This window comes from Lytechinus pictus, chromosome 7 (genome assembly GCF_037042905.1).
Source record: "Lytechinus pictus isolate F3 Inbred chromosome 7, Lp3.0, whole genome shotgun sequence".
Taxonomy (NCBI): domain Eukaryota; kingdom Metazoa; phylum Echinodermata; class Echinoidea; order Temnopleuroida; family Toxopneustidae; genus Lytechinus; species Lytechinus pictus.
In genome coordinates this window covers 40764975-40877301 of record NC_087251.1, presented here as the reverse complement: position 1 = coordinate 40877301, position 112327 = coordinate 40764975, and the positions used below count along the sequence as shown (strand labels likewise).

Genomic DNA, 112327 nt, shown 5'->3' with positions numbered 1-112327 from the left:
CGACTGGTATTTCACAGTTTGCCAAGTACATTGTGCAACATGCTATGATATGCATTCAAAGTAGGAATGCAACAAATACCTTCATAAAGTGTTCATTGGTCCTGGTCTATTCAATTTCTTCATCCTGCTATGTGAGGCAAGCTTACGTAATATCTTGCTTTGAAATCTGCCTATCATAATGAAAGAAATGAAAGGTCATTTGACCAAAATTGTCCATGAAGTAACTACGAACTGGTCTATTATATAACAACAGTGAAAATGAAGTGTACAATATAAAAGGAAGATTCCAAACAAAGCAAGATATCTTGGCAAATGAAAAACTATTTTTTGGAAGAAAGGTAATTTTATCATTGTTAACTTTCATCTTATAAATTTTGATTAGTATGAGATGACTGATGAAACATATTAAGTGATGAATCTAGAATAGAATGTCCATTCTCATTCATTGGTCGAATACAGAGAATATATCGCATGGCAGCTTTACTTTATTCATTGAATTCTTTCTTCAAATAATTAAGCTTCTTCCCCATATGACCCGGTGATATCTTCTTTAAAATGTACAGAGGCAAATTTCTCAAATGAATGATAATTACAGACTTATGGGGTGTTGCAATCAATTGCGAATTTCTGTTGCAAATCTACAACTGTAGCAAAAATATACTAATAAAAATTATACTTGCTTATATAGCGCTGAACACATACTCTATCAGAAGTCTCTAAGTGCTCCACAGCAATGCAGCATCATTACCCTGGCCATGGACCTACTAGCAGAGCAGCTGTTACCTGCATTTCAAGGAATGAATTCCGGCCAGGTACCGATTTACCTCACCTGGGTTGAGTGCACAACACCATGGATCCATATCTTGCTGAAGAAAAATACACGATGGGTGGGATTTGAACCCACGACGCCCCGTTTCAAAGTCCGGAGACTAATCCACTGGGCCACAACGCTCCACGATGTATACTTTTACTTCTTTTTACAAGAAGCAGACCAGGGCCCCGTCTTACAAAGAGTTGCGATTGATCCAATCTATAAAATGCATGTTTGTTCAACAAATTTTCTAGATATGAATGTATATCCATATTGATTTCCCAACAATTTGATGTGCTCTCCTTTGTTTACAAAGGAGATTCTGCAAATTTCCTGTAGGAAAAAGTATGACACTGATGGATTTCCACAGAGTGCAAAACTGCCATTAATTGCCAGACTTGTGATCGATTTGGGAACCTAAAGTAGACTTGACATTGATTGCAAGTTCCATGCAACTCCCCTAAGTATGTTATTGTGGGATTTCAGTTGGCGATATACTGAATGGTGTCTCTGACGCCATAGTCACACTGGATAAATCAACTCCAGACCGACCAAATCTATTACATTAATACCATTTTTTTTTCTGGTTTTGTAATTGATACTTTCTAAATGCTCTAGTTTCCTATGTCATGTAATGTTGTAAAAGTCTCCTGTTATGTACCGTATTGTGCTCTCTTGTAAAGCAGTTTCATACTGTAGAGACTACCCTGGGTACATCAAACAGAATGAAGAACAATAAATAAATAAATGACATACAATCATCTGGGTTGCAGTCGGTTTGATAGGTGTGACAGGGGACTGAAGTAATCCCATGCACACTGAAGGAGATGAACATTCTTCATCTCCTAGCCCATGGTTAGTGACGTATCACTTGTGCTTGAATAGAACCTGAATGGATGAGAAAACAGGAGAAAAAACAAATCTTAGAATTAGGAAATCATTCAAAGACCACATTCATTGAATTGTATTTACATGTAATTTATAAGAAAAAGGGGGATAGATAGAGAAGGGGGGGGGGGGGAGTAGCGTAATGAGTCAACAATTTTAAGGAGGCCAGGCATGGTGCATGGGGCAAAATTTCTAAAAAGCTGTGAGCCAACAAAGTTTTTGGCCTTTTAATACAAACTTCTAATTTTGTGACAGATTTTGACATGATAGTGGGAGAAAATATCTATTTCACCCCTTTTCCTTTCTTTTCACTTTTTTTCTTCGTCATTAATTATATTCACTAAAAAAATTCTTCTTATTATTCATTCATTTATTATTTTATTTATTATTATCTATTTTTATTCATTTATTATTTATTATTATTATTATTATAATTTTTTTTTTGGGGGGTCCATGGCCCCCAACCCCCCATCTGTATGCCAGTGAGAAGGGGAAGACATAGAAAGAGAGAGAAAGAGATACATGTAGATTATAAAAATAGCATCACGTTCAGTGAGATGCATATGCCGCATTCCCAGACCTACTGAGAAAACACATTGTAATTGTGTATTGGCAGACTCCAATAATTACCATCTAACCATCATCAATAGTACATTCACCCCAATTATATGTCAAGTCCATGTACCCCCTACTGATTTGACTCATAGAATCTCAGACAAGGAATGATACAACAAGAGATGGACGGAGAGATAGATGAAACAGTCATGAAGTGTGGGGGAAAATAAAATAAAATGAAAGAGAGAGAGAAAGAAAGAAAGAATTGGTTTCTATAAACTCTGATGACATCTCTGCAATAGAGGTGCAAAGGTGTTTCCAGGCGGCAGAGGTATTATCAATCAAAGGGAACAGATAACAATTTCTCTAAGATTTTTAAAGACCCTGTGTACTTCTTTTTTTTCCTTTCTAACAATGCAGACTTGATACCATTCCTTTGAAAACAAAATTAGTTTTAATGAAAACAAGGAGCCAAAAACAAGGTCAACGTGATTGAAGTTTGTTTTAGTTTGACAATTCATCAGGAATTAAAATCGAATGCAAATAAAATTTAGATCATTTAACGAATTAAACAAATTTACATAACTATATATCAAGCAAATAATCACTGTTGGTGAAGGTGATGGGCCAACTATCACTTACGAGGCAAGCTGGATGTAGCTATCTTTCCAAGGTGAAGCTAAGGAAAGATAGCAAGTACATCCAGCTTGCCGAGAAAGTGATAGTTTGCCTCGTCACCTGAAATTACATGCTTTATATTCCAGATCTGGAACCACTATAAATGAAGGAACTGATATTAATACGTCCAACAAAAAGGTTGATTTGTAAAATAACTGGGATTGAATAACATTTGTCATAAGAGTCTTGCACATAAACTTTAACGTTGACCTCAAAGTGACCTTTGAGCTAACCATGTGACCTCCTACTGCAGCATAACATGCAGGTCCCCTAAGTACATCTACAACCCAAGTTTGGGTGAAAAGTGACTTATGGTTGCGGAGTTATGTGTCATAAGAGTCTTGCACATAAACTTTAACATTGACCTCAAAATGACCTTTGACCTTACCATGTGACCTCTGACTGCAAAATAACATGCAGGGCTCCTAAGTACATCTACAATCCAAGTTTGGGTGAAAAGTGACTTACAGTTGCGGAGTTATGTGTCATAAGAGTCTTGCACGTAAACTTTAACATTGAACTGAACTAACGTTTATCCTCAAAGTGACTTTTGACCTTACCATGTGACCTGCTATTGCACCATAATATGCAGGTCCCCTAAGTACATCTACAATCCAAGTTTGGTTAAAAAGTGACATATTGTTGCAAAGTTATGTGTCAATGTTTTTGACGGACGGACAACATTTGGATCCCTTAGTCTCGCCCTTACCTCTGGTGGGCGAGACAAAGTTTCTTATGAAAAAAAATCTATAGAGACGATTATGCTTGTTTTAATGCTAGCGCGTGTGTAATCTGTGCACAAGCATCCGATATCTTGCTCCAGCAAGGTTTATCCAAATAGCCCCTGAACTGCCAGAGACCGCCCTTCCTATTACACACTGAACCGCCCGTACGTTTTCTTTGCGCTATAGTATCTCTTGTCTATGATTTACCGTGGTAATATTGCATGTGCATACCGTATAGGTTGGCTGCTATATAGATCTGCATAGAAAAGCGTATGCTCCTATTGAGTATAATAGAGAAAAACCGATTGACATGCATCGGTGTGTAGCAAGTTCCAGACTGTTGAGCAGTCGATCTCAGCAAAGATGGCTGCGTCCAAGTCTCGGAAAACCACTTACTTCGCCGAAGAAGCTCGGGCGTTGCTATATGTTCATCAAAACGTTGGATATCACAGAGTGACATCTAGATGTGAGTTGGAATGAATTTTTGACATATTTGATCCAAAATTTGGCGAAAACTTTAGTATTCTGTCAGTGATACTTTACATTTTTTTGAAGGCGTGGGACTGGGGCGGCTGAAACACGAACTTTTGTTTTTTTTCTTCTCGCTCTGCAAACGATTGTCAAAGGTCAATATTCGTACATCTGATTGAACTTTGCCATGTACCATTCTATTCAACAGGTCCTATGCTACAAAATAAATATAACTTGTAATGAACAAAAGTAAATTTATAAAAAACTATTTCAATTTGTTTGGAACAATGCCTACTTATTACCAGTTTTATCGTTTCCTCCAGTGAGTAATTGCCATTATGCATAGGAGTCTGTAGGTGCTATAGGGTTAAAGTGACCTTGACCTCACAAAGGATTTTTACAACAATAAAATCAAGGGGCGATACGCTTTAATTTTGCGCGAAAGTTTCACTGCTAGCGCGTACATGTCAACTGCGCACACGCATCTAGATCTTCCACAATTGTCACTGACTATGTTGGGGATTGATGGACAAAAGCAATCGAGAAGCAATGACCTCTTCCATTTTGTGCGTAGCCGTACTCAGACTGATTTATAATGCGTTATGAGCCTAAGGGCTGAAAGCGATCAGCGAAATGCATAAGTTCCATCACTGCGAGTGATGATTGATGGGAAACTACCCTCTATCACGTGACTGACTTTTAACCAATCCTATAGCAAGATTATTATTCTTACATATTACATTCATGTATAAATGAATGATATGAACTTCAATTTATCGCAATTAATGAAGTATCTCTTATGCTTAGTCCTACAGACAAATAAATACTTAAATCACCAAGAAACCGCAATTTAAATAAATAAATCCATCTTCTTTTCCTGAACTGCCCATCTAAGGTGTAACCCTATATTTTGTTAGTTATACAGAGCATCCTGAATATCAAAAGATCATTTCCTTTTAACTACCTCCTGTTTTGATATGAATACCTGTTGTTTTATTGTGATATTTTTAATTTTATATGATGGAAGGCGGAAGAATGTGACATGTATCCTCCCTTTCATGATTCAAAACAGACTATAAACATGCATTCCTGTCCAATAAAAAGGAATAGGTGGGAAATACCATCACATAAATCATTTTTATATCATCAAGTATCCAGACGCAATATGGGAATGACTTCCATTGTAGAAGGTAATATCTACAGGTACATTATGTATGAAGCAAGGCACATAACACTTTACAGCATTCTGGCTCTAACCATGGACCTACTCGCATGAGTGAGTGAATGATTTCCTCACAAATCAAGTTAAAATCTGTTTCAATGGACAGTAATTTTCTTGCATTTGGTACTTTTAATCATTTTATTAATGAATGAAGTAAAAGATCTAAAGTGCACCTCCATTCATAGTAAAAAGTACCTGAGAGATCTATATAGACGGTAATCCATATTTTCAACTCCTGGACATTCTTTTTAAAATGGTTTATGAGAACCTAGAATTCAATGTCACCAACATTATTTTACAGGTCATAAAGCGCGTTGGAAAGCTTTTGATTGCCTTTTTATGACATGCTTTAATGTCACATGCATATGGAGTAAAATGATTATTGAAAGAAGATTCTTGATTTACAAACAAATATGGCTAATTACACTCATGAAAAAAAAAACAAAGCAAAAAATGAACCATTTTACATTATTCTAAACAGCTGGAGCTATAAAACATGAAAGACAAATATGGATAAATTTCCATCAGAGACCGAGGTGTACAATGAAATGACGTTGTGAATATCATAAAAACAATTTGACAAGGTAAAACACCTGCCATACCTTACTTTCCCTAGTCTGAATTTACGGTGGAAGTCAAAACTGGAAAGTATAATCTAGGAGCAATGACCAGTTTCAAGTCCATTTTACTTTTCTTTCACTTTGTGTTTAAGGAATCTGTGGTATCGTTGACATCTTTCTTACACAGACATTACCACCATATCAACAAAATCACAAATACAATGTGATACAATATGCGAGGATCAATAACACCAGCTCCTTACCTACCATGTTGTAGTTTTTGTAAGAAGTTTTAGAGGTATAATAATAAAGGATATGATGAGTGCTGAAAGTTGAGTCAGGAAGTCAATTTAAGCAATAACAGTCAACATGCGAGCTCATACTCATACTAAGAAAGAAAGTGAAGAATAAACAGCATATTGAATTACAAATTTATTATGACATTGACATGTCCCTCTATTGCCATAAGTACATTCAAGAAACTTGGCATATGAAAGCAGATATGACACATATGTGTAGATTTTTACTCGTCTCACTCTAAAAATAATAATCAATGTAATAAAATCACAAGTGTTCCATTTAATTGTTCTGTAGAATAATAGCATGACTAAAGGAAAATGTATTCTGGTCGATATATCAATGATAAATGGTTCTTACGTGAACCACTAAAAAGGTATTTGTTTAAAAGGTATTTGTTTGGAATACTAAATAACTTGAATTTATTATAGATGAATTATATCATTAGGCAGTGATAACCTTTGACAAAACAAAAAAAAATAAGGCAAAAAAAAAAGATTAAAAAATATATACTACTACTCTCCATGAATCTACAATGAATATAATACTAACTTCCTCCCACTTTTCAACTGGTTTTATTCGGAATAAGAAGACACAAAAATATGTATCTTACAAACTGTTCAGAAATAACGAAATCTTTTATGCCGTTTAAAAAAAACATCTTCAATGTGTGACTATAGGTGGTTTCAAACCACCATGATCACAAGAATCCCCGTTAAATTACGAGAACTTTTTTTCAGGCAAGAAAATACCAGTTAATCATTTCCACATTCACACCGCCACAAAACATACCCTTCAGGATAAGTTCCTGAAGATACAAGCATGCGCAGTATACGGTCTGATAAGCAAGCAAGGCGCAAGATTCAAAATCGCTAGCTCAGCAGCCACCCACAGTGCCCGCGCCCTACTACACGCTGCCACATTCACATTGCCAAAATACCTGCGACCATGGAAAAATCCCTGCTAAAGTTCTCATAATTTTGACATGTACCTACTATCAAGCGGGTATTTTCTGTCGGGGAGATAAGGCGTAATTTGCTTTCACATTTCCAAAATTACCTGGTATTTTCTGATCCGGGTTAATTTCTTGATCAGAAAATACCTGGAACTGACGAACTATGAGGCGGTCTGAAACCACCCTGTGAGAATGTATGACTAGTTTGAAAAATCCAAGTCCCTACCATGTCCCCCCCATTCATGTCTTCAATCAAGCTCCCTAAGCCATACTCAAGAGGAGTCCTCAGACAGATATAAATATTGCCCAAAGTCCTTCTAGTTTACATTCATTCTAACATGTCAACCTTGTATTGTCCATAGGATTTACTCTCCAAACTTCATTTTTATTTGACAAAGATAATTCAAACCCTCTCTGCTATTATCCTCGGCCAATTTTCAGTTTTTTCCCCCTTTTCACTTCTTTCAATTAGATCTGGATCACTTGAAAATAATGTCTATTTGTTTAAAGGATGAATCTATACATCAAATATATTCTTATTTGGAAAGGAACAAAGGATGTTTTTCATGATCTTATTCTCATTCTTTTTGTTTGTAAGTAACATTAATAGAGTAGGGAGTTGCTTTTATTTGAAAGAACATCAAAGTACACATTTTTTACCATTTGAAAGTGGGTAAAACAATGGATTCAATAAAAGTTTCACATAGAGTAGTGTAAAATCAATTAATAAACATCAATTCTTTAAAACCATTGCAAGGTTAGATCTTCAATTTTGAAGAAAATTAAAACATACATGTCTGGCACTCAACAAAATGATGCAGGATTTAGAAAAAAAGTGAGAGAAAAGGGAAAAAAAAATCAGAATTATGGTTAGAGTATCCAAAAAATTGATGGGGGGAGGGGTAAAAAATAGAGAAATAGGGGGAAATGAGGCAGTAGGTTAGATTGCCAATCTACACTGGAAAAGGAAAAAAATATCCCAGACTGTTTAATACAGCATCCTAAAGGCAATGATGAAGAAACAATAAGTGGTAGATAAAGGGCACTTTTAGTTGATCTCTCATGGACTGAGAATGGTAGAAATTGACAATAGTTGAAGAAGGTAAAACTGGAGAAGCAAAACATGCCTTTAAGGGTGGCCCATTGAAGCTGCTGGAGCTGGAAAAACAATTGGTGGGTGTTTGGACGAGGATCAGGCATGATTCGCACAGGGGATAGGAACTGGGCCAGCGCATCTGTCCTCGGTGTTACACGCACCTAGTTTGTGGGTCATTGGTGTTCACTGATGATCGATGGGGGCCTTGGGGGAGACCCCGGGCTCCCTTTGGGACACGCTGGGACCAAGTCAAGATCAGACTGGAGGCTTGCAATAGGGGTCAGGTCGACACAGAGGGTTTGACTACCCACATTGGAAGGGAAATTGATCCCGTGTCTGTGGTAGACATGTCAAGAACAAGATTTAATATCATCTACAGATCAACTTGATCTGGGGAATGTGTGGTTACCACTTATTGATTCAAACATCTTTCCCTTTCTACAGACACAGTCTCCTTTAATTAGGTCCCACAAAAAAAAAACATACCAGGGATTATAAACTAGTATTAGATCCTTTTCTTATACACAGTACATTTGTATACTAGTTTTAGAGTGGAAACCAGTTCAGTGGAAACTAGTTTGATATGTAATTGCCTAACGGGGAAGCTTGAAGGGGTACTTAAAGCGATCTTACGTGGTCTCCCAAACCAATTTGGTAAACCTCCTTGCAATGTGGTTTTCAAGACCGCTTTGCCTAGATAAACTGGTTTAAGCATAAGTGAGGACACAACCATTCTTTGGGAAGCGATCGTCGCACAGAAGTACAAGAACATGTGCATGTTAGGTGCGCTTCTCAATACACACTGTGTGTAGAATGCCTAGGCTTCGGTTTCAAATTTTGCAGGAAACATGTGACTCAACCGAGAGCGTTCCCACAACAACAAGACTACTTTACATGAAGTTGCTGTGGAAACCAGTTCAGGAGATGGTGTTGAGGATGGTAACGAAGCAATCTTCTAAACTGGTTTCCTAAATTGGTTTAAGGGAAACCAGTTCAAGAAAGTGGGCCTATACTGAGAACACAGTCTTGCAGCTCAAGGGAATGCTGGTAACATATAACCCTCTATTATAACAGAAAGTGACAAGTTGAAAGCTACATACATGAAACATGGTACTTTTCCAGTTTTACCCAGTTTTATTTCTAATGCATGACATCTACGAATGTGTTTCCTCTACAATGCAACTACCCATGATCTGATTTATCCAAAGTGTGAAGGAATGTCATCAAAATGATAAGAGAATGCAATTGGCTCATCATCACCAATTATTCTACTTGCATAGCCTTAAATGACTGGATATCTCACATGATTTATTCTAAAAAAATTAATAAAATGCATATACAAAAGGAGATACGTTGGGAGACGAATTCTATACACAACATCCAAACATCTTGCCATATCCATCTTGATTAGATAAATAAATCTATTTATGAAGCAATTTACAACATCTTTTGGGAGTAACTTCTCAAAAATTGTCAAATTAACCCCACATCTCCCTTGGTTTACGAACTACTTTGGGGTTTAAATTGATGGCTGCTTTTGAATGTATTCTTTTTGAAGATTTAAAAAAAAAAGTATTCGGGGAGAAGAGAATTTGTCACGACGTCTCCATGAATACTCGGTGAAGATGATGTGAGATTGTCCAATTACAACATTCTTAAAGGACCTTCAGCATTTTTCTAAATTTGATAATTGGAGAATAAGCATGGCAAGCCTTGAACTGTTTTATAGGACTGGCTGAGATGGCTTTTGAATTCGCCGTCATACAAAACCAGAGCCAGATGTATGGTCGCTGATGGTTATAGAGATCAATAGAGTCTCTTCTAGTTATCAACAAGGAGTTTAAAATATCTATATCATTCTTTTGTTTTCTTAGTAATTCACTTAAAATTGGAAAAAAAAAGCTTTTTGAGAAAAAAGTTTCATGCAGCCAAAGATGACTAATAGGAACTTTACTAAAGGACAAGTCCACCCCAATAAAAAGTTGATTTGAATAAAAAGAGAAAAACCCATCAAGCATAATACCGAAAATGTCATAAGAAAGTTATGACATTTTAAAGTTTCGCTTAATTTCACAAAGCAGTTAAATGCCCATCCCTGTTGGTATGCAAATGAGGGAACTGATGACATCACTCACTCATTATTTCTTGTGTATTCTATTATATGAAATATGAAATATTCTAATTTTCTCCTCATTGTCCTGTGAAACAAAGTTTTATGTTGAATACTGCTTAACATTTTATAGTCCAGTCAAGTTGGTCCTTATTATCAAATCTGCAAAAATTGAAATAATGTATAATTTGAACAATAAAAAACAAAAGAAATAGTGAGTGATGGACATCATTGACTGAATCATTCGCAAGTACTGAGTTGTGCTCATAACTAATTTGTGAAAAATAAGCAAAACTTTAAAATGTCGTAACTTTCTTATTTTACATCTGATTTTGATGAAAATTTCAGCATTATCAACATTTTTCTGAGGTGGATTTTGACCTTTAAAGGTCAAGTCCACCCCAGGAAAATGCTGACTTGAATAAATAGAGAAAAATCAACCTATCATAGTGCTGAAAATTTTATCAAAATCGGATGTAAAATAAGAAAGTTATGACATTTTAAAGTTTCGCTTATTTTTCACAAAACAGTAGGCGGTGATGCAACATCCCGAGTTTGCTCAATCTCTTTTAGCCCGATCGGCACTTTTCGCGATTAATCTCGAGATTCAAGAAACCCCGTCTCCACCATCGCAAGAAGAGCAATTCCTGCTCGAGCGAGGCAACAGGCCCGATATTCCGAGCATGCGCACTTTCGGATATTTGAGTTTCAACGGCCCGCTCTTTTGAATAAATTCCCGCGCGCGATATGCAATCAATGTACTCATTTCACTTGCACTTTCGCCGAATTCGACCGGTGTTATGCAACAATCCTCTCAGCTCAGCCGCGCTCAGCGAGTAAAGAAGTGATGTATTCTTCGTTAAATATGATGGCGGAGAAGGAGGCAACGACAGAGAGGGAGAGAGAGAGAGAGAGAGAAGGAGGAAAGAAATGCTATCTGCTCACATTTTGCGAAGGAATAAGACGACACTGCTGTCAGTGCTTTTATTGACTATGACCATCGTCGATATGAGCGCCTCCCCCATCGGTCTGGTCTCTCCCAAAATCCATTCACTGGTGGGACACCATCGTTGCTGATTGGGGAATTGATGAACGCTATTCGCGATAATGTCTATTCGTGTGTAAAGTTGACTTTCGCACGTGTTCGGTACAATCGCGATGTGTTTATGTTTTGAGCAAGGCGGAAGTGGAACGCGAATTGCATTATGGACTGACGTCATGAATAAATTACTCCGAGTCCAATCTCGAGTGCGTCTGCACCTACGAATTAGCGGGATAATTCGTGAAATAGCGCGCTATTTTGCAAATAAACCCGAGTTGATTTGGGATTGCAATCTCGAGATTAATCCTACGAACTAGCGCGATAATTGCGTCTCCACTGCAAACAATCTCGAGATTTTTCAGAATTCGGGATAATTTGCCGGATCAGAAATAGCGCGCTAATTTGAAAACTCGGGATGGTGCAGACGGCCCTAGTGAGGTGAATCAGTCGATGATGTCCATCACTCACTATTTCTTTTGTTTTTTATTGTTTTAATTATACAATATTTCATTTTTTATAGATTTGACAATAAGGACCAACTTGAATGAACCATAAAGTATTAAACAATGCTAATTACACATGTTCAGGGAGGATTAATTGTTGTATCACTTGACAAGGAGGAGAAAATTAGAATATTTCATATTTCATACAATAAAATACAAAAGAAATAGTGAGTGGATGACGTCATAGTCTCCTCATTTGCATACCAGCCAGGATGTGTATATTACTGTTTTGTGAAATTAAGCGAATCTTTAAAATGTCATAACTTTCTTATTTTACATCTGATTTTGATGAAATTTTCAGTGTTATGCTTGTTGGATTTTTCTCTTTTTATTCAAATCAACTTTTTGTTGGGGTGGACTTGTCCTTTAAATACAATAGAATGAATCAAATTTATATTGCTCTATGGATACTCAAATGACCTCGAAAGTGACCTTTTGATTTAGATTTAAAATGTTACTTGTATATTTAATAATTTGTGATGTTTATTTTTATCGGTAATTCATTCATGTTCAATTCAGTTTTGTACTGCTAGACGTGATGTGTTTAATAAACCTCGTTCACCTAGAAACAACCTAATGTCTGCTGCGCCCCAAAACTCGGCTAGAGCTCTCACAAGTTTTTGCTATTATTTTCTGGGGCAGAACTGTGCATGCTCAATGAAATATTAAATTGAGCATGCCCCGGAAAATTTGAAATTTTGTTTTTCATCACATGGGCATCAACCGATGAACCAGTTACTTCCAATACACATGAATATTCATAGAAGGAATATAGAAAGCATATAATAATCATTGGTGAAAGTGATTAGAAAAGCTATCATTTCAGAAGAGATTTAGCTGGAGAAAGATAGCGCATCCATTCGTATCGCTAAACTCCTTTACAGAAATTAAGAGACGGGGTGATTATTTGCATTATATTCCACATCAGAAACTGAAATATGGCTAAATTCAGACATAGCTGAGAAGTTTTGTTTCTCCTATGTATGTAAATATGAGAAACCTGCGATTGTTGATAATAGTTCTCAGTGCAACACACTACTACAAAGAGAGTACAGAGCGCAATACACTTTCATTTTGTGCATACTTTATATACACTCCATGTAATGATAACGCTACATAATGTGATTCTATAGCTCAAAGCTATCAATTTGAGGACTGACAAAGTGCAGAACACAATCGTCTATATGATGGGCAAATCTGCAATCTAATACATAATATAATTGCTATCAATTTGGCAGCAACATTTTGTATGTTGCACATAATATAACATACCTGTTTGATGCTTGTTTGTAACCCCTCCTGTCATATTGTTATATTTCAGACTGGTATAGAAACTATTGCTACTGCTCCTTGGACCTTCTTCCACCTGGCTTGTCCTAAAATTCAGCAAAGAATAAAAGCGAATTTGTTGTTAACATTTGAATGAAAAAGGCTTTTATATTTTAGGTTCAAATCCACATTAATTTTGTTTAATCTCAAGTAACATATTTTTTCAAAGATTTTTTGATGAAATTTTTAAGAGAGTATAGTGAAAACAGATAAAATTGGTATGACTTGAATTGTTCGTAAAAGGGATATGATTATTTAACTGCAATTTCCTCTCTCAGAGATATGACAGCAGATTATTGGGAATTATGCGAAAAACGGAGAGAAAGAGAGAGAGAGAGAAAGTGGGGGGGGGGGGGAGGAAGAGGTGGAGCAAGCTTCCAACTGACTGACTCTGTTTACAAGCAAACAATGAAAATAAAAGCTTTGAGATGAGGAATGCTGGCAATAACCTCTGGTCTTTAGCAGGTTTTGTTTAATCCGTCTTGAAAGGGCATGACAACTCGATGAAATCCCCAATTAGCACCTGGAGCAGGAAAAACCTCAACATCTGATATGAACAATACCTGTAACAGGGTTGTTCTGCGGTACGGGGCTACTACCAGGCTCAATCGGAAATTCAATGCATCTTGAAAAGCAATTACGCATAAACAAATTCAGTCGGGTCATTTTTCTCTATGAGGTAGTGAGTGATAGCATGTTGAATTAGTTGTTTCCTTGTGCAACAAATGTATTTTGCAGAATAGAGTATTGTTCAAGTTATTTGGCACCTTTTGCCTCATTTTTCTTTTGAATAGTGGCACATGCAGCTATCCTCATTGGCTACTGAATTGTCTTTACATGTAAGTTGTCAAAAATTCAATATGAAAATCTGGAATATTAAAGAAAACAAGTGGAATGCCTCTGGCCGTCTCACCTGCATCACGCCATTCAATATAGCAGCAGTGCTGATTTTGAAAACTACTATAACTCGCACAAGATGTTCAGTGATACTTGGTTACTCTTATTTCCACGTTTTATGAACTAGACCAATACACTTATAGAGATATGATGGCAATTCAACAAATACCCCCAACGTGGCCAAAGTTCTTTGACCTTACATGACCTTTGACCTTGATCATGTGACCTGAAACTCGCACAGGATGTTCAGTGATACTTGATTACTCTTATGTCCAAGTTTTATGAACTAGACCAACACACTTTCAAATTTATGGCTGTAATTCAACAAATACCCCAATTTGGCCAAAGTTCATTGACCCTAAATGACCTTTGACCTTGATCATGTGACCTGAAACTTGCACAGGATGTTCAGTAATACTTGATTACTATTATGTCCAAGTTTCATGAATCAGATCCATAAACTTTCAAAGTTATGATGGTAATTCAACAGATACCCCCAATTCGGCCAAAGTTCATTGACCCTTAATGACCTTTGACCTTGGTCATGTGACGTGAAACTCATGCAGGATGTTCAGTGATACTTGATTAATCTTATGTATAAGTTTCATGAACTAGGTCTATATATTTTCTAAGTTATGATGACATTTCAAAAACTTAACCTTAGGTTAAGATTTTGATGTTGATTCCCCCAACATGGTCTAAGTTCATTGACCCTAAATGACCTTTGACCTTGGTCATGTGACATGAAACTCAGGCAGGATGTTCAGTAATACTTGATTAACCTTATGGCCAAGTTTCATGAACTAGGTCCATATACTTTCTAAGTTATGCTGTCATTTCAAAAACTTAACCTCAGGTTAAGATTTGGTGTTGACGCCGCCGCCGCCGCCGCCGTCGGAAAAGCGGCGCCTATAGTCTCACTCTGCTATGCAGGTGAGACAAAAAACATGGACAATACCACAGGAAGTGACATTACACATTGGGAACTTTCTGTAAATTAAGGTACCTGTGGTGTGCAAAGTTAAAGAAGCTTCTGAAAGTGTTGGGAAATTTTTCACCATACCTGCACTATTAAGAGAACAGCAAGCAAAATTATGTCCGTAACTGATGCTACCCCAAAAAGACAAGATAAATGAAGGCATAGAATCAAAGTGTTTTTTCTAATGAAGGTAGGTTTGACATGACAGTATACAGGTTCTGAGGAATAGAAGCACCAAATAATATTTTCATTTTGATATGAACATTTTACATGATGGCAACTGACAATTCCTTAGTTGGAAGGATTTACACAGACAGCCACGGTAAAGGAATCAATTTATAAATCTGAATTCCCTGACTTATTTTAGATTTGATAATATCCAACTAAACAAATAATAAAAAAAAGACTTGATAATTACCAAGTATCTCCAATTAAATTTCATTTTGATTATATGCTATCCGATTTTCCCTACTGTTTTCATGTACTCCTGAACAGAGTCATGATCGAAGGAACAAAATCTAAATGATTGATGATAACCCTTCCTGCATAATTCTAATTTTAAAAAAGTTTTGAAATAGAGCCATTCATGTGTTATGGAATTGCCCAAAAACAGTTGAAAAGATAACTCAAAGACTTACTATTGTTTTTAAGGTTTCTTATTTATGCCTTTAGATTTTTTAAAGAAAGATATTGATTGCTTGTGCGTGTATGAAGATTCAAAAGTATAAGGCGTTTGTGGCAACATGGGTGATTTTTCCAGCTGAAATTCTTACACTTAAGTGTGGTATTCTGAAGTCCCTTTACTTAATACATTTGAAATGTAGCTCTTTAGCTTCCATAAACACACATCAATATCAAGTGGCTGTATCAAATGAGGGAAATGTTGACAAATATGTGAATTTGATTGATGATGCAGTAAGAACTGATAGGTTTGTTAAAGCTCAGCTGTTCTTGCCAGAGAAATGGGATACCAACAAAACTATGTCAAGAGAATAACCCTCTTGTCGCCTTGCAACTCCTAAGGCGTATTCAAACCACATCAAAGTTTGAGAATACCAGGTATTCTCTGATCAGGAAATTTACCCTGATCTACCCTGATCAGAAAATAAGTACCAGGTATTTTTGCAAATGTGGAAGCAAAATAACTGTAATATTCCCGAAAGAAAATACCTGCTAAATAGCAGGTACTTGCCAAAATTATGAAAACTTCTTAATCCAGGGATCACTAAGGTGCAAACGCCTTACCTGCTAATCAGACCAAACTGCGAATGCTCATAACTTTGAGGTCGGTGTGAATGCAGAAAATGATTTACAGGGAATTTTGAGGCATGAACAAATTCTTGTAATTTAGCAAGCATTCTGGTGATCGAGTCTGTCTGAATACACCTCTTGAAAATAAGTGAGAAGGTTAAAGAATACTTTATCCTCCATGAATGCCTAGCAGAGACTCAATTTCAAGGGCAATTAACAAGTGGTATGTGGTCTGTAATCTAAGCACTTCTTACTCTGTCTCAGCTTTTCTAAGCCAATTTATTACCTTATGTTTTTCGATCCATGTTAACCAGTCACATGTCTTACATTAATCAACTTCAAATCAAACATTAGTTGATTTTCATTTGATTCATACATGTATGACAATCAACCTTGACCATGAGGTTTCATAGTCATAATTCATTACTTTTTATGATGATATGCCACCTTTAACATAATATAATAGTTCATACTAATAATATTAAAATATATATTTTCAAGAATCATTAAGTGATCATTCACCTTGATGTCCTTCCCGAAGACAATAATGTATCCTATACAGAATCATTGTCATGATATTGTTTTTCCAACATGATTACTCTTCCATTTCTAAATGTTGCAAACTAGAGTTCAATATTCATAGTGATAATATAGGATAACTTGGATGATGTTAATTTTTCCAATTACATTGAAAAAAAAAATTTCTTGGAAACAGAATGCCTCATTGATTTAAGAGGTTTTTATTTTTAAACTCAATTACCTGGAGAAACTATTAAAAACAAGTTATAAGCGATGTTGTGTCTCGCCCACTTGTGAAAATGACCAGAAATATCGTGATTTGCAAGGGCACCCAACAGAATTGTATCAAAAGTTCATTGTAAAATAACTGGGATGGAATAACATTTGTCGTAAGAGTCTTGCATGTAAACTTTAATGTTGACCTCAAAATGACCTTTGACCTTTACCATGTGACCTCTGAACACAATGCAGGTCCCCTCAGTACATCAACAACCCAAGTTTGGGTGAAATGTGATTTTTTGGTTGCGGAGTTGTAGGTCATAAGAGAGTCTTGCATGTAAACTTTAACATTGACCTGAAAATGACCTTTGACCTTACCATGTGACCTCCAACTGCAGCATAACATGCAGGTCTCCTCAGTACATCTACCATCTAAGTTTGGTTGAAAAGTGACTTATGGTTGCAGAGGTATGTGTCATAAGAGTCTTGCATGTAAACTATAACGTTGACCTTAAAATGACCTTTGACCTTACCATGTGACCTCCAACTGCAACATAACATGCAGGTCCCCTACATTTAAGTAAATCTACCATCTAAGTTGGGTTGAAAAGTGACTTACAGTTACTTAGTCACAAAAAAGTATCTTGAAGAAAACATTAAGTACTGTTATATCTAAAGATTACTTATTTTCAAAGTTTGGATTGATTGTCAATGAAATAGAATATCACAAAACATGAGTAAAAGATGCGATCAAAGCTCTTATAAATATATCTATAGATCAATAGATAACTTCATAGACTCTCTACATTTGAAGGGCAACACCAAGTTAGTGAATTTGATACATGACGGTTGTTTTGTTTGATTCATAACTGGATATTTTTTATACCTCGCTAGACGCTTGGTGCTGATTGGTTTACGGGCGTTAGCAGACTGCGGAGGCGGACGTGGTTGGCGGTTAGGAGATGAAGATGATGAATTATTGTTGATCGATGATGCTGATGAACTCCTATGGATAGCATCCCGTAACGCTGATGCATTGGTATGAGCTTGGGCAATCTGAAAAACAAAAAATGAATATAATCCTTTTTTAGTCGTAACAACAGGAAAAAGCTCATTCAAATGATTCAAATTTGATGGATTGATAAATTCAAATGATAAACTCGTCATACCCTTACATATCATTACCATTATTTTTAATTGACCCTCCAAAGAGGATATTAGTGGCAGCCGGTGGGTGTTTCATAAAGCTATTCGTAAGTTAAGAGTGACTTAAAGAACGACTGGTGATCCTTTCTTGTTGTAAATGGTATATTGAATTGGCAATGGTTTAGTGTGTAAGAAGGGTTCACCAGTCGTTCTTAAAGTCCCTCTTTACTTACGAACAGCTTTATGAAACGGCCCCCTGGACTGGTACAAATGTTGAGATACTGGTGTATAAATTCTAATTTGGAGAAATAAATAATAATAATAATAACAATTTTATATACAGCAAATTCGCAAATTGCCTCTAAGGGGTAAGAGAAAGGAAATATGAAGTATAAAGGAAATAGAAATACTTTGCACAACAAAATGTATCAAAACTAATATTACAATTTACAACTTTTTCTCACCAGATCATGAATAAAGAAATACCATCAAATGGGCCAATAAACATATGATATGATCAATTTCAGATTTAAAAAGATGAGTTTTAAGCATAACTTTAAATGTATTAACACAATTAGCCTCAAGTGGGAATTTGTAGGGGGAGATTGTTCCAAAGAAAAGAAGCTGCATAAGATAAATAAAGTAAGTAATTGACATTATAAAGAAAAAAAGATTCAGAGATTCATAAATCTATACACAGATGTAGCCCTTACTAGTTACTTATTGAAGGCATACATCGCTAATTTAATAGCTCCGAGTTGAAGGCCAGGTTACACTGTCAAATTTTACGATTTAGAGTTTATATTTAGCATGCATTACAAATATTGAATCAATTATAGGATAAATATATATTACTGGTAAACAGGTATTGCTAAATTTAGAATCAATATAAATAGAGAATTTTCGTTATCAATTAATTAGATAATTATCAAATGCGTTTCCCTTGATAGTATTGACGTCACAGTCATATAACAATACAAAAAGGATTGGATTTTTGATTGATGATACTGGTACTGTAGTATAATCCAACTTATATTCGAAGGTTAGTTATTGTATTAACAATCAAATAGATAAACAGAATATCTAGTTACAATTATGGTAATAAAAGCAATTTAAGAGAAAAATCAAATAGATAAACAGAATATCTAGTTACAATTATGGTAATAAAAGCATTTTAAGAGAAATTGCATCGCTGAAATAATTCATCTCGAATCTTGTTAGGAAGAATTTCTGAGAAGTGGACAATTTTTAGCCAGAAAACCCTACATCTCCTTGATAGATTGACATCTGGGGGGCGTTTCATCAACATCTTTGTCCGACAAGTTGTCAGATCTGACAACTTTTCTGGATTTTGATTGGCTGAGAAGCACTGTTACTATGATAACTGTTGGATAAAATGGGACTTGTCGGATAAAATGTCTGACAAGTCCTTTCATGAAACGCTCCCAAGATTAGTATTGTGTAATAAAAGCTGAGACAGATTACTTTTTGCTGCTATTGCTACAATTTCGAGATCAGCTCTCCCATATTGTTGGTTTGAATGTGTCACAAACTCGATTTATACCAAAAATTGAACTAGATGTAGCAGTGGCGTAATGAGCCAAACATTTTGAGAGGACCAGATATATTGTGTCGGGCAAAATTGTCAACATTTTATTACAAAAATCAAATTTTGCGATAAGATCTTGACATAATATTCAGAAATAATAGATTTCACCCTCCTCTCTTTCCATTTATTTCCTTTTCTATTTTTTTCCTTTGTTGTGAATTTTTATCATTATTATTATTATTTTTTTTTTTTGTGGGGGGAAGTGCCCCCATCTGTACACCACTGAGATGTAGTCATAAACACTGTCTCTTTTATTTTGAAAAAAAAAACCAAGAATTACTACTGAAGTCAAACAAAGATTTAGAGAATTTCAGATGAATGGTTGATGACTGAAATAAAGTTGTTTTGGTAATATACTTATTCCCTTCCTCAACTCCAAAGAGCATTTCATGAAGAGATTTATCAGTGACATTCACTGTCGAATGTTATAAACTATAAGGAATCCTCAAATCTTATCGGCTGAGAACAACTTGGTCTGTAAAACCACTGACAAAGATTCTTCATAACATGCTTCCCAGAATTAATTTATGTAAAATTGAAACGTGAATATAACAGATTGGATGCAATCGAGTAAGGCCATCTAATAAATCAGGACCGGTAAAGGCAGATGTTCAGAATGGTGACAGTTTATAATATCACACGATCTTCAGATAAAGTTTTAGGATGGGATTTGGGGGGGGGGGGGGTAAGGCCTCTCATTAACCATTTACCAGTGTAAATGGTTGCTATGGATAAATGAGTGCATTTATAAACAATGGCTGACCCGAACCATCTGGCTCTGACATAGACACAAACTTTCACTTAAACTCCTGACGTCTGACTTCAGGGATGGAGGGGTGGTCTTTACTCCACTTTATATTCCACTGTTGTCAGAAATTGTTAAAAATTGATTGAATTCTGGGATCTCTGCCAAAGTGACATTCACTTGTATGTTGAAGTCTGCTGAGAGTAGGAAGAACCACTACCTCTCTGTTATATGGAGAGAGAGGGGTGGTGTGAAAAAATTAGATTCCTTGTACCAGGTTGGAAAGTAACATGTGAAAGCGATTAGAAACAGATGGTTGCCAACTTTTCTCCATGCCTTCTGATATCTTGAAACAAGGGGCCTACATCATTATTATATTAAATCTCTTAATGATTTTTGTCAGACTTTGTGTTATTATGCCCATTGAAGCGCGCTTAGAAACGCCCGTATTAAGCGCCCTATAAATGTTTTGTATTATTATCATACCTCTATCACAACACTTTATGATCATATTTTACACTGTACCTGTTTAGTCTGCTCAAGTCAGGTGTCATAGTCAAAGTTTTGTGTGAAGTTTTTTTTTTCTAAACCAAGGAAACTCAAACATGCTCTTCCAGTGAATGTACTATCTCCCAATTTTTTTACCGCTTCAATTCAAATATGAAGCTCAATATGAAGTTATCAGACATAAATCCCAGAATTAAAATAAAAAACCCACATAAGGTGTTTGTACATATACATATAAATTCAACTGCTAAATGATTACAGCAGCAAACAAGTAAAGAAACCATGACATACTGTCCGGTAGACAGGTCAATTTTGGGGAAAATGGCACAATTGTGGGTAAACCTACTTCATTATATCAGATCAATAACAAATTTTGACTGATGCGAATCTGTATCTAAAGCATATCTTTTTAAAAAGTGCTTGTATCAAAGGGATGAGAATATTTCTATCTAAATAAATAGAGTAAAATTCACAGAGCAAAATGCTGAAAATTTCATCAAAATCGGATAACAAATAATGAAATTATTGAATTTTAAAGTATAGCAATATTTTGTAAAAACAGTTATATGCACGTCGTCATGAATATTCATTAGGTGGGCTGATGATGTCACATCCCCACATTCCTTTTTCTTATGTTATTACATGAAATCATAATTGTTTCATTTTTTCATACATGTGTAAATGATGTGTCTCCATTATTCAATATGATTTTAATCCATTCAATATAAATGGAATAATGGTTGTATAAAAACCCTTAATGGTTTTGTCATGACAGCCACCATTATGATGAAATAAGTTGCAGCAATAAAATAATGCACTTAATCAGTTGTCAATCCAATTATTTTTGTAGTTGGTAGAAAATTTTTGAATAAACCTAATTTCATTGAATAACATACAAAAGAACAAGTGGGGATATGACATCATCAGCCCACCTAATGAATATTCATGAAGACATGCCTAGAACTGTTTCACCGGAATAATGCCAACCTTTAAAATGCAATAACTTTGTTATTTGTTTTCAGATCAAATTTTCAGCATTTTGCTCTGTGCATTTTACTCAATTTATTGAAATCTAAATATCTTCAGCCTGGAGCATCCCTTTAATCCCGTAACTATTCCACATGCAGAGAGACTATGGTATTATATGTCTCTAAGAAATTATTATTTAGATGAATCCACAAGTGCTCATCTGCTTCAGCGATTTTGAACTTGCTTGGGTTTCAGATTGTAGGTTCCAGTATATCACACTATTCATCTAAATCATCAAAATGCTCAATTTATTGAATAAACTTCTGACAATGCCTTTGAAAATGGTCAACTGGCATCAAAATGCCATACAGACTGATCCTGAGAGCAGTACTACTTATTTTTCTTCTTTTCCATAACATCATCAGATTTTATACGTTTAGGCATTGTTCATAACCGGCACATAGACAGTTCAGCACGATTTTTTTTTTTTACAGAGCATGGTCCCACACGATGGCATTGATCATGATGACTTTTGCAGCACTGGAAATTTTGAGATTCCACAAACAATTTATGGAGAGTTTATCTGTGTCTTTTTGTTGTTGAGTAGGAAGGATCAGCGATGAAGGTTGGAGATTTGGTTGTAAACAACAAACACATGGACCCAGAGCCCCTGACAATGAACCCTGCTTACCATGCCATGTACCAAGGATGGCCCCCAAGACATACAGGACCGTTTCCACTACCCCACCTCTTTGGTCTACATCACTTTCCTCTCCTGGACTAATGCAATTCTATATAATTGGAACCAATTGACAAAATTAAAGAGGAGTTCAGTGTGTCCGTGTGAAGAGGACCTTAAATCCAGGAGGATTTCTTTATCAAAACCTTCATGCCCAAGATGCTCCCTGGTTGATATCTAAATCCCAAGTTTACATTTGGTTCTTTCAAAGACATTCCCTTCCTCATTCTATCCTCATAGATAGACAGAGAAATGGCTGGAAATCCTATAAAACCTAAGGCCACTTTTCTTGAAAAAGGATGTCTCAGTGAGTACAATTGTTTTGTTAAAGTTACAGTAAGATACAGTAAGACTGCTTATAATTTGCACTATCGAGTTGAATATTTAAAGCCAATAACATTTTTAGCCAATCATAACATTTGGGGTACTGGTAACAACAATTGTTATGATGTAGTGATTCTCATATAACTCTTACTGCTAATTTTTTTAATCCATATTTGCTGCTAAATTAGTAATAGACGATTACCCTTTTTTCCATCATTTATGATTTAATAGCAGCATGAAGAAAATTGTCTGTATTTATATATACTTTATTAAAGATCATGAACTCATTTTTATGAGTAGATGGAAATGAAGGGTGCAGGGAACAGTAATGCCATGGTCACATTTGTTCTACGGCGGCCGTACGGCGAGTCGAAAACAGCCGTTTTAACATTTTTTGTCCAACTACACATAGGTGGTTTGAATCAAAATTGATAAAACGGCTGTTTTCGACTCGCCGTACGGCCGCCTTAGAACAAATGTGACCACGGTATAAGACAGAATACTAGTACATACTTGTAACATATTTCTAAGAAAGTCCATTATTCTCTCTGTAACTCGAGATGAAAAGAAATGAGGAACGTGATGGTTGTGTGTTCATGATAACAGCCGTCCCAACTGCTAGTTTCGTTATGATTAGCCCCGGGGGCAGTCAAATATATTGCTGTACACACGCGTGACCAAGAAATTTCCAAACACCCCCTAAACGAGTTTTTCTCTGTGTGCAAAATAAACCCCTGAACAAGTTTTTCGCAGGCTTTATTTACATATTTTGGCCCCTAAACAAGATGTCGCCAAAATATGACCTCGGGGAAAAAGCTTGGGAAAAAAAACACACCCTACATACGTTTGACCATGCGATTGACCATTGACCAGTCTTTAAAAACCACCCTTTTTCATGAAAATCAGTGTTTTTGATACCCTTAACGAGTCCATGCGCGGACCGCATCCAAAACTGAAAAAAAAAACACCCTTTTAAACGCTTTTGTTGTTGTCATGCGTGTGTACAGCAATATAATTGACTGCCCCCCCCCCCCCCGGGTGATTAGCAGTCTTTTGAACAGTTTGAATCCTTCACTGATTGGATCTATCAATTGAGGTGATGCGTTGCCATTATCTGTTTTTACAGGAATTTGATACTATTCAGGTACATATCCCGGGGGGGGGGGGGGGAGGGGGCATGAAAGTTTATGAAACAAATAATGTAATGCATTGTATATTCCACATACATTCTTCATAAGCACAAATACCAGAGGATGAGAAGGAGAATACCTTCTGGTGTGACTTTACTACATTTATTCCAGTTCTTTTCATGATTCTGAAGACTGTATAATCCCCTCGCATGAAAAGCTCCCATGTCTTTATAAAACTATACCAGGCAAGCTCTGATGCAGTACATTAGAGGGAGAGTTTCAAATCAAACTTTCTGGTTGCCAACCCTCAAGGGGAGATACTGTAAATTGTTTTTCTGCCGATGTAGGAGGGGGAAAGTCGACCAGACCACCAAGGAGATTGGATTGGTCCTACGTGCCAATAGGAAGGTGTTGAAGAAAAGATAAAATGTTTCTCTGGAGATGCCGGCAAAGGGTAAACGATTTAAAGCCATCCATCACTATCTTCTGAAGGTACCTCCCCTATGGTTAGGTGCCCGGGGGGGGGGGGCACTTACATTGACGAGTGGAAACCATGCGTGACCATTAAAAAAAACATGTAAAAAGGATGTCTTTTTCAAGATATGGCATGTTACGTATGTAACGTAAAAAGGGTGCCAAAAACACTAAAATAATGGAAAAAGGGCATCTATTTCGCAAGGAAAGCTACGTGTTTAGGGACAAATTTGCGAGGGTAAAAAGACTAAAATATTATATAAAGAATGTACACTACGTGTTTAGAGTCCGATTTGTACAAAGTGTGGGAGGTGGGGCCGTACCAAGCCCAATAATGTGAATCAGACGTCCGTGACATTAAAATATCGCTGTACTTGTTTAGGGATTCAGTTCAGGCATACTTGCCAAGGGTATCGTTTAGTTTCCAATACTTGTTAAGGGTAGGGTTTCACACGCCAATACTTGTTAAGGGGTGCATTTTCAGAATATGGAAAATACTTGCTTAGGGTGCTTTTTGGGACCCCATGGTCGCGCATGGTATCCACTTGTCAATGGAAGTGCCCCCCCCCCCCCTGGTTTGGTGCTCACAGACCCATTTTATATAGTTGTCTGTACAAATGTTACAAACAAAGTACAAAGAGATTAGAATGAAACACTTATTGACATCATAGCAAGGTGCTCAACTAGTTAACATATGAGAGGATTAATTCAACTTGCCTTTTATTCATCTATTAGGCCACCCCTTTGAGAAGATGCACTGTACAAATGCTGGTTAAAATTTTAAGCATGTTGTTTAAGCCTGTCACTCTAACAAATATTGCTCAAACTTTTAAACAATTTTTTAAACTTTTCAAACAACTCGTTCACAGTTTTAACAATGGGTATTACATTGACGGGCTTAAACCATGTGCTTAAAATTTTACACAGCATTTTTTTTCAGTGTACAATGATGAATAAACACTTATAACACAAGTTTTGTACACTAAAATGATATAGACTATACATTACAATATAGAATTCTCTGAGAGCAGGCAGTTATTCATGAGCTACGGGCAAAGACATTACCTAATATCTGCTTACGGGTGGCAAGGCTAAATATTCTGGGAAAGAGATGAACAGCATAATTCCCTGTATTCCTTTAGAAAATGTTATATTCCACTTGAAAAAATTATAGAAGCAAGATTAGATGGATGTGAGATTAGCGAGGAAAGCCAATATGTATTCTTTTGTAATGCTATTTGATAAGAACAGATGATAGTGATGAGGGAGATAGGAGCCATGTGAAGGTTGAGAAGGAGAACTCAGGCATTGAACCAAGGTGAGATGGGACACTCAGTTGATGCATCTCCATGGCAACGCATCACCTCAATTGATAGATCCAATCAGTGAAGGATTCAAACTGTTCAAAAGACTGCTAATCATAACGAAACTAGCAGTTGGGACGGCTGTTATCATGAACACCCAACCATCACGTTCCTCATTTCTTCTCATCTCGAGTTACAGAGAGAATAATGGACTTTCTTAGAAATATGTTACAAGTATGTATTCTGTCTTACTGAATGATAAGAGATGAGTTCCTTGCCCCCTTCATTTCTATCTACTCATAAAATGAGTTCATGATCTACAGTATATATGAATACAGACAATTTTCTTCATGCTGCTATTAAATCATAAATGATGGAAAAAAGGGTGATCATCTATTACTAATTTAGCAGCAAATATGGATAAAAAGATTAGCAGTAAAAGTTATATGAGAATCACTACATCATAACAATTGTTGTTACCACGTACCCCAAATGTTATGATTGGCTTCAAATGTGAGAAAGTGGTAACTTTCCTATCCAGAGTATTTTCACTGTTACATTCTACATTAAAAAACTGAGAAGGGGCAGTGTAGGAACAGTGATTTCCCGCGATCGTGGGAACGGACGGAATTCACGGAAATGGCTTTTTTAAACCGAAAGTGGCTTTTTAAACCGAAGGTGGCTTTTCAAACGGAAAATCATGGAAAACATATTTTTCCTCATAATGCACAGAAAAGCAACAGAAATTACTCCAAAATATCAACGAAATACAAATTTTAACTGGCCACAAAACACAATCTCACTTCGCTACAATCATGACAATCCACACATCGTGACTGCACTCGATCGTACCTCTCGCCCCAGGCCGGCCATATTGAAAACATTCACATGCGCACATCGTTTGATTTTAACCAACGTATGTAGAGGAAGGCAGCAACATGGCCATGTTGCTGCCCTCTACGTTTGGTAATGTAACAGCACGATATCGCTGTACTGTTAAAATTCAAAATGGCGGATATGCGAAAATATTTGACTGCTCAAAACGATGTCAAAAAATCCCCAAATTATCGATAAAACTTCATTCAACCGTAAAAAAATGCTAATAATGTGAAAGGTGAGGATGTATTCATGTTGAATGTGTTTGTCAAAATATTTTGTATGCCCATATAGATCCGATTAGAACTGATTCTAGTGCAATGTTTACAGTGGCAGATACAAATTTTGAACATCGCCACGTAAACAGAATCGTCACTTTTTCATGTACACAAAGTCTATGGGGAAACAGAATTTCCATTTTCAGACATGCTGAAAGGAAATTTAAGATTTTCTGAAACGGAAAAGGCCATTTTTTGAAATGGAAAATCACTGTCCCTAGCAGCGTAAGACATACAAGTAACGTACATTCAACTTCATGAGATTGTCTACATGAAAAAAAAAAAACTTTTCGCACCATCATTACATAACCCCCTTGGTCATCTAGGCATTCAAATAAAAACTCTATATGCTCTCGCTCTACGTATAACTTCATGACATAATTTAAAACCAGAAAATAGTACCGTATTTAGTTTATTGAGATGATTTCAGTTGCAGTATTGCAGAGATGCCAACCTTTCAAAGTAAAAGTAGTCATCTAGAAGCTCAAAAGTCATAATTCTGAGATAAAAGTCATAATTTCATACGTGCCGCACGGTATTATAAATTTCTTAGAAGAGGTAATACATATATATAGAACAGATGCACAATAGGCATAAATGCCATGTTTTGCCAACCCTAAAGGATGGTTGTCAGGAATATCCAGGATGCTACTTAAAGGACAAGTCCACCCCAACAAAAAGTTGATTTGGATAAAAAGAGAAAAATCCAACAAGCACAACACTGAAAATTTCATCAAAATCGGATGTAAAATAAGAAATTTATGACATTTTAAAGTTTCGCTTAATTTCACAAAACCGTTATATGCACATCCTGGCTGGTATGCAAATGAGGAGACTATGACGTCATCCACTCACTATTTTTTTGTATTTTATTATATGAAATATTCTAATTTTCTCCTCATTGTCAAGTGATACAACGATTAATTCCTCCCTGAACATGTGGAATTAGCATTGTTTAATACTATATGATTCAGTCAAGTTGGTCCTTATTGTAAAATCTGTAAAAAATGGAATATTGTATAATTCAAACAATAAAAAACAAAAGAAATAGTTAATGATGGACATCATCGGCTGACTCACCTAGTTGTGCATATCACTGTTTTGTGAAAAATAAGTGAAACTTTAAAATGTCATAACTTTCTTATTTCACATCCAATTTTGATGAAATTTTCAGCACTGCTAGTTTGATTTTTCTCTATTTATTCAAATCAGCATTTTCCTGGGGTGGACTTGACCTTTAACTTTTGTGAAGCACTAGCTTGCATGGTCAGGCAAGTAAATTTCGCTACTGCACGTGTACATACCTATTTCACCTCAAAAGCATAATAATTAAGGTCAAAATTGACATGGCATAATTTGACATGAAAATCATAAGACTTATAACTTTTTCTTTATAATTGGCAGCTCTGTCATCGTTATCACAGATAACTTACCATGGCAACCAAGGTTTGCCTTATTAAAAAAATATAAACAAATCTTAAAAACTTCAAGATTTTCTGATGCAAAAAAATGTACAAGTGGGATAGGATTACTGTATGTTTCCGGTAAAAGCACTTTTCTGACCCCCCAGTGGAAGAAAGTATTGTAATGGCTAATAGTGTTGGCCTCTGGCTAAGGAAATCCACATCAGAGAGAGCGTTCCTGCAACCCATCAAACTATTCAAACAAAACCACTTTGAAGTTTGTATCAATTTAACAGTTGTTATTTACAAATTTGGCACTATTTTGTGAGAAAGAATGGGCCAGTACATTTTGAGTAAATTGGGTCAAATTAGGAGATTGCATGTTTATATATATATATATATATTTAAAATCTTTTCATGTTGCACCCTATGAATCAGGTTTTTCCTCTCCATAAAGGTGTTGAATCATCTCTCTTGAACCTCTTTACTATTCCTACATGTTTGGACGGGTGTTGAGGCCCATTGGATTGGTGTCTGGATATTGAATCACAAGGTCCGGGTTCTAATCCCATCGTGACACTTGCGATATCTTCTCTAATTCTCGGTTATGTGTAAAAATAAAATTAGATGTTAAGGACCTGTTTTTGTCTTCCCTACCACGTATTTTTATAGCAATAAAAAATTTGTACGGGTTGGGAGAAAAACTGCAAATTATAGTAAACTTTTAAGTCAATTTTCTCTGAAATGGATTTCGCTCTGCCATATTGCCATATCCGTTTGGATGACCGGCGACGACTAGAGGGTTTCTATATTTTCATTTCATAATACCACACAGATTCTCGCTTTTAGCACAAAAATTAGTATTAAGAAATGCCCAAAACAATTTCAATTTTGATTATTCATTTATTTCCCTTTTTTTCATTTACATGTATGTATTTATTATTATTATTTTTTTTTTTTGGGGGGGGGGGGGTAGAAAGCAAGGATAAGGGTTGAGAAAACTATAAAGTGAAGATATTAGGGGAAGGGGGGGGTAAAATTTGGCAGCCAATGAGGGAAACAAAACCGTCCTTGTAAATATTGAATTCATTATTGCCACTATTGTAGTTTTGTCATAAAGGTGTACATTTCAATCATGAACCCATGTTAATAAGATGAGAAAATATAATTTACCGTAAAGGGATTGAAATAAGTGGGACTATTAAAGCAAAAGTTAGAAAACAAAACTAATAGCACCCTAGAATACTAAACAATGGGCTGTATAGTGTCAATGTAATTACCAATAGACACATTCTACACAATGCTTTTCTCAATCCTTGGCTGGTTGGCAGAGTTTGGACCATGATAACTAGGCCAGATGGCTGGAGTACAAAGGTGAAGTGGATGTTGTGGTAACTTCACACTACTCTCATTCACAGAAATCTCAGTTGGGGCTTCATCTAACAAAACTTTTGGTTTCACTATGATGTTACCATGGCAACTGCTCCATAGCAACAAATTGAATTGCACCAGGCATCATCGCTCATCTCGGCGCTACTATGCAAGAATCCAAAAGACCAGACTTGGCACAGTGGAGGATGACCGTATGACACAACTTTGGTATTTAAGAAGCAGTACACACTCTTTTGACATTAATTTTTGCAAATTTGTACTGAATGCTCTATTATGCTGAATTATTTTACATTTTTTAATATTAATAGAAGAAAGCATAGAAATGTTTTGATTATACTAGCTTATAGTTTCAAGGGAAATCTTTTAGTGGGAAAGATGAAAACAACAATTGATTGCTTCCAAGTTCCTGTCATGTTATTTAAGGGCAAGTCCACCCCAACAAAAAAAGGGAAAAATCCAACAAGGATAACATAGAAAATTTCATCAAAATGGGATGTAAAATATGAAAGTGATTAAATTTTCAAGGATAATTCCACCACAACAAAAAGTTAATTGACTAAAAGGAGAAAAATCCAACAAGCATAACATTGAAAATTCCATCAAAACCAAATGTAAAATATGAAAGTTATATTTTAAAGTTTCATCTAATTTCACAACTCGATGACTGATGACTTCTTCCACTCAATACTTATTTTTTGTTTCACTATAGGACATATGAACTATTTGAATTTTCTCCTCATTGTCATGTGAAACAAAGACATCGTTCTCACTACGTTCCTTAATGCGTAGTGAGAACGGTCAGAGTGGTCTTGGAAGCGATCTTCCAAACCAGTTCGAAAAACCACCTCGCGATGTAGCTTTCAAGATCGCTTTGCCTTGGTAAACTGGTTTTAGTGCAAGTTAGGACACAACCGTTCTTCGGGAAGTGATCTAAACACATTTTGAGCGCGCTGCTCTACTCGACAGGTGTAGAATGCCTACACTGCAGCTTCAAATTTCGCGCGAAACGTATCACCCCACTGAGAGCGTTTCCATAGCAACAAAATCACTTTCTGTGAAGTGATTTTGAAAACCACTTTCGTGTGATCAAGTGGGAATGCTAGCAAAGTGATCATCCAAACTGGTTTCCTGAATCAGTTTCCAGTAAACTAGTTTTAGAAAGCGTAATGAAAACGGCCTCATAGATTTATTCTCCCCTGAACATGTGGAATTACAATTGTTTTAACATTTTGTGGTTCAATCATGTTGGTCATTATTGTGTAATCTGTAAAACTTGAAATATTATATAATCAAACAATACATAGTGAGGGACTTTATCGACTATCTCGTTTGCATATCACTGAGTTGTGCATATAACTGTTTTGTGAAAACAAAATGTTATCACATTATTTTACATCCGTTTTTGTTGAAAAATTAAGCATTAGGCTTCTTTGATTTTTCTCTAATGATTCAAATCAACAATTTTCTGGGGTGGACTTGACTTTTAAGGTCTGAGTTTTGAAATGTCTTTAAATTTGCTCTCGCAGTGGACGCATACCCAACTGCATGCCAGAATTGACCTTTCTTGTGATCGCAGTGGAAGCCTACACAAGCATGTGCCAGAATAGACTTTTCTTGTGATGGGTCAAACTGTGCAGCAGGCTACGCTAACAAGAGCGGGAAAATTAAAAGACGATCAATGTTCAATCAGCTTTATATTTTTGACACTGAATGGTGCAACGCTGATTGTGTTTGTGTTCTGTATTGTGTTCTCAATCATGATTAATATTTCTGTTTAAATTTGAAAATCAAAATTGAACACACCTACAGTCGCAGTTCCCGAATGGACTCCAAACTAACCAATGGTACATTAATACCACTGTCTGGAGTCGCTTTCACCGGTGCTTCTGTAGCATACAGATCTGAAAATGATAGTCCCTGACAAAGAATACACCTGTCTGGGATCTGACCTTGATAGAACAATTACCAATGTAAATATTAACAAAAAACAACAAAAGCAAAACCAACTAGAGTAACAACCCAACCTTGGAAAGACACCCTCTTGCATCCACACTTCATCTTCTGGTGGTCTGGAAGCTTAAAGAGGAACTGCATGATTAACGAGCCCTCCAAAATGAAAGATGACATGTTTCTATAGGCTAAATCTGAAACAAATTTTGAACAAACAATGGCAGCAAACAATGCCTCAATTTATATTGCTGATTGGGTTTAGAATGGATACTGCACCCTTGACAGTGGAGTGTCATGCGTCAGCTGCTTGGGGTTAGGTCTCCGGTGGCTGTCCCAGGACTACATGTTGGTCCTCTAAGGTACCTTCGCGGAAACATTTCTACCCACGCATGGCAATTGCAATCAAGACCAGGTAATTCATCATTATTCAGCTATAGTACTCAATGGATGAAGACGAAGCCAATGGGTTTTGTATGATTGCATTTAATCAATGTAATAATCGATGCCTGTTCTTCAGATAACATCAAGAGCCCACACACAGATCGTCAGATGGATGAGAAAGTGATGACTCGCAACCCCTATGGTAGTTAAGAAACTGATTCTAAGTTTTCTTCTTTAAATTCGGGCAATGTTCAGAAGCAAAATCAGAAAAATGAAAAGCATACCTATATTGTAATCAGAACAGCAATTCACTATTGTTTTGTTCAACCATCAAACTAAATTAGCTATATACACATACGTTGGTATCTTCTTTGAACATGAAACATCAAAGTAATAAAAATTGTTTCATCATAGTGACAAATTCTGTATGAATAACAAACCTTGGCATATGTTTGAACATTGACAGATTTTTTTTCTGCATCGAACATGTCCACAAACTGTGTTGAACAAAAGAGTAATTACCATAATTAAGCGGATTCTCCATAATTTCTCTAAATATCATCCCTCCCCTTTCTGAATACTGAGAAAATCATTTTTCTTCTATTTCTACAATACATTCAATAATTTGTTCCTTTAAATAGCAAACCCAATCAAATATCCAAGGGGTTCAAATTTGTACCAAAGTACTTTGATCGGAGAACTGACCCTACCAATCTAAGTGAGTATATTGGCAGAGGCAAAATAATGCTCCTGGGGATTAAAACCATATTTCCGGAACTACAATGTTACCGGAGCAACATTAGGTTCAGAAGGTTGTAATATAACTGATCAAAAGTACCCATGAAGGGTATGCTTCCCAACCAGGTAAAAAAATTACACTAAATTTTCAAATTTAAGTAGAATTGACTGCAGGCATGTTTAACCTGTCAGATAAAATGTTGATATAATGCCTTATGGATTATATTCTGAGATGCTATTTGACCAATATATGATTTCTGGAGTTCATAGGGAAAGTGTGAACGATGTCCCCCCCCCCCCAAGGCCCCCTCCAAAAAGAATATTCATCAAGTCTAATTGTGATCAATACAATTAGAACTTTTAATATCAATTCAAGATTTTATTTGAGACACAACTGTCTGTAAAATGGATAAGGCTAATAGGAAATTAATAACAAGTTAGATGAAGTGACAATATTTCCCCCTGCTCTTTATACAGTTGTGCTCAAAAGTTTAGTGAACCTCACCACAAACTCATTCATACTGAGTGTTGAATGTAGACAACAGCACTCACTGCAATGTTCGGCAAGCTCAAGAGAAACAAACTTGATTGAATGTACTATTTTATCACCTGACTTCACGATTAAATATCTAAAACATGGCAGAACTTGAACACTTTTAAATATGTTCATTTTTCCGGTGGGGTCCACTAACTTTTGAGCACCACAGTAAAAAAGACATTCTAGTACAAAGAACCTAGAAAGAACCTAGAAATCTCCAAAACAACAAGTTGAAGTACCTCTGGCAGTCTCACCTGCATCATGCGATTCAATATAGCAGCAGTGCTGACTTTGAAAAGTACTATAAAATAATTTTTCACAAAAAAACGCCAATCATATAATGATACAATACTATGTTCATTGACAATAAATGACATTTGACCTTTATCATGCGACCTAAGACTTGTCTGTGATACTCGATAACCCCTATATCCACATTTTATAAACTATATCTATAAACTTTGAAAGTTATGACAGCAATCTAATAATTACCTCCAAATGGCCAAAGTTCATTGAACTTAAATGACCTTTGACTTTGGTCATGTGACCTGAAACTCCAAATAGATGTGATACTTGATTACTCTTATGTCCAAGTTTTATGAACTTGAACTAGATCCATACACTTTCAGAGTTATGATGGTTGTTCAACAAATACCCCCAACATGGCTAAAATTCATTGACTTTTGACCTCGGTCATGTGACCTGAAACTCGCACAGGATGTTCAGTGACACTTGATTCCTCTTATGTCCAAGTTTCATGAATCAGATCCATAAACTTTCAAAGTTATGATGGTAATTCAACAGATACCCCCAACTTGGCCAAAGTTCATTGACCATAAATGACCTTTAACCTTGGTCATGTGACTTGAAACTCGGGCAGCATGTTCAGTAATAGTTGATTACCCTTATGGCCAAGTTTAATGAACTAGGTCCATATACTTTCTAAGTTATGCTGTCATTTCAAAACCCTAACCTTCGGTTAAGATTTAGTGTTGACGCCGCCGCCGCCGTCGGAAAAGCAGCGCCTATAGTCTCACTCTGCTATGCAAGTGAGACAAAAATGAATTAATGTTATTTTGAAAAATACATGCCACTGCATGCCTGTTATATCATTGATCGCTTATTTTACATTGTGGGTGCAGTTACTGCAGTATATTCACTTCATATGTCAATCGAATGACTTGAGTGTCACCACAGAAGAGAAGTCTGTGAGTATTCAAGATGAAAAGGCATGCACATCACATACAAACCAACCCATTTTGATACAACATGTTTAATCAGTCAGCGGTAACAGGGAAACATTCCATCACGAAATGGCTCTTTAAAAAGTAAAGCATGGTAACTCATACCAAGAATGTTCTGGGCCCCGTCTTACAAAGAGTTACAATTGATCCAATCAATTGTAACTCTATGGAAATCCATCAGTGTCATAATTTTTTCTTTAGGAAATGTGAACAATGTCCTTTGTAAACAAAGGAGAACACACCAAATTGTCAAGAAATCAACAAATTTATGGATATACATTAATATCTAGAATTTTTTTCAAACAAACATGCATGTATTATGTTGACTTTGCTGGCTTTCCATAGTTGCGATTGAGTGGATCAATCGAAACTCTTTGTAAGACGGGTACCTGGTCTCATGGTTTGGCAAGTTTACATGTAGCTGGAACACAAATAGAACAATTACAGATGTGTCAATGGTGAGGAAGGTGGAGAAATTGAAAAATTCCATCCTGTCCAGGAGAAGGGTGTTATTAGGAGTTGAGCTGCCCTAATTTTTTTTTTTTACTTAAAGGACAAGTCCACCCCAACAAAAAGATGATTCGAATTAAAAGAGAAAAATCCAACAAGCATAACACTGAAAATGTCATCATAATTGGTTGTAAAATAAGGAAGTTATGATATTTTAAAGTTTTGCTTAATTTCACAAAACAGTTATATGCACACCCTGGTCGGTATGCAAATGAGCAGACTGATGACGTCATCCACGCACTAATTCTTTTGTATTTTATTATATGAAATATTCTAATTTTCTCCTCATTGTCAAGTGAAACAAAAATTAATTCCTCCCTTAACCTGTGGAATTAGCATTGTTTAATACTATATGGTTCAGTCAAGTTGGTCCTTATTGTCAAATATGTAAAAATTGAAATATTGTATAATTCAAACAATAAAAAACAAATAAATAGTGAGTGAAGGACATCATCGACTGTCTCATTTGGATGTCACTGAATTGTGCATATCACTGTTTTGTGAAAAATAAGCGAAACTTTAAAATGTCATAACTTTCTTATTTTACATCCGATTTTGATGAAATTTTCAGAGTTATTCTATTTGGATTTTCTCTATTCAAATCAACATTTTTCTGGGGTGGACTTGACCTTTAACGGTAAAATATAGTAGTTGCAGCAAACAATTATTTCAGGAGAAAGTCTTTAAAATCAGGGTTAATCGTCACCATATTATCATATATCTAGATCTGGTACATTAATATAAACTCATCTTTGTGAAATCATGAAATCTTAGCCGAAAACCGATAATTCTGATGATCACTAACACAGGAAAGCATATATGTGGGACAGTGTATTAATATTGCTCAGAAAAATACTCGACATTTGATGGAAGTCCCTGCTTATTTTGCTCAATTCAGAGCAATTACCCATTTTCTTCCAGAGCCACTTGGCACAATTTTTTTATTCAAACATACAAACACTTGGGTGGTAATTTTATGGGATTCTGTTTGAACTCATTTTGAGATCGTTACCAAAACTGCTATTTATCTTTAAACCTTATTTTCCTGAATATGGAATAAGTCAAGTTCAGATTGGCTTTAGAGTGAACAGTAAAATTGTTTTCCAAATAAAGAAAAATGAAAGAAATAAATTTAGTAATTGAAGTACATGTAAATCCCTAAAGGACACAATTGATTTAAATAGAAAAAGCTTTTTTATAGAAAAATCATACAAATTAAAAATTAAGACCAAGCAAGACTAACCTACACTATGTTAGCTCTCCCATAGACATAAAACTTAGATCATAAATCCATGTATAGAACGTTTCTAAGAGAAACTGGCTTCCATCATGAGAAAAAGATAATAGATATTCATTTGTATTCATTTCATTTTTCATTTTCAACAAAATACAAATCAGGAAAATAGAGTGTGGGGACTGTGTTCAAATGAATTAGGTCAATGCAATACTGTGCCATCACAACACTTGAAATAAGGGTGTAAAATTATTCAATGTCGATTTTCTGAATCTCGATTGAAAACGCAATTACAAAACACTTGAAAAACAAAGGGTGCAGGTGTTCAATGTTCCCCACTCTCGGTCATCAAATTAAACGTCTTTCGGCTTGCGATTCGGAGGAAAAGGTAAGTTCGGAAACACGATTAGCTCAGATTTTACAACCTTCAGCATCACAAATGCAACAAAATGTGACACTGAACACGATTAAGGCTTGAAACGTCTTTAAATTTGCTCTAACAGTGGAAGCCTACACAGGCAAGTGCTGCGCAGTATAGGCTGCGCTAATGAGAGCATGAAATTTTAGAGAGGATCAGTGTATCATTGGCTTTGTAATTTTTTACAATGAACGGTGCCCCCTGATCGCATTTGTGTTATGTGTATTGTAATTGCATTTTTAATCATGTTTCATGTTGCTGTTTATATTTGAAAATCGACATTGAACGTACCCCAAATCGATAACAAAAGAAGTACTAGACAAAAAGAATTGATATTTAATGAAAATATTATGTGAAAATGGATATCAATAGTAACTAAAATTATTGAAACAAACTTTTAACTGTAAATGCAAATGCAAAATCTGGTTTAAAGGAGAATCAAATCCCTGGAGTTAGTTAGCTTGTGTGAAAGCAGAAAATCAAAGAATAAGATCAACAAATTTGTTTAGTACAATTGGACAAGCACTAAGAAAGATATAAGCATATGAATTTCAAGATCACGAATGCTATTATGGAGATTATCCTATGGAAATGCACCCAAGATATGTAATGTCACAGATGTACTGTAAACCCCCCCCCCCCCCCCGTACACTGAAAATATAAACCAATAATAATAACCATTTAACCAAAACATCTCTTTTAGCTAATTTCAATGATCTAACGATTCATCCATGATATAATGTTGTGAAACCTCTAGTACATGTCCTCTCTTTAAAAAAAATATCTTGCAAACACTTCATACAAAAGACAATTTGAGTGAAATATGTACCAAAGTATAGGGAAGTTTTCTATACTGTGTGACATCACGGATCTTGGTCGGATTGCCAATGGGAGGATCTCTCAATATTCAAATGCTCATAACTTTCTCATTATTCAACAATCTTCCTCACACTTTCATTGATCCATTTCTTTGATTTCTCTCTTTTATATGAATTCTAAATTTTCCAGAATCTTGTAAATATACATCTGATAACATTTTGTTTGTATCACATTCCAGTCTGATTCTCCATTGGATGTACAAGTACATCATGGAATTCAAACCCTTATATTTGGACCCCCTCCTCTTCCAGAGGGGAGTCCGAAATACTGAAGCATAATTCTACACCATTTTCTGCCCTAAACCAATTTCTAAGAGGAAGTGTGCAATATTGCTAGAGATCAGATTACTTTGCTTGAATAAAACAGTAACTACCTCTGATTCCACTCTAATTTTTGAAATGTCTTTTCTAATTTCACACCTAGCCAGTCAATAGAAAACATGCCTAAAGCTGTTTTAAATCTAAAGTTTTCTCAGCACGGAAAATGAATCATGACATTTGAATATTTGATTTCTGGTAAATTGCCACTCACACACTAAATGAAAACACAAAGTTCTAAATTTTCAAAATAGTGTTATTCTAACTGTAACAAGTAAACCTACACTTTGCCACTCTCCACCCAGGTGTTAAATGGGAACCCAGAAGGATGTGAAAGCCTATGTAGTATGCCTTGCAATTGAGTCTTGGAACTCTTGTTGGGATGCTCCCCAGGATGGGAGTGGAGAGAGTGTATAAATTGTTGGAGGGGGGGGGGGGGCATGCCACGATTCGATGACCGGGTAATAATAAGTAATAATAATTACAATGTAAAGTGAATGTAAATATTCATTGTCCATTATCATGAACATATTGAAAATGTTAAGGTAACTAATAGAATAAAATAAAATAAAAATATAAAATAAAATTTGGATTCCAGAAGGAAAATGGACAGAAAGGGGGGTCATACAGAAAACTAAATTTGCCAACTCTGCTATTCTTTGGAGTATATCAATGGAGACTTAAGTTATATAGTTGAATTAAACCTTAAGCCAAGCATTTTCAAGTTCATACCACCCACATAATAAAGCTAAAAACCATCCTTTGAGCAAGATGTCTCTAACATGGTCAACCAGGGTATTCATATTGTAGCTGAAAAAAAAGGTCTTCACCACAAATTTTAGGTCGTTTCGTACCCCCCTAAAATTTGACCCTCCAAAAAAAAACACTGAAAGGTCTTCAACATTTAGGGGGGGGGGTTAATTTTTTTGGGGTATAAAAAAAAATATTGAATGGCGGGAGAGGCGTTTCAACACCTGTAACCCCCCCCCCCTGCGTACGCCACTGGTTAGGTGACTTACATGCACATGTAGTCGTAGTGCCTATTAAAATATCACTTAATACCCATCTGGTTATTTGTTAACAGACACGAATAGATTACACTGTATTGCAGGGTTATAAGCTAAATGTATCACCAATTATGCTTTTAAAATACATGCAGAAATTAGTCGTTGTCATGAAGATATTTTTTTTTCTTCAAAATCTGATGTACACTTATCAGTGATCAAATTTCAAGAGTAAATAGAAGGTATAATCAATCACATAATTAATACCCCTGATTGTATAATGTAAATGCTATTAATGATACCGGATACCATGACTGATGGCTTGATTTCTTGGAAGTTTGCTTGATGTGTTGTGCAGACCTAATCTGCTAATGGTATGAATCATGATCATGTTGAACACAAATATTCCAGGAATATTAGAGGCTGAAAGCTACATGTGCATCCAATCTTCAAATTCTGAGAATCTCACAGTTAAAGATTCTTATATTATCTATAATCAGTTATGCCTTTATTTATAAGTCTCCTGTGCATAGATAGTAACCCTGATCTTGTTTAACTCTTGGTTGATTTGTCAGGTTATGAAAAATAGACTTCTTCATCACATAATATCAGAATTAGCATTACCTTCTTGATCATCACCATCATTATAACCATCATTATAACCATCAACATCAGCATCGTCATCACCACTACCAGCATTGGCACCACCACAAGTACCATCACTTCTACAACCATCACATGATCTTACCAATCATGGTCATTATAACCTTCCTCATATGCATCATTATTACCAGCACCATCATCACCAGCAGTATCACCACAACAGGCACAATCATTACCAGCAAAATCACCATCATCAGCACCAAACATCACCAGCAACATCATCACAACCAGCCAAACCATCAACAGCAATATCCCCACCATCACCAGCAACATCACCACCATCAGCACCAACATCACCACAACCAGCACCACCACCATTACCAGCAAAATCACCACCATCAGCACCAACATCACCACAACCAGCACCACCACCATTACCAGCAAAATCACCACCATCAGCACCAACATCACCAGCAATATCACCAGCAATATCACCACAACCAGCACCACCATTACCAGCAAAATCACAACCATAAGCACCACCATCCCCAGCAACATCATCATCATCATCATCATCATCATCATCATCATCATCATCATCATCATCATCATCATCATCATCATCATCATCATCATCATCATCATCATCATCATCATCATCATCATCATCATCATCATCATCAACATCATCAACATCATCATCATCATCACCAGTACCACCACTAACATCATTATTACCACTATGGGGTCATTCCATCTGGATTCACCCAGTGGTTGCACCCGACCGTCTCAGAATTCCTTGTAATTTGGTTCACATAAAATTCACCATGGCCCACGTACAAAACAAAAAAAATAAGTCCAATTGGTCCGTCGGTTCTCGCGCTACGGCCCGCCCTTTTCTCCTTGTTTTGACAAAAATGGGCGTGACCTTCAACTTTCAATGGCCACTGCGTCGTAATGTGTTGACCAATTTTCATGAAACTGGTACCATTTATTAGGAAATTCAGAGAGGAATCCAAAACATGCATCAAATAATGTATTGGAGCGATTTATAAGGTCGTGACCTTTGACTTTTACTTTGACCTTGAGTTTGACCCCCGGACAAATAATTTTTTAACTTGATTTTCGTGTATGTTAATTATTTGTATGATATTGACAAAATATGTTAAAACCAATGATGATATTTTATTTCTTCACCTTTTAAAACTCTTCCAAAGATACCATGAAATTTCACTCTATTCCCACATACTAATATTCATGTTAGTAAAAGTGTTTACCAGTTACATGATTTCTTCCGTTATCATACGTTACAGTATGCAAACACATGAAAGGAAATTAAGCTCATCAGTTCACAAATGAAACATTAAACATTTATGCTCATGAATAGGTATCTGTTTAGGCATTTTGGTGTTCAGCAATATATATCATATATAACACTTTAATAACATGAATATCAGTATGTAGGACTAGAGTGAAATTTCATGGTATCTTTGGAAGAGTTTTAAAAGGTGAAGAAATAAAATATCATCATTGATTTTAACATATTTTGTCAATATCATACTAATAATTAACATATAAGAAAATCAAGTTAAAAAATTATTTGTCCGGGGGTCAAACTCAAGGTCAAAGTAAAAGTCAAAGGTCACGACCCTATAAATCGCTCCAATACATTATTTGATGCATGTTTTGGATTCCTCTCTGAATTACCTAATAAATGGTACCAGTTTCATGAAAATTGGTCAACACATTACGACACAGTGGCCATTGAAAGTTGAAGGTCACGCCCATTTTTGTCAAAACAAGGAGAAAAGGGCGGGCCGTAGCGCGAGAACCGACGGACCAATTGGACTTATTTTTTTTGTTTTGTGCATGGGCCATGGTGAATTTTATGTGTACCAATTTACAACGAATTCCGAGAGGGTCGGGTGCAAAATTGCACATTCATTGGGTGAATTGGCATGGAATGACCCTATGGTCATACTGATTGTCATCAATATCGGCAATATTACAACCATCTCTCAATATCCTCACCATTTTCGCAAGGCAATAGTTTCAAAAGATATCAGTGATATATATTATGAATTATTGTAAATCCATGTCATTTCTAAATATTCAATTTATAAACTAAGGTCATTATCACTTCTACTGTGTGTACTACAAATCTTCATGTATTTTCAAACCAATATGACAAGTAATTTTCTTTCATTAGGTGGTTTCAAACCGCCTCGATCACAAGAATCCCCGTTAAATTACGAGAACTTTTTTAGGCTGAAAAATACCCATTAATTATTCCTGCATTCACACCGCCCTGAAACATACCCTTCGGGATAAGTTCCTGAAGTTACGAGCATGCGCAGTATGGTCTGATAAGCAGCAAGGCGCAAAATTCAAAATCACTAGCCCAGCAGCAACCCATGCACGGCGCCGCACCCAACGACACGCTGGGCTAAAAGTTCCCGTAATTTGCTTTCAGACCGCCAAAATACCCACGACCTTGGAAAAATCCCCGCGAAAGTTCTCGTAATTTCGCCAAGTACCTACTATTTATCGGGTATTTTCTTTCGGGGATATTACGCGTAGTTTGCTTTCACACCGCCAAAATACCTGGTATTTTCTGATCGGGGTAAATTTCCCGATCAGAGAATACCTGGAACTGGCGAACTTCGAGGCGGTTTGAAACCACCTATAGTGGTAGTTTGCAAAAACTTTGTATACCAGCATACAATTGCTTCCCCTCTCTAAACTGCAGCAGATTCGTCCAGCGGCAAGACCTATGTCTACCCCCCTAAGGACTCCTAATCTGTTATCAATAAGTTTCACAAGCAGACAGGCCCCTCTTGCAGGGAGATGGGATGAATCTCACTCTCTAGAGAGGTGATGATTAATAGACCATTGAGTAACTAGTTGACCTTGGGGAGTCATCTATGCAAATGACCTGATAAATAGCCTGCAGATACTCCTTACTCTTTGATGTATTAAACATATGCCAAGGTCCCTAACACTCGAGCATCCCCTTTCAAGTTAAATAGTTCATCTGTTACAATAGACAAACTAGTGGTACTGGTGGTAGTAGCAGAAGTGGTAGTAAGAACATCAGTAGAAGTAGAAGTAATGGTAGTGGTAGTAGCAGCAGCAGTAGCAGTGAGTCGCAGTCGTACTTGTCGTCGTCGTAGTAGTAGTAGTAGTAGTAGTAGTAGTAGTAGAAGTAGAAGCAGCAGCAGTATTAGTAGTAGTAGCAGTAGTAGTAGCAGCAGTAGTAGTAGTAGTAGTAGTAATAGTAGTAGTAGTAGTAGTAGTAGTAGTAGTAGTAGTAGTAATAGTAGTAGTAGTAGTAGTAGTAGTAGTAGTAGTAGTAGTAGTGGTAGTAGTAGTAGTAGTAGTAGTAGTAGTAGTAGTAGTAGTAGTAGTAGTAGTAGTAGTAGTAGTAGCAGCAGCAGCAGAAGTATTATTAGTAGTAGCAGTATTAGTAGTAGTGGTGGTGTGGCGGCGGCGGCGGCAGCAGCAGCTGTAGTAGTAGTAGTAATGGTAGTAGTAGTAGAAGTGGTGAGTAGAAGTAGAGGTGATGGTAGATGGGGTAGTAGCAGCAATTGCAGGAAAGCAAATTCATTTCATTTCAACATTACTTGCTGCTATCTACATGTATGCGTTCATTTTCTTTGAGAAACTCATCAATTTGTGCTATCTTCTTAAGATGTTAACCTACATCATTATTGGGAAAAATATGTTCATCAACAAAATGCTTTCTGAAGAAATCCATGAACATTTCTGATTAAAAATATGACTCAAACAATATTCATTTAGCTCCTGTATATTCCCATAACCTTAATCAATATCACTCAATACAATCAGAGCCTGCCCATGTGGGTCTCGTACAAAGGACTAAACAACAGGGTTTGTTTGGATAAATGAAATTAACCGTAATCGTAGAAAAACAGGACATCTGGGTCCACAAGTCAAATCTTTCTGTCATCTAATTGAATAAAGGAGAGACTATGGATTAAAGGAAGAGAACATCTATCACACACTCTCTCAGTGCCTCAGCATTCATCACCCACTCACAACCTTGACTCGGCTCTCACCTTCTCTTGGTGCTTGGCCTTGCTTTGTTGGGACAACTCATAAGCCATCTGCTGCTGCTCCTGAAGGCTCATCGGCCGAGATGCACCACCGCTCATCTGTCTACTGCCCCCTAGTGGCACGCTGTTCTTCCCTTCCTGTTGATGCTGTAACGCATTGGCTGCGTTCGGGTAGGGAGTCCGATTAGAAACGGTGAGGTTTTGCAGGGCCTTGATCTGGGCGCTGTATGCATCATCCGACAAACTATGGTTGCTGCTTGTTTTTGATGCATTTGTCGGTCCACTGAGCTCCGAGCTATCTTTAGAGCTCGTGTCCGTCATGAAGCTGTGAGTTCTATTTAAGGCAACACCGCTGTGACTGGATCGGCGCGTGTGGCCTGTTTGCTCCTGACTCGCTCCACTTCGTCCCTTCTCGTTGAGGGCAGCACTGCCCACCCGACTGTTACTTGCGCTTCTCTGTGGCACTGCACTTCCACTGTGTGAATCCATTGCAACTGCTGATGTTATAGAGTTCTGGCTGGGGCTTCTCACAAGGCCAACGCTACTAGATCGTGCACGGGAGCTACTCCTACCGAGTGTACTGGTCAAGACCGGGCTTGATCCATATCCAGTCACAGGGGTAGCCTGAACAGGCCCCTGAGGAGGATTGACTAGTCCAAAGTGTTGCTCAACATACTTCTGTGTTAGTAGGTTCTGGTTCTGAACACTAGACGATGAGTACTGACGCGCTGCTTGTCTCTTGGCCAGTCTCTGAAGAGCTTCTTGGATTGCTTGTTGACTACTCTCTGAAAAATGCCTTGCAGCTGTGAAACAACAAAGAATATTACATGTTCAAGACAAGTTTATAATTCAAATTCATTCAACAAATTATATACATTACAAAACAAAGCGCAAGAAAATAAAATTATTGATGTATTTTTAGTAAAAGCAATTAACACACACAAACAATAAGTAACTATCAACAATATTTTGCTACTAATCTTTGCGAGATTTCACTCATACTGTTCAAGGAAAAAAGGCAGAGGGGGGGGGGGAGCAAATTTGTAAAAAATGAAAGGTCTAAATTGCAAAGATTATATATATATATATATATATTCAAACAAATTGACAAGAAGTGAATACATCAAAAGGGGCGTGGGAATTGCAGAGGAAGAGTGTATGACATTAACAAAGACAACATGAGATGAATACATTTTCTTTGAAAAAAAGTGTGAAAACTAATACTGTAAAACTATTTGCATACAAAGAATGAATTATGTCAAAGGGAGCTCACATTAAAAATTCCCCATCTTGAAATGCAACTAACAAGCTCTCTTTTTTTCACACCTTGACACACAATCACATTTCTTTTCTTTGAAAAAAAATCTATAGCATAGAAAATACAACAAGGTTCCCTCAACTCTATTCTTTTCAGTTTGGAGACCAGACAGACTTAGAGGGGGGAAGATCTTCAGAAGGTAATGTGTCCCCAGTGGAAACCTAATCATCTCTAAGGAGTGAGATGCTATTGTGTATTGACCTTCTTAGGTCATAGCAGTGATTGGAGAAACTGATCTCTTATTGCTGGTCTTTGTTGGTTCAGGGAATTGTCCCTGGATGTATTTGAATTCTCTCTTTTAAACATGGACACCGTTCTCACTACCTTCCTAAAACTAGTTAAGTGGAATCTATATACGTGTAGTGAGAATGGTTGAAGCGATCTTCCAAACCGGTTCAGAAAACCACCTCATGATGTAGTTTTCAAGATCGCTTTGCCTCGTTAAACTGGTTTTAGCGTGAGGACACAACCGTTCTTCGGGAAGCGATCTTTACACTATTTGAGCGCGCTACTCAACACGACACGTGTAGAATGCCTACGATGCGGTTTTGAATTTTGCGCGAAATGTGTCACTCCACTGAGAGCGTTACCATAGCAACAAGATCGCTTTATGTGAAGTGTTTTTGAAAACCACTTTTGTGTGATCAAGTGGGAACGCTAACAAAGCAATCTTCCAAACTGGTTTCCTGGTTTTCAGTAAACTAGTTTTAGAAAGCGTAATGAGAACGGCCTCATGGTTTCTAGTTGGCAATTTATGTTTTTCCTAGGGTGTGTTCAATGTCCTCTATTCCCGGTCGTAAAAGTAAACGTCTTTCAAATCATGATTCGGAGAAAAATTTAAACATCGAAAAAGATGCGTTTGTAAACGCGATCAGCTCGAATTTTACGACCTTGAGCATCCTGAATGCGACATAGAGCACATCGAGTTTTGAAACATCTGTAGATTTGCTCTCGAGGTGGCAAGCAAGTGCCAGAACTGACCTTTCGTGTCATGGGTCAAACTGCCCACTAAAGCTGCGCTAAAGAAAGTTAAAGACGATCAACATAATAAACGGCTTTATTATTTTCGACACTGAACGGTGCACCGCTAATCGTGTTTGTGTTCAATGTTTTGTAATTGAGTTTTCAATCATGATTCAAGTTGCTGTTTAAATTTGAAAATCGACATTGAACAAGAACCTACTATTTAAATATACAGAAAAAGAGATGGGGAAAAAGTGAGAGAGAGAGAGAGGGAGGTAGAGAAGGGGGGGGGGGATTCATAATATATGTTACCATTCATTTTTTGCAGCTTCTACTAAAAAAGAAAACTGGGTAGCGTTTCATGATAGGACATTTTATCCCACAAGCCGTTTTATCCAACAGTTACCATAGTAACAGTGACTAACAGCCAATCAGAATCAAGAAAAGCTGTCAGATCTGACAACTTTTCAGACAAAAATGTTGATGAAATGCTCCCCATGTCGAATAAAATGGTCAATATTTCAACGGGTGCCTAATAAAACCATGGACCTATAATACCAAAGCAAAAATCAAATACTAGTATATGCAATATGAACAATATAGGATCATACAAAATAAGGCTTGGCATATCATTTCAGATAAAACTTTTAGACTAGAGACTCCTAACTCTAAAGCTATATTACAATGCAGAATTACTAGTGACAGCTCACAAAAGAGGGCGATAATTGAATAAACTTGTAACGGGGGAGGGATGGTCTGTCCTAACAGGGACTGAAAACGATTTTCCAACGTTGTGGCTTTCACAAACTGATGTTAAGGTCATTAAGAACAACTCAAAATCTACAGGGGAAAAAATACTTATCAGAGAGAGAGAGAGAGAGAGAGAGAGAGGTGGGGACCGAGTGAAATCCAACAGTAGGCATATTCACACCGCCTCAAAGTTTGAGAATACCACATATTCTCTGATCAGGAAATTTACCCTGATCAGAGAATACCAGGTATTTTTGCCAATGGGAAAGCAAAATACTTGTAATATTCCTGAAAAGAAAATACACGCTAAACAGTAGGTACCTGTCAATATTACAAGAACTTTCGCAGGGATTTTTCAAAGGTCTTAGGTATTTTGGCAATGTGAAAGCAAATTAAGAGAACTTTCTCAATGCAGGGAGGGTGCGCTAGGGCTGCTGAGATAGTGAATTTGAATCGCGTACACTGCCTGCTAAACCATTTGACTTTGCACGCTCCATACCTTTGAGAACTTAAGGGATGGTCCAGGCTGGAGATATTTATATCTCAATAAATAGAGTAAAATTCACAAAGCAAAATGCTGAAAATTTGATCAAAATCATACCAAATAACAAAGTTATTGAATTTTAAAGATTTGCATTATTCTGGTGAAACAGTTCTAGGCATGTCTTTATGAATATTCATTAGGTGGGCTGATGATGTCACATTCCCAATTGTTCTTTTGTATTTTATTACATGAAATTAGGTTTATTCAAAATTTTTCTAGCAAGAACTAAAACATTTGGATTGACAACGGATTAAGTGCATAAGTTATTTATTGCCGCAACTTATTTCATCATAATGGAGACACATCATTTACACATGTATGAAAAATGAACCATTTATTATTTCATGTAATAACATACATAAGAAAAAGGAAAGCGGGGATGTGACATCATCAGCCCACCTAATGAATATTTATGATGATATGCATATAACTGTTTTCACAAAATATTGATAAACTTTAAAATCCAATAACTTTGTTATTTGCTATCCGATTTTGATGAGATTTTCAGCATTTTGCTCTGTGAATTTTACTTTATTTATTTAGATACAAATATCTCCAGCCTGGACCGTCCCTTTTAGCTCTCAAAGCTATGGGTCTTCTTTGGGTTGGTATGAATGCAGAAAATAATAACCTGATATTTTTAAGCATGAACAAGTTCTTGTAATTTAACAGGTATCCTGAAGAATCGAAGCGGTCTGAATACACCTACTCTCCGCTAAAATGATTGTGAGAGCATGTATTGGCATGTGCTCATGAGTGCAATGGTACAACTCAAAACATATGTTAGGGGATGAGATGCATTCAGGGTGGCCCTTTGATGTACTATTCTGTCCAAATATGAACATTTTTGGGGTGAAAAAAAAAACCCATCTTGATACATGTATGACATTCAAGTTCAATTCAAACTCTATAAAAAACAGTCATGACATCTCATCATGAACAAGGTTTTGAAAAATTAATCACTTTTTAAACCAAAAACAAAATAACCTAATTACAAATGACTCCATTGAGTCAGCTAAAAAAATATCACACCAGTGATGCAAACAAACTTGTCAGGTTAAAAGCATAACCCATAAATCATGTCTACATTGCTCATACATTCCCTTGTCATAAATACATGCGAGGAACATGTATGGTATGCTGGATATGACAGTGGTCACATACTTTGTTTACACTATGTACTTTACATGATGGAATGCCCTATAGAGCTGTAACCAAAAAGAGACATGAAAAGCTGTATTAATGGCCACCAATGTAATAGATTTAAATGAACAAAGTATTGAAATCAATTCTCATAATCATCTTTTACTGAAAAATCAAACAAATTCACAAGATTGATGAAAGTTCCAGTTTAATTAAAAGATTTGCATCAGAAAATAAAATTATTAAGCAGTATACTACAGTATAATCACAATAAGCTTATATACTGTACTTCATGTGTATTGAGGAGAGGAGAGGATACCAGCCAGTTCTCACTACCCCAAATAGGAACAAAAATCTCATAATGCGCGAGACGAGATAATTTTCACTTTGTCGGGTCGTCATCACCACTTCCGGTTCAGAGTCATGCTCGCGCGAGGTTCGCGATACTGAGTTTTCCACCACGCTAAAATCGATGCCAATCAGCGTAATATGTACAGATTATAATACTTTTTATTTAATTTGGTCAGTTTTGATTCCGTTTGAATTATAAATAAAAATAAAAAATATATTTCACGTGAAAATAATTTTTATTCATGTTTTTATTTGGTTATAAAAAAAGTAAACAAAAAATGAATATCTTAAAATTTTGCATTTTGCGACCGGCCTGACATCACGATCGTATTCGACTAGACGCTAAATATATACAGCATTCATTCTGTTCAATTTTTCGTCGACCACAAAATGGATTAAAAATCAGTTTCGGAACTTAAAAAAATCTTAACTGACAGAGGAATACCGTGCAATGGAAAGCGTCGGGCAGAATTAGTGACTTTAGCAAAAAAGGCCCTTAAACTGTATCGTGAAAGAGAGGGTTGTGATCACGAACTTTCCGAGCGAAAGCGACGTTGTGTTGTTGTGCATGACGGCACTGTTGATCTGAATGGCAAAACAGTGCATTGGACTTCCGAACAGGAAGTTGTAATACCGAAAAACTATCCCATAATGCAAAGCGCGTTACAGGGATTTTTCCCGGATCTCGGCGAAATCGCTATTTGGGGTAGCGAGAGTTAGCTGATTTTCCCTTTTTGATTGCCAACATTCAATTTACTAAAACAGGTTAAAACAACTTTTCTTCTATTCAGTTGTTTTTAAATATGGCATCATTATAATTTGATATTGATGTTCCGCTCAATCTTCTTTTAGACGGTCCTGCAAATCTTCAGTAAAAAACATCTCATAGCTTTTTAAATATTATCTCACTTTACCACTATTACCTTGACTATATAACGTAAAATTTTGAATTTTTATTGTAATTGTTGTTATTTATTGATTGTTTTGGTACATTGCTCAATTTTCAATTTCATTGTATTTTTTAAGTGTAACACATTTGTCAATTCAACTTTTTAAGCTGCGATCACATTTTTAATAAATCTTGGGGAAAAAACAGTTACTCATACAATTATCACTACACATCCAAAAGCTTTACATGTGAGATAAATAAAAGATGGGATGATGAATTCTGAAGTACTTTAATGATATAAATCAAGTAGGATTAAAAGTTTAGGGTTGAAAGGGAGGATAAGAGGAATAAATATTATTCAGATGATACAGACAATGCTTTAAAGAACTAATGGTTGAGTTGAAGTGTTGGAATCAACTCTCTGACATAAAAGAACTTCAAATTTAATTGCAGGGAATTTCTCCCCCAAAACTTTCAATCGGTTATTGCTTTCAATCCCTGATTCAAGATTTAAATGAAAGAGCCACATTAATGGAAGGAAAGGAACAAAAATAAACAAGGATATTGTCACGTCAGTCCTTCTGGTAATTCAAATCAAGTATACTTTAATTACTTTACTACTTATGAGATCAAGAACATTACTACCAGACCTGTCTGCAATGCAAGTATATCTATAAATATCATGTGTGAAATAGAGGAACTACGTTTATTGGTACAGCTTCTTGGAAGAATAACCAATACTTACAATAAATGGTTGCCTAAAGACGCCAGACAAGAGAGCACATCCTCTATTTTTATTTTCTGGTTTCATTCGCTCTCGCAAATCAATCAATGAAATCATTCAAGGAATCCCCTCAGAATAACTCCCCTTCCAAACATACACTCCAAATAGTACCACAAGAACCAAAATGAGAAGTAGGGCAGGTGAGTTCAACAGACATGAATTATAAATCATTCCCATCTCAATACAGAAAAAGCAAACAATATGGGAATAGAAAATTAAAAGTTTGGTATTGTTTCTCAGATTACAACATATTCCAAATTTATTACAAAGCCATTTTATTGCTTTTATGAGAGTTACAGTATGGTTAAAACTTCTTTCACAGCCACCTATCTGTATCTATCCAGTGGGGATTGACCCACGGGTTCTGTTGCTGAAAGTCTTCTAATCAAACCAAACTTTAACAAGGAAATCAAAGTCAAGCTGATATGAAGCCAATCAGACTTGCATATTAGGACTTGAGCTTGATTTATTGAGCAGCATTCACACGCAACTCTTTCTACAACATAACGAGACCCAGATCAATAGTTTTGCATTCCTGGAAGCAATCTTCACGTAGACACCGTTCTCATTATACTTTCTTAAACTAGTTTACTGGAAACCGGTTCAGGAAACCAGTTTGGAAGATCACTTTGCTAGTGTCCCATTTGATCATCCGAAAGTGATTTTAAAAACCACTTCATGTAAAGCTGTCATGTTGATACGGGAACACTCTCCGTGGGGTGACATGTTTCACACGAAATTCGAAACCGCAGCGTAGGCATCCCACAAAGAGTGTGTGGAGTAGCGTGCTCGAAATTGGTTACAAACAATTTAAAATATTTCATATTTATTACTATCTTTATGTGTTACATTTTATATCATTTAAAGGAATAATTCAAAGCATCTAGCAAACTAACAATAAATTTGAAATATTTCATTTTTACTACAAGTTAAAAGATATTAAAAGCTTTATACTAGTTACCTGCAGATGTGATGGTGTTTGAGGGAAGAAATGGTTTGATGGTATACTGTATTATAATCTTCATTCTAACATAATAAGAACCAAAATGATACCACCTAAATGATACAAAGTACATAACAACCCTTAATTACTTTCCTAACCCTATCTTTATGCCTGAATTATACTGTAACTATTCAATAGGTAATACAAGAATGTTCAATCAGACCAATTTGGGAAACCTTAATTGCGTGCTTGCTGGATCCTTTCATTTTAAAATGGTAATAAAGCCATAAAAATAACGATCATTCTACTCCCCAGAGAGCTCCAGAATAGGTAAATTTGTGAAAGAAGTTTGGAAGATGTATCTAATATGCATCATTTAACTTACTCTTTCAAAATTGCCACATTTCTAGAGGAATTATTTTGCATACATGCATTGAAGCGTTGTGGCCCAGTGGATTAGTCTTCGGACTTTGAAACAGAGGGTCGTGGGTTCGAATCCCAGCCATGGCGTAATTTCCTTCGGCAAGAAACTGATCCACAATGTGCTGCACTCAACCCAGGTGAGGTAAATGGGTACCGATAGGAAGTAATTCCTTTAAAAGCTGTGTGCGCTATGAACGCCTAGCTTCGCCGGGTAATATAGGAGCGCCTTGAGCACCTAACAAGGTGGATATGTGCGCAATATAAATACCCTATATTATTATTATATTATCAAAAAAATCACCTGGATAAACTGAACAGTTGTTATATAAGTTTCTTTTAGCTGGACATTTTATAACAAACATTAATCTCCATTTTATTTCTGTATGATACATGTAAATTTTTCACTTGAATAAATTCCTTTTCAATATTGACATTAATTGAGGGGACTATGCATACCATACTATGAATGTCTCCAGGACAGAATTCCTTTAAAGGATATATTAAATTGACGAAACACTTAACTTTTAACTGACAGTATCTTTTGAATTGCCTAAATGAAATAATGTGGGGATGTAAACGAAAATAAAAAGTTGAAAATTTACATTTCGATTGCCAGTTCTCATCTTACTGATAATTCTTGGCAACGAAGTGAAACTCCAGAGTATTTAAAGAATTCTCATCCCTTCAAGTTCTATATAAAAATGCATTTCGGAATATTCTAGGGGCTTTTAGATACAAGGTGGTTCACGAACCAAGAGTCTCGCCTGAGCAATCGATAAAATATGATCTTTTTACCTGATCATTCTCATGTACACACCTGTAGTATATTACCCAATAGTTATTTGTACCAAGTGTAAACACAATTGATCCAGAAATAAAGAAATGAGAGAATTTTAACAAAACCTTGACCTTTTTACCCCTAGATGACCTTTAACCCCATCATCCTCAGGAACATGTGGTATTACCCAAAGATCATTTGTACCAAGTGTAAACACAATTGATGCAGAAATAAAGAAATTTGAGCAAGTTGAACAAAAACTTGACCTTTTGACCCCTAGATGACTTTTGACCCCCATCAAACTCATGGACACACATGCGGTATTACCCAAGGGTCACATGTACCAAGTGTCCATATAGTTGATGCAGAAATGAAGAAATATGAGAAAATTGAACAAAAACTTTAACATTATCAATATCATTTGACTTTTTTACCCCATCACCCTCATGGACATAAATGTGGTATTACCTTTGGATCATATGTACCAAGCCTCAACATAATTGATGCAGAAAAAAAAAATGAGAGCAAGTTGAACAAAAAATTTAATATTTTTGGAACAGACATGACCTCATATCATTCGACCTATTGACCCCTAGATGACCTCTGACTCCATCACCCTCATGGAAACATATGTGGTATTACCCAAGGACCATATGTACCAAGTATGCAGAAATAAAGAAATGAGACCTAGTTGAACAAATATTTTAATATTTTTTTAACAGACATGACCTCATATCATTTGACCTTTTGACCCCTAGATGACCTCTGGCTCCATCACTCTCATGGAAACATATGTGGTATTACCCAAGGACCATATGTACCAAGTACGAGCTTAATTGATGTACAAATAAAGAAATGACACCAAGTTGAACAAAAACTTTAACATTTTCGAAACAGACTAATAGACCAACAGGAAAAGTGATTACTAGATTTCTACCGAACTTGTTCAGTTGAGACAAAAAAAACTATCCAGCCAAACAACTAAATTATACTTGGGGGAAAAAATAAAAATAGGGGGGATGGAATTGATGGATATCATGTACAAGGTAATTTCATCATCTTATGAGAGGAGATTCATTATCTCTCCCCCCCCCCCCACTTATTTAGGAGAAAAGAGCTCCATAACGAGTCCAAATATCACAACTTTTTATTAGACAACAATTACTTTACAGCAACACCTTTATCAATATAGTCAGTATTGTACTTCTTAGATCAATTCCATTATATAGTTCTCACCCCAGAATGCACTTCTGAGGATGCATCAGATAAGTACCATCCCACATCTGCTATTAGAATTACTGCTATGCTTGATGGGTGTTTGAATATATTAGAACTGTCTCATGAAATTACCGGATTTCTTTTTTTCTTATGCTTTTTCCCCTGTATTCTGTTGGAGAGGCTTAGCTGAGCTGCAAGGACATTTAGACTAACATGATAATGATGACCATAACAGAGATATGTGGGTGGAAACGAGTGCAGTGTTATGATAGCAGTAAACTGATGACACTCATCAAAGTGACATTCGGCAAGATACAACACAAAACACAGCTGTGAAATCCAGAATAATGATGACATTTATCATAAAATGTGATGGGAATGTGTCCCTGTAATGCATGTGCGATATGAAACTACAAGTCTAAATCCAGAAAATGTCTAGTTTATATCGGAGAAATCATTTGGTAAACTATATCTCTCTTTTTGTTCTTTCTTAATAAGGTGTGAAATAAAATGCTGCAGCAAATTAGCAATCACTCGTAAGTAATCATTTTGCTTCAATGAGCAACTGCCTCGTTATAATGATAGACGTGATTTGCTGCAAACACATATACTAATACGTGCAGCAAGGCAAAAGAGGTGCCGTGGCAGAGTGGTCTAAGGTGCCCGACTACACCATTAAAGTCCGGGGTTCGATTCCCGGCACGGCCCTTGACCAAGGCAATTTTATCTACAAAGCCCTTTAATCTTGCATCATATAGATGAAAATGCTTTATGCATCATTGATACCAACGTGTGTACATGTTCTTTTTGTGTGTAAAATTATGTGCTATAATTTTGATTAGAAAGATGCTGTGAGAAATGAACCAAGTAGAAATGGCTGAGAAGTAAAATGCAACATGAAGCATTAGAGCTGATAATAAAACAACAGCAAAGGTAACTGTGGCGTATCTTGGGTAGCTATATAGGGGCCAAGGGGGCATGTGCCCAAATCAATACTTTTATTAGAGCAGCAAAAGGTTTAAAAAAAATAATAACAAATATTACAAGAAGCCCTTGTGACCTTGAATGCAATGGGTTGTGTATTCACATCAGTCTAAACTACAGCAATCACCTTTGCTTCTGAGTCAGTAACAGAGAATGAGTACTCTTCTTGCATCATATAGCTCAATATTTTTTTTAATATGAATTTGCTTTCACACTGCAAAGATCCAAGCAAACTTCAAGAAAACTGAGGAATCTCTGCTAAAGTTCTTGTAACTTTAAAGATTACCAATAAATTAGCGAATATTTTTTTTACATATTATATATTGCTTTTACACTGGCAATTTTTTTTTCTTTTCACCTGGGTAAATTCCTTTCTGAAAATATCTGGTATTTTCTTGTATGCTTTTCACACTGCATTTCCTTAACCCCGGACTATCTGCAACTATCTTTTTTTAATATTCTTAACCCCATTCTATTTGCTTAGCCGGGGTTAACGCCTTAACCCCGGTCTATCACACAGCTCATGAATATTGATGATTTTACCATACAGAGCGCGATTAATGTGCAATTTCGACTTCTGTGATTGGCTAATGCTTAGCCCCACTTTTCCTTAGCCCTGTTTCGTTTCACACTGCATCTCTTAGTGCCGCAAATTGTGGTGCTAGCACCACAACAAGCCAGTTAACCCTGCTTTTTTGCAGGGCCAGATAGTACCGTACTATTTACCGTTCTAGCCCACTTTGCTAAAATGTAGTGTGAAAACGAAGTGGCTAAGCTTAACCCCAGGGAAATTGGTGGGGCTAAGACCCCCTTAGCCCCACCAATTTCCTGGGGTTAAGGGAAAAAAGTGCAGTGTGAAAAGCATATTAGGTGAGTATGAAAGCATTGAGCGTTTTCCCTGAATGCTATTCCTTTTCCCCCAAGATACACCTGCTCTTAGAGGTGAAGTCCACCCCAGAAAAATGTTGATATGAATAAAAAGAGAAAATTCAAACAAGCACAACACTGAAAATTTCATCAAAATCGGATGTAAAATAAGAGAGTTATGACATTCTAAACTTTTGCTTATTTTCCACAAATCAGTGATATGCAAATGAGAGAGTCGATGCTGTCCCTCACTCACTTTTTCTTTTGTTTTTTGTTTGAATTATACAAATTTTCAATTTTTAGCGATGTGACAATCAAGAGCAACTTGTCTGAAGTAAACCATTAAATGTTAAAACATTGGTAATTCCATATGTTCAGGGAGGAATAAAACTTTGTTTCACAGGACAATAAGAAAATTAAAATACTTCGTATTTCATGTAATAAAATACAAAACGAATAGTGAGTGATGTCATCAGTCACCTCATTTGCATACGGACCAGGATGTGCATATAACTGGTTTGTGAAATTAAGAGAAACTTCAAAATATCATAACTTTCTTATTTGACATCCAATTTTGACAAATTGCTCTTCTTATTAAAATCAACTTTTTGTTGAGGTGGACTTGTCCTTTATATAAAAATCCAATATTTGTGTGATTTATTTCATGCATTCATCTAAACAAATCCAAACTGTATCATAAGCTACCACTTCACACAATAATCTTTCATAATTGATTCATATGGTAATACCCACAGCCTGTGTAAACAGTACCAAGCAAAAAATGTTTTTTTTTCTGGGGCGTATTTTTACAACTTACTACCTAAATCTGCAACATTGGGCAAGATTTAACATGTATGGAGTAAACCCCAACACTAACACACAATTCTATAAACGAATTGAACTCTTATCCATATAATTTAATAGTTGATATATGTATTGAAAATACACTGGATACAATAAAACCATGTTTTTTTTTAGTTTTTTTTTATTATTATTATCATTTATATATTTTGGTTTTTTTCTAATGATGTTATGATTACTTGTAAATAGTTTCATTATGTTTGGTTTGTTATTTTTGTTTATACGTGGTCTGTGTTGACCCAATAAAACATATAAATAAAAAAAAACATGTTTTGGATAATTTCAACTTTTAGTAATGAAAATAATCAATAACTACTGTACATCAATTATCATTATAAACCTAGTTAAAAAGCCTAATATCACATTGTGCAAACTTATACACTATTCTATAATTTTTTTGTGAAATAAAAAAATAAAAGAGTTGTTTTTCAATCATTTGCAGCATGCACACATGACAAACAAGCATTTGTGAATTTGCAAAAGAGCATACTTTTATACATACGTCTATGGTCAATATCTGCATTTGAAGGTAAGAATGGGAGAGTATGAAAAAAAATCCACATTTTCTGGTCTGAAATGAAAATACTTTGAAAATTCTTTATGCCCAATTGATCGTGGGGCTCGACAGCCACTGTGCGGCGCCAGCACCCAATATTTGAAATAGGAATTGCCAAAAATGATTCCTAGAGATGACTTACATGTGTTCAGTCATAGTTTGACCGACAACAAAAATGAGAATAGTTCAAAGAATACCGACTCTTATGCTAATTTTGTGTATATCATATGACAAATCACACACTCAGAAATTACTTGATATTTATAATAAGAATAATAACAACAGCTGGATTTTTAAAGCGCTCTTTTGGTAAATTTCTTGCTGAGAAATGCGCCATGGCTGGGAATTGAATCCACGTCCCACAGATTGAAAGATGAGAGTCATGACCTCTAGACCATGACGCCCCAACAAAATTATTTAAAGCATTTTTTTTTCTCTTTGATTCATAAAATATTACCTTAAAGCATCAACATAAAAGAAATTATTACATAATACAGAAAAGTGCATTCAATATAAAACTATCACCCAATTTTAGTAGACTAAAGGCAAGAGGAGGTGGTGTACATGGGTGTGTGATAGAGAAAGAAAAAGAGAGATTAGGAGCAAATAGATAGAATCACAGAGAAAGTGAGTATAACTGACAAAAGAAAGAAGACGAAAACTTAACACAGAGGCCCGTATTCTGAACTTGGGTTTAAATTAAAGGACAAGTCCACCCCAACAAAAAGTTGGTTTGAAAAAAAGGAGAAAAATCCAACAAGCAAAACACTGAAAATTTCATCAAAATCGGATGTAAAATAAGAAAGTTATGACGTTTTAAAGTTTCACTTAATTTCACAAAAACAGTTATATGCACATCCTGATCGGTATGCAAATTGGCAGACTGATGACGTCACCCACTCACTATTTCTTTTGTATTTTATTAAATGAAATTTTCTAATTTTCTCCTCCTTGTCAAGTGAAACAAAGTTTTATTTCTCCCTAAACATATGGAATTACCATTATTTTAACAGTTTATGGTTAATTTAAGTCGGTCCTTATTGTCAAATCTGTAAAAATTGAAATATTGGATTATTCAAACAATAAAAAACAAAAATTTAGTGAGTGATGGACATCATCGACTCTCTCATTTGCATATCACTGAGTTGTGCATTTAACTATTTTGTGAAAAATAAGCGAAACTTTAAAATGTCAAAACTTTCTTATTTTACATCCGATTTTGATGAAATTTGCAGCGTTAAGTTTGTTTGATTTTTCTCTTTCGATTCAAATCAATAATTTTCTGGGGTGGACTTGACCTTTAAACCCTGGTTTTTAGTAGTGGTTTAAATATGGAGAGCCAATTGGGGCACAAATCCCTAACAGTACACATCAAATTGTTCATAATTGTTTGGAAATGATAACTGAAGCATTTTTCTTTATTATGAAAGCAAAAGGAAACAAAATAGTAAACATGAGAAATATACAACAGATTTTTTGAATTTTTGGCTACCTATAATTTGAGCAGAGTTGGACCACGGTCTAAGTTAAACCTGACTTCAGAATACAGGCCAGAGAAAAGAGACATTAAAGATGAATGCAGGACAAGGTGACCAAAACTGACCATAGAACACCAATCTCAGGTAAAACTTGACAGAAATGAGAAAGCAAAATGCAATACCTATTTGTCCTCCTGAAGAGTCTCTGTAGACAACAGCAGAGTTAGGTCTCCCCAGTGAAGATCTACCATCCCCTGAAATATAAGGTAAGGTAGGGTGGGGTGCTCATGCATTACAAGCTGCTTAAAAGGGGGGGGGGGGTGGCATGCTTCTAGTGATTGCATACTGGAAATTACATAATAATAATGTCTAAAGTGAGCAACAGCTTTTATATACATTCATAGATTTAAACAGCACATACATGTAGGAAATGTTATATTTTTTAGCCATGGGCAAATATTGTTTTAATAAAACAATATCTAATATATTATATTATATCATATAATACAAGTATCTGATTATACATCAATTTTCTCATAAAAAAAGGTATGTCTGTGTAAATGATAGATATTAGGCAATGCTTGGGCTTTCATAATATTCTAAAACTCTGCGATCGATCTGACTTCAAAATGCACATTATAACCCATCTCGTATTAATAGGCAGCTAATTTTATCACAAGTCCACAACCATTCACCATTTAAACAGAGCATTTTTTTTTTCCTTTTCCTTTTCTAGGAAGACAATGAAATGGAATGGAATGAAAAGGACGAGTACCTGAATCGAATCCAGCTTTGGCAGAGTACGGTCGTTGGCGATTATACCTCGAGCTGTAGACCTGTACGGCACCGTCTGCTGACGATGCGTATCGAGCCTCAGCGGTATTGGGCGTGGATGAGTGGGGGCGTTTGGGGAGTGATGGAGATGGTTGTGATGACGTCATGGGATGCTGCTGCTGGTGGAGGTGGTGGTGGTATCCATCGCCGGCGGTAGCAGTATTGCTGGCACCTGTGAGATGATGAGATGAATTAATAAGAAGAGAAAGACAGATGTAATGACTTGGATGACTCAATGCTGGATATGAAGTTGTGCATCTTGCATGAATGGGTACCTGATAACAAAGGGTGTTCACACTGCCATTGAGTAGATACTCAATGCTGGATATGAAGTTGTGATCTTGCATGAATGGGTATCTGAACACAAAGGGTGTTCACATTGCCATTCTTATTGACTAGTTCCCAAGCATGCCTTTTTTGGGGTTCAAGAAGATCTTGTCAACATACATGTAGAAAATGATACATTAATCCATTCCGCCCGTCTCTCCCTCCCGCTCTTGATTCGAAGTCTTGACAAACTTTCTGATTTATATTACAGCCCTGGGAGAACCGAGGAACGTTTCATGAAAAGATTTGACATTGATTTTCACTGACAAATGTTAAAAGCTGCTGTAAATCCTTGCATCTGATTGGCTGAGAGCTAATTAATCAGTGAAAATTACTGACAGAAGTCTTCATGAAATGCTCCCTAGGCGGTCTGACCCATATCAACCATACCCGCACCATTAGCATTAAGTTACCATTATGCCATTATATGGTACCTTAATTGAAATCTCTAACTTTCATTGTCAGTCGAGTATTTATTTATGGTAGTTGCCATTGGATGGTAAAGTTACTTTAATTGTAAACTCCATTCATCAGGATGGGACTTATCACAATGAATATGCCATGAAGGTATCCTTTGGTATATAGAGGAGACTTAAGCTTTCAGGCTGAGAACAGACCCTTTTCAATTTCTTTTTTTTCAATGTAGTGAGTGACCCATTGGTAAGGGTAAAAGATAGACACGATATGCCCAGTGTTACATGAATATTTATTCAATACACTTTTTAAAATGTCAAGATAAATCATATTCAGCTTTCCTTTCAACCATTTTACAACATATTCTCTGCAATGTTAATCCCTTCATTTCATGGTTTACTGATTTTTTTTCCACAGCAAAATAATCTAAACGTTGATAAATTGCATGCATGACATTTTACAAATGGTACTGTTAGAATCTAACTCCATATGACAAGGATTGATATCATATAGCAACCTGTCTCAGGCAACAAAAAGGACACATAGATGAGTGACAGATTGGAGTGATGAGTCATATGAAAACACATTTTCTTTGATACAGCGCGAAAACTTCATCAGTGAGAATGGGACCGTGATAGTAGAAAGGCGGGGGAGACAGTGGCTACGCATGCTTGATTCAATTGACTGCTGGTGAATGCTTGCAAGACTGACTAGCTTCACGGTAGAGCAAGTTTTTATGAATGAACCAGCCTTGGAATCCTATACTCTTCACTTCTCAAAATGTTTTTTTTGTCAGTGGTTACAGGTGCACCAAATATTCTTATGATTTAATTTCTTTGACTAATTAATGAAATTGATGAGAGACTCTTGATGGTTTAGGAAGGTTAATACGTGGGTGGAAGAGGTCTGGTGCTTCATGAAATGTCTATAAATATGCCATAGAAAACTAATAAAGGATGCACATAATAAAATAGTATATCTCTAAATGGTACTAAGTATGACTCCTAACAAATATTAACATTTCACATTTTGTTGTTCACGACAATATACTTAATCACGGAACCATTCTAACCACGGGTACCAATAAAATGCATCATTATGATATAAATTAGAATTTTATGTCAATAACAAAAAGCAATAGAGATGTGGGTGGATTTGGTAAAATGGATCAAATGAAACAGTATGTGGTATATCCTACCTTACAAACATAACTTTCAACAGTTATTCATTCCAAACTAATCATACCTTTACTGATCTCAGCAGGTTGATTTGTTTCTATGCTGCTAATTAGTTTCAATTGCTTTTGGATGACTTAACCATGAACAACAGAGATTTGTAGTTGGAAAAATGTGGGTGTCTAATTGGTAAATGTCAAATGGAGTAAGCCTTTATCATATGATCTTATCAAGAAGTGTGATTGATATTACTAACACCACATTTTCTTTTGTTCCAGTTAAGATTATTCATAAAACATTATTTTGCTAGGACACTCGCATGATTTTGGGACCCGAATAGTTTACCACTGGTTCACATATCGAATAGTTCCACGTTGTTCCATGTCGAGAAGTGTGCGGGCCAGTGGGAAACAATGCTTGAAGTGTTGTGCCAAAATTTTAGCATTTCTAAAATCCTGGCATGACAAATTTTGGGGATTGTTGGCGTGAACTATTTGTAAATTTTGCGCAACCTCGTTGGGCCAAGCCGTGCAATGGCACGAGTGGCATGCATTTTATGAGTAGTTCATGACTAGTACACGACTAGTTCACGAATAGCTCACGAATATGTTATGCACACTTCCTGCAAATCTCAGAATTGCTCGCCAAAAAGGCATGTATGCGCAGTTTGACTATAACGAATGGCAATTCATAGGCCCGAATTCAAGAAGGTGGTTTTTAAAACCATCGGTTGAACCCATGGTTTATACAGATTTCCTGTATAAATTAAGCTTATTTTCCACATATATTGAAAAATGCCCAATGCTGATGCACGATTTTGTCACAGTGCACCAAATTGATGCCTGTTGCCATGGTTAAGTACACTATTTAATTCATGAATCTACTGGTTGAAGAGTGGACTCATTAATTCAAACAGTTGACTCGTGAATAAAATTCAAATAATTTCAAATGACCTCTTTTGCATTTAGAGAGTAAGAGAAATTTTTTGCCTTCTTTTAAACCTCAATTATTATGTTCTTTCTAAGAAGGGTATGAAATCTATTCTAAAGTAACAAGTATGGCTGAAACTCTTACAAACTTAATATCAACACTGCTAAATATGAAATGTTAAATATGAAATGTTACAAGTACATTTTTTTTTAAATTTAAAAGAAAATGGTACAGCAGTATAGATTCAAATACCATTTCAAAGCAAATCCATACATAATAATTTTTCAAAGCATATGCAAATTTCATTTATTAAAAGACTACAAAATGTTTTTTTTTTATCATAGGCAAAAAAAGACAGAAGGCTTGAGTTTTTGTAAAACAGAGAGTGATATTTCATATGAAGCCATTACAACTCACAAATGTTTGTACTTGTAATCTAATTTGTCTTCATGATTCCATCCAATGTAATTTCAGAGAAACACTTTCCTCTCTTACAAGAAATGACCTATTTGGGTCACAAGACAACCAAGTAATTGAAGTTCAAACTCACTGTTGATTATTCCGAAACTACACAAATTTAATCCCAATTTCATGATTTCTATTCACAATTGAAAGCAATTGCCCCAGTCATACCTACGATACTGATTCCTAACCAACCAGCGGTATATCATTGGAAACAGAGTAATAGATATGGTTGGTCAGGAAACGGCTTTGCTGTTGTGACTATGGTGTGTGAGTTGGGGGTGATGTGGATTGTTTTATCAACTGCCTTGGGGTTTAAAGTAAGGTTTACAAGTTCAAATCTCACCATGAACACACTGGAATAAGTCACTGAACAGGTGGCCACCATATTATCAACTTGAAATACATATTCAGGATGTCTACTTATAAACAAATCACATTCTAACAAGATTATTTGAAGTCAGTTAAGGACAATGGCATTATCCACTATCCACTATTTTCCAAAAAAGAAAATAATAACTTTAGAGTGAATTGAACAAGATTCATAATTTTTTGCAAACAATATGCTTTTAAAGAAGTTAAACATGTAATAACTAGAAAGTCACTGAACTTTGTGGAGCAATATAAGCCTCTATCCGATACACTTTGACTATACCTTTCCCCTATTGAATAAAGCAACACATGTATTTCTTGCATCAAATTCAAATGAAAAGGGTGTATTCTTGTTGTAAATAACCTAATGGATAAACTGACTCTCCATCAAGCCATAACATAAGTCAAACATGTGAATTTAGTTGGGCAATTCTCCATTTTAGGGTACAATGTTGTCTTTTGGGGGGAACTCAAGATTGAAAACCAAATCTCTAATCCAAAAGTTGGAGACTTTAAGCTTTGCAGGGTGTACTTTTTTGCACTTTTTATTTTTCACTGTTTCCTATCGACTTTATAGACATATATTCATATCACTCGCAGCCTGTCACGTCTACATGTAATTCTCACTGTAGGTATAAATACTATCTATAAACTGTCGGGGAATGTCTAATGGCACAACCTTTGCATACCGAGTCAAATTCACTTTTCACACATGAAGATATATATCATTATATATTCCACACTCCCAACTGCGCAATTTGCTTTAGGATTTGGAAGCATTACTTTCACCCCATTCACTGACACAAATCTATCATTCTTTTCTCCGACTATATAATAGGCACATCAATGAAACCAAGTCCACACTGACTGAAAATATGTCATCATAATAATGTAATAGCTTTGATTGATCGGGAGTTAGATTCGTTGGTGTGGCTGTTCCATTGATCCATATGTACATGTAGGTCTACTATAAATTCAATTTGACATTTGAAAACTTCACAGAGTGGGCAGATGTTGGTTGGAGGAACTCATTAGGAATGTTGTTTATCCTTTCTTGTGTTTACAAGGCCGATATTCTTGACATATGTGTAGACACAATGCTCTTACCGCATCTCATGTATTTTCCCCCCTACTTCTGTGGAGCATTGCATGAAGCAAATAATCAGTGATTTTCACTGACAACTGTTACAAGCTACTGAAATCCTTGCATCTGATTGGCTCAGAACAAATTAACTTCTGAAAACTTCCCTGATATCCAAAGTAGAGGAGATAACACATTTTCACAACACATACAGTCTTCTTTTCAAACAAATGGAATGCCTCTGTCAGTCTCGGCTACATTACCTGATTCATTATACCAGCAATGCTGACTTTATCAAATAAGACGAAAAATATTGACAACATGACCAGCGATATGTCCAAGTTTCATGAAATAGGCCGAGATACTTTCTAAGTTATGATGACATTTCAAAATTTAACTATGGTTAAAACATAAATATTGATGTCACCTTTGTCGTCAGAAAAGCTGTGCCAATATAGTCTCGCTCTACTATGCAGGCAAGATAATAAAACGAGTCTGATCAGGTTATATTAAGATTACATTCTGGTGATGTTTACATTTGCAAAACAAAGAATTTTTCCAATTAAAGGAATGTGTCAATCAAATTCTAGTTTAGATCAAATTTTGAACTTATTTGAGACTCAATCTTGAAAAATGAATCTTGGTAGAGAAGAAAAAAACATAACCCAATTTTGTGAAACATAAGCACACATACAATGAAAAAAAAAATGAATTAACTAATATAAACTCCAGTGGAGTGAGTGGCCTTAGTCCGAAACAGAAATGAGCATACTAGGGTACAAAGAAAACTCTGTCAAATCAGAGCAAGTTCATACTTGTGAAGAGTCTCCACTCCAATTTACATCTTTCATATCCTTCCTTTCCATTCTCTCTCTCTTCTTCTTCTCCTTGTACATTCTTCTCAAGTGATTTATGTAGAATGTTGATTATGGTTAACAAGGGATTTCAGAAAGCAGACAATGCAAGTACATAGATTCAATCTTAGCCAGCTGCTTGGCAATACAGAAAGATAAATCATTATCCCATCTAAGCTTCCTTTTAAAACCAAGAATAAATCTTACAGCTTTCATGAGGCGGTGCTGCACCATCCCGAGTTTGCTCAATCTCGAGATTTTAGCCCGATTGGCCCTCTTCGCGATTAATCTCGAGATTCAAGAAACCCCGTCTCCACCATCGCAAGAAGAGCGATTCCTGCTCGAGCGAGGCATTGATGCATTATGGTCTGACGCCGTGAATAAATAATCCCGATTGCGTCTGCACCTACGAATTAGCGCGATAATTCGTAAAATAGCGCGCTATTTTGCAAATAATCCCAAGTTGACTTGGGATTGGAATCTCGAGATTAATCCTACGAACTAGCGCGATAATTACGTCTCCATTGCAAATAATCTCGAGATTGTTCAGATCGGGATAATTTGCCAGATCAGAAATAGCGCGCTAATTTGAAAACTTGGGATGGTGCAGACGGCCCTATGGTTAAAAAAAAAAATCTTATACCCTGTTTTGTTAGCTCACATTTACTTGACGTTTACCATGTGTAGACCCTTGTCCACTGCATATATCTAAATGCTCTTGGCACAAAGGACAAAGCTCGAATGTGAGGTAAATGCGAGGTAAAAATCATGCTAAGCAAGCGGCCTAGCATGAAACATCACAACTTCGGAAGTCATCCTGTGTGATCCACTGTTTAAACATAGATTCAAACCCTCATTGGGTTGAAATAGTCAAAGTAATGTTGTGTTGGGATCGTTCATATCTAGTTGGGAGCATCAATGATAACACAGGAACGTTCCATGTACAATCACTACATTACAGTAATTGTGACATTACACTCGCACAAACTTCCTTACTTTGTGAAAATTCGCTGACAATAAATATGTATAAATGCAAAAAATCATGGAGAACCCTATTGCACATTGAAATCAAATATCGACCAGCTCTACTGGCATATCACATATATCAACACACAACATAATGACAGAAAAACAAACCTTGGATATGAAGCATTACCCCAAGTAAAAATCCCACAGAAAACAACAGGCAAATGATAGAGTTAGAATAAAAAATATACCTCAAGTGATTCAAGGTTAAACAGACAGATACACTTCAAAGAATGGAATACCTCTCCCTACATACCATATCAATTAAATTTTTCAGATATTCCAATGAAATTAATGATTATAGGATAAATATGGGTGGCACATAAAGAAGCATGTGGATGATAACATCATAGTTTTACTATTATTTGAAGAATAACCAAAACAATAACAAATGTTGTTCGAAGTTGTTATTTGTACCTCTTATTTTGTGGAAATCTGTGCATATATACGATCACAGCAGAATGGAAGATAAAACACATGAAGCAGTTGCACAAATGAATCCCCAAAAGATGAAATGAATTTAATGTGTTTTTTACATCTATAGCTAAACACTTGGTAATGTGACTGTGAATTGCCTCATACTCCTGACTGTATTTATAAAAAAAATAATATGTAGGTTATATTAACACCAAGTGTAATCCAGACTTTTACATAAAATGCACCAAACTTCATATTGCTTGTGGATGGTACTCAATGAACTTTGAGCGGGGAATTAAAGTGATGTTCTAAAAGAAGCTTAATAGTAAGAAGGTTTCTTTTTATATCATGATTCTAACTCAAATAATAATCAGTAACACATGAATTAGGAATTATGAAATATATCTTGTGAGCAATCATATGAACTCAAAGAATAACATTTGATCAAATTTGGTAATATATTATTCTTTTCAAATGAATCATCATTTATATTTGCAACAATGATTCTCATAGAGCATTTAAGATTTGTAATTATCGGGAAATAACATCTGATTTTGCTTGCTAGAGTGAATGGGAAAGGTTCAGGTGCATTTGCATATCATACGTGTCCCTGAGTCAATTTGTGATTAACTGACTCCAACTTCAACAAACTCAGGATTTGCTTTACTTTTTGCTAAGGAACCTCTCACACTTTATGTATAAAATTGTTTCTCTATTTTTGCATCCATCTAAGAAAGCTTAATCTAAAAGTAGGCAGTTTTGTAAAACAAGCTTTGAAGTTTAGTGGGAAGAAAAAACCAAAAATGTTTACAGGATGAAGGGACTAGTTAATATGTATAGCACTATAAATAAAGGAAATGGATTCTAAAATTTCTGGAAAAAAAATTACAAAGTAGTGCATTTTACAATGACCAACAGCCAAGAATGTTATCTCTACTTGGGCTAGGGATGCTACATATTCCCTTAGCATACTATTTTTTTTTAAATATATAAATGAAGAAATAATTACTGTGTATAATAAAATGATTGAGGGATGTAATAAAACATAGCATCTTTAAATGCATTCTTCATCAATCTCATTTTACAGATGGTCAATCATCATGGTGATAAATGTTAGTAATTTATCTGTATCATATACAAATATCACAATCAATAAGAAAATAAAATTTGAATTGAATTTTGAAATTTACGCAAGCTGATATTCTTTTCTCATTCTGTTGTTAGCAACTATATTAATTTCAGGTTACCTAAATATGACGCAACAGCAAGTACATACATGTACCATCATTAATACTGGCACCCTTGAATGAGATAGTGAATATTAGACATTGTAATTACATCCCTTAACATTCGTTTTTGGAGGTTATAATGAATATGCTTTAGAAGTACTTAATTGTAATGTGATGTGCATTATGAGATGAAACATGGAAAAAAAAACATTTGAGTGCATGATAATTGATGATGTTTGTAAGAAGCTAACCTGCTGCGGCATAGTAGTGTTGAAGAGCTTTAGCTGAGTGGATACCATGCTTAGCTGGGATTGAGCTGAAATCTAAAATACATCCAAGCAAATAAATGTCTACTAGCATTCCAACATTCACATGACAATTTTCACAATATCCAGTACAATATTGTTCACTGAATGAATTCACTTATTCCTTGTACTTTTATATAAAAATCAATACATTTTAGATGACCTCTTCTTGCAAGCAACTTTCTTTTAGTCTCATTTTCTTTCATATCTTTCTGAATTTAGGAAAATCTGTTGTTATGTTACTTCTATACATTATATTGTTATGGTTACTATGATTGAAATAAATAAATTGAACTGATCATTTTCATTAAGGTTGTCTAAAGTTTTGGCAAAGATTCATTCAATAATTTGAATTATATTGTACAATATTATCACTTTAATTAGCTATTACAAAAGTAAAGAGACTATTTTTTTTCATTGGTTGATTATTTCTGAAGGTATGAATTTTGCTCATATGAAGCAATAACCTCTCTCAAAAATGTTATAATTTTATTTTTTATTTAATCTTAAAGATTCAGTATTTATGTTGAAAAGTTTTGTACAATCTTCCCAATTGCATACTTGACAAGTGATATTATACAAAGATGATACAAAAAGCAAAACCTTTATAATCTTTTTAAAACTTGGAGGGTTACTTATTGCTTTTAATACAAAACAAATAAAAAACAGCATCAACTGAAAATAATATTTCTTTAGATAATGAAAAAGGAATGCATTCTTTCACTATTGTTGTGAATAGGAGCCAAAAAGCCATGATAAATAAGTTTAAAATAAAAAATGATTCTGTAACTTAATCTTGAATTATCCATCAGCAGAAAATGTTGTAACATGCCTAACCATGACACATGTTATTTTAACCAGAATCTGATCTTGTACAGTGTATGTCTCATTCAAATACCACATGCATACATTGATGTTTCATGTTAGCACAGTCTAACATCACCTGAAGAAATTAATCTTTTAGAATCAAACAGTAAGGTAATAATCAATGTTTTCTTGGTAATTTTGACCTAAATCAAACACTTTCATGGAAATTTGGACAAAGGATGGGGATTGCATGGATGAAAAGATGTGAAATGTCAAATTTCATCAATATTTTTAGGGATTCCCCCCTCCCCCCATCACCAGTTAACTAGAAGACTGAAATCCTTGGAAAAGGTTGGCTTGTACAAAAGGGAAGAAAAAAAAATCAATGAAAGTGTGAGAACAATTGGACAAAACAATAGGAAAGTTATGAACATTTGAACTTCTAAATCACTAATGCTATGGATATCCTCTGATTTGCAACGCCACCAAGATTTGTGATGTCATAGAAGTATAACTCTCAAATTTGTACACTGAAAATACACCCCAAAACATTTATTTTACATCATTCTAATGCTAGTACAAACTCTGTTCATTATATATTTACAAAACCTCTATGACATGTCCTCCCATAAAAAACCACTTGACCTATGGACTTGATAAAAGTAATAATTAAAAGTAAAATAATGTATAAAAGTAATTGGGAGAGTTGAACAATTGTGACATCACAGATTTTGGGTTGCATTGCCAATGGATGGATGTCCACATTATTGCTGATCTCAACATTCAAATATTCATAACTTTTATCTTATTTGATCAATTATTCTCAAACTTTCATTGATAAGTTTCTTTGATTTATATTTTTTCACACAAACTAACTTATCCCCATGGTTTCATTCACCTTGACTGCCCCTTTACAACCCCCCCCCCCAAAAAAAAAACCCCAAAGACGGTTAAACACATTTCAAAATAAACTTAATACTTCAGAACAAATCTTCACCTTCATCTTCAAATTCAACTTAACGTCCACCTTTACCGTCATATCATAAACTTCATCTATGCCTTCACCTTTAAGTTTGCTAGCAAAGTTGAGTATACACATTCTTGTTCTTGGTGCAATAGCACCAATTACTGAGCCAATCAGAAGTTTAAAAAAGAAAAGAACAATAAATTGGGGAAAAAAGTAACAAAATTCTCAAAATTTCATCTGTTTTAATTGATAATGAAATATCTGACTTACTTATATCTTTGGCTGTATCCCCTGCAGCTCCACCACCCTTATGACCGGTATGTAAATTCTCTGTAGAACTTGACCGTCGATGCAACAGTGCCGGTCCTGCATTGCTACTATGCTTATGATGATGCTGCTGTACCTGCTGCTGGTGATGTTGATGGCTGTTGTGGTGAGGATGGTTGGTATTGTTGACCGAGGTAGGTTGTGACATCATCTCTGATATCGATTTAGGATTGTTGGTACTGGTCCCGAGGAAGATGCTGGCTGATTTGTTCTGTTTGGTGTACGTAGTAAGTAGTTCCTCCAACTCATTCTCGCTGTCGTCAAGGAAATATGTAAAACAGTATTAGCCATCACTTGAAAATCAACGTATTTAATTTGTAATAGACCTATATCAAAGATATATAACTTGCTGTTATTCTTCTGGCTTACATGCTGACTAAAAGGATAAGGAATTTGCACCAAATTACAGGATATCGGACAAGGTTCTAACAAAAGAAATTTTCAAAGTTTCAAATTAATTTATTAAGTAGTTTATAAATGAACTTAATACAAGGTTTACAAAAAGGCTCCAATATTGGACTATTGCCATCGCAGCACACAAGAACAATCAAATGAATCAATGCATATAAATTCTGCCATGATAAGCACTGATATGTACATCAAGATGGGAAAAAAATCTGTGTTTGTCATAAATTAACTCTTTAAAATTCATGAAATATTCCTTGATATTTGTATACTACCTATCAAATGACACACACGGGGAAAAAGGTTTCAAATCAGTACACCTCCCAAATGTGATATTGAAAAAAAAAAAAAAAAAAAAAAAAAAAAAAAACCTTCAAATTCATTGTGGAAAACAATTCCTAAAATAAAATCAAAGATTCTATTCGTTTATCGGATAAGATTTATGGAGAGATCCATTTGGGTACATATCCACTTACTTTACTAACAGATGGCCTAATTTTCAGATGACCTATTATCATCATGGCCAAACCCACTTTTTCAACTACCAATTTGGTTTAATTGTCATTTATTCCATCCATAACCTGGTCTAAAACTCCATTGGTCTAACTCTCATTCAGTCTAATGCCCAGATGGTTTCATTTCCACCAAATCTTACCTTTTTGCACGTTGTTTTATGAATATTTGGTTTATACTCACTCAGTGGTGTTACAGCAAGTGGATATCAGACAAAATTGGTATGGCTTATCTAGAAATTAATCTAAATGATAAATAGGCTATGGGACAGCGTAGACAAAGTGGGTGTATACCAAGTGGTAATTTACCATCCATTCTATGATTATCGGATAGAGTACTTGTATGGTGTTTGTAACTTATGAATGACGACAGACAACTTTACATTCGGCTAGTGATCTTTTCTTGTGCTACATGATGTATCCCCGTGACTCCCTGAGCACCTAAGAACCTGTTCCAGGTGGGTGTTTCATAAAGCTGTTCGTAAGTTAAGAGCGACCTCAAGAACGACTGGTGAACCTTTCTTACGCGCGTAACCATCGCCAATGAATATACCATTTACCACAATAAAGGATCATGAGTCGTTCTTAACTTACGAACAGCTTTATGAAACGGCCCCCAGTTACGCCTGAAGTCATGCGTAAAGTCATGCATGGCTTTAGAAACGGCTTTATGAATCACCAGTCGGTATATAATTTGAGTTTGTCAGTACTTACTTGGCCACTCCAACAAAATGAGAGAACCTATTGTCATCGATGCTCTCGTCTTCCTCTTCAAACTGATGATGATTGTGAGGTTTAACTATCTTCTTGGGTTTCTTATTCTCCATCTCATCTGTTTCCTACAGAATCATCAACGATGAAATAGGAAATATAATTAGTTTTATCAAGTAGATTGAACCATCAGACCATCAGGGCCCCATCTTACAAAGAGTTGCGATTGATCCGATCGATCGCAACTATGGAAAGCCAGCAAAGTCAACATATGAAATGCACGTTTGTTCAAAAAAAATTCTAGATATCAATGCATATCCATAAATTCATTGATTTCTTGACAATTTGGGGTGTTCTCCTTTGTTTACCAAGGACATTTTGCAAATTTCCTATAGAAAAAATTATGACACTGATGGATTTCCATAGTTACGATTGATCGGATCAGTCGTAACTCTTTGTAAGACATATTTGATTACAGCGCCTTTGTAAGACGTATTTGATTACAGTGCCTTGTCAATTCACTCTTCATTTCCAATTCACAAAAAAGAAAATGACAAAAACAAAATCATGTACAGACCAAGAGACAATGAAATTTAAAACAAACCAATGAAATATTAACAAACGAGCAGAATAAAAAGTAGAGTGGGCACTTATTTCTAATAACAGGATTGACAGATAAATAAATGAATGGAAATGAAGCATGCAATAAAGTCATCAAAATGCTTTTGTCATTATACAAATTTTAGTATATATGGGTGCAGAAAGTGCCAAAAGTACAACCAAAGCAAACCTCATGCAAATCTAAAGTATATGTTTTCTTGAGAAAAAAAAAGGTTTTAAAAAGGGATTGGAAATTTTATCTCTAAATAATGTGCTAGGCACCCATGTGTAGCATGTGAATAGAGGAAGTTGTCCTTTTACAACACCACTACTGCTGAAACATAATGGAACAAATTCACAAAGGTAGTTTTGAAAACCATCAGCTGAACCCATGGGTTATGCAGATTTTTTGTATAAATTATGCTTAATCATATGCATGTAACAATTTAACACATGTGGGCGCGTCGTGGTTAGTGGTTCTTACTCTCGCCTTTGAAACAGAGGGTCGTGGGTTCGAATCCTAGCCATGGCATTTTCCTAAAGCAAGAAATTTATCCACTTTGCTGCATTCAAACCAGATGAGGTAAATAGGTACCGGCACGAAATAATTCCTCAAAAAGCTGTGTGCACCTGAATCAGTAGCCTAGCTTAGCCGGGTAATAATAATAGCAGGGCCCGCAGGGCGAACAGTTTTCGGAACTGACGTGGCTACCCTGGGTAAATATGCCGTTATTATTATGTGTCACTAAAATGATAAACAACATTTTTATTTGATGTTTTGTTTTTTCTCATGATGTAGAATTTGTGTGAATATTGAGATTTTTACTGTATGTTGAATATTTCTTTATGTAACTATATTCACAAGTCCACTGTTCAAAACAGTGGACTAATGAATAAAATAACATGCTCAATCATGGCAAAGGCGTCAATTTGGCGCACTGTGACAAAAGCGTACACCAGCATTGTCATTTTTTAATATGTATGTGGTATATTAAATGTAATTTATACAAGAAATCTACATAAGCCATGGGTTCAACCAACAGTTTTCACCGATGGTTTTCAAAACCACCTTCTTGAATTCGGACTGATGTGGAAATATGCTTGCCACGTTGAGACCATAGCTTCAAACAAATAATTTGATTTGACATTTGCTTATATTAAAACTTTGGGCCAATAAGTTCAAAGAACCAGGGGGAATGGAACGTTCTGCTCGGACAAAGGGCTGGGTGTCGAGCAATTGTTAACACTCGATAGCTCGTCCCTCCTAGCTTTGTCTGATAAGAATGTTTCTGCACCACTGATGGTGGCCATCTTTGTTTAGAACTTCACAGTACACCATGTATTCTACCTTAAAAAGGAGAGGTCCTAAAAAAGAAAGAAACGTGTTGTACCATGGATGATTCATTCTCTTCACATGGAAACCTTCAGAACCTTGTTCGATACCAACCTTGCTATATAACTGGACAAAATCCACTAGTTGCTTTGCAAGGATTCTTCTCCTGTCGTGAATGGGAAGCTTCCTACTAGGCACTATCACTTTGAATTGCTGTTGAAGATTGCTTGCTGCCCGCTTTAGGAACCGCAACACAAGGTCCTATTATATATATATATATACAAGGAATGAATAGCATGGGTTTCAAAGGATAAGATGATACATTCAGACAGAATAACAATGTTTAAGGATAAGGAGAGATTAAGGCGAAGACAGTTCCACTGGACGTAGTAAAAAGTAAAATTAGTTAACAAAGAAAAACAATGTTCAATAGAAGAAGAATGAATCCCAATACCAATCCACTGGACAAGTTAAAATGAACAACTATGTGAGAAAAGGGATTTCCATGCTTTATGATACAGTTACACCAACGAAACAAACTCCAAACAGTATGTCATCTGTAATAATGTCATAGCTTTTGTTGGTTTGGAGAGTTGTGCCAATGAGACTGTGGCATTATGAATTTACAAGCAACAAGACATTCTGGCAAAATGGCCGTATTTGAATAAGAAACTAGAAATGATTAGAATCATTTACTTACCATTTGTTCGTCATGTAGGTCTGTCTCATCTAGCTTCTCTGGTGGTTTGCTTGTTTCGGCTAGTAATCTCTGTTGAACTCTCAGAAGGTAGGTAGCAAAGGCATTCCTGGCTTGCAGCTTGCTATACAGGCAAGAATCAATTAATATGGTTATGTATCGTGATGATACACAGACATCAAATAGCACTTTTACTGGTAATCTGAGTTCACGGTCGTTAAACCTGAATAGGTCCAGTTATCACTGAACTACATAGGCTAAATTACACAATTAGTTGATTACTATCATGTGCCCTGGGGTGGTATTCTGAGATCCATTTTATCTCAGATAAAATAAAATATTTTATCTCTGTTAAAATCAGTGAGATAAAATATCCTTAAAATCTCTTCGAATTGGTGTTCTGAGAACAATTTTATCTTCATTTTATCTCTGTAAGACACACCTATTTTTAATAAATATCCAATTAGAAACACGCTTTTATAGCTCTCTCATATCACTCAACCAATGGAGATCCATTCCGCTAGGAGGTGTGGCGAAGGAGTGAGATTGCGTCAATTTATTGACTTCAAATACGCTTGCACTATATGCTTGCGCGTCTTTACAGAGATTTCTTTTTAACAAAAATGGCAATACTCTCATTTTTTTTCGAAGTCTATATCTATGAAGCATCATTTAAAAGAAAATATTAGTCAATAAAAGTCTTATGAATACTACCTGATTGTACAGGAATAACTTTAAGGTGTTGTTCTCATCATTTTTCTTAATTTTCATGCCAACATTTGGAGTTAATTCACCTAGAAATATTGACTTAATCAACGTCGCGGAGATAAAATAGCCCCTACCCTCTTTTAAGTTTATTTTATTTTTTCTTCAAAGTAACTTGGGCGCAAGCACATCACCCGCGTTGCAATGGCCAGATACGCGATGGGAATGTCTACGCAGCCACTGCTCTGTTGCGTATCATCATAGATACGCAAGATAAAAGTAAAAATTTATCTGAGAGATAAAATGTCATCTCAGAATACCAATTTCATTTTAAGAGATAAAATAAAATATTTTAAAGATAAAATGACCTCAGAATACCGCCCCTGGACACTACAGACAAAATAAAATAAAGATGGATCTGAACAGTTCCGGACTATTACATAACAGTATAGTATTTTTTTCCTTTAGAAAGTAGTGTACTAATAAAAGAGGTAAAGCTTACATAGTACATAAAACAATATTCCACATAATGCATTAAAAAAACATGTATGAGAAGGTTCGAGAGTGTTACATAGACCATGGCACGCTAGGTATGCTACACATATTGTGGAACGCCACACATTAAATTTATGTAGATCGTAATAATTTTTTTAAAGAATCATATGACAATAAAGCAAAATTGTACGCCCATATTCTTATTGAAAAATCGTACTTAATACGACTAAAATCATACTGTTTGGCAGGTCTGGAATATTTCTGCTTTGTTCAAACAACATTTAAGAATAGGAAAAGAGGTTCAAGTTACCTTAGATCACCGCCCCTGTCCAAGATATCAGGGACATTCACCATCTCTCGGATCTCTTCTTTAGTAGGACCTTTTGGTTTCTGTACCTCCAGAACCATCCTGGCTCCAACATTGTTCTCTGTTTTCACCCCTCCTGATCCCTGACTGGGTCCAACAGGGGGTTTACCTTGCACCCCGTTAGCAGATGATCCAGTTATACTTGTCCCTTCACCACCACTACCTCCTCCTTTATCTACACCCTTGGTATTGTTTATATTAACCTGTGATGTACCAGAGGTTTGTTTTGATGACGGTGGTTGTTGATGTGAAGCTACTGCAGTGTTTGTGGTATGAGTTTGTTGGCCAGCGGGTTCAGTTTGCTTCACAGGGTTTTTGTTCTGTCCTGTTTGGGGCCGTGGGTCCAGTTTGCCCTGGGCAAGAGGTGTCCTAGACGGTAAAGGTTCTGACTTCACCTCAGTTTTGCTCGGAACTGCAGTCCTGGGGTTTGGTGCTGAAAGGGAAGGAAATCAAATTGAAAGTTAACAAAGCAAAATATGAGCACTGACCAAACACTTTTTTCATTCAAAATTATGATTCGATATGTGCAAAACAATTACAATTAGATTTTTGTGAAACAATTGTAACAATGAAATGGAAAATCAGACTTCGAAATCATTAAACAATATACCAGTGATTTATCTAATTCTCAAGTTAGTGACAACATCATGGCGGATTAAGTGGGAGACCTTTTTTTTAAAGCCAATAGAAAAGTGTGTACAAAATGTTGGTGTGGTGACCTTTTCTTATTTGGTTGTCAAAAGAATCCTGGACATGCCACTGATAAGTCTGAAATTTATTATCACAGAGTCGTGACTCACTACATCTCCCTTAAATATACCATCATTGTATCATCAACATCATCATCACCACCATCACCATCATCATCATCTTCATCATCATCATCATCATCATCATCATCATCATCATCACCATCATCATCTTCCTCATCGTCATCATCATCATCATCATCATCATCATCTTCATCATCATCAACGTCATCATCATCATCAGCCCTTGTCAGAAGATGACAGAGCATGCCCTGTTATGAGCCTACCTAGCCTCTTTGTGGCGGGAAACTTGTTGCGGACCCTGTTGCGTAGGTTGCGCCTTTCTACAGAGTTGTCTTTGGTACTGAGCTTCCGGAGCAACTGGCCTAAATGCTCTTCAAATTCCCTCTCCTGGAGTTCATGCATCATCCCGTGAGACATCTTCCTGTTGTCATAGAAACACACAAACAGATGCATTCAAATACCAGAGCAAACGGCCTCAATACACATACCATACTGCATGGATTTCAACAAAGCAAGAAAGAAAAGTGATATCAGGAAGCATTTCCACATGTAGACATCATAGGGGGTGTTGCAAGAAAATATTTGCAATCAATCGCAAATATTCTTTTGCAATTTTACAATTAATAGATAAATTTTAGCTGTAGCAAATCATATTACACTTCTTGTTTCAAGAAGCAGATAAGCAATCAATCACAAATTTACAATTAATTACAAGAGATATGATTGATTCAGGCACCGAAAACAGACTTGCAATGCCCGATTAATGTGTCAGATTTATTAAATTATAATCTCCACAATATTAAATGATGTTTTTATTTAATGTGGTAGATATAACTTTGCTTTAGAAACCATGCTAAAGTGTATCCTGTCCATAAAGACCATCAAAATGAGAGAAAAGTATTGTTTATCACATGGTCTTTGTGGATGAATAGGTTCCTGTAATAATTTTTTTTCCATGGTGAAAATTATTATTGGGAAATCAAACAAGTGGTTTTTAAAGCAGATTTGACTGTACTCATCTTAGCAGTTCTAAGATACTATCAATCATAGTTTATTATTACGACAATGAAATATTTCAACATTCATCAACTACTCCCTGGATACAGCATATTATTATCCGTATCAGACATCTGAGCAGGTCATTTTCAGAACCGTATTGCCTTAGATTTTATGAATATCGGGAAGGGATAGGTATATTGTTTGTATTTTGCTTGGTCTCTATACGCGCATTGACTTTGCATGCGCAGATGACGCAATATATACCTTTGTATTTCCAAGGTCTCACATCCGGGAACTTTAGAAATGAAGGGCAATAAAATGTTTGCTTGCGATACTCATGCAGCGAAGTAACAATATGGAACACGTGAATTCCGCATTGAGATTACATGCAAAAAATTTCCATCTGTAATTTTTTGACAATTTGGTTCGCTCTAGATGTCTGATTTGGATAATACTGAAAAAAATTGACTGGCTTTACTTTCGGGAAATACCACAGATATTGCCCTCGTCTGCAACTTGGGGTAATATGAGTCTTGTAGGGCAATATATGTGGTATTTCCCTCAAGGCAAGTCAATATTACATAAATATGCACTGAGCAGGTATTGCTTTATATGTGTAAATCGCGCTTTATGTGTTATCTGTCTATAGCCAAAGCTGAAGGCATTGTTATATTAATGTGTATCATCACAAAACGTACAAGACATATAATAATGAACTCAAAAGTTGAAATGGGGTTGAAATCAATATCACATCACAAACTGCAAAAAACAACAAATACAATACAAACAACAAAAATTAAAACAAACAAATGTAGTATAAGTAAAATGCAATAAACCAGAGGGAAGATATGTGGGGGATATGATACAGGAAGTGATAAATAGTCAAAACTGATTTGCCTGTGATATCATGATATGAGAAACTAACATCCATACGAAAACTGATAATTTAGTACAGTAAAAAAGACAAATTCAGAATATCTGTAGCTTAGTAAGTCTGATATATTTTGTTTATAAAATATTATCTGAAAGTATACCCAAACGTGGCTGTAGGGGTGGGGTGAGTGGGGGTTGGATGGAGGGGGCTTCTCAGCCCCCTTCTATGCATTGCCTGATAAAGCCTGAACAAAAATATTCTAAATATCATGATGTTTGAGTACATATTTTTGCTTCAAGTCTAGCGCATATATGGAGACCAAGTTCATTATGCCCAGACAAGCTAACAAGAAGAAAAAAAAAAAAAAAATTAAATCATACACGCACATGGGTAAAAATTACTTTTAAAATAATTTTGTATAGAATAAAAAAAAAAATTATCAGCCAAAATTCATGTATAAATGATTATTATTATTACTGATCAGAATTAATTAAATGCATGCTTATTATTATCACAGAAATATTCTTCATCAGGAAAACAATGTAAGATAAAGGGTAAAAATTTTAAGAAATTTACAAAATCATATAAACAAATCAATTAATTTTGACAGTAGACACTCACTTTTTAAATTACATTAACTAAGATCAGAGAATAAACAAATTTAAACTTATCTGAGCCTTTATTCATTAATTTAGACCTAAAATTCTTATCTCATGCATAATTTATGCGTAAATTAGTATAATCAATCAAATCGCAAAATTAATTTAATCAATTAATAATTAAAACTATGCGAATTGTAGAACATGCTACGAGTGACTTGCATGCTGATTAAAAAGACATTATATTTTGCAACAGATTCACTTTTCAGTTGTGGATGTTAGCTATTAAAGACATCTAAACTTACGTGCACTGTCTGGCTCTGGATGAAGCCAAAGTTGAATGAGCCGATTTAGATCTGGGAGATGAACTACTAGTATCCACACTGCGTAAAGGATCAGGGATATATGATAGATATGGGAACAGTGGAATGTGATAGGCCATTGGTTTATTGCCATTTGGTTTTCCTTATGAAATCAGGGTGCAGTTTCACAAAGTTTTGCAATGAAAAGAATTATGTGAAAGGACACTTCTGATTGGTTCGTGGTCAATGACATGGAGCTTGATTGGCCATCACCATTTTATAGTGACTGATCATCAACTTTTGTGTAACATAACCCAAGACAGTTTGTCTAATTAAGCTAAATGGGCCACGAATCAACTACAAATTTCCACTTGATTTCATGACTTATTCTCAATATAGAATTGAACATAGGTTTCTTACAACACCAAAGGAGTTAAAGAAATGAATATCCTTCATTTTGACTCTGTTGTAGATGTACAACTCCCAAAGTTTTATGTTCTGTAAGAGGATTGATTTTTCTTCTCTGTAATACAACCAGGTACATGATGAGTGTTTCTTGTAAAGCTACAAACTACATAGTAGTAGTGTTTGAAGACCAAATGACAATTTACCCCCAAAAAAGAAAGGATTGTATCGGAGGGATGTGAAAGATTAAAGATGAAAGGTAGGATGAAAGGATACTACTGCACATAGTTAAAAGGTGTGCAAAGCAAACACTGCAAACAAGTAATACCTAAAAAAAAATATGAATGGAGTGTTAATATGAACTCAACTCTCAAAATCAATATGCAATAGTGCAACATGTAAAAAAGCTTTTTCCAATCAACTAATTTAATATTACTTCGATAATCACTTATACTCTGTACTTATGAAACTACTGTAAGTTACATTACAACTTCATTCAATATAAGATTAATTTGTTCTTATTATTACACTGACTGTAGCATTACTATAATTTCATTTCTTAAAATATCAAATTCACACAAAATAAACAAAAACTGGGTTTCTTGTTAATCCTGTAAACAGAAATTATTACTTGGTTTTTATGCAAGAGAACTCGTGCAATATGCAATGAGGAATTACATATTTTGTTTGCAAAAAGTACAAAATTTATATATTCCCCTATCATAAGATGTTGTGGTTAAAAAAAACATTTATAATAGCATGCTACAGAGAGATAAAGGCCTTGAAAGTATTCAAAAACATCATTTTGCTACAGACAGGATTGGAACAGGGAGTTTATCTTTACATTCTCATTCGAGGGCCCGGGGGGGGGGGGGGGGGCACTCAGACATAGCATTTTCTTCTTATCGAGAAAAAAGAAGAAAGATATGCCGCTCCAAAGCATAGCATTTTCTTCTTATCGAGAAAAAAGAAGAAAGATATCCGCTCCAAAGCTTCGCATATTTTCCGTTACGCCGTTCCGGTCGCATTGATCTGCTACGATGAGCCGCAATTTTGGTGAAAAGCGTCCGCAGAGCGCTGTCCGGCCATCGCCTCTGCGCTAGTGCACCCGGCGCCCGTGCGCCGTGCTAGCTGCATGCACGTATGCCCGTTCCATTGGGATGCACACGGAGGCGACCCGTTCCAAGGACCCCCGTTTTCACAAACATTTGTAGTTCCGAGGACCCTCCTTTTTACAATAAGCCCGCTCCAAGGCCCCCGTTTTTTGTCTCGCCCACAGCACATACCTACTACTTTTTTGGTCGAGTACCCCCCACGGGTTCGAGGGAAATATACATGATGTCTCAGAGCACATTGACAAATCCTTGCATTGTTTTCCTTGACAGATTTATTATTATTATGATTCTATTAAGCTTTCAATGCACAGAGAATACAGAGTTACAAACAAGACATTAAAAGCCCAGTGCACACTATGCGACGCAATTGCACTAAGATTCGATTGCAACAAGTTGCCAAACACATCTCAGTGCAATCAGCTCTGCAGGGCGCTGTATCTCACGGTGCCTCTTCTGCGGCTATGTTATCTGCGCAACAGAAGTGCAGAAAATTGGCCATGACGTCATCATCCAGGACAAATCCGACCGGCTGAAATGAGCAAAATCGCAGGAAGATATGACATGTCAAATGTCCGAGATCATTTGATATGCGATCCTAATGCAACAAATCGGGTGGCTATTGCAGGTTGGCCCAACACTCTGATTTTGTTGCAATCGCATCGCATAGTGAGTGCTGGGCTTAAAGGGATGGTCCAGGCTGGCGATATTTATATCTCAATAAATAGAGTAAAATTCACAGAGCAAAATGCTGAAAATTTGATCAAAATCGGATAACAAATAATGAAGTTATTGAATTTTCAAGATTTGCATTATTCCGGTGAAACAGTTCTAGGCATGTATTTTATTATATGAAATTAGGTTTATTCAAAAGTTTTCTACCAAGAACTAAAACAATTGGATTGTCAACTGATTAGTGTATTAGTTATTTGCAACTTATTTCATCATAATGGAGACACATCATGTACACATGTATAAAAAAATAAAATGATTAAGATTTCATGCAATAACATAAGAAAAAGGAAAGTGGGGATGTGACATCATCAGCCCACCTAATGAATATTCATAGCGATGTGCATATAACTGTTTAACAAAATATTGATAAACTTAAAAATTCAATGACTTCATTATTTGTTATCCGATTTTGATGAAATTTTCAGCATTTTGCTCTGTGAATTTTAAGAACAATTACAATGTTGCATGATAAAGAAAATAGGACCTGGAATGAGAGCTGGAGATACTGCCTGGGTATGGAAAAAATCAACACAATAACCATAACGCCCACGTCTTCGTCCCCAAATCTACCCAACTCCATTTGTTATTTTGGAATGATCTCCAACTTGACTTTAAAATCTACAGTTCATATACCCATTTAAACGCAAATGGAAAATTTATCCTAAGCACATACCTTAATAATAATCCCACGGCTCCCTGAATGTTCCTCTCAAGAATTGTCAGTCCACCCTCACTTCTTATTTCTCTCTTCTTATTTTAAGTATATTTCTCGCTTTTTTATATATTACACAATGAGATATTCATAGGAAAACTATTAAGTACAAGATCTTTATATATGTGTCTGCAATCTGCAACTTCAAATATTATAACCATTGTTTTATGTATATTGAATGAATTAATGTATTGTACTATTTTATCACTAAAGTTTTCTTTTTTGTCGAAATGTTATAATGTATCATATTTTTTTAGATATGAGTAAAAAGTGCGGTGTTTCCTTGCAAAAGTGATAATGAAGAATTTCTGAACAAAAATTGAAATTGTACTTTCATGATGATGTACAAATTTCGAATTGACTTGTAAAGAAAGCTGCTATTTACTTTTAAAATGAAAGTGACTTTTGCATTTGCTTTTCTTGCAATCAGAACCATAAAATTCCTACTCTGGGAGGGAAAAAGAAGAAAAAGCAAAATGACTTTGCAAAAATGAAAACAAAAAGCCAAAGAACCAGAAATGTAAAAAAAATATCATGCTCCAATGCTTGCTTCATGCAAGTAAAATATGAAAGCATTACCTTGGAGAGCGTGTACTAGAGGTCGCTTGACCTCGCCTATAACGCAATAGAAGACACCGCTATGGTCAATCATAGGAAGTAATGTTCATACTAGCTCAAAGTCTAATCTTACCTATCTAATGTGAACACACCATTCTAATATCTAGATATAGAATACACAATAAGATTGTATTGATTCTTTCAACCTTCTTATTAAATATGACAGAGCAGCACATGAAAAATTCAACTGGCAAGATAATTATACCATGTCGGTTGATAAATGTTGGGCATATAAGAATTTTGCTTGTAACCTCAACTTATTCTCTTTCTTAAAATAAAATCTTAAAACACAAATTTAAACTACATAAATGATTTAGTTAATTCTTTGTTTTAGCTTGTTACATTTGGAGAAAACGGTCCAGGTTTTAGACAATACTACCAGAGGTTAGTTATTAAATTTGAGCAGACTATTTGCATTCATGAACAGGATATAAAAAATTGACTATTGGTAAAAGCAAATATAAAGATCATAAAAACTTCAAAAAAATTATATGCATCTAGCATTTCAAAGCAACAAAAGAGACTGAAAATTCCCCAGTGATGTTATTATTGTTATTAAAGAATAGAACCGAAAGAGGAATGTTTTTAGATGATGTATCCCTCTAAAATGTTATTCTTAACTTATTCTTAAATCCTTATAAAGCTCTGTCATGAAAATATGCATCCTACCTAAGATGACATTCCTAATTATTAAGCATAATCCATTTGAAACCAATCCATTACAGTAGAGATGAAATTAAGTAAAATACAATTGAGGTTTATTCTTCCATTCTAAAATGAAATCAAACATTGATATTGCATTGATAGCAACATGAAGGTGCAAACACAGTACATTGAATAATTGGCAAACCAAAGTTGATAAAAAGAACCACACTACAATATATTGATGCATGTATATTTGAAAATGTTAAAACAAAGCGAAAATCTATCACTCTATCCTAATGATAAAAATCTACACACATATTGACCACACAAATATTATATAACTGCACATTGAAGATGAAAATAGCATAATAACCAGGGTATAAAGCCGATGTCGACCATTTTATAATATATGTAATGCAAATGATTAAAATTGTATTAGTGAAACTTACTTGTCAGAGAAGAGTCTTGAATGTAGTAAATGGTTCATGGAATTCCTACTTTCCATTAAGGAACTGAAAGGAAAAAGATGTAACAGAAAGACAAACATATGAATCATTGATTCATGTTCATAAATACACATTAAAGATAGAATTGTCTCTTTTTCAAATACATATGCATAAAAGTATCACTTTTTTTCTATCAGTTTGCACAACATAAATTCTTAAAGTAGACAAGTACTATTAAGTATTACTCACCCATATTTCTCCATTGAGTTTGGTGAGGGAAATGTTCTCATCCATCCCCCTCTCCTAGCGTATTCCTCCCTGCTTTCTAGGATTATCTTACGTTCTTCTAGAGTCAGTCCGGAACCATCTTTGGGACCCGACGATGCTGCTGCTGCAGACTTTCTACCAGAGTTTGGTCTGACAAGCTTATTACCCACCACCCCAGCAGAGTTGGGTCTTTGTCGCTGTGGAAAGGGCAGATATGAGAAGGAATGTCCAACTTTATTTGAAGATTAATACCTGAAGTATTGCCTGGTTAAAGCCAAATGGACATTTAGTAATGTTGGAAAAATGTTGGAATACGTATGAATGAGCATAAATATATTCTAAACAAAAACATGAATAAAGAAAAAAAAACAAGCAAATCAATGAAGGATATAATTTAATGGTTTATGAGAATAATGGCCAGCATTTCTCAAAAAGATAGTGAAGGCATTCAATCCATTACAGATCGTTTCTCTACATGTCCATGTGAATACACATGTACTCGCGACTGGGTTTCATGGGATCTGTCTGACAGAATAATGGTGTATGTATAAAAACTTTTTAATCTCAGCTACGAATTTTGCATGACAGTGCTACAATTCTTAAATCATATCTTACTCCAGGTGGGTGTTTCATAAAGCTGTTCGTAAGTTAAGAGCGACTTTAAGGACTGGTGATCCTTTCTTGTGGTAAATGGTATATTCGTTGGCGATGATTTAAGCGCGTGAGAAAGGATCACCAGTCGTTCTTAAAGTCGCTCTTAACTTACGAACAGCTTTATGAAACGGCCCCCTGGTACTATTCAATGTTTCAAATTGTTCAGAATGTGAGAACAAACAATGAATTATTAAAAAAAAGTGTGTTTATACACATATTAGGCCAATACATGCTTGAAGACTAGACTAAACTTTTAAGAGCATTTTTCATAAATCAAATCAGCAATATTTCAGAGATGTGATGCATGATGATGAAAAAAGGGATGAAAGACTCGATGAGAAAGGAAGAGGGGAGAAAGAAGGAAAGAGAGGATAGAAAGAAGGAAAGAGAGGAGAGAAAGAAGGAAAGAGAGGAGAGAAAGAAGGAAAGAGAGGAGAGAAAGAAGGAAAGAGAGGAGAGAAAGAAGGAAAGAAAGAGAAAGAAGGAAAGAGAGGAGAGAAAGAAGGAAAGAGAGGAGAGAAAGAAGGAAAGAGAGAAGAGAAAAGTGGAGATTAGAACTTAAAGGACAAGTCCACCCCAACAAAAAGTTGATTTGAATAAAAAGATAAAAATCTAACAAGCATAACACTGAAAATTTCATCAAAATCGGATGTAAAATAAGAAAGTTATGACATTTTCAAGTTTCGCTTAATTTCACAAAATAGTATCCCGGTTGGTATGCCAATGAGGGAACTGATGACATCACTCACTCACTATTTCTTTTGTATTTTATTATATAAAACATGAAATATTCTTATTTTCTCCTCGTTGTCCTGTGAAACGAAGTTTTATTTCTCCCTTAACATGTGGAATTACCATTGTTTAACATTTTATGGTTCAGTCAAGTTGATCCTTACTGTTAAATCTGTAAAAATTGAAATATTGTATAATTCAAACAAATAAAAACAAAAGAAATAGTGAGTGAGGGAGATCATAGATTCTCTCATTTGCATGTGACTAAATTGTGCAAATAAATATTTTGTGAAAAATAAGAGAAACTTTTAAATGTCATAACTTTCTTATTTTACATCCGATTATGATGAAATTTTCAGCATTACGATTATCTGATTTTTCTCTATTGATTTAAATCAACATTTTTCTGAGGTAGACTTGACCTTTAAGAAGGTAGACGTTAAATGTAAGGTTGAAGGTTTATCATGAAAGAGAGAAGTCTAACTTTCAAAAGAATGCATATCATCTAAGCAGTAAAAGTCTTGTGTGAAATGGAACTCACCGAGAAGGCAGAGCCAATGCGCTCCTTCTACGTACAAAAGGATGTACATAAGTGAGAACACAGCAATGCAATGATGGTAGGGTCATGCAAACAAGGGTGAAATGAATGAAAGATAATTAATGATTGTAGAAAACAGGGGGTATTTCATATAACAAATAATCAATGGCTTTCCTATCTATTATAAGCTAGTGAAGCTACTGAAATTCTTGCATCTGATTGGACCAGAGCAAAAAAAGTCAGTTAATGTCACTATTTGTTTCACGGAATACTTCCCAGATGAAAATTAAACAGCCTTTCTGAATATGTAAATCAGGATTTTTCCCATCTTTTGTATATTTCTTGACCACCCTAAACATTAATCAACGATTAAAAAGCTACGATGTGATACATTGTCAATTTCTTTTGATTATTTCATTCAACATTTGAGAGTAAAGATGCATTTAAGACATGGTCCTTTGGAAAGGTCAAGATCGGGAAGCATTTCATGAAAAGATTTGTTAGTGATTTTCAGGCCTGGTGATTTTAACCAACTAATTTGCTATCAGCCATACAGTAGCTTATAATAACAGACAGAGAAAAATCACTGACTATCTGTTTCATGAAGTGCTCCAAGGTGTCTTTTTTTTTCAATATCATTTTTTTTTTTAGTTTTAAAATCTTTTTACCCATGCACTGATGGTTCTAATGGCAAAATATCAATTTTGACATATGGGTTTGAAATAAATGCTTCAAATAATCATTCATTGAGACTGCATGTAAAAAAGGAACAAAAATTAACATCATCTCAAAAAAGTTATGAAGTCAATAGAGAAAACTGGAAATATTATCAAACTCTAATGAAAAATAATTAAGAAAATTAGAATCACAACGATAAAGAAAAACATGTTGCAAAAGATGTGAATCAATCACAGATTGTGAGATAGCATTGTTATTAAAGAACATGATTCAAATCCACTGCCACTCAAATAGATAACATGGAAAATATCAACAATGTATTTTAACATCAATTGGATTTGAAAACAAATAAATCTTTAAGCATACACATATATACAAGATTTGAAAGGTGCATGATCCCTAGATTGAGAGGGCGCTGCTGGACATACGTATACTCTGCGGACCGCGCAAGCTGGCCATTGACATTAATGTTATAGGACGCTTACGCAGATGCCATGTTCCAAACATCCAATCTCTGATGATTCTCGGATGCATAGGCTTCGGCTGCTGTTCAAAGATCTTGGCAGGCGGGATTCGCCTCTTTCTTCTGTGTGAAGTGATGTCAGCAGAATGATTGCTGGGTCAATGCCGATGTAGTCAAATGCAGCATAGCGTATGTGCACTGTTCAGGGAATAATTTTCCTGGTATCGCATCTCAATTTGCTCCACATTTTTGAAAGACTGCTATGCATAAAGTCTTTTGTATAGCATATCTTTACATAGGACTGTACATTACTTAGTTGAGAGCTTTTCTGGTAAGACCAAAAATGCTATTCAAATTTGTAAAGCAAAATTATTCCCTGCTATTAATGTGTGCATTTGCTGCGCGACTGGCCGATGATCAACTGCTGCATGCAAATTACATTGACGATCTTCATAATGAAGATGCCGGCAAGAACAAAACTGTCTTAACAGCGACAGGGATCGTGCACCTTTAAGGAAAGACATTGAATGACCGAGAAACAAAGAATTGAACCTGAGATATGTAGTCTGATTCACAACCCTTTGTAAGATGAGAGTTATCTAAATAGGGTCTTACAATTTAAAAGCTTGCATCCTTCATGAAATTAGCCTATAGCATGGGCGGACGCTGCAGATATTGTCTTTGCTTTAGAGTCTGATGCCGTCACACGCATTGGACGCAAAACGTCTGATGCAAAGGACTATGAACTGTGCCTGAGTAGTCTTCTGCATCAGACCTACAAAATGTGTATTTTTTTATAAATTAAACGTAACAGCACAGATATCGCTGCAGCCTCCGCCTATATTATAGGTTGGTATAATATATGTATATCTCTTGTATAATTCTCTTCTGCCATTATACCACCTCTACACCCCATCATACCTGTTGTCTTAGTGTACTAGAAGCAGCTAGATCCTGATTTCTTCTACTCTGCTGCATACGTCTCATCACAGGATCTTGTACAACAAAACCTGTCAACAAAAACGATAAACATGATCATTATAAAAACATCTCATTCATGCAAACTTAAAAATACAAATATAATGAAATCTCTGTTTATGAAATAAGCAATGGGCATTGACCCAGGTACAAAGAAATTTTAGCATATTTGGCCCCCAAAACTTTTTAAGTGGAATAGTGAAAAAAATAAAAAATAAAAGAAACTAGTACTGTCTCAAGTATTCTTCCAAAGAGACACACTTAACAACAATTTCACTATGAAGAATTTTTGTAAAAGAAAATACATATTATTTCAAATAGCCTTCTATAACATATAACTATAAATATTATGATAGTTGTAAATATTGATTTCATGAATGCACTATACTTACCGGTTAAACTAAAGAGATCACCACACACGTTAGACTTGATCTTCATGTCGATTGGTGCTTCACTGAAGAGGGTAATGAGAGAGAAAATAAAAGGAAGTGAAGAGTTGTATGGATAATCAGCATTGTGGAACAGTGGATTAGTCTCCAGATTTTGAAACAAAGGGTTGTGGGTTCAAATCCCAGCCATGGCGCAGTTTCCATCAGCAAGGAATTCATCCACAGTGTGCTGCACTCGACCCAGGTGAGGTAAATGGGTACCCGGTAGGAATTAATTCCTTGTAAAGCGTGTGCGCTGTAAGTAATTACGGCCGCCAAGCTAAAGCCAGGGTAATAATATCAAAGTCCTTTGGAAGCGCATAGAGACGTTATATTCATAATCTGGTATGCGCTATACAAGAACTGTTTTTTATTATTATTATTATTATTATTATTATATAACTCATTCCAAAACTCTACGTAGTGAAGGTACATATAGAATAACAATGCAAAAATATAAACATAAAACAGCTTTATCAGACACTACACAATTTTTGTTCATCTCACGAAGGTTATCTACCTGGATTGAAAAGAAAAATCTTTTGAAATATCATGGACATTCTCTAGACTTTATGTAGATATAATTGAGGCGCCCTCTTTATATTCTTTTAAATGTAGGCTGAAAATATTTCTTTTACAATCGTACGCTAGTGGGTAAGCGCCTTGCTCGAGTGACTATCATGTTGAACTCTTTATAATGTCTTATTTTTCTACATTTGATTTATCTCGCTTCATTGCGTTAGGAGTTGTTAATCATTGATTATTTTCTTCTGGGAACCTATATGTCTACAAGCTTTGCTTTTTAATAGGTTCCTCATATTTCACGATATTGTATTTCTTTGTAAAACACTACAACTATGTATTTTTTGTCATCTTCTCATAATTATGTTCAAGATGTATGTTTTTGTGGAATGTGAAACAATAAATCAAATCAAATCAAATCAATAATACTTCACTCACTGCATAATGTATATCGCCATGTATTATGATCATGTGATAGATATCGGTTGATGGAAATACATTTTGATTTCATTTAGATCTAACAAGTAATATTTGATGAACGATGTGCAACTTACGTAGCTAATGATGGAGAGAGATTGACTTCTAATACCCAGGGTTTGAGATTGGCATCTACTAAGATATCAAAACCATACAGCTCTGTGGATAAACAGAAATACATAATATTATTTGAAACTTGATGCAATGACATATCAATCTCCCTGATGAAATGCCTTTAAAAAAAAAAATCATTTCTTTTGGAACCAAATTCTTTTCAAATTTTCATTCTTTGATAATGCACCACATAAAAATAAGTTTCATCACTGACACCCATCCTAGTAGAGCAGCTATTCAATTTCTTAAAAGTTCATTCAATTAATGAAGATTAATTTGATGAAATTATGAGTTCAAATGTAAATGATGAATACACTTCTAAAACAAACAAAAACTTTTTTTTTTACCATTTGATTTGACACTATATATGTGATCCAGCACCACAAAACATACAAAAAGTTGCACTGCGTGATTTTCAGTTGGAGCCAATTAATGTTCAAATTTCAGATTTTTGTGTTTTCTATTTCTATTTACTGTAAAAATTGGGATGCAAATATCAAACCTAAAGTGATTTATTTTTAGTGTTGTTATTAGACCTATTTTTGTCTGTTTGAGATAATTGTAATCATGTTTTGTTTTCAAGAAAACCTGAATATTCATCTCTCTTTGAACTCCTATAGATTTAAAACAGGATAAGCTCTAACATTGATACTTCTTCAAACTAATGGACAGGATGTCCCTAATTAGTGTGTCAACTTTGGGGGCAATCTGATAATCCCTTCTATTGAAATTTTATTGATTTTTAATCTTCCTTTTGTCTGCAATACCCAATAGTAGAAGAGTAAGTGCTCTTCAATAGACTAGTAATTTTTAATCCCCCTTTCCTCAAAAGGAGTGTTCCTTGGTAGTGAACATTCTCCTCTTACTTGAGTGGGTTATATATGAGTTATATATCATTATAAAGCTTAGAATTTCCCCTTTCAGAAGGGCTATTTCGCTAAAATTTCATTTTTGGCGACTTTTTGTAGGTTTTGTGGTGCCTGGTCACATATAAAACAATGGTGCATTTTGTTAGTTTCTCAGCATATTTTCATTGATCTGGGTCATTTTGTGTATAAATCTACCATGATGCTAACATTAACATTACAGTAAATTCCATGGTAACAGGGATAAGCAGGTAATACAAATTACAGATATTTTCATGGTATTACTATAATGAATGACGAAAATTATTATAGTAGTAAACTTTTATGCATAAAACCCTGTATCACAACAGTATTATATCAATGTAGAACGTAATGATAGTCTGCTCTTTACTATCGGAACAATGTCTCTAAGCGTTTTACAGATATAACATGATCAAAGCAGTATTCTTACCAAAGCAATTTCCCCTGTATGGTTGGAACATCTTACAGGCGTTGGCCACAGGAAGCTCTGCACAGATGATTGTTTTGTTCACTGCATCCTCTATTCTCGAAAGTAGAACTGTGAATACAGAATTCATATCAATTATTCAAAATAATAATCAACACAGTACTCTCTCAGGGAACCGTTTCATCAAGTTTGTCAACTTGTCATTCACTGGCAATGATTTCTTGGTAAATTTGGCGAAAGCTCCTCCTCACTTTCTAGTTTTTGTAAAACTCATAAAAACAAACAGTATCTTGTGTAAAACAAATAATTGGTATGGAATAATATACTTTTATTGCTAAAAGAAGCAAATATATGCAATGTGATATTCACTGACGAAAAATTGCCTTTGGTACTCTTATGATCAACTATTTCTATTCAGCAATATAGTAATTCTGTTCACCAAACACCTTTTATCACCTTGCAAAATACAAATACTATTCCACTCTTCAGTTATGTTCAAGCTCTTAACCATTTCAAATATTCAGAACACAAAATCACTTTTAAGTAGTATTTGCTTGAGAACCACATAAAGTAGTGGCAGATTTTTTTAAAAAGTATTTCTGATCAAACCCTGATCAACGTATTATTGAAACAATGCATAATGTTCAACTGATGTGTCATTTGGTTTGTAGGAGAATTGCTCTTATAAATACTTTACATAAAAGGTCTTCTTGACCAATCAAACGTTCTTAAGTAACAACCCACATGAAATGTTAATAATAATAATATTCCGCATTTATATAGCGCTTAACACATCGGAACGACGTCTCTAAGTGCTTTACAGATATATTATTACCCCGGTCATCGAATCCTTGCATGCCCGCATACAATGTATGCACCTTCTCCACTCCCTGGGGAGCATTCCAACAAGAGTTCCAAGACTCAATTGCTAGGCATACTACATAGGCTTTCGCATCCTACCGTCTACCCATTTAACACCTGGGTGGAGAGTGGCAAATTGTGGATTGACGCCTTGCCAAAGGACGCTAGGCCCTGGTGGGATTCGAACACACGACCCTCTGATTACAAGGCGAGACACAAAAAAAAAACATCAGAAATTCTGATGGAAAAAATTCATAGAATGTTGTGGAATGCAGCTTTCATACTTCTACTAGGTGAGGTAAAATCCTGTATGCTTACGTTTAGCATCTTTGCCTTGTTTCTTGAGGTACCTAAGCATTGCTCCTAAACTCCACTTGTTCCCATAGTCTTCAATGTCTCCATCATCACACCTAAAGCAATAATAGAATCATAATTAAGTATACGCTCATACCCATCAAAACATATGGTGGATTTATCTTCCCTTTTTAGCAAAATCATATTTCACTTCATCATTCCATTATATTCAGAATTCTCTAATTGAACATCATTAAAACTATACTATAATGCAGTCGTAGCATACTATGATTTAATGACAAATTTTAAAATTCAAAGTTAATTGTTACCATATTAACGTAGATCGACATCTAGTACGTTAACATCCAAAAATCCAAAATCCATATTTTATTGTTTGAAATAGACATAAAATGAAATACTCTGAAAATCTGCTTTGCCCAATTGATCGTGGGCACGGCAGCCGCTGTGCAGCGCCAGATCGACGAGGCTCTATTCCTTAACTATTGATCTTGGTGATCTATTGCAATGAATGTGAAATGTGTAGTAGTAGAAGTCGGTTTTGACAAATTGTTGATCTTGGTGATCAGTTTTCCACTTCCATGTTTGGTGCCCATGATAGCAGATTTACTCATGATCTTGGTGGTCAGTTCAATTAAAGATTCGGTAATGTTTTGGTGACAAGTGAATTGATGTATTTTTGGGTCAAAATGGAATTACTCACACGGTGACAAAAAGTTTTTTTTTAAATTTAATTCTGAGTCGTCTAAAGAAAGTAACATAATGGTATCAGCATTCATTGAAATTGATTACTGCTTTTAATTATTTTACCTTTCCAAAAGTCACTTGAGTATTCAATCGGATTTATGACAGAATGTATAATACCGGCTTACATTGTGAAATTTAAATTTTGATATGTGAAGGTGTTAAGATCTGATTTGCAAGATGTGATATAATTAATTGATGAAAGTGTATATTACTGTTATAAGTTCAGCCATCACAAAGTTTACTTGAAGTTGAAATATTCAACTGTTTTAGTTTATACCTTTTGCTATTATGTAAAAGTGTCTTAGAAGCTGGTGACAGAGAAACTGGTAACCAATACATTCTTTCTATAACCAAATTGGTGACAAATCTACTTTTTATTACATGTTGCATGAATAATATTGCACTATTTACAAGGAACTAATCTGGATTAAGCTGTTAACAAGATCTTATAAATGTTCATCTAAAAAAGCACGAGGCTGACCAAAGTGATCCACAGAATTATCTGATTTGTTACAAGAAGGTATAAACGTCAAGAAAGCATTGTCAAGATGACGACAAAACAGAATCATTATTACTGAATCCTTTCTCCACATAATAAATTGGTGATTTTGTTTGATATTTGAAACCTTGTCTCCTGGTATCTCATTGAAGGTCACTAACACTGACACATTGGCACATTTATGCATTTGGGGTATTTTTCTTTTCTTAACTTGATCAAGTCGTAGGACATTTATGGTATTAAAGCAAATTGACTTGCCTCAAAGATGAGATACCCTTCAAGATACAGTCACAGGACATTCATGGTAAAGCAAGTTGACTTGCCCCGAAGTTCAAATCACCTTGAAGATGTAGTCATAGGACACTCATGGTATAAAAAGCAAATTGACTTGCCCCCAAGACTCCATCTTGAAGTTGATTTGGATGAAATTCTCAGTTTTGCTTGTCTCTTTTGAACACATCTATTCAACTCATATTATTTCAAGACTGGCATACCCCTTTAAATGTCTTACTTTGTCATTTACAGGCTAACTGCAATGAAGTATACCCTTATATTTTCACTAGCTCCTCATAGATTTGCTTGCCATTTTCCACATTAAGAATTTGTGTTAATCAAAGTAGGCCTTTACAGATATTAAACCTTCCTCCTCCCAACTCCCGCCCTACAGAACACTCTTAACTATTTTACTTGTATAATTATAACAGATACTCACTTGACGTAGTCACGACTCTTCTTGTTCAAACTGTAGTTGGTCAAATGCATGCACGTGTTCTTTATTGTCTTATTGTTCTGTTGGTATTGCACAGTAGCGAACCTAAAACAAACAGTGTTTGGAAGAAAAATGCATTATCTGGATTAGTAATAAATAAATAATAATATAGGATTTGTATAGCGCACGTATCCACCTTGTAGGGACAGTGATTTTCCGTTTCTAAAAATTGCCTTTTCTGTTTCAGAAAATCTCAAATTCCGTTTCAGCACGTCTGAAAACGGAAATTCCGTTTCCCCATAGACTTTGTGTACATGAAAAAGTGACAATTCCGTTTACATAGAAAACCAATACGCAATGAGTAGCGATGTCAAAATGCTAGCGCTGGTCAAAATTTGCATCTAACAATGTACTTACATCGCTTTAAAATCCATTTTAATAGAAGAGATTCGAGCTCAAAAACTCTTTAGGGAAACATAATCAACATGAATACATTCTCACCTTTCATATTATTCGCATTATTTTATGATTAAGTGGGATTTTATCGCTGATTTGGGGACTTTTCGGACATCGTTTTGAGCAGTCGACGACTTCTGCCTATCCGCCATTTTGGATTTGTTGAATCACCGTGATTATATTATGACCGAACGCAGAGGGCAGCAACACACGGCTGTATTCTGCCTTATATGCGGACGTGAGTGTAAACTAATTTAGATACGATCGAGTGATGGAGGGGCTCGAGTGTAGTTACGATGTGTTGATTGTCATGATTGCTGTTGCAAAGTGAGATCGTGTTTTTTTCAGTTGATAATCGTATTTTGTTGAGGATTTGGGATTAATTTCTGTTGCTACTTTGTGCATTTTGGGAAAAATCATGTTTTCCGTGATTTTCCGTTTGAAAAGCCACTTTCCGTTTCAAAAGGCCGATTCCGTGAATTCCGTCCGTTTTCCGCAATCGCGGAAAATCACTGTCCCTAACCTTGCTAGGTGCTCAAGGCACTCCTATATTACCCCGGCTAAGCTAGTCTACCCATTCTGGTGCGCACAGCTTTTTGAGGAATTACTTCCTGCCGGTACCCATTTACCTCACCTGGGTCGAGTGCAGCACATGACATCACAAAATAGGAACTTTTAAAATCCATAACTTTGTTGCTCTTTGATGAATATTCATCAAACCTTCATTGATATATTTCTCTCAACTTGATGTCAGGATGAACCTCTTCTTTCATACGTATTTATTATTACATCAGAGAAAGGCATGGAAATCAGTTCAGGTTAAATATCTTATTCTCATTTGATGTTCCAAGAGAATACCTTACCTGGTTAAGCCTTCTTCATAGAGGTATATACGAAGAGGATCATATGAAGTCACTGCTACATACAGCCTCAGGTCAAACTTGAAACCTACATGGATGATAACGAAAAACAAATATTTACTGCACAACCAGATGAAAACATTAAGGAATTATTATTTAATCATTCCATATAAGATAAAGCATTAAGAAACCCTTCAATATAGTACCTCAAAGGTATTTTCATCACTATTTTTTTCTTCTAAATTCCTATGTGTGGTTTAAAACCAAATACGAATGAGAAGTGATACTTACCATCAATGAGGAGAGGATTGTTGAGGTATCGACACACAACATAAGCTGCATCTAGTGGTACATTCTGAGGCTGTTGACAAAGTTTGGAAATCATTCGATAAATCACACATGTTACACAATTCTACAAAGCATTGCAGAGCAGGTTCCAAGGAAATTCAGTACAATAAGAATAAATTGACATGTCCAATTAAAGAAATATCACCATTTTCTTGAAATCATATTTTGTAGTGAACTTGCACAAATGATACATAATAGCTGTTGAAGATGAAGAATAAAGCTATTTAAACTTATTTAGCTGCAGCAAACAACTATTGGATGAGAGATCCTTGAAAATCAAGTATAATTGTAATAATACCATCATAGACCTCAATCTGGTACACTGAAATAGACCTATCTGCATAAAATCATAAAGTCCAAGCTTAACAATCAATGAAAAAGATCGCCTACACAGACACACACATTGGGAGAGTGTATTATTTATATAAGGACATTACACTTGACTGGAATGCAATGCTTATGTGGCTAATTTCTCAGCATCTATACATTTTCTGCCGTAATCACTATGCACTTTTCAAAACACAAATTCTTTAGTGGACATTTTATTGAATTATGTTCAAACTCTTTCTCAGATCATTATCACGGTTCCATGAAATTTGCCCCGCCGACAAATGCTCCACTCTGAATTCCACACACTAATCGGATGACCAACTTCAACCCTGGGTTTAACTCTATACCTTACCCTTAACCTTACATAAAACCCTAACTATTGCAACCCTAACCCTACATTATTCTTAGACGAAATTAAGCCCGGAGCAATTGTCGCAGGAGCAAATGTCGTGACAAACATCCATTACCGCAGGTGAGTAACTTACACTGTTGACAAGGAAGATTCCCCTTCCTCTGGATGATGCTACTGGTTTAACAATCCATGTTCCTCTTTCTTTGTTATGTGCAGCTAGCAAAGATTATAGAAATGATTTAAGTGTTTACAATATTATCAACTGAGAGATTGGATAAATATTGAAGAGCAATTAACAGTGTGCTCAAAAGTTTGTGAACCCCGCCACAAAATGCACTCCTTCATGCCGAGTGTTGAACGTAGGCAACAGCACAACAATGTTCGGCAAAACCCAGAGAAACAAACTTTATCGAGTGTCGTATTTTATCACCGGACTTCACAGGTAAATATGTATAGTATGGAAGAACTTTCATTTTCTGGTGGTGTTTACTGACTTTTAAGCACCACTGTATATATATATATAGAACATGGCAAACTGCTTTGTAATATACATATATATATCTACAAACATATTGCAAAAACAGTATACATCATACATTGTTCATATATTTTGAATACTGATAGTTTTATCAGTTTGACAAGGTGGAAATTAGAAAGTACTTCACTTTGTAAATTTTTCAAAAAGTATACATCAAGATGGACATTTTCATGTCAATTGCCACGCAAAATTTACAAGAAATAAAACCAATAGAAAGATAACTTCTTTTACAGTGTAACACATCAACATGTGATATGTTTCAGGAAAAAAAAATGCAAACTTTCTCCAGGGTGAAAGATGGTACCTCTACTTAATAGGGTGACCTGGAAAAAAATATATATATAATTTCCCTTTCAGTAGTAGATCAAGTAAACTGCCACTTGGTCAGGACACGCTTATAATATATTTCATTTGGTCTCATCTCACAGGGTCAAAATCATAATTTTTTGTCTACAACCATTCGGTCTACTAACCATTTGGTCTAATGGCCATTTGGTCTAATGGCCATTTAGCCCATTTACCACAAACTTTGTGTAATAGTTTATAGGCTACATCCATTTTATCTGATTTCCACCTTGGTCTAATATCGCTTAATCCAGCGCTTCTCAAACGAAGCTCTCTCAGGTGGGCCGCGAGAAGCTCCAGAGGGAGGGAAAAAAAAAGGGGGAAACTAAAGTATATATATTTCACAGACCTGTCAGAACATGATACATGTATGTGAAATCGGTCTATGTGGGTCAAACAAAACTAAAGCACGCTTTGGTATGATAACCATGCATGTTGCAAAGCATGCACATGCACACTACGATGGTTTCGATCTAACTTTGATGTGAACTTCATATGCATGCATATTGTGTATGTAGTTAATTGTCGCCCATTTACCGGACGGCGAATAGAAAACAGTCATTTCATTAAATTTAATTCAAGCCACCATAATGTAGCTGGTACTAAAAAAAATGTTCAAACGGCTGTTTTTGAATAGCCATACGGCCGCCGTAGAGCAAATGTAACCGAAGTGTAAAACTCTACATTAACAAATTAAATTCAAAGTTTTTTGTGGGACGGGTCAATGACAAGTGAAAGAAAGTTATCTAAATATTCATTTTTTTATCAAATATCGCTCTACATTTGTGAGGATGCATAAATAACCAATATAAGTACCAGAACACATCATATTGTGTATGTAGTTAATTGTCGCCCATTTACCGGACCTTTGCGAATGCAGATTAATTCTCAAACTGTTTGTTACGAATGGACTTCAGAGCTGTGTGGTAAAATTTCATCAAAATTGACGTTTTCTTAAAATTTTGGTAGGTGGGCCTAAAAAAAAATCTGAAAGTCAAAGTGGTCCTCGAGGAAAAAAACTGGTTGAGAAGCGCTGGCTTAATCTACATGATTAGATGAAGTGTTTATGAACTAAAATCAGTTGATGAAGTGGGAAGTGGATCATCTGAGTAGAAACTAAATGACATCAGGCCCAGACTATTAGCCTCACAGAGCAATCAAACCAAATTAATACTAGGGTCCTGTAACACAAAGATTGATTGTACATTGTAGTCAATGCAATCAATCGTAAAAAAAAGTTCTGCGATCATTGCTAAGCTTTGTGTTACGGGCCCCTGATCTCAGAATTAAACCATCTACTAGTAGACCAAGAGAATACAAACTGTAGGCCATGCAAAAGAAGAAACATACCCACTAAGTCATCAAACTCTGAAGGAGTGCAGAAGGTTTGCGGCAAGAAATCAAAATGGCGGGCACCCTGCAAGAAGCAACACAAGATACAAAGTCTCAAAATTAATACCAATTTGAAAGAAGATCGTAGAGCCATTTCATGGACCTTTTCATAGATACTGATATTAAGGTAATAATCATCATTACAGATATTGAATTTTTTTTAAATTGCATTTTGGGTGAATTCTAAACGTACATACAAAATTGATTAACATCCAATGAAAACTCCAGAATGAATTTGTTATTAAGCTCATATAAGGTTAAGACCGACCACTAATTATGGTTTTAGAGAATATCTTGTAGAACAAATTGAATGAATGAATGACCTTTACATTTTATGAAAGAAATTTCGATAGTACAAACCTTGGCATGTTGCATACGTTGAAAGTTTTTGTACAGTCTGTCTTTTCTAGTAATTTCATAGGACCTGGTATTGGAAAGAAAAACAAACTTAATGAAAATTCATACTAAAGAAATAAGAATATGAAGACAAGCACAGATAAGGGAATTAAATCCCCACAAGAGATACACAAATATAGAGATTGAAATTATGACATTTTATGATAATATCAAACCTTCATGCTTTATCAAAAAAAGAGCATTTTTACAATGAAGTCCTAAAAGAAACTATAAATTTTAATGGATTTTGAGTAACTATGTAGCCATCATCTAGAAAATAATCAATAGAAACATAAATACAGATATATAAATCTTTAGTGCAATGAAAAATATCTCTTGTAATAGAGAAGGGGGGGGGGGGGGCTCTTAGGAAGAGCAAGATTACTTTCAATAGGTCATGCAATGAGTGAAATGTGCTGCTATGTCAGTAAATACAACATCTTTAGTAAGGCCAACTCGAAGCTTGAAGTTCCCCCACCCTACCCCCAGAGTAAAGAATTGCAATCAAATATAGCAGCCAAAACAAATAGGCCCATGAGATTACCTTGGAAAATGGTTGATTTTCTGAAAGTCAGTAAAGCTTCTCAACGTGTATGGTTTAACATGAGAACCAATCCACATCAAGTTGAAATCAGAGCTGTTCGGATGAACCTGAATATATATACATCAAAAGAAATACCTTAATGATTGAAAACACGTGTAAGTAAAAAATAAATTCCATGAACATAAAATGGCAATGGTTTGAAGTTAACATTTAATCTACGGCAGCCGTAAATTTAATTCAAGCAACCATAATGTAGCTGGTACAAAAAAAAATGTTCAAACGGCTGTTTTTGACTCGCCGTACGGCCGCCGTAGAGCAAATGTGACCGAGGTATTAAGTCTCTACATTAACAAATTAAATTCAAAGTTTTTTGTGGGGACACGTCAATGACAAGTGAAAGAAAGTTATATAAATATTTATTTTTTCATCAAATATCGCTCTACATTTTTGAGGATGCATATATAACCAATATAACAGATCACATTTGAAAGAGAAAAAGATACATCAATGATCAATAACTACTATAAAATATAATTTCTTAGAATTATTTCAATGAAAGAAAGAAAGAAAGAAAGAAAGGAAGGAAGGAAGGAAGGAAGGAAGGAAGGAAGGAAGGAGTGAAGGAAGGAAGGAAGGAAGGAAGGAAGGAAGGAGTGAAGGAAGGAAGGAGTGAAGGAAGGAAGGAAGGAAGGAAGGAAGGAAGGAAGGAAGGAAGGAAGGAAGGAAGGAAGGAAGGAAGGAAGGAAGGAAGGAAGGAAGGAAGGAAGGAAGGAAGGAAGGAAGGAAGGAAGGAAGGAAGGAAGGAAGGAAGGAAGGAAGGAAGGAAGGAAGGAAGGAAGGAAGGAAGGAAGGAAGGAAGGAAGGAAGGAAGGAAGGAAGGAAGGAAGGAAGGAAGGAAGGAAGGAAGGACGGACGGACGGACGGACGGACGGACGGACGGACGGACAGACAGACAGACAGACAGACAGACAGACAGACAGAAAGAAAGAAAGAAAGAAAGAAAGAAAGAAAGAAAGAAAGAAAGAAAGAAAGAAAGAAAGAACAAACAAACAAAGAGAAGATTAATGTGTGGAAATGCAATCTACCCATGTTTATAAATGAAGTCTATCCTGTATGATAGAATCTACTGTCAATAAAAAAATATTTTCTACTTAATAATCAACTTGTACATTCGATAACAATTCATTTCATAACTCCCGACTTCAAAGTTCAATCCCATCTAATATTCACAATTACAACCACTGAAGGAAAAGTGCATTATCTGGTATCCTTAGCAACACCACAAACTAACCTCATGAAACCCATGTTTGTGTAGAAGCTGTCTGATCACTCTGCAGTCTGTACGAACTATTTTATAGGCAAGATGGTGCTTTTCTGTGTGGATGTATGGATTGAAAAAGAACAAACCATTCTATAAGTTATTATTAAAATAATGAATGAATATACTTTAATGCATGAAAATATGTATCTTATTCCATAAGGTACATGTAATTCTAGGGCATACTACATGTACATACTTTTGGTTCACCTGTACATGTTTGAATGATTTGAATACATTTATCCATTGACTTATGTAAAATATACATTTTTTATAATTTCAGAGAATTTTAACTTGAACTTCATTTTGAAAAAAAATCTCCTTCTTTTGTGGTCCCATATATAAGGTGGTACATTTTTGTTCATAAAACATACGAGGTCAAATGTCATATTAACAACAATATTATTTTTGTACATGTAGGTTATGTATCGTACTCAGCACACAAAATCCAAATGTTTTCAAAAGAATTTTTAGAGGTTGAAAATCTCACAATGTCCCATACAAGCACAATATCTTGAACTTGCCCAAATCCTCTTTCTTACAAAAAATACCATGATTTTTTAACATTTACCACATATATGTAGCAAACCTGAATAAACATCACACTGCACATGTCTATTACAACAAACAGCTATACATGTGGTTTAGGAGATCTAATTACAATATGATATCGTTTTCACAAAGCTTTCAATATGCATCATGGTCTGAATAGGACCCGGCCATGGAAGAGTTTGGAAACTACTACAGGTGAACAATGGACCCTTTGCAGTAGCAGGGTAAGGACAAAACGAGTAGATGGTTTGGAGCCACAATCCAATGTCAATAGATTCATTGATTACATTAGCTATTAGTAACAACAATGCACTTCAAGGATGCCTGCTCAATGAAGTGAGCGACATGTAACTTGTTGATGCACTGTACAATAGCACCATTTAGCACCTGGGTCGAGAGTGGCATACATATATGTCAGGCATACATGTATTGTATGTAAGGCATCATCAATATCCATGTTATTAAATCCTTTAGATCTCTTGAGGAGATGAATACCATTCATTCTGAAATTTCTACAGATATGAAATATACTCAATTTATAATTTCAAACATATAAATGTAGGTTAGTGTTCAAAGTAGCGTTGCACATTGTAACATTACCCAAAGAACAAGATAAGTTCTACATTGTGTTTGTTTTCATGATTAATATTTACTTTTAGTCACATAACTATTTCCAAGTTCTGCGCAAATCACTTTTCACAAAATTTTCAAAAGTAAGTGGTGCTAACTCAAGCGGAAAGATTTTTCGACAATTATAGCGTCATTTGCTTAAAGAGATCTGTATCAATGATTAAACGTGGAAAAAAGCTTCATGATTGATAATACAAATATACAATTTTACAGGATTATTTCTCAGTGTAGATTTTTTATTCATAAGCACTGTATAATCGATGTGCTCTTTCCATACTAATTGTTCATGAAGCATGATACCAAGATATTCAAATTTCTTAACTCTCTCGATGTGCTGATTGGTAGAGCATTAATTCCAGATCAGAAAATTTTTAAAGTGTTTGTCGAGTGCCTAGGAACACAAATGTTGTTTTCTTCAAGTTCAGTGTCAGCTTATAATTAGTAAACCATTTTTAGGCTACCTGAAGATGAACTTGCATAAAATTTTGTAATTCATCAACATTTTTTGCTCCAAAAGGCAAGACGGTATCATCTGCATACAAAAGTACTTTGCGTTCGAGATCAGTAAAAGTCAATGGTAGACTATTGATGTACATTACAAACATCTGGGATTTAAAAAAAAATAGCAAGTGACATCTCACCTCCTGTTGCATATAGTCGCTTGACTTTGGTGAAATTACACTCAGGTCTGAACACCAACACAGGAAGATTCTTCTTAGGCCCACACCACATTACATTCTCCAATTTTTCTCTATTTACAAAAAAATAAAAATAAAATGGATACTGAGACTACAGTATCATAATGGAAACAACCATGTGTCTATAGGAAGACAAGAAATATCAAAGATTAGAGATAATAATTTTACTGATCAATATAAATCACCTCGTAAAAATCCCTTACATGTATATACGAACATTAGAACAAGAAGGAAGCATAAACAGATTAAGAATGATAAAAAAGGAAAACAAATGGAAAAGATATGAAGGAAGGAGAGAAAGAAAGGAAGGAAGGAAAGAAGAGCACAGAAGAGACATAGAAAAAGGTGTCAAATAAATCAGAAAAATGATGTAAGAGCAGAGCAACTTTACATTGTATCTGGGTAATAATAATATGCACACAGACATATCTAAAGTGCACTATTAAAGCATCTAATTGAGATGGAAAATGCACTAGATAAAAATCTAATAGATCTAGCTACCTTTAAAAGACATAGGATACAATTACCTAAGTCTTAGCTTCAATAAGTGTAGCATTCAAGGAATAAATTACATCCTGGAAGTCAGTACAAAACAGTTTCATCTACATTTGTAAATTACCATAATACATGTAATCTAAGAACTTCTAAAGATTGCAATGAAAGAGCCATCCTGTGTTCTTCTTTGCTTCTTTCAAAATTTATTACTATTTACATCCAAAATGGTTAAGATGAATATTTTTTTTAATTCTTAAAAGACAAGTCCACCCTAACAGAAGTTGATTTGAATAAAAAGAGAAAAATCCAACAAGCAAAACACTGAAAAATTCATCAAAATCGGATGTAAAACAAAAAAGTTACAACATTACGGCCATTACGACAAGTTTTGCTTAATTTCACAAAACAGTTATACGCACATCTCGGTCGGTATCAAGGAAAAAAATACTATTTTTTTACAGGAGCCATTTTTCTCACTGGTCACAAATTTATGGGAGCCATTTTTCAATTTCCAAGAGCCAGTTTTTAATTTGCTAGAGCCATTTTTAAAATAAAAAAAGGAAACATATCATTTGTAATTATTATAATTTTGACACGTTAAATTGTATTTTAATGTGCCATCCGTACTATTTCTTTATTTCTTTTACTAACAAAATTAATGATTACAATAATGCCATTTGATTAAATGTGCCATCTCTACTATTTTTTTTACTAATAAAAGTAGGCCCTAATGAATGATTTACTTAGATATATATTGCCATTTGTCTTTATTCAGTGCTATTGTAGAAAAATCTGATTATCAAATTTTTAATGTGGCTGTGTGAGTGATCCTGAAACTTTGAAAGAGATAAAGAGAGGTTACTATACAACTGTAAAATAATACATGAAAGGCTGGTATTCAATATGTTTTGTACAGTATCCAATAGAATAGAGTACACTTCTCATGGATTTTGATTAGTAAATAAGCATAATTTGGTGAGCAGTTTCCTTAGGAACAAATGCTTAATGCTCATAATAAATGAGGAACGTGGTATGCCTCATAGCTGAATGCTTTTTCACGTGACTAGAGCCTGAAATGAACTGATCACCAAAGCTCACAACTACCCCTTTCCGATGGGGACCGGAGCGAGCAGCATACGCACGACAGGCCTGGCAGTAGACCAAAAGCTTCAGTCTCTGTATTTTGGTTGTTCTGCTGAACTGCGTTGGCTCACTCACCAATACATAGACTGAAGACCTTGGAGGCCCGTACGTAGACAATGTATGAGCAGTAACGTTAGATCTAATATTCGGAAACCTGATTTTCCGATCGTTTTTTGTACATAAAATGTCACATTATGAAAAAGAAATTACATCCATATTTACGAGAAAATGTATAAAATTCAGAAGTTTCGTACCTTAGACCGCAGTTACAGCTAATTCCTTTCAAATGATATCGAAACATCGTCATCTTCGATCCTTTCGTTGGTCAACGTAAGTTGCCATCTTGGATGACGTCATCATCCTTACAGACGTATTTACCAGTCGCTACATGTATATATCGCGATTTGTGCCGCTGCTTTGCGCTTGTAATCTACGTGCGTGCGTTCCGAACTTGTCGCTCGCATTGATTCGCCAGGATATCGAAAATTATAATTGGAAAGCCTTGATAAAAAGCACACCTCATTGAACGTAGAGGGCAGCAACACACGGCTGCCATTTTTTCATCTACCGTATTTACCGTACTAGTGCGCTCACTGCGCTGAGCTTTGTGAATGTGAATGGTACATTACGTGCACGTTATAACCCACGCACGAAGGGAAGACAGCGGACGTATGGCCGAGCTAGTTACTGTACACAAGATCACGGGAACGATTTTTTTTTCCCGATCGCTCTCTCTATTGGGTTTGCAAGTGCGATTTCAAAGCTGAAGAGAGCGAAATCGCTCAACGTTCCCGTGTATTTTTTCCCCTGGTCGGTATGCAATGAGGAGACTGATGATGTCATACACTCACTATTTCTTTTGCATTCTCTTACATGAAAAAAGAAATATTCTGATTTTCTCCTTATTGTCAAGTAAAACAACGATTGATTCCTCCATGAACATGTGGAACTAGCATTGCTTAAAACTATATGATTCAGTCAAGTTGGTCCCTATTGTCAAATCTGTAAAAAATGAAATATTGTATAATTCAAACAATAAAAAACAAAAGAAACAGTGAGTGATGGACATCATTGACTGTCTCATTGGCATGTCACTGAGTTGTGCATAATATGTTTTGTGAAAATAAGTGAAACTTTATAAAATGTCATAACTTTCTTATTTTACATCCGATTTTGATGAAACTTTCAGCGTTAGGCTAGTTTGATAATTCTCTATTTATTCAAATCAACATTTTTCTGGGGTGGACTTGTCCTTTAATGAACAAATGTAATCTAAGAACTTCTTAAGATTGCAATGAAAGAGCCATCCTGTGTTCTTCTTTGCTTCTTCCAAAATGATTAAGATGGATATTTTTTTTCAATTCTTAAGGTACATGATGACATGTACTTACCCTGATCCCCTGTCATCATCGTCATCATCGTCCTCGCTCTCCTCCTCACTCTCATCATTGCCTGTGTCGGCATCGTTTGAGGAGTTACCACTGTCATATGAATCTTTATCATCTGTGTCACTGCTCCCACATGTAACATCAGAATCATAATCATCATCATTATCAGATGATACACTGGATGCCATATTGAATTCAAAACGCCTAGTCCATTGGTGATAAAAAGGAGTGTATTATCTGTTTATAGAATGAAGAAAAGAAAAAAGGGGAGTGTATCATCTGTTTACATGTATATAAATAAAAGAATAATAACAATGATGATAAAACGCTTAAAGGGGAATGAAACCTTTGGAACGAGTAGGCTTGTGTCGGAACAGAAAATCAAAGAATAAGAACCATGAAAGTTTGAGAAAAATCAGACAAATAATGAGAAAGTTATTAGCATTTGAATATTGCAATCACTAATGCCATGGAGATCCTTGCATTGGCAATGCGACAAGGATGTGTGATGTCACATGTGAACAACTTTCCCTTTGATGGACTATAAAATACCCCCAAAATGTCTCTTACTGCTTTTTCTTATGGTGATACAAGCTCTTTATCCATGATATATTCTTTAAAAATCTGTATTACATGCCCTCCTATAGAAAGAACACACGATCAACTGATAGATGTGATAAAAGAGGCAGTTTAAGTGAAATATATACTAAAGTAATGGGGAGAGTTGTTCTCAAATGACATCGCACATCTTTGTCGCATTGCCAATGTGAGGATCTCCATAGAATTAGTGATCGCATTATTCAAATGCTCATAACTTTCTCATTATTTTTCAGATTTTTCTCAAACTTTCGTTGATCTGTTTCTTTGATTTTTCTGTTTTCACACAGGCTATCTTTTTTCAAAGATTTCATTCTCCTTTAATACAATGTTTTTATGAGCTGTATATCATTATCCCACATTAGTACCAATGATCTGAATATTCATTAATTATCATCATAAATTTCTGCCACACATAAATCACTACCACATTCTTTCACATTCCTATAAAAGAAATTATATCAAAGAACATTAAAAATAGGAAATGTAATATCTAAAATGTATATCATCCACATACTCTTCACTTATTTGCAACAAAGCTGACGATTGATTAAACTATTAAGCCCAAGGTGACAAGATGTTCTGAGTCCTGTACAACCCAGCATGGTATGCTGTTTTATCTGCAGGCACAGACCCTGATTGAAACTTTGATCAACAAGTGGGTCTCCACGCAAAGACTAGCACATAAAATCTTGCCGTTTCCTGAGCGAGAGGGCCTTCAGTACACAAGGCATGAATAGGCTGCACATTCAGACCCTTAACTTGAGTGAAGGCTTTGCCTTTGCACAGCAGACAAGTGCAAACCCTTCACTTGAGGAAAGTGGTCTGAATATGCAGCCTAAGGTTTCTGCCAATGACTTGTGTACAGAAGGTCCTTTTCTTCAACAGAAAGTTGTACTCGTGCTAGTCTTGTGTCAAGACCCACTTGTGGATCAAAGTTTCAATAAGGGTCTGTGCATGCAGAATACATGTAGGGGGCAATGTTCTAGTAACATGTTATTATACAATGGCAGGTTCTCACATAAAAAAAACCTTTGACATTTAAAGAAAAATAAAATATAGTGTATAAATGCAAAGTTTTTTTGTTTTTTTTTTACTTGAAATTAAAAGCTTCATTTTGTACATAATGCTCCATCGTGTTAATGGATACATGAACTATAATGTGTTCATGTACAGTTTGATGAATATTAGTTTAGATACAAATGGAAAGTATAATATTTGAGGATATCTATTTCTAATTTTGTATTTAAAAACAGAATTTATCAATTTCCTGGCAGCTGAAAATTCCTGAAACTTTCAATGCAAATTTTCAAAAATTTCCAGCCCTTTGCAACCCTAACTCCAGGCAAGAGTTCCATATGCACCCTCACTAAAATTGAAAATAAAAACATGGAGAAGGTTCAGAATAATATATCTAGCCCTTAGAACATAAACATTTTACATGTATGATGGGGGAGTGGAAATACATACCAAAATATGGCTTTATTCCGTCAAATTTCGAGCAGGATCTAGTGCGTGTAATTGTCCATAGACATTGGTTTATTTAGTCAGTAAAGGGTCTGTGAGTCAGTCTAGACTAGTCGAACTATCGGCGAAAGTCGTAAAAATACCCCTTCGAGTATCAACGTTTCTCGCTAGCATAGCAGGAAAAGGTCTCGACTGCAGATAAAATGAGGTGAGTTTGAGACTTTGAGTCCCAACTAAGCCTAAGGTAAGCAACAGTAAAAAAAAAAATGATAGAAATATCTGAAGTGAATGAACCGGAAGTCTCAACAATCTTTTGTTATGCTGTGCGGTTTTGTTATGCTGTGCGGGGTGCATAGTGCCATAGATATGGAACTATTTCCGCACTCCAAATAAAAGGGGGAAAATAAATTATGCACTTATGGATAAAGGTCTATCCTGACACAGAATCCTGACATCGAGGCACAAACAGGACCCTCAAAAAAGGAAAAATCTATCTCGTTTGTTCTCCTTCTGTCAAAATTAAAAACAAAATGGCCGTTCGATACCGAGAACGAACGTGACAGAGGTCTAACTTTTCCTTTTTTAGAGGGTCCAGTTTCAGTGCTTGTGCCTCATGTCAGGATTCTGTGTCCCAATAGACCTTCATTCATTTTATAATTGAGGTGAGTGCATAATTTATTTTCCCCTTTTATTTGGAGTGCTATTGCGAACCCATTCTACCCCATTAAGGAGAGTATATAAATACACGGACGAGTGGACTCATGCCATGGGGCCGATTGCACGAAAGGGTCTTTCCAAGGACCGTCTTTCATGTCGCCCATCTTTTATGATGCGCTACCTCGAGCGAAGTTCGTGCAGGCTCCACTCCACTTCACTACCGCTACACTACGCTTCACCTACCCGAACTTCGAGACCATGAACTCGATCGGATATTCCGAGTGACAAAAGGTGGGATTTTATGGGGAGAAAATACAAAATTCATGCAACATCACGATCTTTAAAAACAAGTGCAACTAATATTCTTACTTTACACAAAGTTTCACGTCTTTTCCTATACCAAAAGCTTCGGTCTCTGTTATGTTGGTTGTTCAGCTGAACTCCGTTGGCTTCACTCACCAAATACAGAGACCGAAGTTCTAGCGCGATCTGTACAGGGGACTCAATGGCCATATGTTTATGTACTTAAGATCGGATAAAACGGGGAAGTGAATTTGCGCGACAGCCGAGGTAAGTCACTGTTTTTGTTCCTTTTAACTTGATTTTGGCAATTAATGCCAAGAGGGAATATTAATTTGCATTTTGGTCACGTTAATTTTCAAAAATTTTATTTATTAAAGACAAAAATTGAAGAGCCCCGACGGGGGGATTTTGCATTGCAAGTCCCCTAATGGTGGCTGCACGCTAGCGAGCCGTCTGTGTACGAGGAGAAAAAAAAAAAGAAAAAAAAGTTAAAAAACTCCTCGAAACAGACGGCTGCCAGCTGTCTAGTCTTTTCCATGCTTCTATCAGTCTCAAAATTGATGATTTAGAGCCAACATGAAGTTCCTCACACGTATAAATATTAATGCGCTGCCGACTTCAAAACATCGAATGCGGGAGGTACCGGGTCTGGTCCGAGCTCAGACCCTCGCGCGCATGCGATGTTCTGAAATCGGCAGCGAATTATTACGTGTGAGGAACTTCATGTTGGCTCTAAATCATCAATTTTGAGACTGATAAAAGCATGGAAAAGAAGTGAAACTTTGTGTAAAGTAAGAATATTAGTTGCACTTGTTTTTAAAGATCGTGATGTTGCATGAATTTTGTATTTTCTCCCCATAAAACCCCACCTCTTGTCACTCGGAATATCCGATCGAGTTCATGGTCTCGAAGTTCGGGTAGGTGAAGCGTAGTGTAGCGGTAGTGAAGTGGAGCCTGCACGAACTTCGCTTGAGGTAATGATGCGCTATAAGCGGGGTGTTTCTGAAATTTATGATTAACAAATACACAATTTGTAAGCTTGCTTTTAAAAGTTTTAAATCAAATTTTATACAATTTTGTGAGATATCACATAAGTCATGTAAGTATAAACAAATATTTTGTTTATTTTAACGGACTAGGGCCTAATAAAATATGTTTGCAGATAATTTATTTGAAATGCGTTTCTCATGGCGCATCATAAAAATGGGCGACACGAAAAACGGTCCTTGCAAAGACACTTTCGTGCAATCGGCCCCTGGCCTGGGCTCCGGCCCGCGAAGCGGGCCGGAGCTCCCTGGGTTACGTAGCTAGAGGCTGGTGGCACCCGCCCGTGGTCGCGGCGCCGTACCGGTACCATACAGGTACCGTACCGTACACACAGCACACTGCACTCGGTACAAACTGAACAGACGCCACAAAGTCATCAACCTTTAGCTGCTCAAAACTACTTAGAAACATTTCGAGAAAAGATAATATTTTATTGAACATGATAAGTAATAGTATTATTGCCAAAATCATACCTCAGCATCACATGTTAGAATAGGAAAAAACTAAAAATCCTCGCCTTTTATTCGGCTTACAAAATTCCGAGACACAATTTGTTGTCACGGCAATTGAACAGAGCATGCGCAATTACGACAATTTGGGAATGTATGGTATCGGCAATCATTGACTTATTTTACTTATACCTCGGTCACATTAATTTGCTCTACGGCGCGGCGGTGGTTTGAATAAAATGAATATAACGGCTGTTTTCGACTCGCCGTATATACGGCCGCCATAGAGCAAATGTCCTTTCTTGTTTTTCCGTTAATGCCCACAATCATTATGTTTATTATTTTGGCAATTGAATGTCAAGATTGACTTTTTCTGACTAAAAGCAGGCTATTCAGCTAATTGCAATTAGTAGGCCTATACTCTTTCTCTCTAACAGTTAAATTCACATTTATTTTGTATAGTTATGACCGGGAGTTATGCATATCTGAATTTGAACCTTATTGAAGAAAAAAAAAACATCAGGAAAGGGGCAGACAGAGAATTCTACCAACCTCCCGGCCTTAAGATAATAAGACATCAGACATCATTACAAGGGCTGCTATAGTGAAAAGTGTAATTTCCTAAAAGATCAAAGTTTAATTTATGTGTCTTTCTTTCCTCTTAACATGCACAATAGAATAGGCCTATAAATAATAAAACGTTGAAATTGAAAATATATATTAATTTTTTTTGGTGAAAATACGGAACTAAAAGAAGACATGTAAATGAACGGAATAAATAAGAACAACAGAATGAGAAAGATGAAAAGACCTCGAGAAAAATCCCTCAACAATGTCGTACAAAAAATATTAGTGTTAATTGCAATACATAAATACGATTAGTACGTTAAAAAAAAGGAAAAGGGGGTATAGTCACTTGATCAGACCTAAAAGAGGCAAAGGATAATGGCGCAGTCACATTTCCCTTCGATGGCTTTACCTTGGAACGATTTTTTTACTGGGTTGCTGATGTAAATTTGAAAAGCAAAAAAAAAAAGGTTTCCGATCACTACAAAATAGGGGTCATTTAGGTCCCGAGGAAAGTTTCCTAAAAAATTTACTAAAAATGAAGGTCATTTTGGTTCCATTTTCCCATTTTTCAACCCTTTTAGAATTCCAGGGGTGCTGCCTATCACGCAACAGGGGCAGCACCAGTGGCGTACCTAGGATTTTCAACAGGGGGGGGGCAAATTCGTCCGCCAAAAAATTGACAAGCAAAAAAAAAAACAAAAAAAAAAAGTTTTCGGTTTTCAACCACAAATAAAGCATTTCGTACCAGAAAAAAACGTCACAAGCAAAAAAAAAAGGTCTTCAAGACTTCAGGGGGGGGGGGGGCAGGGATATGTCCCTTGCATGGGTTGTGACTCGTCAGG

General features: G+C 35.6%; 1 protein-coding gene across 4 annotated transcripts; it reads right to left on the bottom strand.

Annotated features, from left to right (window-relative positions):
* Window positions 1-56871: 56871 nt before the first annotated feature.
* LOC129264217 (tubulin polyglutamylase TTLL5-like) lies at window positions 56872-111049 on the bottom strand. 4 transcript variants are annotated; one of them, XM_064102685.1, is made up of 29 exons: window positions 110940-111045; window positions 106399-106632; window positions 103313-103422; window positions 101463-101545; window positions 100172-100278; window positions 99592-99655; window positions 99190-99256; window positions 97090-97172; window positions 96218-96287; window positions 95930-96014; window positions 94614-94715; window positions 92662-92753; window positions 91486-91593; window positions 90132-90213; window positions 89020-89081; window positions 88571-88659; window positions 86512-86538; window positions 84567-84781; window positions 84321-84383; window positions 79648-79725; window positions 77134-77291; window positions 76041-76530; window positions 74534-74654; window positions 73948-74094; window positions 71904-72028; window positions 70216-70526; window positions 68118-68189; window positions 59521-59751; window positions 56872-58999 (listed from the first exon to the last, which is right to left on the bottom strand). In XM_064102685.1, the coding sequence occupies exons 2-29, from the start codon at window positions 106581-106583 to the stop codon at window positions 58806-58808; spliced, it is 3621 nt and encodes a 1206-aa protein (XP_063958755.1). In that variant the 5' UTR covers window positions 106584-106632; window positions 110940-111045; the 3' UTR covers window positions 56872-58805. The 4 variants fall into 4 exon arrangements, with proteins under 4 accessions (XP_063958755.1, XP_063958756.1, XP_063958757.1 ...); XM_064102686.1 differs by lacking the exon at window positions 86512-86538 and having other exon boundaries at window positions 110940-111049; XM_064102687.1 differs by lacking the exon at window positions 79648-79725.
* Between the last annotated feature and the right edge of the window lie 1278 nt (window positions 111050-112327).

Excerpts from the sequence above, each read along its gene's own strand:
- LOC129264217 (XM_064102685.1), bottom strand. The coding sequence starts at position 106,583 with ATGGCATCCAGTGTATCATCTGATAATGATGATGATTATGATTCTGAT. Across the intron at positions 74,655-76,040 it reads GACAGGGGCGGTGATCTAAG|CAAGCTGCAAGCCAGGAATG; the intron begins GTAACTTGAACC and ends TTGCCTGTATAG. Across the intron at positions 59,000-59,520 it reads CAAAGCTGGATTCGATTCAG|GGGATGGTAGATCTTCACTG; the intron begins GTACTCGTCCTT and ends CTTATATTTCAG.